The sequence below is a fragment of a genome, unplaced genomic scaffold, assembly GCF_019419815.1.
Source record: "Pyrus x bretschneideri cultivar Hongxiangsu unplaced genomic scaffold, Pyrus_bretschneideri_v1 Contig4, whole genome shotgun sequence".
Lineage (NCBI taxonomy): Eukaryota > Viridiplantae > Streptophyta > Magnoliopsida > Rosales > Rosaceae > Pyrus > Pyrus x bretschneideri.
The window spans coordinates 1,641,828-1,776,265 of NW_025999723.1; the positions used below are offsets into that span (position 1 = coordinate 1,641,828).

At 36.6% G+C, this 134,438-nt stretch overlaps 17 protein-coding genes and 2 pseudogenes across 22 annotated transcripts; 9 read left to right on the forward strand and 10 right to left on the reverse strand.

Moving 5' to 3' along the window:
* Positions 1-9,380: 9,380 nt before the first annotated feature.
* Positions 9,381-11,991, forward strand: LOC103948054 (abscisic acid receptor PYL8). 2 transcript variants are annotated; one of them, XM_048565307.1, is made up of 4 exons: positions 9,382-9,587; positions 9,676-9,852; positions 10,508-10,723; positions 11,365-11,991. In XM_048565307.1, the coding sequence occupies exons 2-4, from the start codon at positions 9,682-9,684 to the stop codon at positions 11,581-11,583; spliced, it is 606 nt and encodes a 201-aa protein (XP_048421264.1). In that variant the 5' UTR covers positions 9,382-9,587; positions 9,676-9,681; the 3' UTR covers positions 11,584-11,991. The 2 variants fall into 2 exon arrangements, with proteins under 2 accessions (XP_048421263.1, XP_048421264.1); XM_048565306.1 differs by having other exon boundaries at positions 9,381-9,852.
* A 185-nt stretch (positions 11,992-12,176) lies between these two features.
* Positions 12,177-19,846, reverse strand: LOC103948055 (annotated as a pseudogene).
* Positions 19,847-21,505: 1,659 nt separating this feature from the next.
* LOC103958162 (MYB-like transcription factor TCL1) lies at positions 21,506-24,025 on the forward strand. The gene is made up of 3 exons (XM_009370404.3): positions 21,506-21,850; positions 21,962-22,049; positions 23,852-24,025. The coding sequence occupies exons 1-3, from the start codon at positions 21,796-21,798 to the stop codon at positions 24,006-24,008; spliced, it is 300 nt and encodes a 99-aa protein (XP_009368679.2). The 5' UTR covers positions 21,506-21,795; the 3' UTR covers positions 24,009-24,025.
* Positions 24,026-24,158: 133 nt separating this feature from the next.
* Positions 24,159-27,802, reverse strand: LOC103948057 (RNA polymerase sigma factor sigE, chloroplastic/mitochondrial). 2 transcript variants are annotated; one of them, XM_048565815.1, is made up of 6 exons: positions 27,647-27,802; positions 26,096-26,870; positions 25,820-25,966; positions 25,481-25,717; positions 24,914-25,177; positions 24,159-24,706 (listed from the first exon to the last, which is right to left on the reverse strand). In XM_048565815.1, exons 2-6 carry the CDS (start codon positions 26,807-26,809, stop codon positions 24,509-24,511), a joined length of 1,560 nt encoding a protein of 519 aa, XP_048421772.1. In that variant the 5' UTR covers positions 26,810-26,870; positions 27,647-27,802; the 3' UTR covers positions 24,159-24,508. The 2 variants fall into 2 exon arrangements, with proteins under 2 accessions (XP_048421772.1, XP_048421773.1); XM_048565816.1 differs by having other exon boundaries at positions 24,667-24,809.
* Positions 27,803-36,180: 8,378 nt separating this feature from the next.
* Positions 36,181-38,415, forward strand: LOC103958164 (probable WRKY transcription factor 53). Its single transcript, XM_009370406.3, has 3 exons — positions 36,181-36,939; positions 37,030-37,158; positions 37,604-38,415. The coding sequence occupies exons 1-3, from the start codon at positions 36,599-36,601 to the stop codon at positions 38,175-38,177; spliced, it is 1,044 nt and encodes a 347-aa protein (XP_009368681.2). The 5' UTR covers positions 36,181-36,598; the 3' UTR covers positions 38,178-38,415.
* A 765-nt stretch (positions 38,416-39,180) lies between these two features.
* On the reverse strand, positions 39,181-42,182 carry LOC103958165 (transcription factor SPEECHLESS-like). The gene is made up of 3 exons (XM_009370407.3): positions 41,396-42,182; positions 40,348-40,995; positions 39,181-39,659 (listed from the first exon to the last, which is right to left on the reverse strand). The coding sequence occupies exons 1-3, from the start codon at positions 41,888-41,890 to the stop codon at positions 39,594-39,596; spliced, it is 1,209 nt and encodes a 402-aa protein (XP_009368682.2). The 5' UTR covers positions 41,891-42,182; the 3' UTR covers positions 39,181-39,593.
* A 10,136-nt stretch (positions 42,183-52,318) lies between these two features.
* On the reverse strand, positions 52,319-56,195 carry LOC103958166 (dihydrofolate synthetase). The gene is made up of 10 exons (XM_009370408.3): positions 55,839-56,195; positions 55,460-55,557; positions 55,200-55,350; positions 54,775-54,837; positions 54,408-54,569; positions 53,886-54,077; positions 53,706-53,805; positions 53,383-53,514; positions 52,932-53,063; positions 52,319-52,752 (listed from the first exon to the last, which is right to left on the reverse strand). Exons 1-10 carry the CDS (start codon positions 56,124-56,126, stop codon positions 52,403-52,405), a joined length of 1,668 nt encoding a protein of 555 aa, XP_009368683.2. The 5' UTR covers positions 56,127-56,195; the 3' UTR covers positions 52,319-52,402.
* A 1,460-nt stretch (positions 56,196-57,655) lies between these two features.
* LOC103948061 lies at positions 57,656-60,595 on the forward strand. 3 transcript variants are annotated; one of them, XM_009359055.3, is made up of 4 exons: positions 57,656-57,817; positions 57,922-58,668; positions 59,101-60,133; positions 60,249-60,595. In XM_009359055.3, the coding sequence occupies exons 2-4, from the start codon at positions 57,993-57,995 to the stop codon at positions 60,433-60,435; spliced, it is 1,896 nt and encodes a 631-aa protein (XP_009357330.2). In that variant the 5' UTR covers positions 57,656-57,817; positions 57,922-57,992; the 3' UTR covers positions 60,436-60,595. The 3 variants fall into 3 exon arrangements, with proteins under 3 accessions (XP_009357330.2, XP_018503185.2, XP_048421502.1); XM_018647669.2 differs by having other exon boundaries at positions 57,690-57,817; positions 57,978-58,668; XM_048565545.1 differs by lacking the exon at positions 57,656-57,817 and having other exon boundaries at positions 57,824-58,668.
* A 1,931-nt stretch (positions 60,596-62,526) lies between these two features.
* Positions 62,527-63,753, forward strand: LOC103958168 (arabinogalactan protein 41-like). The gene is made up of 2 exons (XM_009370411.2): positions 62,527-62,804; positions 63,363-63,753. The coding sequence occupies exons 1-2, from the start codon at positions 62,678-62,680 to the stop codon at positions 63,434-63,436; spliced, it is 201 nt and encodes a 66-aa protein (XP_009368686.1). The 5' UTR covers positions 62,527-62,677; the 3' UTR covers positions 63,437-63,753.
* A 535-nt stretch (positions 63,754-64,288) lies between these two features.
* On the reverse strand, positions 64,289-68,059 carry LOC103948063 (mitochondrial carrier protein MTM1-like). Its single transcript, XM_048565540.1, has 11 exons — positions 67,936-68,059; positions 67,540-67,808; positions 67,093-67,182; positions 66,501-66,629; positions 66,206-66,265; positions 65,943-66,113; positions 65,673-65,775; positions 65,239-65,330; positions 65,011-65,160; positions 64,767-64,825; positions 64,289-64,680 (listed from the first exon to the last, which is right to left on the reverse strand). The coding sequence occupies exons 2-11, from the start codon at positions 67,783-67,785 to the stop codon at positions 64,548-64,550; spliced, it is 1,233 nt and encodes a 410-aa protein (XP_048421497.1). The 5' UTR covers positions 67,786-67,808; positions 67,936-68,059; the 3' UTR covers positions 64,289-64,547.
* Positions 68,060-73,334: 5,275 nt separating this feature from the next.
* LOC103958245 (low affinity inorganic phosphate transporter 4-like) lies at positions 73,335-75,150 on the forward strand. The gene is made up of 2 exons (XM_048565865.1): positions 73,335-74,235; positions 74,456-75,150. The coding sequence occupies exons 1-2, from the start codon at positions 73,338-73,340 to the stop codon at positions 75,148-75,150; spliced, it is 1,593 nt and encodes a 530-aa protein (XP_048421822.1). The 5' UTR covers positions 73,335-73,337.
* Positions 75,151-78,616: 3,466 nt separating this feature from the next.
* LOC103958170 (plastid division protein PDV1) lies at positions 78,617-80,756 on the forward strand. The gene is made up of 2 exons (XM_009370413.3): positions 78,617-79,024; positions 79,867-80,756. The coding sequence occupies exons 1-2, from the start codon at positions 78,704-78,706 to the stop codon at positions 80,365-80,367; spliced, it is 822 nt and encodes a 273-aa protein (XP_009368688.2). The 5' UTR covers positions 78,617-78,703; the 3' UTR covers positions 80,368-80,756.
* A 13,456-nt stretch (positions 80,757-94,212) lies between these two features.
* On the reverse strand, positions 94,213-96,027 carry LOC103958171 (ethylene-responsive transcription factor CRF4-like). The gene has a single exon (XM_048564983.1). It carries the CDS (start codon positions 95,536-95,538, stop codon positions 94,480-94,482), a length of 1,059 nt encoding a protein of 352 aa, XP_048420940.1. The 5' UTR covers positions 95,539-96,027; the 3' UTR covers positions 94,213-94,479.
* A 12,720-nt stretch (positions 96,028-108,747) lies between these two features.
* Positions 108,748-108,857, reverse strand: LOC125469015 (annotated as a pseudogene).
* A 642-nt stretch (positions 108,858-109,499) lies between these two features.
* Positions 109,500-112,426, reverse strand: LOC103958173 (ubiquitin-conjugating enzyme E2-17 kDa). 2 transcript variants are annotated; one of them, XM_009370415.2, is made up of 5 exons: positions 112,266-112,426; positions 112,066-112,145; positions 110,735-110,862; positions 110,039-110,143; positions 109,500-109,919 (listed from the first exon to the last, which is right to left on the reverse strand). In XM_009370415.2, the coding sequence occupies exons 2-5, from the start codon at positions 112,133-112,135 to the stop codon at positions 109,776-109,778; spliced, it is 447 nt and encodes a 148-aa protein (XP_009368690.1). In that variant the 5' UTR covers positions 112,136-112,145; positions 112,266-112,426; the 3' UTR covers positions 109,500-109,775. The 2 variants fall into 2 exon arrangements, with proteins under 2 accessions (XP_009368690.1, XP_009368691.1); XM_009370416.2 differs by having other exon boundaries at positions 112,066-112,135; positions 112,266-112,419.
* A 736-nt stretch (positions 112,427-113,162) lies between these two features.
* On the forward strand, positions 113,163-115,325 carry LOC103948067 (myosin IB heavy chain). The gene is made up of 4 exons (XM_009359063.2): positions 113,163-113,639; positions 113,839-114,157; positions 114,798-114,856; positions 114,982-115,325. The coding sequence occupies exons 1-4, from the start codon at positions 113,339-113,341 to the stop codon at positions 115,011-115,013; spliced, it is 711 nt and encodes a 236-aa protein (XP_009357338.2). The 5' UTR covers positions 113,163-113,338; the 3' UTR covers positions 115,014-115,325.
* A 167-nt stretch (positions 115,326-115,492) lies between these two features.
* LOC103958176 (probable inactive receptor kinase At4g23740) lies at positions 115,493-118,533 on the reverse strand. Its single transcript, XM_009370419.3, has 3 exons — positions 118,050-118,533; positions 116,434-117,724; positions 115,493-116,311 (listed from the first exon to the last, which is right to left on the reverse strand). Exons 2-3 carry the CDS (start codon positions 117,659-117,661, stop codon positions 115,647-115,649), a joined length of 1,893 nt encoding a protein of 630 aa, XP_009368694.2. The 5' UTR covers positions 117,662-117,724; positions 118,050-118,533; the 3' UTR covers positions 115,493-115,646.
* A 6,717-nt stretch (positions 118,534-125,250) lies between these two features.
* LOC103958177 lies at positions 125,251-126,967 on the forward strand. The gene is made up of 5 exons (XM_009370421.3): positions 125,251-125,551; positions 125,655-125,707; positions 125,973-126,140; positions 126,416-126,517; positions 126,644-126,967. The coding sequence occupies exons 1-5, from the start codon at positions 125,329-125,331 to the stop codon at positions 126,776-126,778; spliced, it is 681 nt and encodes a 226-aa protein (XP_009368696.2). The 5' UTR covers positions 125,251-125,328; the 3' UTR covers positions 126,779-126,967.
* Positions 126,968-127,270: 303 nt separating this feature from the next.
* Positions 127,271-130,611, reverse strand: LOC103958178 (hydroxyproline O-galactosyltransferase HPGT1-like). Its single transcript, XM_009370422.3, has 12 exons — positions 130,159-130,611; positions 129,974-130,037; positions 129,512-129,561; positions 129,231-129,424; positions 128,973-129,036; positions 128,799-128,871; positions 128,580-128,703; positions 128,368-128,455; positions 128,211-128,261; positions 128,012-128,083; positions 127,808-127,920; positions 127,271-127,665 (listed from the first exon to the last, which is right to left on the reverse strand). The coding sequence occupies exons 1-12, from the start codon at positions 130,281-130,283 to the stop codon at positions 127,643-127,645; spliced, it is 1,041 nt and encodes a 346-aa protein (XP_009368697.2). The 5' UTR covers positions 130,284-130,611; the 3' UTR covers positions 127,271-127,642.
* Positions 130,612-134,438: the final 3,827 nt, after the last annotated feature.

The window sequence follows — 134,438 nt, forward strand, 5'->3', positions numbered from 1 at the left end:
CTATACTCTGGTCTAACTTTCTCAACATTGTCAACCGCATTTACCACCTTTTATCTCTTTTCAAGAAGATACAAAAAAAGGGTGGGCGGTGGGGGGAATTCGAACTCCCAATGAAGATTGGACCCCTTTTGAAGACTAAATGTTCCCATCATTTTCATTCCTAAAATGGCTTAAATTAATTATGTAGAACAGTTAGATTCTATCTCTATATATACAACATAAATACATGCCTAATTAGGCAATTCAATTATCTTTGGTTTTTCTTTTAATTTTATTTCCATGCAATTCAATTAATTTTGTTTTGGCTTGCAGATGAGGATATTATTGAGTTTGTTTTATTTTATTTTAGTTTGTTTCGCCTTTTTCCGTTTTGTGTTAGTCACCATTTTAAATAAAGCCAGGATGAAAAAGCCTTTCTTCGAGTTGAAGACGATGACGTGATGATGATGCATGTAGCAGATGCAGCACAATCCCACCACAACTCGCTAGGGCACAGTGATCTTCTATAAACTTCAAGTTGATCTAACTAATTAATTAACCTCATTAAATATCAATTATTGTTTTATTTTAATAAAGCATATATTTTTAAAGAGATTAGATTGTTTAGACTAAATTTACAAATCATATAATGTGTCACTAATAAAAAATAAGCACGTTAATAAATACTTGATTGATAATTCAATTATCAACAATCATGTCATATTTTATTAAATATAATGTAAATAGATGATCTCCTTAACATTAGCATTATGCTTTTGCGAAATGCAACAAAAACCGTCATAAGCTCATTTTCGTGGAACTTGTGTCATACCATAAGCTTCTTAAAATTCAATAGGAAATACTTATATGAGTCATCAATGAACTAGAAATACCACTTTCAAATGTCTTATAACACATGGGCAAACAGTCTTTGATATCACGAAGGTAGTTGAAATTTCACCATACTTTGAACCATCTAACAATAGTAAGATTAAAAAAAAATTAAAAAGAATCAAACCTTTTGATAAATTCTTACAAAATTTTATTAAACCTTATACATGTGTAACAACACTCTAGTTCTCACAAAAATTTATAATTCTTTAATGATGGATATTCTCATCCCATTAATATTTGCATCCAAGGTCCTTTTAGAATTATTCATGTTCTGATTTGATGCCTTTGCAATTTGTATATTGGTGGATCGTGGATCCCATTCAGCCATTCTTCCAAAACCTTTTCAATTAAGAAATAAACAAAAAATAACATAAATAAATAGAACTTGAAATTCTAATATTTTATTAATCAAAAATACTTGATGTGCAGAATGAAATTATACAATAAATACAGAAACTAATATAAGAATATCAATGATACTAACTTGATCACAGAAGGTAGAGGCTAGCGTAAAAGCTATGTCCTTCGAACAGTATTTTCTTCCCACTCTTATGCTTGTGGTTCTACAACGTCTGCTCGACTAGGATTCAACTACCTAATTTTACAACCCGCACTGGATTCTAGAATTCTAGCAAATTTGCTTTGTGTGCTTACTCTCTGGAAATTTCGTACGGAAGAAAAAGAGGAAGAAAAGATGATCTCACTTGGATACTGTGATTGCAAATATATAGGTTGTTTCACACCCTTTCAAATACCTGTTCAGTGTATTTGAAAGTACACAACTCTTTCTAATAGCTGTGTCTTTTAATCAAAACGTTTTTTAATTAATAAATTAATTAAAAAACTTAATCCAAAAATTAAAATTAATGAATCTGATTAATTTTAATTTCCAAGGCCCCAAGGCCTTTGTCTTGATTAATTAATATTAATTGTATTTAGGCTATATTATATTCAAGCCTAATCCACACAACCATAAGGCCAAAACTTTCAATCCATTTTCAAATGGTCCAAGTTCTAATTACTAAGAAGAATGAATAAACCTATATAAAGGTTAGTAAAAACATATTGTTGCCTAATGCGGGACAAGAGGGTCTCAAACTCCTACAGGTTCTTCTGTTTTGGAGGCGGAAGCTAATGCGGCGATCCTTGATATGCAAATGGGTTTATCCAGGAATTTGGATAAAGTTCTCTTTGAATCTGATTCGGCTTCTCTAGTTTGTTTCATCAATGGTAATAAGAATAATGTCTCTTGGTCTATTTTCCCTTTACTTCGTCAGATTTGGAACCTCCATCATCGTTTCAGCTTTTCTAAGTGGAGGTGGGTTCCCCGTCAAGCGAATTCGGCAGCTGACTGGGTCGCCTCGCATTGCAATAGAGGAATGCGTACGGAAGTCTGGGTTTCCAAACCCTCATCCGCTCTAGTTCATATCCTGTCCATTGATAGCCTCCCCTGCCCACACTGATTTTTTTTGTGGATGCTTGGTTATTAAGGTCAGCGACACAGCTATGCTGGTGGTCTTCTTTATCTGGCCCTCAGCTCCTTGCCTCACTGTACTTTAGTTTCCTCCTTATATGGTCCTACAGTTGGCAGTTGACCTAATCTTGTATTCCTTTTGGCTGTTAAATGAAGAAGTATCTTTGATAAAATAAAAATAAAAATAAAAAATATAATAAACCTTGCCGACAAGGATCTAGATATCTTGGCCACCTTCTTAATTATTGGGGTGAGCCGGTATGTCTAGGAATAGTGTAATCTTTACTTTCTTACAAAATATCTCATACACTATGTTATTAAACGATTCATATTTACTTACACAAAGTAAAGATTATAATTAAATACTTAAAAATTAGGATCAGATCAATTAGGAAAAAGGGGGCGAAGTTAGTTGATTTAATTCTATTTCCTTACTTTTTTTATTTTTAAGTTTTTCGATTTCCGTTAAAGAAATTATATTGCCAAATATATTATAGCAGTACTCCAAAGTGAATATATAGAAATGATTCCTTGAGTTGCTCAAAAAATAATGCATGGATATAATTCTCAATGAATGAGAATCATTTATGGATTCTCTTTGTGAGGATTATAGGAATTTTGAAATCGTGTCTGTTTATCGTATATTATGTAATCAGTTCTCATTAGGTACTATTCATATTTAATTTTAAATAAAAATATTTAAAATGATTTATGACCGCATAATGTACGATGAACGGACACAATTTGAGAATTCTTAGAATCCTCACAAAGAGGATCCGGAGAGGATCCTCATTCAATTTGCTGATGTTTGACAGGTGTCCTCTAGAGATGATGTAGTACTCTAGCTAGCTACCTTGCACAAAGAAAAATGAAAGAGATACCAAATTTTTTAAAAATAATTTTGTTCACCGCACCCTCAAGTGACAACGATACTTACCATCATGTTTATCATCGTTAAATGAGTTTAAATTTCAAGATCTATATAATTGATAGACATAAATATTAAAATTTGAACTCATCCAATGGTAAGATGTTGAGCATTACCATCACCTAAGAGTAGTGAGAAAAAATGTACCCAAATTTTTAGACCATATTTTAAAGACTACATGATATGACGATTGATAATTGGGCTCCTATTTAATAATTACAAGAAGAAATTAAACCACCAACCGTCACGTCATGTGATTTACAAATAATAATCTAAAATTTTGATCTCTTTAGCACAACTTTAGCACAAATGGTTCCTGGCAACACTGCTAGTCTTATGACCTTGGAATTTAGAATCTGACAAGTGTGTGCTGCATGCATGGATATGGATTTTGCTCTAAACAGCTCTAACTTTCTCCAACAAACACAACCAGTATGCTGGCCTAAATTCAGTAAACAAGAAATCAAATCAATAATATTTATCCTTCGGAAGAAAGATATGATTTACAAAAAAGCTACGACGTGGTGACAACGAAGCTAGCAACACTTAGAAACTTTAGAAATATTAATCACGAATTTTTATAAAAGTCGAATTTGAGATTTTTTTCTAGTGAAGTGAGACAAGTACAACGTAATCAGAAAATAATTGGTATATACTTTATATATTAAATTGTTTTGTGTCTGGATAAGAACACTTTTTACTTAACTTTCAGGCTTCCCATTTAGGCATTAGGATATGGTTTGCTTAGACTGTATTGATAATAAGAATGCAACAAGATAACACCATGAATACGACCATTGTTTCTCCAAATTAAGCTGCTAACACAATCAAGGATCCAAAACACGGGACCCGTCGGTATTCATAAACTCGATTAGGGAACTAATTATAATTCATAGGTACACTTTATATTAATAAAAAATGTACATTTTACATATAACAATTTGGTATATGAATGTGTACATATGAGATTAAAACTTTGAAATATTTTATAAAAAAAAATAATGGGTATAAACTTATTCTAATTTTATTTTTTTTATATTTTGTGTTTTGAATTGAAAATTAATTAGGAATTTAGTAAGGATGTGAGATCTAAAAACTGATAAGGTCTCAATCAATGAACATTAAAAACTGGGAACCGGATATTAATTTTTCCATAAAAGCTGATAAGGTCTCAATCATCTTTTTAGACCATATTTGGCTGTTAAAGGTTGAATTTCTTCTTTAGGCCATTAAAAATTGAGTTGCAATGTAGTTGCACCATCGCAATAATGGTGTCACATCGCATCATAGTTGTACTATATATGGTTCGAAAAAATGATCTCTTTTAACATTTTAACATTTACAATATAGACACATGAATAGTTTGGAGCACTATCATACAGTTGACGTTCTTAATAATAATAGTCTGGTCCAAAATTCTAGTGGACAGGATGTTAGGTTTTTACCCATTTATCTCGAGTTCGAAACTTTCCCTTTCTCTAACTTATTTTAATAGTTTTGAATCCTTCCCTATTCCTTTAATAATAATAAATCTAAAAAAATAAATTCACGTTCTTATTTCATGCAAGTTTTTCCTCATTACAATGAAGGTAGCGAAATAGCTGTCAGGCATCAAAATCACCACAAGACACAATTCGGTGTCTTGTCTCTATGAGCTGAATTTGACATCTACACCTAAATCAAATGCTACTTAATGCTCTTGCATGTATACGTTTTGGTTGATTGGTTTACCATTTTATGTCATGTCATTTTCTTAAGAAAAATTAATTAAGATCAAATAAGAGTGAACTTAATTTCAAAAAGGTCAGATGAGGTCGTTTTAGTTTCTACCGACAATGGTTGGTGGAATACAAAGATATAAGCCACAATGGTATAAACCCAAGAATCAAGTGAATTTTATCTAGTGCACACCAAAATTGCATATTTAATATTACACAAATACAAAAAACAAGAAGGTTCCGGGTTTGAAGTTTCAAGTTAGTAAGTCTACTTGAATGAGATCAGGGGAAGATTGAAATGTCTCTGTGAGTCTTCCAAGCCCCTGTTAGGGTTGGATAACTGTGACTTGCCATCAGTTGTCCGGCTTTAAAAAAAAAAAAAAATTACACAAATGAACAAAAATCGTTAAACAATTTAACCAAACAGGATTTAACGATTCTAATTTAGATGTGTAACTTAAATGTGCACAAAAAGCCTAAAAAATCCAGACAGTCAAATTTATTACAATTAAATTTAATGAAAAACTAATGAAAATGATTTGAAAATTTTGAGTTTTAACGATAAGGACAAAATAAAAGGTAAAGTGAATAGTACTAGAATTGACTTTTTAGTGTAAAAATATGATTTTTTTTGTTAAAGTAAACAATATCGAAAATTTTTCATTAAAGTTTTTCTAAATTTAATGGTTCTTCACTTCATGCACAACCCATGACTCATATTTAATTTTTCTGGTCTGATCCATGACCCATCTTAATTTCTTCAATTAAATTACAACCCATGACCCGGCATTTTTTTATCCTCACGTGCACGTGCAGGGGATGCAGCAGCTGACCTTCTCCCCTCTACACAACCCCACGCTATTTTTCTAGCGCGTGTTCTGCACTCTCGAATCTTGTTTGAGACATGCTCTTCCTTCGCGCTTTGCCGTTTCCAGCCAGAGACCTAAGGCTGCGCGTGCTTTGAATCCCCACGTGCATTTATGCCAATCGAAATTTTTTTTAAGGAATTTTAACAAAAAATTCCTGGTACTATTTATTTTAATGAAAAATCATATTTTTACACTAAAAAGTCAATCTTAGTGCTATTCATTTACCCTTTATTTTATCCTTATGGTTAAAATTCAAAGTTTTCAAGCCTTTTTCATTAGTTTTTTTTTATTTTTTTTTAGTCAATAAAAATAAATTTCATTAAGAGAGAAATCTAGTACAAGGTAAGGACATCTCAAAAAGAGAGTCCAGAGAAGCCAAGCAAAAGCTCAACTCCATACAAGAAAACCCAGAAAAGCCTAGACATGAAAATGTAAAGCAGCCACCTCCACCAAAACAGCACCACCGCCACCGTAGATCCATCACCATCACCTAGAAGAGAGGCCGAAGAACCTAATGGATGAACCGAAAATAGGGGTAGGCAAGCTACCCGCGTTGAGAGCGCTCCCATAATCCTACTAAATAGTGCAAAATGCACTTTAAATGCTACGAGTCACCAAAGTGCACCTCCAAAGGATAGCCTAGGAAGAGACACCTAATGAAACGAGCAGTAAGGGTAGATGGTTGTAAATTCACATTGAGGAGAGATATTTGGAGAGGAGCAAGGTATAGAAGTCAGATCTAAGATAAACCCAGGGACAACTGAGACCAAGCTCAGAGTGACATGAGATACAAAATACTCTGAGAGAAAAAAGCTGAAAGCTAAATGCATAAAAAGTAAATCCAAATCACCAACCATGGTGGTTTGGAGAAGAGAAAAACTGGATGAAGTAGAGCAAGGATGGGGGAATGGGGAGGTAAGGGGAAAACGGAGGGAAAGAAGGGAAGATATGAAGGTGATAGAAGGTTGAAGAAAATGGAAGACAGAGGAGGGTGAAAAAAAAGGGAGAAAAGGAGGAATCAGAGGGTAGAAGAAAGGGGAAAAGGGAGGAGGGCAAGGAGGGATGGGCATTGGGTTGCCGCCGACCCCAAGCCGGAGCAAGGAGTCAACGACGGAGAAGGTTTCAAAAGTTAAGGAGGGGCACGAAGTCATTGGCTGAGCATATGCTAATCAGAATTGGACGACTGCCTTCGAGCCTGCAAGACCCATCTCATTTATCAACAAATAACGATAATAGACAAGATTCGAGACATAAAGATAAATGTAACAAGAAAAATGTTAAGGGGATTCTCATGGAAGTCAAACTCTTTATGAATTCTCTGCAGCCTTTTGTTTTTTACATTATAATGTTAGTAAGGAAATTTACGTTAAATTATAAAGTGTTAGAGAGTCCGTAGAGAGTTCCATTTTTGAAAGAGACCGCTTAGCATTTCTCAAATAATAAAGAAATAACCAATTAAACAAAACTTGAGAAATTGTAAGAGACTTTTTCAAAATGGGACTCTTCATGGATTCTCTGTCACCTCATGTTTTTGTCACAATATTTTATAATGTTGGCACATAATTGACGTAAAATTGTGAGGCGACAAAAAGTGCTTAAAAAGTTCAACTTTTAAGAGAATATCCTTAGCATTTCTCAAAAAACTTATGCAAGTAATAAAGAGTTAATACTACTTGGAAAAAAAATTAAGAGTTAATACTACTCTTAAGGGTGCCTTGACTTTCAAGTCTTTAGTTGAGTTTCAATTACTCAAGAAAACAAAACGAAAATAATATTATTTCGAAGTCAATGTTAACTCATTTTGTAGGTGCAGTAACGTTTATATCCGATAAATTAACGAATTTGTAGTTCAAGTAATTGAAAACGTTTATGCATTCAAAATTTTCTAATGTATTATTCGGTTCTTTTGTAAGTGCAATGAACATTGCGTTGTTTATTAAATTTCAGATTAATGGTCTTGGTTGGATTACAATATAAAATATATGGTTTAGTACATAGGACCATTAGCTGTTATCCATCATTCATTGAAGGCCATGTGACCCTGACTATTTAGGACATAGAGCACCAGAACGTAAACTAAACAATATACATTATTTATTGTAAGAAATAAACAAGTAAATGACCTTTAATTAATTATCAAATTAAATAGTTCATGTAGCTTAAGATAAATTGAATTGGGAGTTTTTGTAAAATACTATTGTGCCCTTGGCATGGTCTACAAATTACGGTGGCCTGTGAAGCACGTCTCAAATTGAGTTTGGGAGTTTTCGGACAATACCTCTTATAATCAGACGGGTGAGAGAAAATGGATCTAGAGCCTCTCTCAGTACTGGTAAGAGAAGTATATAACTAGATTAATAACTAATTGGTATTAGGACAATAACTAACGACATAAGCTCAATAGCGGAATTCTCTTAAAGATTGCTTCATCAATTAGCGACAAAAACCGCAACAATTAGAGAATGACTTAACCTACATTTAAGATGTTATCATTAAGTCAATTAAGTATTGTCACACGAGGAAATTAAACACATAATAATACGTGATCAGCTATATGTATTTAGAACCAATATAACATCGTGAGGAGATAAACCTTAGTAAGAGGAACTTGACCCAGTTGAAGGCCGCACTCACCAGAGATGGGGAGTCAAACCATTTACAGGATGAGTTGTGTCCATCCGGGGCTGGATAGTATCCAAATCCGAAAAAGCTCATAAGTTAAACCATCTAGTTGGTCAAGTTGCCATACCCAAACCCTTACGCAAGAGTCTAAGTAGATCGTAAGCGTAAATGAAGCAACCTTGAAGGACAATTAAGTCAAAGAAAAACAAAATCCTCAAAACCAGACAAGAAGTGATGGCATGTTCACAGTTACCATCAAAAAGAAGTGATGACATCTTATATTAATTTTTTTTATAGAAATAATAAGATAAAAAATAATATGTAAAAAGAAGGGATAGCGGGATGAGAATAAAAAGGGAAATAATCATACCCCCGAAAAGAGAGGGCATTTGCAAGACGAGAAATTTTTGGGTGTTCCGGGTACACCAAAAAATTTTGGTGTACCCTCACTCATAATGGTGGACCCTACCCTCACTTTTTTTTCAATAAAATAATAAAATCAAATTTTAATGAGTGTGGGTACACCAAAATTTTTTGGTGTACCCGGAACACCTAAAAATTTTCCTTGCAAGACAAGAAAAGTATAATCTAATGCAAATTGCATTAACAGACAAAAGTAATTGCAAATTTATTTTAATTAATTAAAATTGGAAATTATTTTTTTTGGTTGGGGGTTTTAAAGTAAGAAAAATTAATGAAAAAGACTTGAAAACTTTAAGTTTTAACGATAAGAACAAAATAAAAGGTAAAGTGAATAATACTAGAATTAGCTTTTGAATGTAAAAATATAAATTTTCGTTAAAATAAATAGTACCATATACTTTTCATTAAAACTCCGGTATTGATTTATTAAAAAGGGGTGGGATTGGTTATGAGGATGATAGGGAGGCCTGAGGCGCTTCTTGTTTATCTATGGCGGTGACTCTCTTACCCTTCTCTTTCACCAGCTACCTAACTTCTTCCCTTCACACTCCCAGTCTTTGACCGAGTCCCACCGAGTCCCACCGAGTCGAACCGGGTTGACTCTCTCTCTCTCTCTCTTTCTCTCAATCGGTATTGGTTTTGTAGACGGAAAGGTGGAAGATAAGGCTGCGTTTGCGTAGGTGAGTTTGTGAATGTTTGGTTGGTTGGTTTATTGAGAAAGGTGATTTATTTTTGTTGGTTTTAATCGAAAGTGTTTGATTGGTTTAGAGGAAGATGATGAATGGGAATAAGAATGGAGGCGGAGGGGGCGGAGGAGGCGGCGGAGGAGGAGGGGGGTTTGGCGGGATAGTGAGCGACTACATTCGGAGGCACCACAGGCACGACCTTAACGACCGTCAGTGTACATCTACTCTCGTCCGGCACATCAAAGCCCCTGTCCATCTTGTACATCTCTCTCTCTCTCTCTCTCTGTATGTGTGTGTGTGTGTGTGTGTGTGTGTGTGTATTTGATTAGTTTTGATCTGGGATTTGTCTATTGGAGATGTAAATATCATGCATGTCACAAATAGGTAGGTGGGTGTTCATGTTACTATTGGATTTGGAGTTTAATGTAGGAGTTGTGGCATCAGTTTGTGAAAATGGGGTTACCGGGATTCGACATTTCGGATTGTTTTTGCTCTATAAAGTTTTGTTCGTTTTCCTTAGGACATGTGTGATCGCATTTCTGGAGAGCATCTGAGCTTTAATCTGTGGAGTTTGTATTGGATTCCTTAATGTTTTTGCCTACATTGATGTGGTGTGTTGATCGATTAGATCATTGTAGCTCTTTACTCACGGTGTCTCTGCGTGTGTAGTTGTTAAGAAAATTGGGGAGAAATAGAAAAAAGAAAGGAAATTTTGATTGCTTTTCTGGGATTGTTTTTTGTTCAATTGTTCGATAGCTCAGAAATGTAATTACGGCTTTTTTTTTAAATGTTCGATTGTTTCTTATTCCTTGTTTCCAACAAAATGGAAGATTAAGGTGTGTTTGAGAGAGATTCTCAATGAGTATGAACAGTTATCCCTTTTTAGTAATGTGAATTGTTTTGTTTCTCTTCAGGTTTGGTCGTTGGTTAGACGATTTGATCAACCGCAAAAGTATAAGCCATTCGTCAGCAGGTGTGTGGTGCAGGGGAACCTTGAGATTGGAAGTCTCAGAGAAGTTGATGTTAAGTCTGGGCTTCCTGCCACTACAAGTACTGAAAGATTGGAACTTCTTGACGATGACGAGCATATTCTTAGCATTAAAATAATTGGTGGGGATCACAGACTTAGGGTATGAAGACCCTTTCCTTTTATAATTCAGCACATACTTCTCTTTTCCTTTTATTTCGTTGCACATTTCTCAGCATACAAGCTAAAAGGTTAACTAGTTCACAAGATTTTGATATGAAGTTCTGTGTTCACCGGAGTCTTTGCATATTAGTCTGAAGTTTTTGGGCCCATTGAACTTGATCACATCAAAATTTAATGGAAACAGTAAAAGATTTCCTGAAACAGGTTTCAGCTTTGGCTGCTTAAAATTTAAATTTACGGTGTTGATGGCATCGGTCTCTAAGTTTAATATTGGTACTTCATGGCATATATATGGTTGAATTTGGATGATCTTATTGACTTGAATCTGACTGATAATGTGAAATATATACGAACAATTACACATATATCAATCCTTAGGGTTAACCATAAAACTCTCATGCTATCTGCACTAAGCAGCAACGGGGCGCTGCCCTGTTGACTACAGTAGGCCTGTATACAAGCCTCTGAACCGAAAACTGATCCTCATATAATTTCTGGATCAGTGAGTGGATCTTGTGAACGAAAAATGTGGAGCCCTTGTTTTTTTGGTGGATCCGTTTGTTCTGCTATTATGCAACCAGCCTGTGTATACTTAACTTGTTCTTATTATTTTTTCCTCAGAACTACTCTTCAATCATCTCCCTCCATCCAGAGATCATTGACGGAAGACCGGGGACTCTGGTGATCGAGTCATTTGTAGTTGACATTCCTGAAGGGAACACCAAGGATGAAACCTGCTACTTTGTCGAAGCCTTGATCCAGTGCAATCTCAAATCACTTTCAGACGTCTCAGAGCGACTTGCGGTACAGGACCGAACTGAGCCAATTGATCGGCTCTGAAAATTGGAACCGATAACACATGGTGGAGGCGGGAGAGACTGCCATGGATGAAGCTTCCGAGGCTTTCGTAACTCGGAGGTTTGGGAGACGGACAGGCAGTTGTACACTTCCATTTCACACACACAAAACGCGCTCATATTTTTGCTTGCCTTGTTTTCCGTTGGTAGAAAATTAAATTGTTAAAACTTCCTGTTTGTAGGATCGTAAGAACCGCAGCTGTGGTAAAGGTTTCTGTAACCCTTTCGCGAATGAAAAGTACAGGAAGAAAGAAAGGGACTAGGTTGTGTGTGAATTTACGGGTTCTGTTTCGGTGATGCGATTTTGATCGTGTATACATGTGCCGAGAGACGGCGTCTGTCTGTACACTGCTTTTGGATGCTTTCAGCTTCTGCTTCTTGCTTTTCTTAACCTCTCTTGCTTCTCTTCTCTAACAATGGTACGAAGGTGGAAACCATTGCGGCGGTGGCAGCAGCAGCTTGTCGGAATCAGAACAATTCCTCCCGAATATGCTTACGTTTATGTTTGAAAAACCACCACCCAGAAAATTGTGTTATGATCGTATGAAACATGAAAAAACCAAGACAAACTCGAAAAACCGAAAACGAATAATCAAGATAAATTGAAATCTGGTTATGGATCTTTTTCCAATTGAGAACAACTTCAACTGGGAAATGTAATTTCTACTAGACTTAACAGCGAATTTCCTTAAGAGTCACGTCATTGCACATGACCACGGTGGTAGGGCGGAGGCGGCGGACCGCTCTGCATCATCACAGGGCCCATTTGAGTAGAAGATACAGGCATAGTTCCCGGTGGCATGTACGGTTGATTATGCATCTGAATGGGCATGGACGGAGGAACTGCCGGAACGGTTGGTCCCCACCCTGCAGAAGGCTGAGGCATGACAGCCTGATCAGTTGGAGCATATTGAGCCCCGTTGTATGGAGGCACCGCGGGACTCATCTGATGAACTGGCTGTTGTCCTAGAATTGACGGTTGTGCGGTCACAATTGGAATGGTAGGGATCGTATAGTCTCTGCTCCGGTCATTGTTCACCTGTAATCAGCATGGTAGGCGCAGAACATTAGGCGCAGCTTGTCCGCCGATCTCATGGCGAGGTTTAAAAACAAATATGAACACCAAAGAGAAGGGCAAATGACTAGTCCAGGAGAGAACTTGAGGGAGTATGTATATTTAGGTTACCTTTATGCTAAGATCGGTATGGCGTGAATATGAGATGTGGAGCTTGCAAAACCCTCCATCGTAAATGCAATGCCCTTCTAAGGCTTCCTTGGCAACAACAGCTGTCTGAACATCTGAAAGCCATAACACAATTAGCACCGTGTAAAATTAGCAGTTACTTCAACAGGAATTGTAAAAAGCAGCACCCGTGTACAACGGTAATAACAAAATAACATTCAACCAGCAAGGCTAAGGTGGTTCAATCAAAGTCAGTAAGCCCTAGGTTCAAGAATCAAACTCCGTAAGGCTTAGGTTCAACCATAGACATGTCAGCTGGCTGGTTCCCAATTAATCAGGTCAGACCAAACCCTTACTTTCCAGTTTTGAAAACCATGAAAGAGAGTAAGTAGAAAGGTACCTGGATACTGAATCAAAGCCTGAACCCCTCCGTTCTTATCAAACATGGCGATCTTTTGAATAGGCCCGAAAGCACAAAAGACCTAGTGGCAGGAAAAGGAAAATATCAGTTTCTGACTGAATCCACATGGTTAAAAAATAAAATCATATTTATAAATTAATCTGATATACCATGTGTAAAACGTCCAAGGTGACAGCATACTGCATGTTTTCGATGGATGCAAGAAGCACATTACTCTCCGATTCTAGCTTTTTCCCATCTAATCCCACAATTGGCTGTATTGATTAAACAGTGAACTCTATTAATAGCGGTACGATATAACATGCCCCAAGATACAAGTTTACACCACAATTTTGAACTAGTCTCAAGTATTTCCTAGAAAGAAGCACCAGCAGTCGAATTTAATTCTTCCTTTCCTCAATTTATAAATATGTACCAAAAACGCCTCGTAAATATATAAAACTTTTTTATGTGACATGCATGCCAAGGTTGCGAAATGGATACTCTATGAATAAGGGCCTTCGTACAGAAATGTATGCCTGCCTCATGATATAATCTAATAAGAAATTTTCCCCCTATCAATGCATTACCTGACCACTTCCATCTATGGCTGATGGAGCAACCGGAAGGGTAGGATTAGTGTAGTCCCTGAATCAGAAAAACGGTTAAAGTGAGAAAAGTGGCCACCAACATGAGATAAAGACAGTCCAAATAATAGAAAACATTTATTATTTTATAAATAATTACAAGAAAAGGAAACAATGTAGGAGGGTGCAACATAAAATTAGGTATTATTTCCAAGTAACAGGAAAAACAAAAGACAAACGTGAATACCTGCTTCGGTGACTTTGAAATTTCACACTCAAATCAGTGTGCCCAGAATATGTTATCCTGAGAGTACATGGTCCCACATACTCGGGGAGCAGATACCTGTACCAAATGAAACATGGCCAACACAAATTAGAAAGAATACAGGCAGAAATGAGCCATTATCGCCGAATATCATCTAAAAGCAACATTTATGACAACCAACTAATAGAGATTATAGCACTAGAACACGCCCAAAAGTTCAAAAATCTGTTTTCCGACATAACAGTTGTGCCCTACAGGGTGTCTAATAGCCAACAGGTAACTAGATCATATACGTGTGAACCATTTTAGAATCTCATACTTGATACCACGTAAAACAACTAACACAACTGTCACCTAGGGATGATTCTTGAATCCAGTGCAGTTTTGGCAGAAGTGGCAGTTTCTGCATCTGAAAATTGCACCAGCGCCTGAAAAGAAGAATACAAAATGAGATAGATAGAGAGGGAAATGGGAAGCCGGTTAGAAATTTAAAAGAAAATTAACTCGTATAGACCTGGAATCCCGCAGTCTTCTCAAATGTAGTTATCTTGTGCACAAACCCAAAAGCTGAAAATACCTGCATCACTAGAATAATATTCAGAAAAATATATATAGGGAAATACACTTTAAAACAAACTTTCAGGGATAAGCCCTTGAAAAATTATCGTCAATTAATAAATAACACACATTTCATTTTCAAGGTACTGTAAAACATCTAAGAAACAGATTATACTATCTTCAAAAACAGCTTAACATATGAACCATAAAAAATGAAAGCAACAAAATAACAGAAAAGATACAGGAAACTAAAGGATAATATATTAACTAAATCTTTTAATATGAATTCAACTAACACCAGGGCGCCCCACAATTGTATCGTGTTTAATGTGATGTATTCCCGCTCAATAAAATTATAGAAATCAAAATAAATTGATGAAAAATATTCCTAAAATATTCAATGAACACTTCCAATTGGGGGTGAAAAAATAAGATGATTAGAAACTTATTCATAATGTGGTAAGCAAATTTTTTTTCTCCCAACTTTAAAAAGCTTACAATTATTATTCTTTTCTTTATAGGCAAAACTTCTTTGATAGCCTACTAAAAAACAAAAGCGACATTAATTTTATTTTTAGGGAGTATTCTTAATCTTTCAACTAACATATTTGAAAATCATTATCCTATCTACAAAATATAACAGAACTTTGTAACTTAGGAATGGTCTACAGAACTATGGGGCCACGAAATTCCAGTTTGGTTAAGGAGAAGAAGAGCGATGTCATTAACCTTTTAATTGACGTCGTTAAGGCATATAGCCAGTTTTTGTATAACATGCTCCTAAATTTACACTTGGGGTGCAATTAAACATTTGAGACATACTATAACATAAAAGTGTGAGACAATCATGCTGACGAAACAAAGCAAAAGAAACAAATTCTACAAAAGGAGCATGTATAAATAAAAAAAAGGGGGATATGCACAGTGCACAAGAGAAGAAATGAAAGCATTCCACGCTATTAGAGTGGTAGGATTAGGATCATGAGGAGGAAGAGTAGGGAAGAAAGAGGCAGTGTTAAGAGAAGGAGAAAGGAGACAAACACTCATGTGCTCTTTCTCCCGATGCACTAAGCTGCCATTGAAGATTTTCTCTTGAAATGGGCCTGCTGATCCATTCACATTCATGTCAAACAAAAGCACCCCAGAACAAGAGGATTTACAACCCAAACACAATACCTTAATGCCAACATATTTGTACTGAAATGTTTACCTGTTTAACCATAACATGGAAGCAGGCAAAATTGCTTACCAGGTGTAAAATATCTATGCTGACAAGGCGTGCATCCGCACCTTCAATTGTTACCAACAGTACATTTCCTGCAACATCTGCGGCTGTTTTGTTGTTCACTATTTCTTGCCTATTGGAGTACTGTAGGTAAACAGTTTTCCCCCTTACTTGAGCGGGTTCTGAAGATGATGCATAATATGATATCATCGCAATGGCTTGATTTAAATCTGCCTAAAAAGTTCATGAAATATTAAAGGAAAATGTTAATCAGTCAAACTTATATTAAAAGCACAATGATCTACAACCAAAAACTGAAATTACACTCACAAATTCAATAAATGCCTGATTACGGTTTGCTCCAACATTGCACTTTGTGTTGACAACTTTACCAAATGGCTTTCCCAGTTCTATCAGTTCCTCCTCTGTACACTCCCAAGGCAAGTTCCTCAAATGAAGCACCTTAGATGGTGGCTGAGTGTACCGGAACTGTGGCTGACTGGACACAGAAGCCATTCTGTATACCAACCCGTCACCTACAAAACAACACCAGATAAATAATCAGTCCTTCTGACCACCACACGCAGGCGCATTTCACAATTAGATTCTCCGTCACAAGAAAATGAACTCATTACTCTTCATCTTAACTACACACAACGAAAAACAACACTTCATGCCACCTAACATTTTGCAAATTGGACATCTATTAGCTCACCAACGTTAAGTGATTACATCACAAGCTTAAGTGATGACATGGACAAACACCGAAACATGATTTCACTCTCACGTCATGGAGCTCTAGATTCCCCAAATCGACTCCTTTAGTCAAGTTAAACCCTTAATTTGATCGGGTAAAGGGGCCGATTTGGATATTCAGAGCTCCATAAATGACATGGGAGTGAAAACCCATTTCAATATTTGTCCACGTCATCACTTATCGCTGGTGACCTAACAGATGTCCAATTTTTAAAACATCAGGCAATTATTTGGAATGTTTTAAAAGGCTAGGTAGCTATCCGTACATGTACATATATGCATATGGGCAGTAACTATGCATGTAATAATGCGTATATTTGATTGTGAACGTTTGTAAATGCATATGCAAATCAAATTAACGAAATTTTCAGGACGAGAAAAACATCAATGTCCTCAAAATTCTACCTAGTTTATAACAATTCACAATATATCCAAACCATTAAACATGCAAAAAAAAAAATGCAAATGATAATTCTAATATCCTAATTAAGCTAGCAATAGCAAATACATGCGAGTAGCGAGGGAAAAATAAAAAAACGCAACAGCAAAATTTGAGACGAATGAAGCAAAACTAACAGATGGAAATTGCGAACAATCGAAAGGATTAAAGGAGGGAAATTGGGTACCTGAAGAATGCAACAGGAACTAGAACCTCGATGGATTGTCAGCAAAATTAGGGTTCTTCCACCTGCTTAAATTAGTACAGCAAAGTTTATGTTTTCAGGGGAAGAAAGATATATGCAGAAATTGAAATGTCGATATATAACCTCGAAGATTGAGAGTCGAAAAAATGAAAATGGGCTTCGAGCCCATTTCAATAAACGAAAATAATATTTTCGAACCCATTTGGTAATGTTTTTTCATTTCTAGAAAGTGTCTATACTATTTAAACCCCGTCGAAATTTTAAATAAAATCATATTTATTTCTTAAAAAACACAAGTGCTTCTTTCAAAAAGTATTCCTTAAAAACACTAATGCTACTTTCGAAAGTATTTTCAAGTACGAAACACTTTTGATGATATGAAAGGGCTTTATCTCCAAGTATTATTAAACAAGCGGAGTCCTAGGACACGTGCAAATATATGATATTTTCTTAATTGCTTGCTATAATGTAATGCAGACATATTACGTGCGTGTGAATAAATGAAATTAAAAAGACGTTGTAGAGTATTCTAGAAAATTATGAATCATATTATTAGTTTATGACCTAAATCGAACCGTTTTGATTGTGATGCAAGGTTGTTCACCCATACCTAATCCTTCGTATCCCGTTTCTTTTTATGGCAAGTAATTAAACATGAATAAATTTGAGTCATTCATATCGAAAATTCTATAGTGTTTTTAGAATATCTTATACTCTGAGAATTTTAATTATTAGATCTTGATCATTGCATCTTTGACTTAAAATCTAACGGCTAAAAATCACATAATACAAAACAACGTATATTATGACATTTGAGTTTTACTCGCAGCTGTGGCTTCCGGACACCGTTTCCTTGTATGCAGGCAACTTATGCTTCTCAAAATCCCTTTTGTTCTTCCTTAAACGCGAAATATAATACAATATCACTCACTCCGAGTGTACAAATGGCTGCCCCTTAATAAGTTGTTAGTGACTTTCTAATAGTGTCTTGATTCAGCTGTTGCAGCACACCATATTATATAGCTTTGATTTAATTAACCACAAGACCAATCAAGTTAATTTATTCAACTTGTCGGGCCAACAAGAACGTCTTTGTAAGGAGTAGGAGCTGGTTCTGCAGCTACGTTTGGATTTGGTTCTACATGATGTAAATGATGTTCATCATCGTGACGAACTGATGATCTCCTCCGTTGATCTTCGAGTATAAGCGGAACCTGGCCTTCCCTTTCGTGAACAAGCCTCTCCTGCGCGCCTCCCCGAAGTTTCTCGAGCCTCAGTCCATCAACCATTTGTTGCATCTTGAACACCTTCACCACATTTGCAAGTCCTCCAATCAGGAAGAAAAGGCTTCCTCCCATCCCCAGCCACACCCAATTCCTACCCTGCACATATTAGCCAATAAAATTAATTTTGTAAACAATTTATGATAATCACAATTATACGAACTTAATAAAGTTAAGGAGTAAGGACTAATGACCAGTAGCTGTAGGCCATGAAGGAACAATCCATGTTGCTCACGGCTGTTGAGAATTGCACCAACTGTGAACAAGACACTCCCAATCAGAAAAGGGATGTGGACACTTTGTTGCAGTATTTGGACATGCCCGTCTGCCCTCTCGTAGATTTGGCATGAATTGTGGATCGATCCGAGCAGCCACAAAACAGGACCAGCAATGAGCATGTTCTTCGCATGCCTCTCAAGCTTAGAGTATCCATATCCTTTCTCCGCCTAAATTTGGGACAATACGTAGCACTCACAAAGTCGCAAACAAATGAATACGTAGCACTCACAAAGTCACAAACAAATGAATACATTGCAATGTGCACAAGATATATCCAACATAATTAAGGGTCTGTCCATTGTAGATGAACAGGTACTCAATACGAACACTTGAAAATACGGCACTCATTAGATCATCATGCCCCCATTGAGTGGTAGATTTTGGCCCATTGAATGGTGTAGTCCACTCCAAGGGTCTATTGCACCATTCGAATGGTAATTTTTCACTATCCTAGGCTCATTTGTAGGTGTTCGTATTAAGCACGAATTTGTACAGAGGAAAAGGGCATGGTCAATATTGATTAGTTGGGTTTGTGTAAGGAAGTAAAATTTTCATTCCATCAATTAATAATCAATTAACAATCTTGTATACTATCTCGATTAGTGAAACACATATGGATCCTCTAGAAAATAGGGTTCTCTAACAATGATTTACGTAAGTATCATTTATTCAATTCAAATGTGTGATCAAATACCTGAATTAGGAGGAAAAGAATTCCCAGGAACGAAAGAACCGTTCCCAAAGCCTGAACCACCGGGACAGCAAACTCGACGAGGGCGAGCTGCAAATCGAACTCCATCAATGGCATCCGGTAATCGAACATGGCAAGATGTGCCACCAGATCATGCAAATTCACCACCAAAATTAAAGCCAAGGCTATTAGCATCAGGACTAGGCCTGACTTGGGTTCGTTCGACAGCTGAGCCACGAACCCGCCGAGCAGCACCGCAGTGGCAAACACGTAGAGCCCCGCGTTCATGTACTCGGCCCGGTTCCGGCTCAGCCGCGGGCCGTACATTCGGAATTCCCTTGCCGACGCCAGCTTCACCATTGTGCGACAATATATACTGAGAAAAACGAATGATGTTCTGTGTTTATTGTGAACTAATAAAGTTATGAAAAGGACTTTCCAGTTTTGTTCTTCCTTCTGGTTTTCTGGGTTGAGAGTGGGAGAATGAGTCAAGAGAACAACTGTTAACTCATCAGAATTGGAGTGGTACGTGGCTTCCTGCATGGAGGGCGCGTGTATTTGGGAGAGATTTTTCAATACGACCAGAACACAAGATGGTACATCACGTTTGGATTGTTACTCGTTGGCTAATGTTTGGATTTTGAATTTCAATGGAGAATTTTGGATTGTTACTCAAGTGTCATAACGTAAGTTTGTAAACATTCGGTACAATATTCCTTTGTGTTATAATTCCCTTCTCCAGTAGGACAGTGAATTATTGAAGATGGTACAATACATGCATGTGACCCAAACATAATGAAGAAGAACTATTCAAATGACGACCACCATTCGTACCAAGACTTCGAAGTGCCTATTTATGCAAAATGCAACAATATGATGATATGTAGGGCTAGTTTATTAATGAGTCAACGCTCAAGGGCCATGTTCGAATCTTTCTCCCATAGTTTAACATAGATTTCTTATTGTTTGTCAAACAAAAAAAAAAAAAAGAGGCTTTATCATGGATTACTATGATCCATTACAGGATATAACTTTCATGTCATGATTGCAATGCAAGTAAAGTTGAGCATTTAAATCAGAAACCAGTGAATCAGACCAAATAGAGCTCAACTAACCGAATCAAACCAAATGTTCTTGAATTAGTGCGGTTTGGTTCGGTGGATATGATCAATCTTATGCAAAATTGAATCGAACTAAACCGATTGTATAATTACTCTTTTATTTCAAGAAAAATAGGATTGAATCAAACCGTGTCTAACCCTACTTACAAGTCAGATCATGGGTGATGCAAGTAGAATGCACCCGTAACATTGAAATTCCTATTTGAAACAAGGGAGCAAGAATTGTGACCCATGTTATATTAGTAAATGCTCCCTATCATTTCTCCCTCTCCTTTTTATTCTAAAACAAGTCAAATTATGCAGATCACCCGTGCATAGGGGATCAAAGTCATTCACCAAACATACAATTTTCGTTCGAAAGTAATTTAAAATTTTCACGTGAAGCTTAGACACGAGCAAATTTACTCATGAAATATTTTTAGATCAGATAAGATGACAATTTTTATTACGCATATAAGCCTCCCGTGCAATTTTTGGACGAAATTTTTAAGTTTGACTGAGATTGGTAAGAGATACCATGTGATGAAAAAGGCGTTGAGATAAAGTACTATACTGTTGGATTCCATGCTGATAAAGGCTAAAAGACGACGAGCCTTTTGGGGATAAAGCTGTTATAGCTAGGCAACTTACTGACATATAAATATAATATGAAAATGGATCATTTCCGGATCCCTTCCTCCTAATCCACTAAGTCTAGAGATCTGAACCATTGAAATTTTATCAAACGGCTAAAGTTATTATAACTTTTAAAGTGAAACCTTATTTATAGCCGTTGGATCAAATTTTAGTAGTCAGGATCATCGAACTTGGTAGATTAGGAAAAAGAAATTTGAAGAGGACCCTTTCCATATAATATATATCGATATAGCTTTCGCCGATGGCCATATCTTCTTTCCTTACTTTCTTCCTCCCTTCTGCGCTCTCTGTGTTGTCAACTATAAGTCTACAACCGCAAGGCCTACGAGTCAACAAACAAGCAAACTCTCACATAAACGCATTTTCTTGTTGTTTGTTGGGCACCTTAACCTAGCATTATATATAACATATATATTCTATCATTCCTGATCTCATTCTCTAGCTCATTCCAACTTTCCAAGTGCAAACCCTATTTATCTACTACATTTCTCCCATACCTTCATTCACTCCTTCCTTCTCCTTCAAAACATTTGCTTGCTTCTTATCGTATAAGAATTAACGCAGACGATGGACCGATGTTGTCGGAAGCGACCCCGAATCACCATTAGTGATCAATCTGAAGGTCTATGTGTGTTTCAGTTTCACTATTTTTATGTTCCTTGCCAACAGACTTTTACTTAGTAGTCAAGTCTGAGTTTTTAGTCAACTTAATTTTCTATATTTATTTGGGCAGAGGTTATTAGCAATGAATGGGAATTCATAAACATGACTGAACAAGAAGAAGATATCCTCTATAGAATGTATAGGCTCGTTGGACCCAGGTATGTTGTTTTTTTTTTCCAAATCAAAACCCAAATGTTTTTTTTTCTTTCTAATTTTTTTTTTTTTTGAGACTTTGGATGCGGTCTTTAGTTATGAACATTCTTTGATTGAAACCTTGTTGGTTTTTAATTTTTGATCAAGGTCCCTGAAATTAATGTGATAATTTATTTCTATGTACGTTACTATATTTTTTAAATTAAAAATTAGAAATTTTAGTTGTTTATATAAATGAGATTTTAAATAAAAAAACCATAATTTGTGGGATTAAAAATATTAAAATATAAAAATATTATTGTGTGTGTATAAATATACTAATTGTAACATATAAATATAAAATATTAAAATATTAAAATATTAAAATATAAAAAATTTAGTCATAAATATAAATATACTAGTTGTAACATTTGTAACATTAAATGAATATATTTAGAAATAAAAAAATATTTTATTATTGAAATAATTAGTGATGTTATTAATACCCAAGGACCTTGATCAAAAATTGAAAATGAATAGTATTTTAATCAATGGAGTAGCAAAAGAAAAGATGAAAACCTAATTTCTCCTTTTTTATTTTATTTTATTTTGCACGTTAGGAGACACTCCAAAATCCAACTGGTATCATTAGATAGCTAGGCTCATAGGAATACCAATGTAAATGTTTTAAATGTTTAGAAACTATGTTAAGATAAGATTTGGGTCTATTAACACCCACACAATCTTATGAATACATCCCATAATTTTATTTTTGCAGTTAAATTTCCGTTTTTACCCTGACGAATCAAGTTTGGAAGTCCAAAATACACCCCCTTATGCCAGCTGCCAACCACCAGTGTCTAGGCAAAAAATCCTAGCCACTCGCCATGCTCTCTCTCTCCATATATATATTCAATCACCAGCCACTCGCCGGTAGGTAATAGGGAATTGAGAGATGGGATGTGTGAATCAAGAGCGTTGGGCAATTCTCGGTCTGTTAGAGAGTCGGTCTTGGCTGTCAACTTCCACGACGTGGGGGGTTTTTGGCTGTGCTAATATCGATGACGGATACCTCTTATATGGGTGGCCCGTGGCCGTCGAGCTAGCTTTTTGCCGTCATTTGTTTATGGGGATGGGGTGGCTTCAGAATAATGGAGGACAAAATTGGAATTTTAGAGACACATTTTAGATATGAGGTGTATTCATAAAGATGTGAGGTGTTAATAAATACATGGTAATAGAATAATTAAAATACGAATGACTTTGTGTTTTTGAATATTTAATAAGCATATGGTAATAGTAAGTTTTCCCACCTCAATCTTTTCATTTCTATTTTAACCCCGAGAAGGTCTTGGGTGCAACCCTCGTTGGTGGTGGGCCCTTCCGTGTTATGTGAGAGAGAGGGGGGGACACAATGAGGCCGGATGAACATGAAAAAATCAGAATGAGAAGAGTTAGGATGATTTTGTGCGTGAAAGCCGTATGGCCATCTGGTCTGATCTCTGGACTAAAGAATTTCTCCTAACCCTCTCACGATAAAGCATGCACGCACATGGTACTTTGTAAAAAGTGAAAGTAAGAAACCAAATGCACTTTGCATGCACCATTAAAAACACACAGCAATTTGCTCCAGTTCCAAATAAACGCACACACCATCTGAGAAAGTAGCGCCTTCTAACGAGTGAATAAATAAAGAATAGACGTCTGGTACTCGCACTCTGAAGTTGTAAGCTGTCTTTTCTGCTCTCTGGTTTATAAAAGTTACTGCTCCTAAGGATTATTGTACTCTAAAAATCACAACTGCCTTCACGGCTGTACTTGGTTTCAGGTGGGATTTAATAGCCGGTCGGATTCCAGGTCGAAAAGCAGAAGAACTAGAGAGGTTTTGGATCATGAGGCATTGTGATACGTTTGCTGACAAACGAAATCAGCATAAGAAAGAGGACGCTAAAATTGTTCGTCGCATGTTTAATGGATTTAAGTAGTTTCCTCTGATTGTTTTTTTTTTTCTTTTCCTTTTTGGCTCTCTGTTCTTGTGCAGTAATTCAGTTCTTGCAGTTCATCTCTCTCTAGATAACCTCTAATAAAATAAAAAAGTAAATACTCGGCAAGGTAAATTTCAAGATTTCACACAGTAGCGAAGCAAAGCAAACACGACAACACCACATGTCGTACTTATGTGTAAATCGGGATAATAATTGTATGTTTCAGTGTACTAAACACATTTGGTACCTATATGGAACATTCTCGTACCAACGGGGTGAAAAATATTACATTTCATGTATACACGGGGTATATGTATGGAATCTCGAAGTCTATATATATCATCCGTAGAACTGGACAGTATATGATCTCTATTTTACTGACCTTTATAAAATTTCTTCTATGGTACAAATGTGACTAGTATACAACATTGAAATGGCAATCAGTAGTAATCCAAAGGCGGAAGATCTTTCTAAGACGACATGCATATGTGTCGATCACTTTAGACTATGTATCGGCGAAGATAATCTACTCGAGCTGGATGTTTGAGCTTCATGAGGGCCTTGACTTCATGCTTTCGAACCATTTCTCGTGAAATATTTAAGTTTCCAGCAATCTCTCCTAATGTTCTATCCCCCTTACCATCAAGCCCGTATCTCTGTCTGATCACCAAGCTTTCTTTCGGCTTCAGGGAATCAAGCTGGGAGAGAATATTTAGAGAAAGGATTAGCCACTCGAAACTTTGAGAGCTCTCGAATTGAGAGGTACGAGACCAAATCAACTCCGCGAGTCAGTTAGCTTAACTGAAAAAAATGAAGCTTAATAATCCTGTGTCTATCCAGCAATCAATTTTCAAGTGGAGAAAGCAATGACATATTAATCTGAGGTCAACGGAGAGAATAAGTACCACATCATCAATAGCAAGCCTGAGAAGAGCAGGTTTCCGCCGGTTATCACCTTCAACACCATCGACGTCAGTAATACCGTTGATATACTCCTCTTGTGTGGTTGCATGCCTTGAATGAAGAGAGGAAACGGGTTTTGAGGCCCTCATTACTTCATGGTACCTCTCTGGCGAAATTCCAACTTTTTCGATTATCTCTTCGTCAGTTGGCATCCTTTTGAGCGAAAACATCATCTCAAGCTTGGCCTTTTGAATTTCCGCCCTAACCTGCATAAATAGAACAGCGAAAACCATAAGTTTTCATTACTTGCAACTTGCATTCTGTAACGCTGCCATTCACTTAAGCGAGTAAAGTTCCTAGAAACATAACGCTGCCATTCATTTCCTCTTCTACCATAAAAACTGAAAGAGTCCAACATTATAGACGAAGTCTAAAACCCTTGTCTATGTAAACTAAGACCGCCAATTTCCATGCTTTTGTACTTATTGTTGTCAAGAGTGTCGTGTCAACGATTCTACTATTCTGAAAACATACATCCCTGACCTAGTTTAGGTTCAAAAAATGCTTACCGACTCAAGGCCAAATGAAACACGAGTAAAGCTTGAGACTGTCATGGAACGTATGATGGCATGCCTGATCCAGAACAGACCATATGTGGAAAGCCGAAAACTTCTTTTTGGTTCAAAGCGATCAATTGCCGTAATAAGCCCCCTTACTCCTGCCTGGCACAGGTCTTGAAATTTTGGACCATTTGCAAAGTCTTGAAAATATTTATTAATGACGAATAACACAAGTCGGAGATTGTGCTGCAAGAACCATCAGCATTACCAGTTAATTTCTCTGTTTCACATTCAAAACCACAACTGTTTAATTAATTTGATGCAAGACTTAAGGCAGAAAATGCTTGCCTTGATGAGCTTGTTTCGTGCAGCTCGACCAACTTCAAAATGTTTTTTCACTTGAACCACACTCATGTTTGTCGCCTCAGCCAATTCGCCGTTGGTTGGTTCTGTCCCCAAATCTTTTTGTAATTGCTCTCTCACTTCATGGAGACCCTGGAACATGACAAACATAATTATTTCACAGCAAAATACATCCCACACAACACAACACGGGAACAATTCCGAAAACACAAGACAATTTTCAAGACTACAGCCAGAAAACGGAAATTTGAGAAGGCTCACCTTCATAGGTTGCATTAGCTTGAACAACCAAGCATGCTCTGAAGAAGTGAGAACCGGAGGAATCTTCATCTTTTTCCAGTCCAAACTGACCAGATCAGTTGAAGCCGAATACTCCCTAACCAGCTCCTCAATCTTCTCTGTTTCGTTCTTTTGATCTTTCCTCTTTTGAACTGAAGAAACCACTTTCTCGTCCTTGTTCCATTTCAATGCAACCCTTTTATCAAGATTCAATCTTTTCGCCTTCTTTGTCTTGCTTCTAACCACAATATCACTTGTTCTCTTCTCTTCTTTCTCATGATCGCTTTCGCTAGTCTTCTTCCTCCTTTTGCGACCCCTCCTCAGCAAGCCATCTGCATCTTCCACATCCACATCAGCTTCAATCTCAGGGCTACGCTTGTACAAGTTTTCCAGCTTGGCAGCGGCTTCATTGTAATCCACTTCCAAAGTAGTACACGGAGCAGCTACATCAGTAGCAGTATATTTCACACTTTTCGCGAGTTTTCTAGCTTTCCCTATTCTCTTTTGGAGCTTCTTTCGTGTTTCTATAGGCAAAGGTATGTTCCCCTGGGGTGCAACCAATGCCGTCTTATTGGATTCATCTGTTTTAAACGCAATTATCCACGGCTTTCTGAATGGAGATCTCTGACTCGTCGATTTTGTGCTCAATCCTAACGGAGTCCTTGCCGCTGAGGTTGAAACTGTCACAACTCCCATGCCAAGTTCCCTCAGAAGTAGTCCAAGCGATGAGTGAAAGAGCTTTATTTGTGCACAAATTCTGCAACCACACATAAAGAAATGCAGCCATATTTTTAAGCTCTTCCCCTGTCTAGCACAAACGCACATATATAATTATTTCAAAATGTACAAATATGCAAAATTATCTCAAATTCTCCATATCATTTATAGAAGCGATATTCTACTTCAAGTTAACCTATAGTGCGGGGAGGGAAATTCGAACACATGTGCATAAAAAGGGGTTCATTTGCACTCTATCCAATGTGACTACACACACGTCTACCATTTTTGATCTCTCTAAATTCCGAAGCTTATAAGTTATGATCAAAATAAAACTACACATGAACCAAAGCAATCTGATTTGCCTTCACCAATCCAAAATCTCAAACCCCATTGATTCTGTATGATTCAAATTTAACGCCCCCAAAATTTATAAAAAGGCGATCCTGAGCCAACAAGGCTTCATCCTGCTTTGCAAGGATTAAGAGTACATTTATTATACACATTTTTATCTTTACTTTGCAAAGAGGTTGTTTCCATGTGACTTTCCGGTCACAAAAATTTAATATTTTTGTTGCGTCAAGGCTCACTTCTAAAATTTATAGAAGATTAGAAATTAGGAACTAAGAAGCATGTAAATTATCAGCAGAGCAATAAAATAATTCTGCCTCAATGGAAAAAAAAAAAAAAAGCGAAATTTGACATCTAAAAATTCAGAACATTACTGATCGTGTAGCACAATTCTTTACAGATAACTTTCTCGGGAAACAAATACAACCCAACTGCTATGGAGAGATGAGTTGCAGAGAATCGTACCTCTTTTGCAGAAACAATGCTCGACTGATCCGATGACAAGAACTTCGGAGAATCTCGGGAGTAAGAGTTTAAGAAAGTTCGAGAATTTTTTCCGGACGTAAAAGTTCGAAGCTTTAATAGGGACAACGTATGTGCGGGGAAAACGGTGTCCACAAATTATTATTCCACAGAATCGACGGTCGGGACTTGGCTGGTTTTCGAACATCGACGGCTGACAAGTACACACGTAGGTCGTAGAATCCCGTGTTGCATATAACTACGGTGACGTGGTTGTTTAGGAGCGGGGGATGGTGTTTGTGAAGCTCCGGCGTGGCTGGTTATGATTGGCCGACAGGATATCTGTGGATGACGTTGGTGACACACGGGCTTTGTAGTTTGTGGGACCTACTTAACTGCGGGTGGTTTTTGTTATGGCTACGTTGCTTAATTACAGCCAGTTTTTGCTCACAATTTCTTTCTTTTTTTAATTACATTTTCTGATTTTCATAGGGAAAAGAATGAAATCAATTTGCTGCTTGTTTCCATAAAGAATGTGAACGTGCTAATTTTTCTGGAACTTCAGGTCGTTTATCAGATTATTTCGGTATATATTGATATTTGTTGATAGGTACATAATATGATTTGATTAACAATAACAAGTCTACCAATGGTTCCATGAAATGCTTTAGTTAATAAACTGAAGTTTTTTAGTGCGTTTCGTTCTGTTTTTATCTAAAAAAATTTGTACTTTAACACAGAAACTTTCCAAAGTTTGAATCTTTTATGCGCATCGCGTTCTATTTCTATCTAAATAACTTGTATTTTAACACTGAAAATCTCAAAGTTTGAATCTTATATCCGTCTCTTACGGCTTAGCTGCAAATTTGAGTGGTGCGACTTACTTTTCCTGAAGTTAATTTAGTTCTTGATGAAGTGGACATTGATTGAATATCCCAAGATGAATAAACCCTAGCCTTACCCTCGACTACTTTCTAAACTCTACTTACAAAACGCTGAAGAAAGTATGAGCTTACACTGGCAGCATAAACCCTGAAGTTCAAAATAAGTATAAAAAAACTACACTTTCCTCCATTGGCAGCAGCAGTAATCCAAATCAAAGAAGGAAATGGTGCTTTCATATATGTGGGGGACATGGAAGGAGTTTAGTTATAGAAGTGAGTGAAGATTAAGTTGCCCAAAAGGAAGAGGGGAGTGAACAGGGCTAATCATCTACACAAACCCACATATATATGGAACTGAAACTCTTCGTTACCTTAGCGTTAAAATACACTTACATTTTGTTAATCTCTTATATTTAGTAATTTATTGTAATTCTCTGATTGTAAGCTGTAGGAAGATATGTGTCATTTGATTGTGACTATGAGTGAGCTGAAATGCATTTAGATTCTCCGAGTTTTATTGTGGATTAGTCCTACCCTTCAGGGTGTAAGATATATTAGGCTTCGGAAACAAAAATATTAAGTAATTTATAGCAACCATAATAAATTAGAGCTTTGACAAATTAATCCATATGCACAACGAGATGGAATGCCTGGGTTATTTGATAGGTACTCTAGTGTAAATCATTCAGGAAAGTAAAACAATGATGGACCAAAAAAGAGGTGCAGATTTTCATATTTAAGTTTAACCAAATCACCAATCTTCAAGGGGCAAACTTTTAACACTTGGAAGGGGAGAGCAGAAGTGCTTTATCAAATGGCAGGCCAAGAAAAATCCACCTCTCTTTCCGATATTTTTAGGGTTTGCATCACTTCACTTTGGATTCTTTCCTATGAATTGAGCTATGTGCGCGGTTCAGTTTCATCTTATTTACTTGTGTTTCTTTTACTGCATCATTGTAAATATATAACAGTCATATTATTGTACTCATTTATATGGTCCTGCAGGCTTGTTACTTGTTATAAAATCGATCACGTTGTATCTTGTGCAATCGTCGTACGTAGTACTTACACCATATATATACTGTATACATATATGTATAATATTTTTGCAAGATCCTGTGATGGCTCATTAGTATTGGTCGATATTATATGGCTAGTCTGCTATTTTTACATCTTTGCGATGATCACTGACGAACTTCTTATTATGTAATATTGCCATGATCACTGACAAACTTCTTATTATGTAATATTGCCATGATCACTGACGAACTTCTTATTATGTAAAATGTATAAAAAAAAAAAAAAAAATTATGTAACATTGCCATGATCACTGACGAACTTCTTATTATACTAAGCATAAATCCCCCTTGGACACAAATTTTGTAGAAAGGTATTGGAAAAGTCACATTGGGGTTCTACTATTTCCACACGGCTAAACCCTTTGGATTTTGGTCAACAACTTGGCCAAATGAAGGGAACATAATCACCATCACCATTCATGTACATATTGCGGCTACACGTACCAACCAGAAACACCAATATATTTGACCCAAAAAAAATAATAAATAAATAAAACACCAATATATAATATATATACCCTGCAATTTCTCTCCATTTTTGCGGCATCACATTCAATTTGCTTCACTTTTCGAGTCATTTTTATGCCAATCATTGAACCTGTGGATTTGGTCCAATTTTTGTTTTGAATGAATAGTGTGCCTGGTGAAGAATGACCCGGCGACTCATAGGCAATGATTTGGTTAAAGGAATCTTTAGAGGGCAATTGTGACTACTTATGGACCCGAACCTAGGTGATCTATCCATGACCAGTATGAAGCTTGAGTGAAACTAAGTGGAGGTCCCAACCGGCTAATGTTGAAGAATCATCGGATGAGTTGTGGTTAGGGGTGAACTGCCACTCGACCTAGAGTTAGCTGGTTCTCCTCGAAATGCGTTGAGGCGCAGTAGTTGATTGGAAATCTAGGGGTAAAGCACTATTTCGGTGCGGGCCGTGAGAGCGATACCAATTCCAAGCAAACTCTGAATACTAGATATGACCTCAAAATAACAGGGGTCATTTATAAGCAAATATACATAGAAATGGAGTTTTAATTCGAGAGATTTTTCAGTGTGTCGGAAATATAGTTCAGTACATTAAGTATCATAATACAAGTGGTTGAATATTGAAAAAAAAAAATGTCAATCACTTATGTTATAACATCTAGTGTACCAGACAGTACTTCAGATACACAAAAAAATTTCTCTTTCAGTTCAAAGGTACTAATTATAACTATGAGGATATAATAATGTTTGACCTGGTCAAGTATTAATTAATGAACAATATTGCTAATCTAATCAGCATAATGGTCATGTATATTAGGTATATAAAGGTAATGGGTTTATTCTTCTCGTCCTTATCAGTTGAAGAAAAATCATGACACACCATGAGTGGAATATATATTGGATATTAAAAAAGAAGTTTAAGGTCTTATGTTTAATGATTTTTTACTATTATTGTCATACTCATTGTACCATCATATCAAAATAGCTTGAAATTGGATTTTAACTACCAAATGAGAAGTCTTTCCGGCATTGGTAAATCGCACGATGTTGATCAGGAGGAGGCTGAAATGCTTCTATGAGTCTTCTTAGCTCATGAAAGAGTGAACTGCCGTGACGAAGCCATCGGTTAGTCCATTTTCAAAGGAAAAAAAAAAACAAAACAAAAGAAGTCGTTAGGTACAAGTTTTATACCAACATGAATGTTCTTAAATATTATTACTGATTTTAACTATCATGCGGTATTTTTGTTCAAAAAAAAAAAAACTATCATACGATATTTGATATTATATAGTTTAATTTCTTGCAGTTTAGCAACCATAAGTTATTGTTTTACTCTCTTAAGAAGCATAAACGTTTTATTCTCTAAATTTGGCGCAAATGTGTAGTATACGCGTCTCAATTACTTGGAAAAGGAGAAAATAGAGGTGGAAAAAGCTGTCAAATAATACTATAGCTATATCAATGATCTCAAACAACCTTACTATGTTGTAGCAATGTTATAGAAAATTCATCAATTTGGTCTTTGAAAATGGTTCTCACAATTCCATTTTGTCTTGAAAATGGTTCTCACAATTCCATTTTGTCCTTCGTTAGCTTTCTATCAAATTTTCTATTATTGTACTGATATGACGCATGAATAAGTAGCCTATCCAATCACAAGGTGCATGTGAATTAGCCTTAAAAACTAATTTTGTTAAAACTTACTAATTCTTTTTGCAAACTATTCACCGTTCTTTCTCTCTATGGAAGAAAGCTCGAGAGCTTCAAAATTGCTGCAAATCCAATAACAGATTTCCATCCTTTAACCAATCTTCAAGTGGAAAAAATCTGAAAAATGTTTCAATTTCAACCTTATTTTTTCAAAGTTTCAATTTCAACCTAAAAAACCTTATTTTGACTTTTTCTCTTCGAAAAGGGAATATGGAGTTTGATGGTGATGTAAGAATATTTGATAAAAAACACAGGGCAATTCTTCCTCAAAATTAAGAGTTTGAATTGGTTGCCTAGTCCACAGATTTCGACTGAGCGTAGAAGACACTGCGCAGTTTCTAACTTTATTTTTTTCGTCCAAAAAAAAAATAAAAGAAAATTAATAAAAATGGTTCAAAAACTTTGAGTTTTAAAATAAAGGATAAAGTGAATAGTTAATTATTGAATTTATCATGTAAAAATATGGTTTTTCGTTAAAATGAACAGTACCGGGAGTTTTTCGTTAAAGTTCCCAAAAAATAAAGTAGGATTCTCTCCTCTCATTTTCCTCTTTTCTTCCCTCATTTTCTATTTGAACTATTAAAATTAAGTCACGTTAACATCTTATATGAATTTTGTAGAGAAAAAAAGGACAAAGTGAAAAGTATGAGAAGAGAAAAGAAAAGAAGAATGAAGAGAATTCTACTCCCAAAAACTAGGTTGAGCTACAATCAATCTCATGATTGCCTCTGTGCCTCAGTGGAGCCGATGCGAATGGACGGGAAATGGATCATCTCCTGATCTTTTAATCCTAATCCACCAAATTAAGGAATTCGTGCAGTTAAAATTTGATCCAACGGTTGAAGTTATTATAATTTTTAAAGGGAACATTCGTTTGTAACCGTTGAATCAAATTTCAACGGCACATATATCCTAATTTGATGAATTAAGAGGAAGAGATCTGGAGATGATCCATTTCCGAACGGATGTACCTCTTCAAGGAGACGCTGCTCATTAAAGACAAGGAGCATGATGCTTTATGTTTTTAATTTTTTTTACTTATTAATTTTTAGTTTTGTCAGTTTTAATTTCTAAATCTTTAAAACTATGAATAATTATTCCATGTGGCACCATACAATTAAATAAATGGAATCTATTCGTGTGCCATATCAATATACCACTATTCTAAAAATTTCCGCCTAGGAGCTAGGCGGCTAATCACCGACCCGATTAATATCTAGGTGTTTGAAAATTAAGAAATGGTGCCTAGACCTATTGAGGTGCCCGCCTAGACCACTTAAGCATTCGTCTAGCCCGCCAAGACCCACCTAGGTTGCGACACAGTTAGACAGAAAATAGATAACTTTCATTTTGCATTTTATTTTTTTCAATAAATTGTAAGAGACTTGTTGAATACTTAAATGAACACACATTATATGCTTATTTCTCATGTTTTCATTATATTCCAATAACTCATAATATATATATCATTCTATTTTTTAGTTTATGATGAAATTATATATATTTTAAGTATAAATAGACATTTATTTACACGAAATATAATAAATTTAATTAAATCCGCCTAGACCCCGTCTAGCCGCCTAGGTGCTATGTCTCAGCCCGCCGCCCAACTAGCGTCTAACGTCTTTTAAAACCTTACAACATACTAACATAAAGTTAACGGATAATTAGTGGAATGACTAAGTTATTATGCAAGACCCATTTTCAAGAATTGATCAATTTTCTATTTCAATGACCATTTTAATTGGAAGATGCAATTTCAAGAACCTATCATGATACAACCTTATTCTTAAATATTACTATTGTTTTTCAAATCAACTATTGATATGATGAGATGCTTTGTATATAATATATGTATACTACTATTTTGACTAATAACCATGGATATGATGAAACGATTTGTTGGTAATAATCTAGGGGAATTAACTTCCCTGCTGAACATTTCAGCAAGAATTTCTGCTTACACATAATTCCGGATGAACACGTGTTCATCCAAAATTGAGTGTAAACAAGACCTCCTGCTAAAATTTAAACAACGAAGTCTTGTTCTAATCTAGGGGGGATACTATGTTTCCAACTTTCAATATCCATAATACAAGGAAACAAAACAAAAGTTTAAAAGTTGTTCTTTGTTTTTTAATCTTTTGGGTTGGTACCTTTTTTTTTTAATTTTTTTCCAAAGCTTTTGGGTTGGTACCTCACCTTACAAAACGTGTTGGCTGAACTTGAAGGTTCCAATTTCCAAACCTTAAAATAATGTCACACTAGCTTAAACATAACAATAAAAGAAGTTTTGTGCATGTATCTGACCTAGAACCGATCGATCAGATCCCACATAAAATATTCCATAAAAACAGATTCTACTTGAACTTAATTAATGATTATATCCCATGTGTAATCTTGATTATCTTAAACGTTCCCTTTTTATTTTTTTTAAAGGGATTAGTTCATTACTTCGTCAAGCTAATCTACTATTTTGGAGATTGAAAATGCTTACAATAACATTTCAGCCTCTTTTTGATCACTATCGTGTGATTCACCAACGCTAAGAATTACAAACCTGAAATTCATTCTCAACCCTAGTGATTAAAAGTTTCCTATTTATCAAATACTAAACAAAATTAGTGCTCTTGTTTGTTACAAAACATGTTCAAATTAACCATGCATGCATCCATGTTTCAACTGTCAACACGCTCGCTTGCTCAACGTGTGAGGACGGGAGACTACATTATTTGCTTTTTCTTAGTTGGGAAAATTGCCTAGTTTCTAACTTTCCGTAAATCTTATGAATACCAACACAATTAAAGGAAAGAAAGATTATTATACTAAGCTTAAGTATGTTACGCGACCGACCGTTCTTCACTAATAATAAGGCACGGAAAATACGCTAGCTAGTAGCTGGTTCTTGACAATTTGACTGTTTTTAACACATAATTAATCAAATTATCAACTATTAAATTATTGAGAAATTGAACGAAAAACTTTCGGTACTATTTATTTTAACAAAAAATCATATTTTTACACTAAAAAATCAATCATGATACTATTCACTTTACCTTTTATTTTACCTTTATCGTTAAAACTCAAAATTTTCAAACTCATTCAATTAGTTTTACTTAAATTATTAGATTATCAAGTTTTGTGTTGGGTTTTGGGTCGATGCCCCTTGTCTCTTCGAATATTGGAGATCTTAAACAATTTGCATAGTTAACGTAAGCGAAGTTTTGAAGCTGATGTCATGTATATTTCACTCTTTTTTTTTTCTTATTTGCCCCTTAAACTCTTGATTTTTCGGCTTTGGTCCTTTTATTTTGTCTCAAATTGGCTCGTAAACTTTTGAAAAGTGTGATTGTTAAGGATAGAAAGTGTATCTTTACAAACGTTAATAGAGTAGCACGTGACGACTAGAATGCTCTTTATCTCTTGGCACGCGTTCACTTATGTTTGAGAGTAGGCACATATGCTAAAAAATGGGCAAAGCAAACAAATCTAATCTAAATTATTGTTATAGTTTTGAACCCTTCCCTCAATTATAATAAATTTTGAAAAATTATTTTAAAAAAATGGGGACTATTTAAACTGACTAAACCATAAAAAAGTTTCACTACAAGAAAATCGACAATAAGCAACGTGATATAATTAAATATTCTTTTTAACACGTGTTTTTTTAGTAGTTTTTGGGTGAGAAAACAATTCATTCTACTAAAAATGAATAATCAAAGGACACCTAACTATAGCCATACCTCTCCTGATTAACAGAGCGTGAGGAAAGGGCAAAATAACTCAACTAGAGCAAGGGGCTGTGCAGTTCATGCTTGGACAACGACTCAAGAAAGCTTTATCTTGTCACGAAGTTTGCTCGTACAAAATTTCATACATATCATTCATAAAAGATTTTACCAATGAGTTTAGTGGTGGTGGGAAAAGCTTTGTTGCTAATATGATCGATAACGTGGTGCGATAGAGCCAATAAAACCAACCGAATTGACTCTCCTCCACCATTAAACTTAACCGACATACTTATTGTCATTCAACACATATTTTTTTTTTTTAACAAACATTCAACACATTTATAAAACTTTAGAGACAAACTGGAGACGGAAAATTTGTTTGAGGACCAAAGTGGAACAACCACTAAAATTCAAAGGGAATTTTGTAATTAACTTAGTAGAATAGTTGTAGTAGTAGTAACAACGCGGAACTAGGTTTGAAGATTCTTTGGTCTCCCTCCTACCGCTTTTTCTTAGTCGTTGACTTTCTTTCATTTCCCTCCTATGCAAAATCATCAAATCACAAAGCGAGATGTTGAGATATATAATTTTGGTGTTTAGCGCTCATGGGAAGGGAAAAGCACATGAAGGTTGAAACGGTCAGCAACTCGTCTTCCTCCTCTTGCTCTTAACTTTGAACCTCCCAATTCCTATGACCAAAGACCATTTCCACTCGGATCTTCTCAGTCAAAACTCTCGATTTCTTTCCCTCACTTTCTTTTGATTCAAAAACAACCTTCCCTTAAATCCCCATAACCATCTCTCCCTCTCCTTCCTCATCAAGTTTCCACCTTCAGATTCTTCCCATCTCACTAATCGGTCATTACACACACGAATCCAAAACACGAAAACTCAGCTTAGTCACGCAGTTACGCTTCTCACAAATCTGTCTCCCCCTTGTTGTTTTGGTTGTTCCCGTCTCTGATTGGAAACCCAGTTCTTGTTTTTATTATATTTCCCGTTGGCCCGACCCCGAAATCTTGACAGATAATTTTGTTCCTGTATCTCTCATGTGCTACTGTTAACAAATGGAGAACTGCAATATACATTGGGAACAAAGGAGTCTTGTAAATGAGCTAGCACAAGGGAGGGAGCTGGCTAGGCAGCTACAGATCCATCTCAACGCTCCATCTTCCTCTCATGGAACCCGGGAACTGCTTGTTCAAAAGATCATACTATCGTACGAAAAGGCGCTCTCCATTCTGAATTCTATCGGCTCACCCTCAGGATGTGAGCAACAACAGCCCGCAGGTCATGTTGCAACTCGAATGGTTGAGTCTCCGCCCCATTCACTAAATGGAAGCCCCTGGAGTGAGGACTCCGACCGCGAATTCAAGGACCACGACAACAAAGATTCCTCTGGGAAGAGGTTAATATAGAAAGAGATTTTCGTGATTATGTTTTCGTACTTAAGGTGATGTTCATTGGTGGTAATTTTGAATTTTCGTGAATGTTGCAGGAAAACTCTGCCAAGGTGGACACAACAAATAAGAGTTACATCTGGTATGGGGCTTGAGGGGCCTCTTGATGATGGATTTAGTTGGAGAAAGTATGGCCAGAAGGACATACTTGGAGCCAGATATCCAAGGTATAGGACTTTACATTTTCTTCATACATATATGAAACTTATCTTTAGTTCTTCAAATTAACTACAATTATATACTTCAATTGCTATGACATTAATAAGTCTCTTTCTGGCAAGGAAAACTTAGTTATCTCTATTGTATATTCCAGATCTCTACGTCGTTTTCACCATATCTTTCTCATCAGACTGTCATGTGATGAGACAGATAGATAGAAAAATGATATTCAACAATTTCACACGAGTATTCTTCTTTCTTATACAATCATGTAAGACAAAAACGACTAAAATTGTCCACACAAGTTAAATTACAAGAAGCTCTATATAGTAAATATAAGATAGCATGACTTGATCAATTGAACACTTTGTTACCCTTTATGATTGGTCAACTGAACCGTCGACCAAAAAACTTCATGCAAGTGCATAACATTAGATTTGTTCACCTTGGCAGAGGCTACTACCGGTGCACTCACCGAAACATCCAGGACTGTTTTGCCACAAAGCAAGTCCAACGTTCGAACGAAGACCCAACGATCTTTGAAATTACATACAGAGGAAGGCACACATGTACACAAGCCTCTCCCGGCACAAGTACTCCTCCTTCACCATCACCGTTGCGGCCCGAAGGGACAGAACCGCAGAATAACCCAGTGGAATCTCAACAAAATCAGCAGCATTCGCAACAAAACATGCTCTTAAACCTCCCGGAAGGCCTCAGAGTCATTAGTGAAGGGTTAGACATTAGCGAGGAACTGTTCCCCTCCTTCAACAATCCCTCACCACTGAACAACAATTATCTGGGAAGTTTTTCTCCTCCCTTTGCGGGACCTACAACTTCAGGAACAAACTATTTCTCAATGTCTCAGCAGGGTTTTGGAGCTGAACAAAATATTCAGAGTGGAGATATAATCTCGCCTGCAACTTCAGCTGCCAACTCTCCAAGTGTTGGTTTGGATTTCCCATTTGGTCAGGATGATCAGTTGTTCCCCAACTTCTCATTTGACGGTCCAGGGTTCTTTTCCTAATTTCATAGGCTCCCACAACACAGAAAGTGAGGGAAATTAATTAGCATATAAAATTTTAAATAAGCATTTTGAATTTTAGGTATATTTTCTTTGTAGCATCGGTGAGAAACAGTAGAAGGTTGTGTAGTGTAACATCTGTTAAGCTGTTTGATATATGTTCCGTTAGGGGAAAAAGAAACTGATATGCAACTTTTCCAATTTTATTCAGATAAACAAACTGAATAAAATTTTTTCTCTATTTTTTTGGTTAAGGGCTGAACCAGGAGTGATATCTAAATCGACTCATGTAGAGGCCCATTGTAGAGTAGCTAGGTTAGGCCCAGTATCTCTTTTCCTTTTCCTTTTCCTTTTATTTGAAGGATATTTTAGTCTAAACCAAACTACAGGGAGATTCGAACTTGCATATAGAAGGACGAATAATGTATGCATACAAATATACACTTCCCAGCCCCAGTGGAACTTGTAGCAAATTTGCCCCCCTTTATTGATGTGTGTTACAATGTTCTTGTATAAATGTCTATTCTTTTAGGGTTTGGTCCAATTGAGTTTGGTAATCATGAGCTACCTATCTTCGTCTTCGTTGCATTTGATTTTGACCTACTCTCAACAAATGGTTATAGTACTAGAAGTCTAGTACCCATCATTTAATTTCGAAAAAATGAAGTTGAAAGAAAGGGGTAAACACGATGTAAATTAGTTCGCGTATTACAATAATATGTGTGACAGTGAGTTTATACTTTATGGAACATTAAAACTAATTCATGTGTTATAATACAAGTGAATTAGTTATACCAGATGATAGTGTTTAAGACTTAGCTATTTAGGAGAATGTCAAGTCTCATTATATAACATTAGTAATTAAATACTTTCCATAAGTAGAAGCAAGAAGAAGTTATATAACTTCCTTCTTTCTTGTTTGGAAATTAATTATCAGATCCAAAGAGTAGGATCCATGCATGGACAATATATTCACATCCACATGTAGCTTTTTCGTTCATTAATAAAAAAGAAATGTGAAATTAAAATTCATGCATGTATGTATACATGAAATAAGACCTTGAGATTGCTTAATTGAAAATTACAAAGGGTCACCCTAGCTAGGCTAGCTAAAAGTAAAACAAAGTTATTACTGATCTACAATTACATTGGTTAATAAGAATATGGCAAAATGCATGGCTTTCCACATTCTATTCATTAGCACCATTTCGGAGATGAGAGACAAATAGAGAGATAGAGGCTGGAGTTAGGGCAATTTTGATCGACTGATGAAATATGATATCTACCGGAGGATATTTTAGTGCACTCCGGGATATTCTATATTTTGGAACTTTTAATTGTTAGATCGTTGATTAAAAATATAATAATTAAAGATCTAACGATTAAAGCACTATAAAATTTTCAAGCTAGGAGACTCAATTAGCAGAATGTTTGCTGGATTTGGTGGGCGAGTTCCTCCGCACTAAGTTGGCATTCAATTCCAATCTAGCAAGAAAGCAAGAAAGCACGTACCAATCATTAGCAGCTAGCTTCAATAAAATCACAATTTAGTCACCCCATTATTCAAACAATCCCTTTTTTAATATATGCATTTGTACTTGGTAGCTAGAAAATCAATGTCTGAAAGTGAAAGATGCCCTAGTTTTCAACACTTTTTAAAATCATACACGTACGGTCCAACGGTACACATATAAAGCTGATTTTTCTGTAAAACATGAAATGAAATTACTGCAAGTATAGTACAATGTGAGATGATGTCCATGGCAGCTAGCTAGCAAGCAAACATATATTTACCTATCATATGATCTGGTAAAAGTGATAAGACCCTCTATGCATTTAACATTTTACTATTTCAAGGTTTAGATATGTCGATTGCTTTAGCTTTTATATTGTATTTCCATGTAGTTAACACACACTACGATGTTGTTGGTGTCTGTTAGCCGTTAGTATCATGTTGTGGGTGATAGTCAACTACTAATAGAAGTAGATATCACAATGCATCAATGATTGACATCACCCGCGCAACCAATGTAGCATATCTCTTTAACACAAAAGTCTGACAGGGTTAGTATGCTAAGCAAATATTTTTAAACAAAATCTAAAACTAGTAACTTATTAACGAAAGTAAAAAAGTTAATCAATCATGTATTTAAGTAAAATGAAAATAAAATACCTTGATGGTGAAGGAATTAAGCATGGTTTCGTCAACGGTGGTGAGATTGACATGAAGAATTTCAAGCGAAAGGTCTTCAAGAGCGGAAATGATTTTGAGAGCCTGTCCGGGTATCCGAGGAGACACTGTTTTCAAAAGAACATTTGGACCCGAAAATTTCACCTCCACGTCCGCAATGGCGGACTTGGAGTTGGCGAAAAGTTCGTTGAGATTGTCGACACTATTATTAATAGAGGAAGTAGCACTTGAAGAAGTAGGGGATGGCTCAAGTGATGAGCTAGCAGCCATTGTTGGATTAGAAATCAGATAATTACTAATAATATTAGCAGCTGCAGGTAATATTTGTGGTTGTTGCAATATTGTCCAGGCTGCCGTGGACTTATAAGGGCTGGTGGGTTGTGGAGTTCTTGGGCTGATGGGTGGTAAGCTGCTGCCGCCGAGCCTAGGGCTGAGAGGTGGCTTTCTAGGGCTGAGAACTGGTGGTGAGGGACCAGGTGGCCTTGGACTTGAAACCTGCTGCAACCTAGGGCTGCTTAACAGTTCACAGCTGTATGCTTTTCGTTGCTTTTTGGCTTCGAGTGATTGAAGAACTTGCTGCAGCTCATTGATGTAATCAACCACCCCCCCAATGATTGATGCTTGATCTCCCTGAGGAATCAATTGAGCCAAAAAATTAGGTACAATACACACACACACATACATACATGCATACAATTGCACTAAACAATTCATATGTATATCATACACATTTGAAAAAAGGATGGAAAAAAGGAGAATAATTTGTTTGTTCTTTTTTTTTTTAAAGAATACCTTGAAGGTGCAAGGAAAATTTTATTAAATAAGATGAATCACTTCATGATTAGTTAGTAACTTAATACTCAATAGTGCTGTATTTCTACTTTTTTCTTTTAAGTTTGAGGTTGATGGTGAAGGTACGAAACATATGCCGGAAAAAAAGAAGAAAAAGAAAATGGGAGCTGTTATTGTTTATTGGCAGTTTGTCACTCCAAAAATATCAACCAAATAAAATAAAAGGCAGGATACTGACTCGTTTAACATAGAAACAAGGCATAAGAGAGCGCAAGACAGTCAAGTGGTCGTTCATTTGCTTTCTGCGGTTGCGCTCCACCGTTATATGAGACATCCGCCCTCCATCCTGATCTGAAGAATTTGTGGTTGTTGTGGTGGCAGTGGCGGTGGGGGTGGCAGCTGATGAGAGCTTGAGTCTCTTGGTTTTGGGTGGACAGTTAGTTTCATCAAACTCGGTTTGATCAGCTGAGGAGGAGAGGTCTTTTGGTGATGAGCTAAAAACAGAAAGTAGTTGGTCATCATCGAATGGCGCTGTAGCTAACGGGGAAGGAAAGTCTACGACTCCGCCGCCACCTCCTCCTCCTCCTCCTCCAAACCCATGATCATCTAAGCTCTGTAATATGCTAAAAAGATCATCCCCCGGAGTTCCCAAGTTACAATTGGTATCGCTGTAGTAGTACTGCTCATGTTCTTCGAGAAAATCAGATGAACGGTCGTGATCTTCCATGGCCATCTATGGTGGCCGGATATATAGCTTTGGTTGGCCCAAAAAAAAACAAAAGAAAAGGAACAAGAAGCCAACAAAAGGAAAAAAGACGAAAAGTGAGGGGTGGGGGGGAGGGATTGTCCAGATCAAGAGAAAGTATGTATGGAATATGTAGCGGTAGCTAAGTATACGAAAAGAAGTAAATAAGAGAGGCTCAGGTGAAAGGGACTAAACCATCGCCATCATCTCTCTGTTTTTCATTTTTATCATGCATGGGCTTTGGCTTTTGGCTCTGGCTTGCTTGGTTTGCAGTACTGTGCATGTGTGTGTGTGAGAGAGAGAGAGAGAGAGAGAGAGAGAGAGGTTAATTCCTATTCAATTTTCTTGGTTCTGATTCAACCGTTAGATTTATGTCTGCGTGGATCTTGTACAGAATTCACGGAGGCACCAATGGGACACAGAATCCCAAGAAATTATACGTATATATAATATAAAAATAAATAAAAAAACAGATTAAATAATTGTCGACTTGGGTAAAATTGGGATTTTTCCTGTTAGTAATGTGGATTCTTCAGTTTAACTTGCTATGAATGGAAGATGACAAAAATCGTGGTGTATACATGTCATTCATTAGGGTTACTACAAAACCATTGATGTTATAGAATTACCACTACTCCTGTCGTCACAGTAACTTGTCAGGTAGCCAGGGTTTCTCAATTTATAATCAAATGTATCAATTAATTAATCAATGTTCCGAACGTTGGATACCTAGGCCTTGGGGGTATGTGAAGTGACAAGCTAGGGTTTCGGTGCAAGCTGCATTAGGGTTTAGGTTTTTTTTTTTCTTTTCAGATTGTTTCAATTTTTGTAGAAATATGTTTCGGAGTCGAATGAATATGGTCTAAAGTAATTTATGGCACTGGTAGGGTTGCATAAAAAGGCACGTACGTATTTGAAAATAATGACCTGATAATATTGTGAATTTACCAGAGGTGGCAGCAGAAAATTCTAAAAAGTGAGGAATCAATTTAAGGACTTTGATTCTTTAATTATCGGGAGGGGAGAAAGAAAAGAAGTGTGAATATTGTTCTAGTTAGTTATCTATGCTGAATGTTCCTCTGAGAACTGTTGACCTCTCCGCCCAATAGGAATAGTATTACATATCCCAGTGTTGGTCAGAGAGGCAGCTGCTGATGTATTGATCATCATCATTAATCAGATTGTTCATCGATCATGAATATTTCTAACATTGACTTCAAACTAAATAAATACTGATGGGATTAGTTCTTGAAATAAATATAGACAACAGTGATATAAATTAGTCATGATCTGAACTTCACAAAACGTACCAACATTAACCAATTTAAAAAGAGAATTAGATATAAACTGAAACAAATTAGGATTTAGGCTTTAAGAATTACGGTTTAAGACATACAGTAATATAAGCAGCTTAATTGGTATTCTTGGGTTCTTTTTCGATGCATGATGGGGTCTGCATTAAACTACTGTTTTATATAGCTAGGCAAAAGTTCATACCCAACATTTTGTACGAATATATCGATCTATAATATTACAGAAAATATAGAAATCTGTAAAATGGGACAAATTGAACAAAGACATGTGTTTGAGAAAGAAAAGAGTGGAAATAAATGAATAAGGGACAGACCTGCAGGCTCACAACAACAGGCCACAGCAGCCAGCAGGCAGCCATAGAGAGACCAGTCCAGTGATGGTGATGGTGATGAGGACATATATTTGAGAGAATCGATCTGCAACTTGTTTTCCTAATTATATTAATATTATATGGCGAATTGAAATGTAGGCTTTCAATGTACCTACAGACACGGCATCTCCGTGCCTACGATGAAATCCAAATCAATTTCAACCATTCTTAGATATTGACATATTGTACACCTTCTTCTTCTTCCCTCTATGTTTTTTTATTTCAGAGACAAAACGATAAAATAAAGGATTACAACCAAGGAGGAGAAATCTTAAGTCATGTCATAAGGAATTAAATAAGTTAGATTAAACATTAGGATTTAAACTTCGAGTACTGCTAATGCAATTAACCTGCCCATCCTGCTCCAAGCAATTGGAAAGTTCGAACATGCTGCAGTATGTTAAAACTATTTAGTTCTATAAAGTTCATCTTAAATCAGTGCATAATGTCTAAGTTGTCGGAAAAAGTCTACAAAAGTAAAATACAATACGTCACTCGTCAGTGTGAAACTGCGCAAGTTTGTGCAAATTGCAATGCATGGTGGCCGGGAAGGGTGAGTGACGTAGGGAAAGGGAAGTAATTGCAAGTTATAGCATGGGAGTGTGCGCGTTTCATTTATGTGGTACTGTGTGTACCCTATAATTTGATTTATCACATTTACTTCCCTCCTCCATATGAGTCCAATTGTAGGTTATCACCCATCAATTTTCACATTTACCACCCTCAACAACCTCCCTCTCTCTCTCTCTCTCTGTAATTAGGGGAATGAGTTCACCATGATCACGACTTTTCAAACCTCTAATATAAAACTACGTGGAGAGAGTCTAACACATGACCTTGTACTAGTAGTTTCGGATATATCACGATGGCGATAAACCTTATATATATATATATGAAAGTCTCTCTCATATCCCTAGTTATTAATGTTCATTGACTGAAATCTTATTAGTTTTTAGATTTTGATCTAAGTCCCTAGCATTAATGTAATAATGAATTTGCATGTCAGTTACATTTTTTTTAAAAATAAAAATTAATAATTGATTTAGGATTTTAATACTCACACCTTTGTTAAACTCTTAACTAATTTTTAATCCAAAACATTTCCAAAATAAATAAAAAATTAGAATAAGTTTGTACCCATTAGTCTTTTTAAAAAATGTTTTCAATTTTTTAATCTTATATGTACCCATTCATGTAATTTTTTCAAGTTTTTAATCTTAAAATGTACCCATTCTTAAATATACCAATTTGTTATATGTAAAATGTAACCTTTTTTTTTTAATATAAAATCCATTCAAATTTTTTAAATCCATTTTTAAACTTATATGGATACATTTTTTTTCTTTGATTTGAAAATGTATCCATGTCAAGTTTTATCGAAGAAATTTACTTATGTTATTAAGCCTAATATCTTTTTTTTTTTTTTTTTTTTTTTTTGGGGGGTTTTGAAGAATTTACCCATGTTTTGGTACAATAATTTTTTTGTTAATTTTGATGAATTACCCATGTTTATACACACACACACACACAAAATAATATAATTTATATTTTAATATTTTTAATCCCACATATTATGAGTTTTTATTTAAAATCTCATTAACATAAACAACTATAAATTTCAAATTTTAATTTAAAAAATATACTAACTTAAATAGAAATAAATTATCAAATTAATTTCAGAGACTTAAATCAAAAATTGAAAACCAACAAGATTTTAGTCAAATAATATTGATTGATAGGAACCGCATCAAAGTCTTCCTATATATTATTAAGCCATGGAATCTTTATCTTCTTAATACCTCTATGTTCTTCATTCTTCTTCTAGTTGTTATATATATATATATATTACTGTGTTTAAGTCAGAACAAGTTAAGCCATGGAATCTTTCTTCTTGTTACATACTCTCTCTATATATATGTGTGTGTGTGTATGTGTGTATTCCACCCTTCCTCTTTTCATTTCCTTTACTTACAATTCACCCATGGAATCTTTTATATTGATGTAAAACAGTAAAATATGTGTACGTAGTAATGGTGTCTGTAGAACACTGCATACCTATCTGACCGTAGAATTTGGAACCGCACTACTTTAAATAGCATGTTCTGCATACCTGTTTGGACAAATCTATATGAAGCTGGTTCTTAGGTTGGCCTTAGAAGAAAACGAAATCTTTACTCATTCTTGTAGATGTGCTTGTTTATATGGATTGGTCTTATTTCATGCGTTCTAGTAATTAACCTTTATATGTCTTATTTTCCTAACTTGATAACGAAGGAAATGTATAGTCAATTACCTAGGCATTTGATATCAAGAGTGGAGAACAAATGAATGTTTTTAATTTCAGTCTTCGGTATAAGCGTGAGTGGCCATAAATCTATGGTCACCTGACCAAAAAAACGAAAATATACAAATTAAACTTGTTTTCTAATTTCAACAAAATTATAATTCAACTTCTTGTTTGGTGAGCATTTATATATCGATAGCAACATAACAATGCATAATGCTAGGACCCTCAGCAGTTCCCGATGTATTCAAAGTTCAATCAAATTACTATTCAGAATCTTTGTTTTTTTGTTGGGCATTTATAAAAATAACAGTAGAACATAACAATTACACAATGCTAGTACACTTGTACATTTCTAATTTCATAGCAAGGGAGGTTAGCTAGGTCAGACAGCCTGCTTTGTATGAGTTCAAATTTTATGTACCGAAAATTCGATGTAGCCTCACTTATCTCATTTGTTGAGATTTTGATTTTTAATTTGAATCCCACATAAAAGTTAAAAATAAATTAAGTAAAAAAAACATGTATCATTCAAGTAGGTAAATCACAAAGAAACCACATATTTTGAATGCAAAAGATTTAAACTCATTGCATATGACATAGATTTTAAATTGATGTAAAATAATTGGAACATACCACTGTTCATCATTTATATCTTCCTACAGAGAAAAATGAATGAGAATGTGGGACAAAATTTTAAAACAAAATTTGCAAGAGTCAATACATTGGGACCCTCCTCCCTCCCTCTCCCTCAAACTTCATTCACTTCCAAATCTGCAAACTCATTCAATACGTACCCTCCAAATACAATTTATAACACCCACGCAATGTATGAGAGAAACATTACTACCCGCACTGCCCACAGTCCACCCTTATTACATATAATTAGGGGTGTATTTATTTGAAATTTTGAAGAATTTTAAAAAAGTTTAAAATCTACAGAGTTTGTGAAATTTTAGGATGAGAATGCAAATATCTCACTTCTTGTGAATAACATATTCATAATCCGAATGGTTTAATTTCTTAATCTTTATTTAAAGATTGTCTATATAAAAAGATCACTCAAATCAGTGATCATTTAATCATCTGAATGTATCAAATAAATGGACGATTAATCATGAATATGTTAGTTGGTACTCATTGATTCGTTCTATATTGCATGCCAAAAAAAAGAAAAAAAAAAAGAAAAAATGATCTCCATTTGGAATGATTTTTTGCTGCTAGATCTTCAAATGGAGATTAAGAAATTGAAAAGTTTCAATTATAAAAATTGAAAGATGATGCTACGTTATTTGCAAAGAGTGAGATATATACATTTTTCGATGAGGGATACAAGTATTGTCCTTCCTCAAAATCTCGGTGAGAGAGACATAATTTGTTTTTTTTTTTTTTTTTAGTACAATGATATATTTTACACTAAGGAGATGAGAGAGTTCGGCTAAGCCACACAATGGGCAACCTAATTTGGTATCGAATTCGTCATCCATGAGATTTAAACCTAAAACCTCTCACTCACAAATGAAGAAAAATATCACCAGACTGTATTACTGAGTGGCTAAAAATTAGTTCGCACCAAAAGTCTTAAAATATAGTAAATCTCTCCAAATCCACTAAAATCTATCCCTTTCAAAAAACTTTAAAAACTTTTATAAACTCTTTTAAAACAATGAGTAAAAACACCCGAATGAATACCCGAATTTCTATAAACTTTTATAAACTCGTTGAAACTACTAAGTGAATAAACTCCGAATTTCCATAGACTTTTATAAACTCCTTTAAAATATAGGAAAACTAATGAAAAGAGTTTTAAATTTTTACATTTTAATTAAAAATCATCCACTAACTTTATTTAATGATAAGGGACAAAATAATAAATAAATAACATAAAAAAACACCACATGCACTGGCGCACATACACCTCACCCAACCCCACATTTCCACTCTGTTTTCTCCCCATTGTCAACTATCATTAAGACATTATTATTATTATTATTATTATTATTATTGCTTAGAATAAAAGAAAGACTTCAAATTGAATTACATTTTTTCAGTTTTATTTTTGTGGTGTTGTTTTCCAATAGTAGTCAAGATGACAATAGGTTTTTCAATGTGCCCAGAACACGGAGTGATACACCACATCTCTATAGAAGTGGTGAGATTCTTGTGTTAAAAAATAAAATTTCCCACCACTTACATAATAACATGTGGTGTAGAAAGTTAAGATTGTAGATGGAGAAGAAGCGGAAGCTGCAGATGGGCGGACAATAGAAGAAATTTAAGTAATTGGTGTAGAAAGTTAAGAAATTGAAGAGATACAAAGAAAATTTGATGAGTATCGAAAAAAATTAGAAGAAGAAAATGTGTTTGGAAGGTGAGAATGTGCCAAGAAAATTCAAGAAGAGGAGAGAGAAGAATGTAATACCGTTAAGTTTTATAAACAGTATAGTACTGTTAAGTTTCATAAATAGTGTAGTACCGTTAAGTTTTATAAACAGTGTAGCACCATTAAATTTCATAAACAATGTGGTACCGTTAAGTTTCATAAACAGAGTAGTAAGTTTCATAAACAGAGTAGTACCGTTAAGTTTCATAAACAGTGTAGTACCGTTAAGTTTCATAAACAATGTAGTACCGTTAAGTTTCATAAACAGTGTAGAAAATTTCATAAACAGTTAAATATTAAAATTATGTCCTTTTCATTAGAATTTAAGTTCTTTTGTCATTTTTATTAAAATTTAAAGATTTTTCATTAAAATTTAAATCTTTTTAATTAAATAAAGTTATAGCATGATTTTTTATTAAAATAAATTTAATCCAAGCCATTTTCATGAAAATTTTCTTAAAATATTAGTGTACCTCCTGACCTTTTGTATACTCATTAATAATCCTACTTAAATACCCTTGAATTTTTAAAAGTCATTAAAAAAGACTTTTAAAATCTCAATTTAATACAATCAGCTAAACTGATTTTCTTTCTTTTTCTCAGTGAACTCATCTCATCATGAAATTGTTGTAGTATTCAGGGATTCTCTCAAGTATATATCCCCCATTTTCTCCGTCGTCTTCCAGGCAGGTAAGGGGTCTAGATCTCCGGGAGTTGCTGGGAATTGTGGACCACGTTGATATGGATATGTCGGACAATTCAATTAGGGGCGACAAACATCTTAAAATCTTGGTTTTTGATTTGCATGTACTTAATATATTTATGTTAGATTTTGTGTGTCCCATATTTTATATTTTGGAGCGTCATGTCTCCGTCCCCTCTGCTCCGATTACCGTTGGGAGTTCAATTTCGGTGCACCACTCCCTTCGTCCACTCTCATTTGAGCTAATATCATATTTTTTTAGTTCTGCAATATTGTGTTCATCCGCGCCTGTTTCTCTTTGATGGATAAATTAACCAAACTTCATCTCTCTCTCTCTCTCTCTCTCTCTCTCTCTCTCTCTCTCTCTCCCTCCCTCCCCTTCCTTTGCAGCCAACTGACATTACTTAATTACACGTGTCATGCATTTTGCAATTATGGTTTCAAATTTGGAAGAAATTTTTAGTTGTGACGGGAACATAGATAGTAGGGACACGTGGTGTATCACCTCGTGTGACGGTCACATTGAAAAATCTCTCCAAATTTGGATGAAACATGACTGTTTATGTTTTGGATGAATAAGTATAAATGATTTTTCGACAATGGACAGAGATCAACACAGCAACAAAGTTCGGAGTAGGCCCCCTTAGATTCCAAGCTGATGAGAACGAATATACAAATAAAGTAAATTAAAAAGAAATCATTGCCCTCTTCATATGAAGAAGTACTTGATGTGCATAAGGATCGTTAAATGACTACTACTTTACATAATGGAGTTTCTGCCGGTATACAGCAAAATAATTACACCAACCTTTTTCTCTCCTTAAATAATTAAACTTAGAAACAAAATGACAAACTAGGAAAGGTGTTGCTGAAGTAGAGGATCACAATAAAACAGTCTTGCACAATGGGTGACATCTTCACTTTATGCAGTGGATCTGACTTAGCTTCACATAGTTGAACAACAAAAAGGAAATGACATACTCGCACAATACGACTTTTGAAAAGAAAAGTCAAAGAATTACTATGTCTAGCCCTAGTTAACCCAGAAACCCTTAAGATTGTTGAAACAGATACTTCTGATGATGATGATGGGTATGGTGAAGTTCTTTTTTTTTTTTTTTTTTTTTTTTTTTTGTCAATGGTATGGTGAAGTTCTAAAACAAGGAACTCAATATGTTAGTATATATAATTGGACAAACTAATATGCATGCACTTGTGGAGATTCCTTGTTTGTTGTAGAAAATATTGCGCCCTAAAGTGAGCTTTGAATGCCATTGTTAGCTCTGCGCCTATGTTTTCTGTCCAAAAAAAAAAAAACAAAAATTGAATGAGCATTTTAAGTATTTGCCGGTGGCTGATGCCTGATGGCGATCAGTGGGATGTACGGGTTGTTGTTCATTTTATTAAGCGCTTAGGTCCAAACCCCAAACTGTTCGAAGAGATTGTCTCAAGCACAAAAAAGCATGAGTGTCCTTGTTGATTAATCAGTTATATAACATTTTATTCCAAAAGCAAAAACGTTTATACACGTAATTAGTTGTAACGAGCTTACAAATCAGTTGTTTAAAATGCATTCACATTTGCATATGAGATTAGGTGTTCGATTTTTCTCTCCTAATATCACTTGTGTGAAAGAAAAAAAAAAAAAAATAGTTTTCCCAACTTTTATCTGTTCTATGTATCAGGAATATTTGAGATTGAATTTGGTGTGGACCGTATGTATGGTCATTATCCTCAAAATTTACTATGCATGGTTAAATTTCTTTGATATTTGTGTTGAAATCTGAAAGCTCGTAATCTTTGCATTGTATCCATGTCTTGAACAGGCATGGAGGACTAGAGCCTACAGGAAGAACATTAGGTTGCTGGAAAAAGTTTTTGGACAGACAGAAAGAGAGGTACCACATTGTATTAAAGGGGACCAAAATAAATTAGATAAGCCAAATGGGATCAATGTTCTCTCATGCTTTCCCTGCAGTGCAGATCTAGAGTAAAAAATGTTGGAGCATGCATACAAAAGGGATTCAAGATATAACTATATTATATATACACAAAAAGATCAGCAACATGGCCTGATCACTGGTCCTTGTGAATGTGCATGCCATTGCCACATTAACATATATAAGACAACGCAATGGATACTGGATGACTCTTTATACCGTAGAAATAAGTTGACGGTTAATCATAAAGATATAATTTCTTAACAATTGATTTGTTTGACATATAAGAATGGATAGTTGAATGGTTTTTAAATTAAACGAGTTTTTCTAGATAAATGATAAAGAGAACGGTGACTTTAGATTATGATGTCTACCATCATCTAGTCGCAATTTTCATGTTACGCTGCCATGCATACATACATGTATACCATCCCTATCTAAAACCTATCAACAGATCTGGCAAAGTAGAATAGCTGAGCAAGGAAGGGGAAGGCAAATCATAACTAGTAGCTTAGCTGTATAGCTAAACTTGAATATAAGCACGCGAGAACATAGAGCATGTTGCAGATCCTTGCAGTTGCACCACACACGTATGAATCCTCACCTATGTGCCTATTTTCCTATGTATAGATGTGTCCCAAAATTGGATAAGCTTTGCACCCTTCTTTTCATCCTTTTTTCGGAGAAAAACAAAAAGAAAGAAACGTTGCGACCAACCATAAAGCTTCTTAAAAGTAAAGAGCAGTTGAAGCGGTAATTCCATTCAGTAGTAAATCACCATGTGATTAGGTAGAGATGATATAGGATGAAATTCACGTCAAATTACACATATTGTTACAAATTTACTCATATTATAAATTTGATGAGCTATTTATTAATGTTATGCCCTAAGTCGATGAAATATCAACCATGTCGATCATCTATGTTATAACAATTAGGAGTGACGCATGACTCTCATAACAAACTTCCAATACTAATGTTTATATGATTATATCTACTCGAAAGACTATATATTAGAAGATAAGCAAAATAAGGTGTATAAACAGAACCTCCATTTGAGCTTTTTTTTTAATTTATTTATTTCATGCTTTCCCCAGAAGTTTGGAGAAAGCTGCAATTAGTAGAATTTTCCTTATCCTCCCTTCTCGAAAAGAAGAACGTGAAATTCTTTTTCGTTTCTGTAGGAACCAGGGGATTAGATATAGCCGTAAGAAGATTGAAGAGTCCTGCCCATTTCTTTTCTTTTTCTTTTCTTTTTTTTTATTTTTTTTTATTTTTTTTTTATGCACCATGATCTGCATTTGCCAAAATACACACACACACACACACACACACACACACATATATATATATATAATTGTTACATGCTCAATGACATACCTCACAAGCACGTCCTAACGTTCAAGTTTGTTAACACAGAGGTGACAAGGAACTGGATTCTTAAACGAGAAATCCTAATTCCAGTCTGGGAAGATGGAAAGGCAGGGTTAAAAATAAAATTACAGATTATCCATGAAGGGTAGCTAACACCAGTGAAACAATATGTAAGGAACCAGTAATTACAACAATTCGCAACCGGTCCCCCGTTCTTCCTTTGATAATCTGATTTGCTATCTTCAGGGATGCCTGAAACGAACCCTCGGTGGACAAAATGGGTCTATTTCCTGACCTGCTTATGCAAAGTAATTGATCCATAGTTGAGTTTTGGTGTTCCGGCATTTCGTCGTGAAGAATATCTGTTTCCAATTCTTGTGAAGCTTGGATCCAGCAATCTCTTAACAATGAGGCTGCAGTTGTGCGAGATTTTGCTCCAGCGATGTTAGCTTCGGTCAAAATGACACCCTCTACATGCCCACCTAGAAAATCAAACAATGCGGTCAGATCTCTATGGAGTCCATCTGTCATGAAGGTACATGCTCCCATCTTTCCCACGCCCGACGCCCCAACAATGAAACATTACAACCAGGGAATATTATAGAATAAGTAATAATACAATCATAGAAATCGAGTACCGAGTACCGAGTCCTGACTGTACCTGAAAGGCACTCTGTTGCAAAACCTAGATGATCTTTGTCACTAGCCATTGCAACCACAAGAGTCAGTCCTGCCTCTGGAAATGTCATCTTTATAGTGTCCATCAACGCTCTTGCAGAATCTTTGGTGTGGGCTGAAAAATCACTCCCAGCAAGCATTTAGTATTGAGTTACACAATGGTAGTAATAAATAACAGAAACTTTAACTTTTAGAGTTATTGGCCTCGAGTTCAGTTCGATAGTCTTGACAATCTCCAATCGAGTTCAACCATAAACAAAACCGTACAATTAGAGTTCATGTTAGAAATCAGCACTACTAAGTTACAATTTACAAATTACAATAAATACTGATTTTCCTCTAGTAATCGACCTACCAATAAGTGTATATATAGTATTGAATATTAGAGCCTCATCTAGATATTTAGGAGGGAGGGGAAATAAGGAAAATCACACCTCCGTCAAGCAATATTGTTGCTCCAGATAATCCTAATGCCTGGGCTTCTTTTGATGTTAGAAACTGACTTCTTCCAAGCAAGCTTGTTTGCTCTAGACCAGTTCTAATGGATCCATCTGAAATTCTCCATCCTGAAGTGCACATAGAAGCATTAGGGGGGAAATCTAAAGGACACGAGCCTGCTCAACAAAGCATGGTATTCAATCACTTATGTTCAATAACCGTGAAGTGACTCTGACCTTATGTAACATGGAAAAACCTATTGGTTTCCAATATGACAACATTATTGTCCAACAGAAAATTATATAAAACTAACCCTCACCTAAGTTGCGGAGACATAGTGCTGCACAAGTAGCAGTTGCTGCATTCTGAAGTTGGTGAGTTCCAAGCATGTATAGTTTCACATCCAATAACTCAATGAACTGCAAGGAAACCCACAATTACAAGTCCTTCACAGAACCTTGGAAATAAAACCCAATAGATCCCATGCCCGAATGCATACCAGCTGCAAGTCCCTTTCAACTCGTATGACTATATCACAAGATTGGAATGGTCTGCCATTGAGCATGCTAACACCATTTATCTTACTTTTATTTCCAGTATCAGATGCTAATACCATAGGGGAACTCATCAACAATGCTTTATCACGAAGAATTTGGTCAATATGTGGAAGGAATAGACCACCCAGAACCACCTAAAAATTTATATAACCAATTAGAATCAGATTAATTAATAAATTTCAATACACCATCACGATGAAAAAAGAAGTAGCAATGGCAGTTCTGATGTCTGATAACCAGCAATTTGAACATGAGAAAGAGATAACAGGCAGCATGTAACTACTATCATTCTACAAAATCTAAGTAGGGAATCCCCATGGTTGACCATCGAATAACCTAACAATTTTTTCATTTGTAACATGTCTAGAAGGAAATGGGGTAAAGAGTTAGTTAAATGGAGAACAGTGCAAGAAAACTTTTAGCTTATTTGTGCAGATGAAATCTCCAAGGCAGAATCACCTAACTGGGCGCCCATGTTTAATGATTCCAGACTTCGCCATTGCAATGCTTTCCAAAGAACCCCCAAGTGCAGCCAAATGTTCCTCACCTATTGTAGTAATGATCGATGTGGCAAGTTCGGAGCTACAAATGACATTAGTTGCATCACGTGCGCCCCCCAACCCAGCCTGTTCATTTGAATTAAGCAAAGTCAGGACAATCATAACATTTTGGTTTTATAGTAAAAAACTCAAAACAACCCTCAGTTTAAATTGATTCCCTTCAATTTTTTCTTTGTTTCTAATTAAAAGACAATAGAAGGTGAACGTTGAGCAATGTGCATGAATAAGATGAAATTCTGTGGAAAAGACATTAGAAGGAGAAGTGAATAACCTCAATAACCGCAATGTCAACATTCTCCTGAGCAAACAATGTGAATGCCAAAGCAGTGAGAACCTAACAAATTCCAATCAGTTAGCCCCTTACATGAAAAGTACACAAAGCATCAGTATGTATTCAAACAGCACTGTATATGAAAAGAATACATGTTAATAAAATGCAAAGTGATAACAATTAGCATTAACAATGCCCAGATGCTACGACAGAAAATGCTGAACTGAGAAAAAATAATCTTGCGAATTCATCTACATGCTCCTTCCCAAGACTTCAAAACGTAAATTCTCATTAATTAAAGCAGAAAATGATGAGTTTTTGAGAGCTATACAGCTTCTCAACCGTATTGAAATCTTTTTCTGTAGTCATTATATGATGATCATCTAATCAAAATGCAACCAACAAATTTATACACAAGTGGATACCTCAAAATGACTTGTACGCCCATTTTCAACTTCTATTGCACGATCCAGAATCTTCTTAACCCCATCAAAAAGAGAACTCAACGCCTTCGCTGACACTGGTTCAGCAAACCTTCCCACTGATATACGTTCCCTTATAGTTTGAATGTGGGGGCTGTAGACATAAACAAAGTCTCTTCTCAACAAAAGGATAATAAAAATTCAGAGGAAGTTCGAAACATAAAGTAAAATGACAGATATTGAAACAAACCAATAAGCCACACCTAGTATAACAACCAACAGAATAACCTTCTGCCCTCAACATGTTGGAGAGAAATGCAGCCGTTGATCCTTTCCCCTTCGTCCCGGCAATGTGAACCGCCTATAATTGCTGTCATGCCAGTTAATTACGCTTGTTCTCAAGCTCAGACAAACCACATAAAAAACAAGATCATGAAAATTGGGAAAAGAACAAAAATGTCTGCTAACTCATGTCATGCATAAATTTCACTTCATGGATCTTAAACAAAGTAGAAAAGCACTTTCATGCTACGCACTTTCCACAAATAAACACAAAAAGTCTCTCACTTTCAATGTCAAATTTCGCAACTTTCTCACTAAACAAACAGAACACAAGCATTAAAATAGAGTTAGAATTCGAACCTTGAACTTGGAGTGAGGATTACCCAGTAGCTCCAGCAACCGTCGCATCCGACCCAGATCGAACCCGTCTTCCGAATCCGTACCCGCGTCTTTGGGTACGCCCAATTTCTCGTAGTTCTTCAGAGAATCCATGTATTCCAGCAATCCCTTCAGCTCCGAGTCCTCTGAGCGCGTGCAAAAGCATCGTTCGGGCCCCACATTCCGCAGAAGCCCAACTCCAATTGAAGAAATTAGGGTTTTCCTGCGAGTAGGGATGGAGTATTGTCTGAGATGTTGGAAAAGTTTCATTCTTTCTAGTTTTCCGTTTGTTTCTCGGGAAAAAAAAGTGATGAAAACCCGCTCGGTTGAGGGAAATTCATCGCCTCGCACAGTCGCATGAGAAAATTTCCCAAAACGCACAGTTTGCTTAATTGTACATTGGTCCCGAACTACAACGGAAATTTAATTTTGGACCATGAATTATGAGTATTTAAAAAATTTGAATTTGAAATTGACAAACTATGAAATACTGACCTTTCAAGAATTTTTGTCAAACTACACAATACACTTGCTTGAAAATGACATTTTTATTTCAAGTAGTAGATTGTTTTATAACTTGTTTGGATGTGCTTTTAAAATGACTAAAGATGCTTTTGGTGAAAATATTTTTGGAAACAATCCTTAGAGAAAATGCTAATAAATCCTGGAAAAACACTTAAAGTGTCTTAAAAGCACATACAAACGAGTTATGTACTTCTTGTAGAAAACATTTTAAGTGCTTTTGGAACTCAAAAATATTTTCTCTAAAAGCACTTTTAATCATTTTAAAGACACATCTAAACGAGCCCTTAGTGTTTAGGTTTTCCTTTTTAACTGGCTGGATCCGCAATTCAAATGTGTCTCCCTTTCCTTAATATAAATCAATACAGAATATCATTTATATTTTAAAGAAATGATATTTTCGCACTATTTCTCGATTTACTTGCAGGTATGTGTTATGTTGTCACATTTGGTCATGATAGTTTCTTTTGTCGGAGGTTTAGGACATTTATAGGTAAGTTTGAAAGTGCTTTTAAATAATGGACTTGGATCCTCTCATGAGCTAGCCCCAACATAGCTTAGGGATCAATTGATCACAGCCCTTCAATTTGATCCTGCGGCCAAGAAATCTTCTCCACACATGTCCCTCTCGACCCCTTCTTCTCTTGCACCTCTCTCTCACTCCCCTTCCCCCTCATTCTCTCTCTCAACGCATCCATGGAAGAAGCTGTCAAATTATTTCACACAACCCATATGGGACTGAAGACGATGATGAGGGGGGTGAAAAAGATTACGCCGATGACGGTGGCAGTGATGGTGAGGCTGGTGAGGAGAAGGAGAATGACACCTGAGACGAGGAGGGTGAGGAAGTTGACGAGCTGGGTAGAGTTAGGTGCACCGGAGACGAGGAGGGTGAGGAAGCCGATAGTCGGCCATGGATGCGTTGAGAGAGAGAAGGAGGGGGAGGGGGAGTAAGAGAGAGAGGTGCAGCAGAATAGGGGGTGGAGAAGGACAGGTGTAAGGAAGATTGATTGGCCATAAGATCAAATTAAAGGGATGAGATCAATTGATCCCTAGGCTCTGTTGGGGCTAGCTCAGGAGAGGATCCAAGTCCTTAAATAATTTAGTGAAATCATTTCTTGAGATGACAACACCCTACATTATGTAAAATTCAGATCTTGACAAAAAATGATACTTTTTCAATTTAAAGACCAAACCTACAATTAAGTCATACTCCAAGGACCCATGCTGTAATTATTTCTGTCTATAAGGAAAAACAAACCGTTGACAGTTATACACGTGGCGACCATTCCGCGCCTCCATCTCATTGCGTTCCAGTTATTGTGTATTTGGGATGCTTCCCCTCACACACACACCGTTTGCAGCAGCAGTAAAACCCTAATCGAGCATCTGCTCCAAATCGCCAGATTCTGACGCTGCCGTTCTAATTGCTTCTGCAAGTGAGTTCATATTTCTTGAAAGAATGGAGCTTTTGGTTTAATTTTTGCCCCTAAATCTTCAATTTCTGAACGCTGCAATTTTTTTATGTTTTTTTGTAATTCAGGTATTTGTTAATGGGAGAACTGGTGAGGTGATTTCTGAAATTCTTGGTTTTGATAGCTGGTTTGAGAAATTATGGAGGTAATGGAACGTGAAGATGTCGCCGGTGTCCGTTGTCGAAAGGGATTGGATGGGTGTGGGGATAGTGAACTGGAGAATAGGAGCAAGAGAGCTGAGGAGAGGTGTGTGGAGTTAGAGTTGGAGATTGTAAAGAGAGATTGTGAGTATGCAGCTCTGGAGGCCGAGTTTCGGGCATTGGAGCGCGAAAAGATTGCGATTGAAGAAGAGATCAAGGCTTTGAGGAGGGAGAGTGGTGGAGATGAAAAGAAGAAAAATCGTGGGGGAGAAAAAGGGGAGGGAATTGGTGATCTGACGGAGGAGAACGGGGAGGAAGACAAGGTCTGTCAGCTAATGGTTGAGATTAAAGCATTGGAGTGTGAGAAGAAAAAGGCTGAAAGCGAGTTTGAGGCTTGGAAGCAAAAGTTCAAGGAACTGGAATCGTTGGTCTTGAAAGGCGGGGAATTGCCGTTGGATAGATGGATGAAGGTGGCAGGGGTAGGATCGCTAAATGTGGATTCTCTTGAAGACAGCGGGACTGTGCAGTTGAATAAAGGGATTAAACTTGACGATGAATTGCAAGTTGAAGGTGGCTTGGAGTATTCCAGAGACAAGGATATGGCTGTGGATCGGGTGGATGTTGGCTCTACACGTCCCCCCCTCGGTAAAGAGATCGGAAATTTGCAGTCAGCAGGTATGAAGTAAAGTACATTACTCACCTATATACTATGGTAGTTTAGCATCTACTTTAGTATGTGGTTCTGCTACCTTCCTTGAATAAATAGTTTGACGAAATTAATGTATCGGTAGTCAAGCTGTGTATGAATATGAGTCAATTTTTATCCAAATTTCTGAATTAATACGGTCATTAGCGGCACAGAAGTGCTCATATTGGTTTAGTTTGACTCATATAACTGCTTTGAAGTAGTGTGAATGCAACTTTTGTTTGTCTTTCCTATAAAGAAAATTAATTTTTTTACATGTCTTACCAAAGCGATGCATTTATTTTCCTTGAAGAAAATTCACATTACACTACTTAGTCTATATATGATTTCATGTTTCTTAAACGAATGTATTTAATCTTTACACGACAATATGTAACAGTAGGTTTCAAAATCTATGGCAGGCACTCTGTGCAATGACACACCGTGTAAGCATTGGGATGGTATTAAGGGAGAGAATAAACGTGTCTGTGTGCAGTCTGATATGAAATATTCTACCAGCAGACAAGCTAGGAAACGGTTGGAATTCGACAAAGAGGGGAATCCTTGCAAGAAGATGGCTCCATGTACGCCTGGTGGTGGCATACCTTCTTCTCTCACTATCGTCAATATTAGTGATAGTGATGATGAACTTTTGCCTGCAAATAATCAGGAAAGCAGAAAGGTCTGCATTTCGTCGGGTTCAGTATTAGGAGAAACTGGGGGTTGTGAAAAAGATATGACTACCAAAATATGTGCTGAGGAAGATGTTGATAACATCAATGAGGGCCTGCTTGCCTCAAAACCCAAAAGAAAGCGTGCTCTTAATATTGTTACCAGTGACTCGGAAAGTAGTGATGATGATATTCCTATCGGACAACTCAAGAAAATGCATCTTAAGGAAATTATACATGACAAAGTAGGATCTGATCTCAATGACAGCTCAGTGACTGCTACTGTGTCTGAGGTTGACAATGCCATGGGTACTGTTAGTCCTCCCAGGCGGCGTCTCGTTAGGTTGAGAAAATGTGGGGCACAAAAAGACTATTCAGCTCAGACAAGTGAAACTAAATATGATCGAGAAAATCTTGCAAATGAGGATGTTGAAGATGATGATGTGGAAGAGTCTGGGTCGGAAAGTGAAGGTGAAAGCTTGGGTGGATTTATTGTTGAAGATGATTCTGCTGTTTCTGATGGTCATGATGCTTCTACAAAGTCAGAAGGTTCCTCAGATGATGATGTGGACTTTGATGAGATTCTGTCCAAATTTCAGAGGAACAAAGATCAGAAATCGAAGTGGGAATTTGAGGCAGACATGCTGTCTGCATTTGGTAAGGATCCAGAGCTGTGCATGAAAGCTGTATGTGCTCTTTATCGACAGCAGACTTCTGAAGAACAGTATACCAAGGGATCATTGTGCACCAATAGTCGTGGTTTTAGCAAGTTCGATGCTCTCAAGTAAGAATTTGTTTTTGTGATTTATGCGATATTAGGATTTAACTTAATTGTTTCTACAATCTACGTGTTTCTTCAAATATATTGCTGCTGATGTTCTGTTCTCCCCATGTTACAGGGGATCTTTATTGGCTGAGTTTCTCACTAACGGAGACCCGAACGGAGATCTCAAGAGAACTGTGAAGGAGTTGCAGGCATATGACCCAAGGGGCATTGAAACGTGTAGGACATTGGCGAGTCGTTACTCTAAGCAACTGTTCGAGATCTACAAGAACAAAGAGGATCCTCTCTTTCTACCATTTTGATGGGAGATATTACCAGTCCAGATCCTCTGCCAGAAGTACTTCCAGGGTTTCCAAATGCTTGTAAACATCTAGGTCCTTTTGGTTTCAATTTATCACGGTTGTATTTGTATATAACATCTAATTAGGAACATCTGAAGCATTAGGTCACTTATGTTCTTAACGTCGGATGTTTTGTGTCCACGTCTGCATTTACCTAAATCAATTAAGAAATGTAATTCTCGTTTGAGAGATTCATCCGTTGGGCAGCTCTCTCATTTACCTAAATCAATTAAGAAATGTAATTGTCTTGTAAACATCTAGGTCCACGTCTGCATTTACCTATAAAATTTGGGTCCGCCACATCAGTAGCCTGACAGAAGATTTCTCCCATTTTCCGGGTGAGAATCCTCTCTGGATCCTCTAATTACGTATGTTCATCGTACATCGTGCGGTCAGAAATCATTGTAATTTTTTTTTATTTAAAATTGAATATAAACCATACCTGATAAAAATTGACCGCATAATGTACGATAAACAGATGTAATTGAAGGATCTCCGGAATCCTCACAAAGAGGATTTAGAGAGGATTCTCATTACGATTGTGCTATTGTTTGTGTGCACCTGCGTGACTACATGCTTACAAAATTTCCTCCTCGTGGGAGATGGGCAGCTGCCACGTAGCAGACAAGCCCTTGGAAATATGGAAAACGAGATTGTAGTTGGTGACCAGATGCAACTACTCCAACAACTCATTAGATCTTGCTCCTTGCCCTTATTTAAAAAAAAAAAAAAAATCAATGACTTTATTACGACAATTTATCTTTTTAAGGTTGGAAGGATTAATGTCTATTTAGCCTCTCTATGTCGATCATCATGTAATTCGCTAGTTTCATGAATCGAACTCAAGACGTGTCATGTAATACGGACTTCAAAATTACCCCCAACCAGTCTATCATTTCGTGATGATTTTGCTCCTTGCCTTGGTCACTAATAAATTTTCCAAGAAAATGAACCGTTCTGAATATTAAATTAGGATTCCACCATTGGCCCTTCTCCTTATAAAAGGCCACCTATTATGTATGTCATAAATCCCGTACGATATGGAGTCATCAGTTACTAGTTTTCAAGTGGTCAGAAGAGGAAGAGCAGAGCAAAAGGGGGAGAAATCTGGTGTGTTCTTTAAAATGCCATTGCACTATCCAACGTATTCCAAATCCGACTACGAAACCATGCCGGAAGGGAAGCTCGACCGCCTTCTGTCGGAATACGGTCTTCCGGTTGTCGGAAGTGTGGAGAAGAAGAGGAGGTTTGCCATGGGAGCCTTCCTTTGGCCTCGTTTAATTAGTAGCTAGCTAGTTCTTGCTAGCTTCCACAGCATTAATAAAATTAAGGGTCTAGCAAGCTAGCTAAACTTGTCTCTGTTGTTTTCTCTGTCTTGTGAGACTTGAAACATGTATCTAGCTAAGCTAGCTGATGATCTCTGATAATGTAGTGTGTTTTATATATGCTTCTGCTGGTTACTGGCTATCTCTCGACCTATTCGGCTACTCTGCAATCCTTAATTTGATTGCTCTCGTCTCTAACGTGGTGTTCATGATTTTTCGATGCTCGTCTTCCAAGATACAACGAATTTCCGCTCTTGTGACAGTAGCACTCCAAACCACAAGAACCTACATCGTTTCTAATACATCAATTTTATAGGGTAGCAAATAAAGGGCCGGAGAAGTGTGAGGTTATGGACTAATTGGTGAGACCAAAATAACAAAAATACGAATATCGTTTACTACTGATCATGTAATACAGATGTCCGAATCCAAGAATTTCTCCTTCGAATGATAAATACTCTAGCAAAACATTATTAGAAATCTAGATAACAGGGCAAACGCAATACAGTCTGTCTCAAAATTATCCAACACCAAACCTAAACACACAAACAAACCGATTTAAATTTAGCAAAATTATTAAGGAAAAATGGAAATGAAAGGTAGCATGGGTAGGTGGATCCCTACAGATGCGGGTTGGCCCCACACTTCGCCATGCATGCACAATATTTGGCCATAAAAGCAGAACGTTGTTGATCCAGAATCTCCCTACCCTTGGGCCTCCCTTTAAGCCATTTGATTAGTCTCTTAATTTATTTGTTAATCGTGATTAGCTTTTCTCTCCCTCTCTCTGTAGGTTAACGTTGGTGTTGATCTCTTCTTGTTTGCAGGAGGAGATCTTCAAACGTTAAACAAAGAGAAGAGGTGGAAAGGGAGAAAAAATGGCGGCGATGAACTCGTCATCTTTTGGTGTGGTTGCAATTATTGCCACCTTTTACGCTATCGTTTTGCCTGTGGCTCGTGCGACCAGCTTGGCTCCGGCACCGGCATCGGCATTAACAAGCGATGGTAACCTCTCTTACATTTCTATCTTCGCATTGGTGACAATGACATGTTTGTGTTATGTTTAATTTGTTTTTAGTTTTTTTCATTGATCCCATTTTTAACAAAAACCTTTTTGGATTGCTTTTTGGTATCTAAAAGCCTTTTTGGGGTTTTCAAATAACCAAAAACGCTTTGACAACGTTCAACATAAAATACTAAGGACATGCCTTGGGCGTGATTTTAAAAAGTTAATAGCACCTTTAGTTATCGAAAGTGCTTTTAACAATTTTCGACGTAAAAAGTTAATATTGTTTTTAAATCAATAAGCTCTCATATGGTTTTGGGGTTAACATATGGAAAGCAATTGCTATGTACTTTGTTCAGGATTACCTTTTTATTAAAATTTTGGATCTGCTTTTAATAAAAGCTTAAATACTTATAAGCATAAATACTTTTTAAATAAACATTTTCAAACGTTACATCTTTAATTCTATGAGTATTTTCTGGTGTTTTTTAGATAAGCACTTATAACTAATGAATTTTATTGTTAATTACTTTATTTTTGTATTGTGCAATTTGCAGGGACAACAATAGACCAAGGGATAGCATACGCTCTAATGCTGCTGGCATTAGTGCTCACATATCTCATCCACTAAATTGTACCATCCGATGATCGATGATGATAGAGATGGAGGGAAACGGACGGTGCAAGATCAAGCAAGGATAATGTAAAATCAATTTGCAAATTGGATAAGAGTACATTTATTTGAGGATTTATTGCGAATTTGGTCAGGTTCTTGTTTAATATTCTTCCATGTATATTGGTTCTCCAACGTTAAATTTACTTCATTAATTAGTATATTAATTTGTAAATTTCTTGTTTTTGTTCGGTTTAATATGACCAAAAGAAAATACTGGATGTAGTCATATTGGTTAAAACAAATGTGCTCTCCACATACACCTAAATGACAAATCTTTCTTCCAGCACTTGTAGTTTAAAGTAAAAAATCACTTGTAGAAAAGTAACGAAAAAGAAAAAGCGTTACCTCACTATTAAAAGCACTTGTTCTTGCACTAGGTTTGTTACATCAACTTAGAAGCATTGAATTTAAAATTACTTTTAAGTCGTTGATGCGCCGCCTTGACTTTTTAATAAAAATTTCAACGTACTTCTAACAAAAGCACTTGTGAGGAACGAGCTTTCTACATGCTCATTTGGAAGTGATTTTAAAATGATTGAAAGCTCATTTGGTTAAAGTGTGAGTTCCAAAAGCACTTTTAAGTGCTTCCTTCAAAAAGCACCATTTATGTGCTTTTTGCATAAAGCACTTCAAATAGTTTTCCAGAATTCACTTACATTTTCACTAAAAATTAATTCTAAAAGCACTCATCAAATGCGCTTTCAATCATTTTAAAATCACTTCTCAACGAGCCCTACAACAATCCCGAACCAGTTCAATATCTTCATTGCAAACTAGGGATCAAGAGAAAATTTTAGAGAAACGGCATAACTTGATTAACTGAGATGAACTCTCAGAAAAAATTTGGACAAATAAGCAGAACCTAAACGTTAAAATGTCTGCTCAAAACTGAGTACAAAGTAAACATCCAAAACTAGAGGAAAAATCTATTGTATCTGCAAAACTTGTAGCTGATCTTCCGTATCAAAATCGTTTCCTCATCTTTTGCAACGTTTCAGGACGCCGCATCAAAGGAGACACAATCGAAGGATCATAAAAAAGGAGGAAAAATGGATCTGCCCCACTATCATGAAGCTTCATACCGCTGATGGAGAACATACTTCACAACTTCGTAGAAGGAAACCACAATCCCAACAGAAGGGCCTGCGCGGCCAACACGAGGGCCAACTCCTGTGAACAATCCCTTCAAACCTCCACCCCTGTACCAGAATACAGCATTATGTAAGTGTAATTCCTAGGAAAGATCGAAATGAATAATCGGAAAATTTATAGATTAGAGGGATACCTCCAAATCTCCATTAGTGTTTGCCGTGTTGTCATTTTCATTGCCCTGACTGGATCATTCTGATTTTTTATTCCAAAACAGATGTAGATTAAGAGCAGGGTAAATATATACAAAAAGAAAGTATAATAATTTTCCCCAGAAATGCAGTTTCAGTAGAATTGTTTATAAGCATCACATGTTCATCATAAGAAGTTCCTGCTTATCAAGTGATCCGTTCGGAACAGAACACAGAGAAGCAAATTACCTCTATCTGCCTTCGGGTTTTTGCAACATCCAACGGACATGTAGCTGCAGCAGCAAGGCTTCCTGCAACAAAAGCAGCGGAAAAATTTGCCCAAAGGATATTGAGTGCGCTGGCTTCATCACCCACCAGACCAAGAAGTTTTCTCCTGAGCTGTTCAGACAGAAATAAGAATTTGTTAAAGCACGTAAAGATACAAAAGAATAAGCAATCGGAAGAATGAATCCTTACTGGCTCAAGGGTTGCCCAACAGATTCCTGAGAAGGGAACATCACGAGCAAGCTGTGCTCCCAAACCGGTCCACAGGACGCGATAACCTTGCACTGATAAAAGAGAGACTATATCAAAATCATCAACTTCAAAAAAATAATAAGTGAAGCCAAAGCAGCAAACGTCATAAAAAAAAAAAAGTATAATAAGTGATGACTCAAATCGTCACTTATTTCACTTCAGGTCTTAATTTGTGTTCATGGACAAGTTAATGCAGGAGTGATTCTATTTAAACTAAAAAATTTGCTCCGTAATTCCCCCAAGTTATTTCATAAAATTTTAACCTCTACAAATTGAAGGGGAAAAAAAAAAATACTTCTCTGCCAAATTTCTGAAAGTTCAAAAAGAGAGGATGAAAAAATGGATCTGAGAAACGCAGGAAAAAATGGACTTACAGTTGCTCTGCACATGACTTGTCGTCTTGACATGAGAGATGACACCAAATAAAGTCTTCAAAACACCAGGAGGCTTCCCGCCATTCTGTATCACTTTGAATGCCTATTAAAAAAATTTGATAAATTAAAATAAATAAAAGTAGGAGAAGCCTCCACAACTAGGCTCTGAAAGCCAGACCAAACTTTGCCAAAACAAATCTGAGAAAACATCTATAACATGAAAGTAGAACAAGATTAAGCTTATTATGAAGTTCTAAACTTCTAAGTTACCTGCATGCGAGTTCTAGCAAGTTCAATAGGATAGCAAGTTACACAAGCTAATGAGCGTGCCAAAGAGCCGGCAACTAGCGGGACATAAGCTGTCATGCTTGGTGCATTATGGGCAGTGAATTCCTCTAACTGATTGCGAAACACATCATAGCACGGTAGATAAATTCCCACCTGATTAAACAAAAGGCGAGTCACATAAACGAAAGATTAATGGCATGCCCAAGAGGAAACCCAACTAAGACCTGATAACATTAAAAACTTACTGTTGGAACAGCGAGGGCTAACCCTGCATTTGTGCCTCTCCATAGCCTTGCAAATCCTTCCTGCAATTTCAATCTCCAAAGTCAAAATCACAGGCAAGAACAGTGGAGATGAAGGTGACTACTTAGACAGGCATGGATAAGCACTATGCAAACATGTCATGTTTTACGAACAGGAATTAACAAAGCAATATAATCACGAACAAATAAGCAGGTGCACACTTTTAACTACAGTTCACTTTTCATGAACATTTGACATCACTAATACATCTAAAACAACGCAGCAAAACCCGCCCACCTGTCTAATTATTTTGTAGAAGACATCCAATGTGCCCTTGTACTGAAAACAATCCGGAGGACATATTGAAACAGTGCCTTGAATTCCAGCCCGAGTGCATGATGGTGAACACCTTAGATCCGCAAACATCTGAGCACACAAAAAATAAACTAACAATAGTGAAAAAAGGAGAACAACATTATTTCCGCTAAATCAACTGAAAATAAATGGGGGGAAAAAAGAGAAGAAAAATCCAAGCGGCTGAACTGAAACTGTCAAACAGAAATATTACATATCTTAGCCTCTCGGGTAATTTGAATAACCTTGGGAAAATGCCTACATGTAATTACTCATACTCACAATACCACACATAACATTAAATCTGTCAGCTAATTGAAGAAACCAAGAGATTATAAGGTTTCATGCTGAGACACCAATGCAAGTAATAAACACAACTTATTGCATGATCAAGTAGTAAACTCTATCAAACCACCATATGCGAGATATGCAGACGATTTCATTTCGGATTACAGTAACACCGCCATAACAACAGAAGCAAACAGAATAAGGGTTACGAATCTAAATTTAGGACATAGAATTAAGGCGTTCATACCATGCTTGGTCCGAAATATGCCATCCGACTAATGACATTACTTAGTGGATGCGAGTAAGGAGCCCCAGCTGCCTGCGCTTGCAACCTCGTCTGCAACAGCATATAAACACAACAATTGCTCAGTCCATGTTTCCAAATCACTAAAACAACCAAAAATTTGATCATAGTCTTTCGCAAAATTTTTAAACTTGGAGCTAACGGAAGACTTGGCGAGCCAACCCCACTTAGTGGGGTAAAGTTTTGATTGTTGTTGTTGTGTTTTTAAAACCCCATATACCAAAAATACCCAAAATTCAACATTTCAGTTCTTCCCCTGCTACTAAATTGTAATGAATCCTAAAATAAATAAATTGAAAATCAAATGCAATGAATGTTGGTTTCGTTTTACACTTTCTTCTCACTTTCTCGGAAACCAAACAGACTACAAAAACAAATCAAAGGGCATACCTTTACAACATCCAGCGGATTAACAATAATCGCCGATAAAAATGCTGCCCCCGCCGCCGAGAAAGCTCGCTCGGCAACTCCCAATTGCCAGTCCGACGTTATGGGAAGCTGCGCGGCAGAGAACTCAGCCCCATCTCTAACCGTAGCGGTTGATTCCGGGCCCGACAAATCTACACCGGCAATCCCAACCGAGTGCGTTTGCTCCGTGCTCATCCATGGATTCTGGGCTCGCTCCAACTCCACCATCTTATTCGCCGCTCTCTCTCTCTCTGATCAGTATTGACCCAACAAAATTGAATTATTTTTGTTTTTAAATGAGAAATAGGAAATAAGAGAGAGAGAGAGAGAGAGAGAGAGAGAGAGAGAGAGAGAGAGTGCAGTAAACAAATGGCTTACCAGAAAGTAAGGCGCGCAAGAGGAGGGAGGGAGGCAGGGAGAGAGAGAGAGAGAGGGAGAAGAAGCGTATCAGCGGCGTGGAGTTTGTAAAGGCCACGTTTGGCAGCGTTTGTGAGAGCGACTAATTTTTGGCAGTAAAACCTACATGTGAAAATATTTACCTATACATTTTGAAATAAAGAAAAAAAAGTGTTCGCAACCTTCTCATTTTGGGAGAATTTTTAGTTGTGACGGAAATATAAGTGATACATCACGTGTTTTAATAGAAGTGGTGATAAATTTTATTTTTTAAGTTATTAACTTTTTAGCACACATATCTCACCATTTGTATAGTAACACGTGGTATACCATCCCGTGTACCAGTCACATTGAAAAATCTCTCCTCATTTTGACATTTTCACTGTTATTCATGGCATAAGGAGAAGCCCTTCGAAATAGGGATGTGATTAGAAGGGATATGAGATGGATTGTGGATTATGGTCAAGACGTTTGGTTTGGGATCCGTCTTTGGGTTTTTCCTTATCCCTTATTTCATCTTGTTCCTGAGGATCAGAGAAGTAATATGGATTGGAGCTTGAAGGTAAGTGATATTATTGAAGATTACTGTTGGGACCAAACTAAACCAAGTTTTGAGTTGTTGACATAGTTAAAAGGATTTGCAATGTGACCATTCCTGGTCACACAACGACGGATAGATTAATGCGGGGAGCCTCTTCTAATGGAGAGTTTTCAATTAAAACTGCAATTTGGTTGCAAAAAAGAGAGTAGACATCATATTAAGTGACACCCCATGACCATAATTTTGTTAAATTAAATTTTGGTGGCTCTGTTGTGCAGGAGAAATCGGCTGTAGGCTTTGTTATTAGGAATGAACATGGTGATAAACCATCCAGCCCGCCAAGAGGAAATTCAAATATTTCCTCTGGCCAACAGAAGCCGCAACAACCGCAACAGCAGCCGCAACAAATGCAAGAACATTTAAAAGATGCTGATAAGTCCTAGCTGTGACTTATCTGATTTTTGTATTTTGGATTAATCCATTTATTACTTGTAATTATCACTTGTATTATCTGTTTATTATACAAGAGTTTGTTCTACATCAAACTCTCTTTTGTAATCTCTATATAAGGATGAATATACAGAAGGGATAGTTATCCGAGCATAAATATACTCAACCTTTATTTTCTATCTCATGGCAATATGATCGGTGCTGGAGCGTTTAATCTCGATGGGGCTACCATTAATGAAGCGGAGGCGAAGGCTTCAAGGAGGGCCTTAAGCATGCAAAACGAAAGGGTTTTAAAAAATCATGGTGGAAGGTAACTCTAAACTTGTTATTTAGGCGGCCCAAGGCTTGTGCGAGATCTCCTGGAACCTCATTTCTATGGTTGAAGATATCAGGTGGTTAGTTTCTAACTTCGTTGACATCCAGTTGACGCACATTTTTAGAGAGGCAAATTTTGTGGTGGATGATTTTTCTTATCAGGGTCTCCATGTCCAAAATGATCATTGTTTTGGGAGTTCTGTATCCCTTTATTTGCTAGGGCGACTTTTGATTTGGATAATTTTGGAATTGGCTGTACTCATGGTTTCTCTCTTTAATGAAGCCTTTTATTCCTATAAAAAAAATAAGGAGAAGTGAGAAGTTGATATAAGAAGGCAAGTGATAATATTGTTAGCAGTTCTCAAAGAAAAATAGACATTTATTAGGTGACGAGCATTTAAGTGATGATGTCGTTAACATTAGGTGACACGTTAGCTCTGAATTCTCTAATGTATCCTTTCTAGCTAGGTTATGCTCTAAATTTCCCCGGCTAAAAGGGATCGATTTAGAGATTTAGAGCTTCATAAGTGAGAGAAAAAATTGCTTAATCCAAGTTTACATAATCACTTAACGCCAATGACCTAACTTATCTCCAAATTTCAATATGTGAAGTAATTGTTTGAAATATTTTAAGAGGTTGGAACCGGAAATCACCCTTAAAAATTGGGAGGGATCTGTAGTTTTAGTATTAGTAAACAGAATTACTAAGTGGCTGGTTATCAATAGTTTTTTTTCCCCCGAAGCTGGTTATCAATAGTTAAGACTTTAAAAATTATATACGCAAACAAAATAATAAATTCGATACTGTGTTGGTCATTCTTTGTATAGAATAAATAATTCGATAAAACTCTAATATAAAGACAATATTTTTGACCAAAAATAATTTTATATTACTAAGAACGCGAGTCTACACATGTTAAAAAATTAAAGAATTAGACGAATCGGACTAATTAGCGTTTAGTTGTTGAATCATTATGATAACTTTACTCTCTTAACTATATAAGACTGTCAGAATAAACTAAAAACTCAAAAATAGTGTAAGATAAACAGTTTTAATTATGATACTTTTATGATCAAAATATGTTAGGTACAGCGGAATAAACGAAAAAATGTGTAATTATTTATTTTATTTTGTTTTTAGAAGGAAGGTAGATATTTTATTTCCTACGCTTTGTCCTGATTTTGGTGGAGGCAAACAAGGTCTTGATGTTTGTTCGAGAGATTGGGACGTTGAATAAATTTCTTCGAGAGATTTTCAGTGTGCCTGAAATATAGCTTGAAACACAGGTCAAAATAAATGGCACCAAGTAAAGCTACACTTTTTTCTTTCCACATTTAGTATTTGATTCTTGAGAACAAAAAAAGAAAACTTTTAATTTTGTTCTTCTTGATCCAGTAGTATTTACTATTTAAAATTTGGGAACGGCAAGTGGTGAATTGACTTGGTAGATTTTTTTTTTTTTTTTTTTTACAAATGACTTGATAGTTAGGGTTTTTATTTTTTACTCACTGAATTTTGTCTTCTCAATTTTTTTTTTTGTTTAGTATATTAGTGTAGAATATTGTTTGTACTTAAAAAAAACTTGAAAATAGAAATGGCATATATGTAAAATGAAAAATTAACAAATATGATAATTGGAGCGTGGAATCTGGATTGGGAATACCAATTTCGCAATGAAAAATCTCATTCCAAATCTTATGTTTTCAGTGCAGTGACATATTGGTCATAAAATTTGAGCTCACGTGTTACGGTTTTACAAAACGAAAGCTAAGTGTCATGAATCATGATTTTGTATGAACATATATGTGTGTGTGTGTGTAGTTTTATAGAACTTCATAATATTCCAATAAGAAAAACATCTGTGTTGCTAACAATTAATCAATTAGCCATAAGTACATGTATAGCCACCTTAAGTTCACAGCCAGGGTCTGATGTCCTTTAAAAAGGTCTCTTCCATGTCGCTTTTTTAATTTTTTTGACATGTGTCATGACTCATACCACTTAATCTCAACTTAATTCTGTTAATTTTTAATAAGCTAGAGTTAAGTAGTATAACACGTGTCAAAAAAATGAAGGAGTCGACACAAATGCGACACCATTTGGGAACAGCAGACCTGCTGTAGTCAAGGGGCGGATACGATCCACCTTGGAGCAAGGTGGGCTGACATCAAGCTTAGAAATTATACATGAAAGAGCTAAGTGTTAAATTTTAAAAATCCGATATGCCTTTGGGAGTTGTCCTCAACGAATTGCCTTTATGAAGACTGGACAGAGAAGCTGTTATTGAGAATGAGTCTGATATTGATGGAAGGAAGGACTTTGTATAGGCTTTTAAAAGGTTGGGTTACTCTTCATATTGTCAATTGGTTTTATGATGGAACCCCAACTTTCTTCATGGTATCAGAGCAGGTTGTCCCACGTGTGAAGCCAAATGACCACACACACTCCACGTCAACTTGTTGTGTTGTCCACGTGTTAGGCTTGAAAATTCACCACACATAAGGGGGCATGTTGAGAATGAGTCCTACATTGACGGGTGGAAAGACTTTGCATGGGCTTATCAGAAGTTGGGCTTATTCCTCATATTGCCAATTAATTTTATGGTGGAACCCTAAATTTATTCAGCTGCCAGCCTCATACCTTTATATGTATTGTTATAGGTATCTTTATCTTTCAATAGGCTCATCATGACATCTATCGACATACTCACTCAAAAGTTAATGATATCAGTTGACATACACTCTTGAAAGCTGTTGACATATGTCGATAGACATGCAATATAATTTAGCAAATGGTCTTAGGCCTACCAATGTTAATGTTCCATAAAATGTCAATTTACATGCTTTTATAAAAAAATTTGTCCGCTGCGCATACTATTTTTATTGACAACCCCCACCCCCAATAATACTTCTTAGGATTACAACCTCGTTTTTTACTCAAAGATGTAAAGCATATTCGACCAAATTCACAAAGGACAATGATCATACAATACAAAATTGTCAAACAATATAATGTTCATGAAGAATGATAGTAACTCCGCTGAAAGACAGAGACAGCCACAGATTTAGCATAATTTCAAGATAGTTACCATCCACATTCCAGAGGACAATTACAAAATTAATAGCTAGCTACCTAGCAGCTTGCTTACAAAGCCCAGAAAATTGATGGGTTAATTTGTCTAGGAAGTTGAAGATAATTTGATCTCCTTGGATGCCACAATATTCAAAAGAAATGTTCTAAAAGACGCTAGGCGCTAGTCTTATGATGGGTTGGGGTTTACTGCTTAGACGGCTAGACGGACTAGTTGGTTTAGATCAATTATAAGTGTTTAATGCTTAAAGGATATATAATTACATTGAGATACATAAATTGTAAAATAGAATGACACATAAATTACAAAGTATTAGAACATAATGTAAAATAAAAATTATTTATTTTCTGTCTAAGTGAGAGTTGCGACTTAACGGCTCGGGGCAAGTTAGGCGGTCTAAGAGGGCCGCTCTTTCCTAAATTTCAAACATCCAGAGATTACTCGAGGGTGGTGACCAGCAATCTAGTAGCTAGGCGAGAATTTTTAGAACAGTGAGTATAACACATCAATCATGTTTTATACTCCTGTTAATACGTAGAAGGATTCTGGTACAGCCATACCATGTGTTTAATTAGTCAAATTGTGGCTATGATTTTTTTCTTCAAACGATAGATTTTGTTAGATTAGGTGTTAGATTAGCCACAAGAGTTCGAACCTACGCCGTCATGCAAGAGCTCAACTCCTTTCCACCACTGTGGCCATGATTGTTGGAAGATATCAAGTTTTGTCATTGATTAACCCATAATCTTAATTATAATAAACCATTTTATTACAAAGTCACAAAGCATAAAGCACATATGTGGAATATCCTTGATACGTACCCTCTGATTTCTTGTAGTTCTCCTCAAAACCTAGGTATAAACGTCTCCCTGTAATACTTCGTACAAATGAACGCCTATATATAAAATCATTACCACCCACGTCTACACCAGCAGCAAACACGCAACAAACAGTCGAGTATAAGGCCCCAGTTTTGAATTACTAAAATGGCCTTAGCCGTGCTGCATGCACTGGACTCAGCCAGAACACAATGGTACCACGTAACGGCTATTGTCATAGCCGGAATGGGTTTCTTCACGGACGCTTACGACCTCTTTTGCATCTCCACCATCTCCAAACTCCTTGGCCGCCTTTACTACTACAAGCCTGGCACCGGAAACCCGGGGAAGCTCCCACAGGACGTCAACAACTTCGTGATAGGTGTTGCCCTAGTCGGAACCCTATCGGGTCAGCTCGTATTCGGGTGGCTCGGTGACAAACTAGGCCGAAAGAAGGTCTACGGGATAACCCTAATCATAATGGTTATTTGTGCCATTTGCTCCGGCCTATCATTTGGCTCCTCAGCGGGCTCTGTTATGACAACCTTGTGCTTCTTCAGGTTTTGGTTAGGGTTTGGTATCGGCGGCGATTACCCTCTCTCTGCCACGATTATGTCTGAATACGCCAACAAAATGACTCGTGGGAGGTTTATAGCAGCGGTGTTTGCGATGCAGGGTGTCGGAATCATTTTTGCCGGGTTGGTGTCTATGATATTGTCGAAAATCTTCCTCGACCTGTATCCTGCACCGGCATTCAACGCCATCCCTGTGGATTATTCGCATGTAATGTCCACGCAGCCACAGGCGGACTATCTGTGGCGGATTGTGCTTATGCTTGGAGCTTTTCCCGCACTTGTCACTTTCTACTGGAGGATGAAAATGCCTGAAACAGGTCGGTACACCGCCTTGATTGAAGGCAACGCCAAACAAGCAGCTTCTGACATGGGTAGGGTCTTGGATATCGAAATCCAAGATGAACAAGATAAGTTGGCCCAGTTCAAGGCTGCCAATGATTACTCATTATTCTCCGGAGAGTTCGTTAGGCGTCACGGAAAACACCTAATTGGTACGTACCCTTCATATATACTCGCTTTTTTACCTCGTAACTAAAAACATCAACTGTATACCAAATACTGTAAATAATTAGTAAAATGATACTGTTTATATCCAACTAGATATGTTAATTAGATAAAACATTGGATTCGTATATTTTTAGGTTAAGAATTTACATAGAATATTTCTCTAGCTAGTTATCTTATCGGTCTGACGTTTGCTATATGCCTCAGGTACAACAACTACTTGGTTCTTGTTGGATATCGCCTTTTACAGCCAAAACTTAACACAAAAGGACATTTTCCCAGTGATGGGTCTCACTCAAAAGAACGTCGAGGTTAACGCGCTTCGAGAAATGTTCGAGACCTCTCGAGCAATGCTTGTAGTTGCGTTTTTGGGCACCTTCCCTGGTTACTGGTTCACCGTCTTCTTCATCGAGAAACTTGGCAGGTTCAAGATCCAACTTTTGGGATTCTTCATGATGTCTTTGTTCATGGGCATCATAGGCTACAAATATGACGACGTCAAGAACAACAAGTACATGTTTGCAACCTTATACGGCCTCACTTTTTTCTTTGCCAACTTTGGCCCCAACAGCACCACGTTTGTGCTTCCGGCTGAGCTGTTTCCGACTAGGGTTAGATCCACGTGTCACGCATTGAGTGCGGCGGCAGGGAAGGCCGGGGCCATGGTGGGGGCATTTGGGGTGCAAAACTATACTTTAAAGGGTGAAGTGAAGGAAATTAGGAAGGCTATGATATTCTTGGCTGTCACAAACATGCTTGGGTTTTTCTTCACATTCTTGGTCACTGAGACCAAAGGCCGGTCCTTGGAGGAGATCTCCGGAGAGGATGGTAGCAGTGATCGCAAAGCCGGAACACAGATGACTGGTGCCAATACATCAGCGACAACAAGGACGACGTACTAGGTAGTTAATTAAAGAGTTTGATTAGCTAGCAAAGCGTTACTATTCAGTTAGAAAATAATATATATCAAATAAATGAGCTCGAGCAAAGTTGTGGTCATTTGCTCGGATATCCATGCCTTAGCAATACCAATAAGAGCTGCTATAAGTGTTCCGATCGAACTTTGAAGTCGAAGAAAACAAAATTTGATCGATGTTATAGCAAGAAGAAAGAAAAATAAAAAAGTTTTGAGTTTGGGTGAGGTTTGTATTTGTTTATTTTCTTTCTTTTATTTGAACTTCTCATGTAACATACAAGAAATGAAAATGAAGATGTGCGTATATGTTTACTGCTGTATATTTTGATAAAAGACTGTAGTTTTTTTTAGATATATATATGTACCTAAGAAAATAATGTTAATGGCCGCAATCAAGCAAATTTACAACTTACAAAGTATTGAACTCAAAATCTTCCGTTATTTTCTTTAGAGAGCTGTTGCCCGCACTTTACTGCTAGCCACCTGTCGTGGTATAAAATCATGTTCAATGATTGAAAAATTAAAATTATAAATAGAAGTTCTGATTTTATTGATTAGATAAGTGTGCAAGAGATTGGGATAAAGAAAATAATTGGATCGCACCATAAATTATTTGTCACGTAAATTTTATTTGACAACCATATGAACAATTATATAAACGTAGTATCAAATGCGTGGACAATATACGGATTGTAATTTTGTCGATATATTTGTTGGCATCCCTATTATATCAAACTAGTTACTCTGTTTTTGTCCAAAGGTAGATATCAAACTAGTAGGTCTAGCTCAAAATTTTCACTAATAAGAGTGAAGAAATTACTAGGGAGTTTTGGGTGCATTTGTTTCACCTCCTTAGGAGGGAATGGTTTGGACTAGCTTAAATAGAACTATAATATTGTGTTTGGTATGTCCTCAGAGTAAAATAAGTGGGACTCGCCTCAACTACGAGGCCCTCCGGGGTTCGCTAAAGTAGGCTATCGAATCCCAAGCTTTCGCTTGGTATTAAGGGGGTCTAGAAAATAAGCGGATGTTTGGCTTCCTGCTGCCCTGAGAAATTTGCAGGTTGGGTTGGATATTAAAATTGGGGAAAACAAAAAAGGGTTAAGTTTTTGGGACATATTTGACAGTTTGAAAATGAGGAAAGATTGAAAATCAATGGAAAGATGAGTTTGAAAGTTCGAAAAATCAGTGATTTTTATCTGGCTTCTTCTAATTCATATGAATGGTAATTCAATAGAAAGTTGAGTTCCCAATTGAAAAATTCCAAGGGTTTTCAGCTGGGCTTTTGGGTTCCATTGATTTATTGGAAAGGTTTGTTTTTGGGGTGAGAGAGCGTAAAATTTGAGGGTTCAAATCACGTTTTTGAGAGAATGTAAATTTTGGTTGCTAGCTGTGGTTGGATTTTGCAGAAAATTTTGATGTTGGGTTCAATTTCATTGCATTAGAAAATTGGGAGTTTTAACGAAACACTTCTGGTATTGTTCACTTTTAATGAAAAACCACATTTTTACATTTCCCTGGTACTATTCACTACACCTTTATTTGTCATTTTTTCATTAAAACTAAAGTTTTTTTTTGGACTTTTCATTAGTTTTCTTTAGAAAATTATGGAGAAAGTTTTGTTAACAAAACCTTTTTTTTCCTTTTTGTCCTTATTTTACTTCTTAATCCGACTCTGCACCAAACGCTTCACTAAGTCAATTCAGCTTAGTCTAGTCTAAGCCAGTCCACCTTAATCTATCAAGCTAGTTCAGTCCGAGATAGTCTAGTGCAACAAACGTACCCTTTATGTTTGTATTTCACACAACATAGTTTTGGGTTCGATTTCTAGCGCTAGCGGATTACACCATAGTGATCAAGGAGGGTGAAATATTTCTATCAATTTTTTCAATCCCCGAAAAGGTCAACTGTTGTGGTTAAGCCATTAGCTGATTATTTAAAATAAAAAAAAATAGAACTTATACATGTAGCTGTAAGAGAATTTTTATGTGTCGGGAACATGACATGTACACCAAATATCATATTACAAATGATAAGATACTTGAAATTCCAACTACTTGTATTACCAGGCTGTGTTCCCAAGAGATTTTTCAAAGTGACCAAAACACGGGATAGCAAACCACGTGTCACTATACAAAATGTGGAATATGTGTAATAAAAATTTAATAACTTAAAAATTAAACTTCCCAACATTTATATAATAATACGTGGTGTATCTCTTGTGTTTCCACGTGCCGTGCCAGATAACAAACCTGAATCGCTTAAGGCGGACCACACCCTGAAAAATTGAATTGAACTGAAAACCCCAGAAATACAGTTTGGTTTCTTCTCCCCAAATTTCCCTCCATGAAATGGGTCATGGAAGTCAAAAGGCTCGTGTATTCTTTAGTTCTATATATGTACCTAAGAAAATAATTTTATATTTGCGGCCATAGTCAACTAGATTCACAGTTTACAAAATATCGAATCTAGGATCTTCATTATGTTCTTTAGCAAGCTTTTGTCTGCACTTTTCCATTGGGCACTTGTTGTGGTACCAAATAATGTTCAATGATTGAAAAACTACCATCATAGGTACTCAAGATATTGTGTTTGGAGAGGTGGATAGATGGGACTACTAGTTGCTCGATCAGGACCCTAGTTTTATTGCGAGCCAAAAACTATAGGCGCAATTCCCCTTTGACTCGATCTTAAATTGACTTATGAAATTTTCTACCAGAGCTGCAGAACTAACGACTCTATTAGAAAGTAGAATTACCAATTCTTACACGAATTTTCAAGGAGATGAGATCGGTCGAGTGGTTTGCGTTAGAGATGAGATTGCGACGTTTATGGATTTTTAAAAGAAAATTAATTGGACCACACCATAAATTACTTGTCACGTAAATTTCAATTGACAACCATATGAACAATTATATAAACGAAGTATCATATATGTGTGAGCAATATGCGGAAAGTAATTTTATCGATGTATTTGTTGGCATCATATTATGTCAAACTAGTTAGTCTTTTTTTTTTTTTTTGTCGAAAGGTACCATATCAAACTAGATACTTGGTCTAGCTCAAAATTTTCACTAATATAAGAGTGACAGAAATTATTAGGGAATTTTATGTTTGTATTTCATACAGCATTGTCTTGGATTCTCTTTCTAGCACTGATGAATTATACGATGGTGGTTAGGAAGACTGAAATACCTCTGATAATTTTTTAGCCCCTGAAAACATATTGTAGAACTTTATACATGTAGTTGGGAGACAATTTTTATGTGCTGGGAACAAAACCTAATACACCAAATGTTATAATACAAACAATAAGATACTTGAACAAAATTCTAACTACTTATATTATCAGGCCGTGTTTTGGTATACTGATTTTTTTTTTATTAGTGCTGGCACCACGTTAAAAGCCACGTGGCGCGCTTTACTAACGGCAGATAACAAACCCGAATCGCTTAAGGCGGACGGCACCCTGAAAAATTGAATTGAACTGAAAACCCTAGAAATACAGTTTGGTTTCTTCCTCCCCCAAATTTCCCTCCATGAAATGGGACATGGAAGTCGAAGAGATCGAGGCAGTCCTCGAGAAGATATGGGACCTCCACGATAAGCTCAGCGACGCCATCCACTCCATTTCCCGAGCTCACTTCCTCAACTCCGTCAAGTCCCTCAGAAGTTCCGGTAAGAAGAAGCCACAGCAGCAACCCAATGACGACGCCGCCGACGAGAACCGGGCCGGCTACGTGTACTTGAAGGACTTCCGGGTCGAACACGACGATGACTCGGCGATTCGGGAGGCCAAGAGCCTCAATGCGATTCGCACCGCGCTCGAGAACCTCGAGGACCAGCTCGAGTTTTTCCATGTAAGTTCGTGGCTTTTTCTAGGGCTTGTTTGGTTATGTTGTGTTTGGTTGCTGAGAAATTTGGTGGAAATTTGAAGATGAGTGATGAAATGCTTGATTGGGTCGGTTTGAGATGTATTCATTCGAAATTAACCTTGTAGATGTATAAATGCTTGGATAATGTAAATAATAGCTCTTTCGGACTACAAATTTTCAAGATATTTATCGGTCCTGTGTAATTGTAGTTGCTGAGAAAATGGAGAAACAAAGTGGAAAAATTCTAAAGGAAAAATCAACGTATGATATATGGTTCGTGCTGTTGTAATTTCATAAATTCTGCAGCAAATAGGCAAATGCATACAGCTTATGAAATTATGAAACTTGATCTGCTTGTGTTCCTTCGTTTTAAGAGTGATTTCAGAAAGGCAATTGAAGTTCCGAACATGATTAGCTGATGTTAGAAAGACATAGGATCGGGATTAGTTCCGTAGAGCAAAAGACGTTGTGATGAGTAAGGGATAATAAACACAAAAGGTTGTGAAATTGCTGGCAATTGTGTAGGATGCGCTTTACGCACTAGCACACAAGTCATAAGGTCGAGTGGTTGCAGGGTAAATTCTTGAATTTGATTGTGCTGAATGCATTTCATGTCCAGTTTTGAACTCCATGCTTTATAGTTATATTGGGGCTTTGTTGTGTGTTATGACGGTAGCATTGCATTCAAAGGGTGAAGTTCTCTGTGTTTCTGTTCATGCTGTGTCGCTTGCTTTGTGAAACTCACTGTTTGGGTTTCAAATTTGCGAATTGCTATTGGGTATATTCTCAACTCAGCTAATTTATGTCAGTTTTTTTTTCTTTTAAAGACTGTGCAGGTGCAGCAGCGGGCTGAGAGAGATGCTGCGATTGCACGCTTGGAGCAGAGCCGTATTGTTCTAGCAATGAGATTGTCTGAACACCATGGTAAGAAGTACCAAGTTATTGAGGAAGCTCTTGCCTTTGTTGGAGATGTCTGTGATGCAAGCCGTTTAGTTTCTCCTGAAAGTCTTTACGGTCCTCCGATCAGTCCTTCTGGTGAGAAGTTGGTGGCCTCTGAAGGGAAGAAGTCTAACATTTTGATCAAATTTCTCATTTCAAGTATCAATTTTGCTAAAAGAACGCTTAAATTGGATAACACGGGTGGAATACTTGGAAATGCTGCATTGGTGGCATTTAGCATGATTGCATTGGTGCATCTGAATCAAGTAGGTATTAAGGAGCATCCACAGAAGCTGGAAGATAAAATCCACATCAACAGAAATGCTAGAAAAACTTCACCGTCTATTGGTCGCTACAGCAACTTGGATGTTCTATTAGCCAGGGGTTAGCTCTGAACTTAAAAAAATTCTGCGGTAGGGAATCCAGTGGTAGGTTGCCGGACTCTTGTTATTGTCGGATTTCTTCCCACGGAAAGTTTTGGAGAATTTGACAAGAAGTGTGGTAACTTGTAAGCCCACCGGCGGTCCTCGCTCAAACTGTAGTGGTGACGACCCTAGCTGTATACAGGTTGTCTGGCTTCTCTCCTGTTATTATTTCAAATTCGTTGTGTATATCTCCAGATTACTGAAGTCCGTCTTTCCTTTTCTTGTCTATTGGAAATTCAGAGTATATCCCAGTTATGGTGATACGTGATTGTGGATGTATGTCATTCAATGGTCTGTTGCAAATCCAATTCACTGTCGTTTGGAGGGAATTGAAAAGCGATATATTTTCTTAATCGGCAACCATCTTTTACCTTCAAGTTAGACGCTTTTTTTTTCATTTTTTTCTTTTAACATACCTTGAATTTATTAAATCTTACAGAGAAAACGAGTCCTCTTTGTTGTTAAAATCAGCATCATCTCTGTCACTTAGTACAACGGTCTTCATTTGTAAGTGAGGGGGTTTTAGGTTTGTTTTTTGCCAAGGATGAACTTGAACAACATTATTGCTAGTGTATTGTGAGGTTGAGTCCACCCTCTTAACCTAAGTGTAGATAATATTTTTTGTTAAAAAAAATAAAATTTCAACATCATCTGTATCCTTGATCACTTTGAGAAACTCTCGGAATTAACCTAATTAATTACTGTTACCGACTAGTATTACGATATATCAATATTTCTTTTCACTCGTGAGGTTTCACGTTATGCTCACATGAATAACGAGAGCTTATAATATCTGTGTGAATTTGGTATCTAATTTGTTCATTGTGTGGTTTAACCCAACCCTCCGTTACTATTTATGTCTCGTCAAAACTTGGGCCTCGATTAGGTTTGGTGGTATAACGGGCCTACAGATTTCTAATGCGGTTGAATGCATTCTCGATACTTTGGAGTCCGAGAGGCTGTTTGCATGGGCCCGCCCCCGTAAGACTTTGAAACGTCGTCGTCGGCGGGACAATATAGCCCTTCTGGTCTTCACTCTCAATTTTTAGGTCAAAACCCTAATTTGAACGCGGACTACTTTAGTTGGTATTTTTCTAGCCAATCCCGACCATGCCACAGTATCATCACATGCAACTAGGAAAACCAAGAACCCATTCGTTGACGAACCCTAGCGGATATTTAATCTGCATTCCGACTAATGTCGGTTTTATTTACAACAACAAAATACAAAAGCAACTAAAGAAATCTGGGTCTAGCAAACTCCCATAAATCTTCCTGAACTAAAGTACCAACACCATCGGAGGAGCCTCAGAAATATGATAGCCATACTCCAAAGAAAACGAGTTCTTGCTAATTTATCTGCGAATATTTCTCATTCCCTATAAGTGTGCTGAATCCTGCATATGTATCATGCATTAAGAACTTACAAGAAGCCACCAAGTTAGAGAGTATGCGAGGATCACAACTCACCAAGCATATCCACTATGATTTTCGAATCAAACTCGATGATAAGAGGAAACGAATTGTGCAGAATATTGAATGTTTAAATTAAAAAAAAAAAAATTGTTGAAAGATAATGCCAAATTACAAAAAGGAATAATGTCGGAATATCAATTATTTAGGCGCTTTTTTTTTTGGGTGTGCTTTTAATTTCTTTAGGAGGCAAAAAACGAAAAGTTAAAAAGGGTTTGAAGACGTAAGTAGCCTCATAATTTGCAAGTGGTATGTGTAAACACTTTCTTGGACTTCCTATTGGATGACAATGACATGACTCAAAAGTTACAGTTTGAAAAGAAAAAAAAAATAGAGAACGTCGACAAGGTGAAAACATCCTTCTTTTGTCCAACTTTTCTTGTTCGGCTGATCCTTTTGTGATCTTAAATTTGACAATAAAGATTTTGTGTCCCTTTTGCTAGAGAATGTCCACCAAACAAGGTACTAGGTCAACTCGAAAATGAAAAAGGAAATTTGATATTTCATAAAAAAAAGATGGTAATGTTTAATGGAAACTATCTTCCCTTTTCTTTTGGGTTAGTAAACGGGGCACGAAATCCAAGCCACCGTCATATAAAGGGAGTAGGATTCTCTTCATTTCTATTTCCACCCCCTTCCATTCTCTCACACTTTGTTTTTTGTCTTATTATCTCTATAAAAAATTAATATAAGATATTAACGTTGCTTAATAGCATAACCGTTCAAGAAGGAGAAGAAGAAATGGGAGAAAGATTAGGAGGGGAGAGACATAAAAAGATAAGAGTCTGTTTGGTATCCTATTTGAAATTTTTTATCATTTCTCAAAACATTTCTTGAAAACAATTTTCTTTAAGACTAAAAAACTTGATTGGTTTGCGATTTAAATTTTTTAAATCTTACGACTTAAACTAGATAAAGAGATTTAAAAAGAGGGGGTCATAGGAGAGGGAGAAAGAGGAGAGAGGAGGAAAGAAAGTAAGAGATGATTGAAGGAAAGAGAAAGAAGAGAGAGGATCAGACGAGATAGAGAGGAAGCGGAGTGAGAGAAAGAACCAAGAGAATAAAGAAAGCGGATTAGAGGAGAGATGAAAAAGGTAAAAAAAAAAAAAAAAAAAAAGATGAGAGAGAAAGAAGAAAAAAAAGGAGATAGATTTGGAGTGAGAGAGAAGGGGGGAGAGAAAAAAAAATGAGAGAGTTTAAGTTTAAAAACTCTAAAAACTCATTTTTTTATGTTTTTAGATAATAGACTATATTTTTTATTTAATCTTGAATTCAGTTTTTGAAAATAATCTTACCAAACAAGTTTTTAAGGCCTAAAACTTAAAAATTGTTTTTTAGTTTAAAAAGTTAGATTCAAATAAAGTATCAAATAGACCTTAAACTTTTTAACCCGTAGATCTGGAACAAATAGTCTTGACCAAGACACACCGCAAAATCATTCGAAACAGTAAGAACAACACAACTTTAAAGCAACACAACTTTAAAGCAAGAGTTAAAATGGTCTTCCGATGGTTTGAAATGCAAGTAAATTATAAAATATAAAAGAAAAAAGATGTTTATCTTTTTGGAATGATTCAAAACACAATCTATTTTGCACAATCTAATGGTTTAAATTTTATTTATAAAGTTTATCAGCTGTCGAGTGTCAACACAAACAAAGTAAGCTAGAGAGAGCAAATGTTTATCTTCTTTGTTTTTCTTCTTGATCTCAAATGCAGAAGTGTCCTCTTCACAAGGATACTGAGATACACACGTAAATTCAGGCTCGCACATGTTTATTACACAAATAATTAAAATTATATTATGCAAACATATATACATACAAATTATGAAGTCATGGGAACTTCTAATTTTCAGTTGTCCACACAAAAACATCACAGTTTTCCACTTGCATGGTATATATAATATCGTAGCAAATTTTTTAACTTTTAGTTTGGAAAGATTTGATATACTATTAGATCTAAAAATGACTATAATGTTCAAGCAATACAACGTGAAAAATAGGCAATACTTCATTTCAAATTGAAGGAGACAGAAGATATAAAAGCAAAATATACACTGAATACTCTTGAATATCTTCTCATGTGATATGACCAATCTCAACATTATTTCCGTAACGAATCAGAACACAACATTGCAAATGATTTTGAGAATAGATGGGTTGGACAAGTACTAAACAATATAAAGTCCACCTGATTGCTGTGTGACATGCATATAAGATTTTGAATTTGGAATGTTGCGTTAATAATAAAAGAAGTATAACAGAAGCTTTCCAAAAAAAAAAAAGAGAAGTATAACAGAAAAAGACGTTGCTTTGGTTCCAAGTTCAATGAGCAGCTTCTGTCCAAATCAAATCTTCTTCCATGGACCGACCACATGGTCCATGCCACCAAACCATTGCCAAAAAGGAAGAATGAAAAGAGTCATGTTTTCCCAAATTTTTTATTTAATTAAACAAAGAATTATCTTTATAGTCCTACATTTATACGCAGAATAAATTTCGCACATTTCCTCCGTCCTGTGAGGCCATAACTCGATTAACCATCGTTGTCGGTAGGTGAAATTTGAGTGCTTTGCCCTAGTGGGGCCAAGGTGCTTGACGGTGACAGGTGTCACGTGATAAGCTGTGATGACTCTTCTTGAAGCCTGCCACGCATACACACAAATTAGAGGCAGTGGCAAGTTGGGTGGCAGTCAGAGGCCCAGCTCCATATATATTCACGTGTTAACCACCCATTTGTCTTCTTGGTTCAGGGCCCTCCTAATGAATTTTGTTGAAAAAAATTGAAAATAAAATATGAATTATTGAAGAAAAAAGGGGTGTTCTTGGACGGTTGCCCTACATGAGAACGTGAGGGATCAGGGGTCGACCATGATTCGTCAACCTTCAACTAAAAAAGTCATGATTTCCATTAATTTAGCATGATTTGGTGGAGCGTATGTTAATCACTTTCAAACGATCGAGTTTGAAGGTCCTAGTCCAACTCAACCGTGCTAGTAATACAAGACCGGCTTTCTTCATGGGGTAGTTGTTTCCATTCGAAAGTCTCACAAATACGACAACGATATATTTTTGTGATACGGTAATGATATAATTTTGTGGTAAGTTTGATCTCTAAATGTAAGTGGATTTATATTGTCTATCATGAAAATATAATTTTATTTTAAGTGCATTATCACTTAGTAACCGCATTTTTGCAGATATTTTACCGTTTATTAAACATGAACCTAGCAAATCAAGTCGAAATTCGGATAGGTCGGAGCTACAACAGTATGGATTGAAACTTTGATAACAAACAAATGAATTAAAATTACGACTAAAGATGTAAAACAAATCCCAATGCATGTATAGCATATGTAGCACATAAATGTAGCCCGAAAATGTTCAAATATTGATATATAGGATGGGCGAACCATGCTAAGGGTGGCTGCTTCCTGCAGCCCTGGAGACTCATTAGAGCAACTCCAGCGTGTGAAACTTTCCCCCAGGCAATACACTATGTTATCCACTTGGTGAACAATAAATGCTTTAATGAACAGTAATCGCCTTTTGCATCTCCACCGTTGCACTTCAATAGCCCTAGTAATAGGCAATAAAATATTAGTATTTTATTTATTTATAAAATAATACAAAATAATTTTAATTGTAATTTCGGATAAGATTTTTAATCGTTCTCGTTGCGCCACGTGTCATTATCCGAAGTATTATTAAATAATACAAAATAATTTTATTCGTAATTTCGGATAAGATTTTTAATCGTGGTGTAAGGTAGATGATAATGAGAAGGTATTTATAGAAAAGTAAAAACTTTTTTTTTTTCGGATTTTTTACAATTTTTTTTAAATTTTTATTCAACTAATTAATCTCTGCCATTGGATATAAAAAAATTTGAATTCCAACACTTCAGATTGTGCCACGTGTCACAATGGTAACTTTTCTTAATTTTAAAATTATTTTTTATTTTATTTATTTATTTATAAAGCCTATTTAATATCGACCGTTGATCTCATATCGAACGGTTGATATTAAATAAGCTTTTTTTTTATTTTTATTACCGTTGAGATCGAACGGTCCAAGTTAAAGAGCTGTTCAAATCGAACGCACCGTGGGAAGCCAACGGTAACTGAGGCTGACTGCTCCGCGGGCCCCTGTGGTCTGAAACTTGTCTGCTGACACGCCCCCACGCGCGGGTGAGGCGCACGCGCCTGACAAAAAAAAATTGAAAAAGGGACTGACGCCAGCCTGACGTCAGCCCTGCGTCAGGTCCACCTCGGGCTCACTGGCTGGCGATTCCTCACGGGCCTGTTGCTCGGGCCTACCCAGTCCCTCGGGCTCCCAACGCTGGAGGCTTGCAGCCGGGCTATCCAGCCCTGTTTGGTCCATTGTCCCCCGAGCAGTCGACAACGGTGGACTTGCTCTTAGCTAAGTGAGTGGGGGGACCGTGCTAGCTATCCAGTTGAAACGAAAGCAAATAAAGCAAGTGTAGGTTTTGAATACAAATACAATGGGCTCCTCAGTTGTGTGTTGTCATTGTTCATTAACTTGGAAGACACTAAAACTTGAAGAAAAAAGGAACACGGTGTGAGTAAGAACCCACTTGCAAAACAAAGCAGACCAGGCATCACCATGCATATATGCAACTTGCAACTGGTGTCTCTCCGCCATAAAGCCTGCTACTCTTTCCCTCTCCCTCCTTTGCCTCACCACATTCCCCCTCCTCCTTTTCCAGTACTTAATTTGTAGAAATTAACTTCTTTTTTGGTAAAGTTTTATGAGGATTTCATTTTGTATATTAACTGAATCAATTTTCTAACACCTTTTTCCTATAATGCATGTATATACAACTGTTGACGACTGAGAATTGTTGGTTGTTTTGAAATTAGATTGATATAAGTTTTGTTATGATCGGTATATACTTGCGTGCGTGGGTGACTGATTCTAATATTTTTCGGTTAATTATTAGCGGTGAAATATTACCCCGCTCCTCAGATACCTTGATGGTGAAGTAGTATTATCCTATTGGAGACATTGGGATGGGGCTTTAGGTCCTTTGAGAATGTAAGGAAGTGTGTGCCCCCTATTGCTGTACATAAATACTTCCACAGAGAACAGTGCGACGAGTGCGTCCAGACTACAACAAACAGGAAATTGAGAATTGTGATCAGATATACTATATATCACTATCTATATCGTTATATATACATGTAAAACGTAGACAAGATATTTCCATTTTTATCCTAATTATTTACTGATTATTCGTGCATCTGCCAAAGCGTGCAAGAAATACTAATGCAATTTCATGACAAATAATATTTTATATACATATACATACATACATACATACATATATATATATATATATTTGTGTGTCAAAGCATGATAAACAATCTTAATCTGGACAGTTGGCTTCTGAATCAATTTCGAGTGTTTGACTCGATAAGATTTTGTCCTCATCTATTTCACTTTTGTTTCATTCCTTGGATTTGTTATTTGTTTTCTTGCTTGATTGCACAGCAACTCAGATATTAGCAAGTAAAATTGAATTATCTGACTCTATAAACAAAAGTAAAGACTGTCGGGTTCTGTAACAGGACATCGCCCAGTTGTTTCATTTCTAAAATGAACTATCCTTGAGTGGCTTTTCGATTTACTTGCTATTGATGTAAACTTTCTATACGTATTTAATAAACATTTGTCGTTTGACAAAAAAAAGAGTCTAATTTCCGTCTAAAAAAGTAAATATATATAAAAAAAACCATATAAAAATACTCCAAATTGTTGAATATAGGTCTCATATCAGGAAATTGAGAGTATAAAATACAAATATAAGTGTATGGTTTTACTTATAATAGTACCAATCGACTCCCGAGACCTTTCATTATGAACACCTAATAATAGATGGTGAAGTTGGGACTCTAAATGGCCTAATGACCCGTCTCTATGAATATTTGACACAAATAACCTTAAACCAGGTCACTGGTGAGGAGCTGATAGACTAAATATCCAAAGAATAATACTTGACTACTAAAAAATGAGTAGGAACTCCTACTCAAAATTTTTCAAAATTGTTCGTTGTCAATTTATAGAACTTCATGTTTATAATCAGAACCGTTGATATTATAAATCACTCTATAAAGATCGTTTCTGCAAAAAATTAATTAAAACTAAGGTCGTTTAGTCATCAAACTGTTTAAAAACAAATTAACGATATTGGTAAAAGCATTACGAGCCGTCTATTTGATTTGCTACAATAGATTAACTAAACGATCTTAGTTTTAATTTATTTTTTACAGAGATGATCTTTATAGTGTGATTCATAGTATGAACAGTTCTGATCATAAGCACAAAGCTTTATGATTAAAACATTAAAAAATTTTAATAGGAATTTCTACTCATCTTTGAGTAACCAAGTATTGTTCATATCCAAGACAATTGTGCTAGCTAGTAGTGACATGCATAATACTCTGCATGGACTGCCCTCATTAAATGTAACTATTTAATCACATATACATATATACAGAAAGATCTCATTTCTACTTTACTGTTTTGGCAACTACCCGTAATTATAAAAAATGTTATGGCCGTTGCGAGCACAATTCGGAATTAAGTAGTGAAAAAAGTTGTTGAACCTTTTGAATTACAAACCTAAAAGTGTCAGTTTTTGTTACATGTTTTGGTTAAAGTTGTCAGCAGCAAGCGGGGATTATTACCATCGCACCATCTTCACCATCTTGCATGATGCCACTTTGCCAGTGTGACCTGCACATATATGCAGCAGCTTCTCACGTGAAAAATAAACATCATGAAACTGACACAGAAACTAAGCAAATTTCACACACTTATGCAGAAGGATAATATTTTCAAATTTTCAAACACAATTGTTTGCAATCATCCTGTGATGATTGAGAATTTGAGGTAGTAGTGCGTGGTTTGATTTATTGTGTACCCATGCCCCCCTCCCACATTATATAAATAATATGCCATTTTTAAAATATATCGAGATCTTCTTGTGTTACACACCATGACTTGCATCACCAGTCCACCTCTGTGCACACTATATAGTTTATGATCTATATTTGGAATACCATTGGTGATACTTATACTTTATTAATCTAACCATTTAGCTTTAAGCTTGGTAGTTTTTGCACTTGGTTGGATGTGTTTGATACCTAATAATGTGGTTAGAAGTTAGTTCCATTACAGTGACATAGCTTTAGTGTGTGTATGCATCTCATCCCGTTACAGAAATATATTTTTAAGATAATCTATTTGATTCACATACTATCTTTAAAAATATAATGTCATGAGAATTTAACAGACTCGCTAATAATTTGAGCAATGAAAAATTAGCTTAAAGTTATGACGCGTTAAATGTTAATACTACGTTACCGTGTTTTTGATACATACAAAAAATTTCTCTAAATTATGGTTGCAAAAAAATGTATGATTACTCAAATTGTAGGAACTAAACACCATGTTTTACACGGTGTAAAGTAGAATCTCTTAAACCAAAATATACACGATTACCTTTAAACTGTTCATCACTTTCGTGTCTTAATACACAGTATCATCATCTTCAATTGATATTATGCGCTCTAGATTTTTTTTTTTTCTCATTCAATTGATATTAGGTGAAAATGCAGCGGCAAATAATGGCTGTTTCTTTACTTTCAATTTTGTGTGCTTTGACAGTCTATTATTGAGTATTTCACTAAATTATGCAGCAAAAATCTGAATCCCCTTTGGCCAAGGGCATAAATAGCTTTAATTTGTTTAGCTATGTATTGTCCAGAAATTGGTCCTTCAAAGATCCGGGCACGTTTATTGAGAGATCTTAAAAGCATTTCTAGTCATGTTAAATTGACATGGTTAGATTTCAAATCTATCCCAAAACACACATCCACCCATTTTTTGATCACCAGCCGCCAGCCATGTCGATTCTGAGTCCGTATCTAAATCCATGGCATTAACGTCAGCGTGGCCTTTTATTTTTTATTTTTTTTGCACCAAGCACACCAATGTGTTATTAGTACACACACCCAGCTGGAAGAGTGGGGCAACCAAGATTTTGTCGCCTAGGGCCCACCACAAAGGCTATTTCAAATGTACTCGACACATGGCCAAATCTAAGACCTCGATTTCAAATTCTCATTTTAATCCAATGATTCTTATTATTTTTTGCAATAATAACTTTTAAAAAATTCAAAAAATTTTTAGAAAAAATATTTAAAAAAAAAATCAAATAAAAAAAATTCAACGTTTACATGTAATTATTATGTATATCTTATTAAGTTTTTAAGATGTAGCACAATTCATTTATTAAAATCTAAACAAAGTTTTTATAGACATGAACACATAACATAATGATAGTCACCTATTTTAAATTAATCTCATATGTTCAATAATTACTATAATTGAACTATACACTATAAATAAACAAATCTTTCTGAATAGTAAAACCATGTCCGTTACTATTCACAATGGGTGGAGAATGTAGTAACAGCCATGGCAATTTACTATTAAGTGAATTACTGCCATAAGTCCATTCCTAAACTCAAATTCACTAAAATGGATGAAAATGCTCTAAAGATTCCAGGTGACATGCATGCATGACATAATATATTAGAAAAGTGAAAAAAAAAATCACATTTAACATGTGACAATCTTGCTCTCTTTTCTGTAAAAATATCCAGAGAGGAAGCTCAAAGTTAACAATTTTTATTTTTAATTGTATATGTATCGCGAATTCACTATGGTTTATCATATAATTATTACATACTTTTCATGCAATGGTGAAATTTGGAAAACCCCCTTTTGTTTTGAGCATTTTTGTTAGAGGTAATTACAGTAGGTGAGTTAATTACCTGGTACAATATCACCCTTAACATTTTTATCAATTTATTAATATGTTGAATGTGAATTCCGCCAATAAGGAAATTCATGATCTGAAGAGATTTTTTTCTATGCCCTGTTAATATTCAGTGGAAGTCATCACTGTACAAATAATTTATTTTAAAATTGAAAGCAACTTGCCCTTTAAAATTGTATCTTAAAAGAAATATATGTTTGTAATATTCCAGAACAGTTTCAATACATACTGCAATATGATGAAGCGGTCGTTCGGTTTCATAAGTACAATACATATACATATAAAGGGCGCTTAAATTGAGAAATTATTGAAATATTCTTGTCGAGTCACACTCCAATGCGTTACAATGATCCGAAACCTACAGTTTTTAGGTAAATCCATAGTGATAAGGTCTGGGAGAGACCACAATTGTGTGTGAAATAAGAGACGGAAACATAAAGCGCCATATTTTTGCATGACCTAACGCAGCATGACGCAGATTATAGGCTTTTCGCAGCAATTTCATGTGGAACTGGATCTCCTTCGGATCCTAATAATCTAAGTCTAAGGATTAAAGATTCCATTTCATTTGTCGCAAACAGAAACTGCTTGCAATATTTATATATTTTTACAAAGGTTTTTTAACCAAAATGGTTTTTGAGATTTGTATAACTCATCACTTTGGTCTTTGAGATTTGAAATCAATAGAAGTGGTTCTTAAGTTTGTCCATTATCAATCATTTTGATCATTCCTTGAAAAATTAAGGACCAAATGATAAAAATAACCTCAATTTAATAAACATTGAATCAAAATTATTTGACAAATATTGAGGGTGTTTTTGTCATTTTATCTTTATTTAATGGAAATTTTTCAAGGAATGACCAAAATGATTGATGATGAACAAACTCAGCAACCACATCTATTGATTTCAAATCTCAGGAATCAAAATGATGAATTATGCAAATCTCAAGAATTATTTTGGCTAAAAAGACTTTTACAAATTAAATAGAACACAATTCATTCGTTTTTGTTACCAACCGGCAACCAGCTTAAAAGGACCCCTCGATCTTCATTGCCTTTTCGACCTTTACACTGATGCTATCTTGTATATCATGGAGCTGGAGCCCTTGGAATAATGGTGAACTGGGGCAATGGTCAACTCAAATCGAATTATATATATGTATGTTTACCTTTTTGTTTGGGAAAAAAGAAGAAGAAAAGTAATTAAACGATGCCAATTATGCAGTTTCGCATTGTATGATGCGAAATTTTGTTAAGTTGGCCTCGTTTTTGTTTTTCGTTTAAGGAGCCTCCAAAATTTAATTTAGAATGTCATATTTCGAAGATTATAAGTTTACTTAAAATATTTAATAATCTGATAGATTGCTATCGTTTCGCTTATAAAATAAAAATCATACATTACCAAATTAATTATCATGGGTACAAACAAATTATAATTATCGCGGGACAGTAACTGTCACATCCCGGCCCGGGACGGATCACTTCCCGGGCCCGCTCCACCACCATAGCACGATATTGTCCGCTTTGGGCTTACCATTCCCTCACGGTTTTGTTTTTGGAAACTCACGAGCAACTCAGTCGAGACCAGGACGTGCTGGCCGTCACGACTGGGGTGTGTTAGTAACTCTTTGACTCTGACTTTATTTGATTATTATATTTGTTTTCCTTTTTAATTATCATATTTGTTGTAAATTATTATGTGAAAATTATAAGTGGTGGAGTGCTTAACTAGGGTTTTTTCTGTTCAACTTATTATGTTTCGGAGTAAACTCTCTCGCACCATTTAGTATAGGTTACTGTTGAATGTCGGTTGTAGTAAAAAAAAAATCATGTAACAACTAAAAAGTACAGATTCATTAATCAAGTTTAAGATATGACTATGACAAGTTTTTCTGCTTCAGTTGGATCTTTCCCAGTGTATGATTAATCAAGATGGAAACATCAACTGATGATTTGAGACATAATCATGGGGGCAAGTTCCCCTTGTTTTTTCCTTAATTCAATTTGCTAACTCCAATTTATTGAGTAATACTCAAGCAAAACAAGTACCAGTTTCTGCAGGGTATTTATGTTCTCTAAAGACCTTCCAATGACTAAATTTAATATTCTTTTTAAGAGCCCTTTAAGCATATTCTTTGAAAGATAATGCTAGAGGTTATATTTTTAAATCAAATATTATGTCACCAATAAGAAATAAACATGTTAATCACGTTAATCAATACTTAAATAATAATTCAATTCTGAGTTGAATCTCATTAAATGTCATTGCAACAACAACAATCAAGTTTAATCCTACTAAGCGAGGTCGGTTGTATGAATTCTTGAAGCCATTGCCTTTAATTTTGCGTCATGTCTTCCGTTAGCTCCAAGTACTCCATATTTTTTTAACATCTCTTTCCAACCTTTACAAGTCTTTATTTACCCCCTTTTGTCATGATTATCCATCTCATAATCATATTTTCTAAACCTATCATTGCATTCACCATAAAACGCCAAATATTCTTTTTGAAAAATGTTACGAAGACTATTTTTTGTCATGTCTCATAACAACTCACCTCTCATTGGAATCCCTTTATTCGTCGTTACTTTTACTGTTTTAAAAAATGTTACGAAGACTATTTTCCGTCACCTCCCAAATAACGGTGCAATTTACAAGTAACTTTGGTAGCTCTATCAAAAAAGTGATGAACAAAATGGTGCAAAGTCGACAACCCTTGAACGCGTGTGTATCAAAAAAGTGATGAACAAAATGGTGCAAAGTCGACAACCCTTGAACGCGTGTGTATTTTGAGCCCGGCAATATGACATAGCAAAAGTGGCTAGGAAGGAAACAAATTTTAGTTTATGTGAACGTGTGACATATAAATCTTGACCAAGAAAACAAAAGCAACAAAATCGGAGGCCGCACATTTCACACAACTATTTGCTATTTGGACCCAATCCAACCGGCCACAACCGCAAATCGCGGTACTACAGTCACACTCCGAGTCAACTCGTTTGAGCAAAAAGAATGCCACGGTGGGTAAGATCCGTAATTAATTAACTACTCATTTTGTTCTTAAAGTTAACATAATTTTTCACTTTGCACGCGAAGACCAATTATATTATTTTCAAATATGAAATAGCATCAACTTACTGGACAAATGACCAATTCTATTGATTTCAAATATGAAAGAGTATCAACTTGTTTGAGCAAAAGGAATGCCACGATGGAGAGCTCAGTAATTAATTAATTGCTCACTATCTTTAAAATTAACATAACTTCTCATTTTTCAATTGTATTGATTTCAAATATTAAAGAGCAAAATAATTGATTATGACAAAGTTAATGACCAATTCTATTGATTTCAAATCTTAGAAAACAAAACGAGAGGTTATGACAATAGATCATTTTAGCTTAAAAGACAACATATAATTAAAAACAATTATGCTTATACAATTAACAATTTGACGCACGATCGATCGTTATCTTTTCAAAAATATATATAACTTTATTATATATAAATTCTCATTGATCCGCCAAAATTAATACATAATAATTATACACTCTGAACAAAACTCCCCACTTATCAACTAAACTCTCCGTCAACTTTTTAACGGAATAATGAACTACTAAACACTAACACAGCAAAATAAATAAATAAATAAAAAGCGTCCGAAACAAAAATCGTGGCCGATATCTCGGCCAGCCAACGGCGGCAAAACTGTGATTCTGGCTCTGTCAGCGGTGGCTCAGAGGACCACAAGAGGGTCGGAACCAAACAAAATGTCTTGAAAGTAGTCATCCCCTTGGAACATAGGCGACGTCGTATGGGACAACGACGTGTCGTACGTGTCTCGGAACAACTCGCTGAAATCGTCCTTCATAAAACAATCCGGAAGAGAGGCTGCCGCGGCGGGGCCGTCGTCGAAAAACAGAGGCGAATCGAACAGCGGCGACTCCGGAGCTGGGAAACTGAATGCGTCGTCGAAGTACGGCAAGTCCAGAGGCAAATAGTTACCGAAATATGACAAATCGTCGGATAAAATGTTCGTACCGGTTTTGGTTTCGTCTTCGTCCTCATCGACTCGGTTGGACACCTGAAATTTTTGGGGCTTGTCAGCTTCTTCAATGATGGGTTGGCTTCTGAAGTGGAGGACGGAGGTTGGAGACGCCAGATTGTGAGACTCCGACCCGGAATCGTAACCAGAAGCCGACGTCGTTTCGTTAGTCTCCACCTCGATAGGCTCAATGACCGGTGGCTCTGGTTTTTCCTCTTCCTTCTGCGGTGGAGCAACGAAATTAGTCAAAGCATCAGGACCGCGGAGCTTAATGGCGGCATTATCGTACACCATGGCGGCTTCCTCTGCCGTGTCGAAGGTCCCCAACCACAGCCGTTGACGTCTAGCAGGATCTCTAATTTCGGCCGCCCACTTCCCCCAAGGGCGTTGCCTTACGCCGCGGTACTTCTTTCCGACGTTGGTCGGCGAAACCGCGTTCTTCATCGGCCGCCGATTCACTGGAATCTCAGCCGCCGGCCGTTTGCGGGCGTTGTTGATGACAAGGCTGTTCCTGAAGTCGGTCTCGATGTTGATTTCGTTGATGTAGTGCTTCACTCTCTGCCGCCCGAAAAACTCCTCCTCTTCGTCGCTGGAGGAGTCCGTGGCGTCCGGATCGGTCACAGATATCCGTACGATTCTCCGCGTGACCGTGGAAGCGGACTCGGATGCCGCCTTCCGAGGTTTCATCAGTTTCTTTGTCGTGCTTCTGTGCTCTGAGTATTTGATTGGACACAGAATACTCGACTCCATTTTTGTATCCAAAATCCGTAATTCTCTTTTGGGTTCTTCGACTTCTCTAAATTCGCATCGAATGCAAAAAAATCAAAGACCCAATGGAGAACAGGGCGAGATGAGCAGATCAAAAACACAAACACAGAAGACCTTCAAATACAGAAAAAAACCAGCAAAAATGGTAAGAAGGAGATTGACCGTTCAGTCTTTTCCTTCCAGTATTTGCAATTTTTGGTGAAATTTTGAGAAAAATATGATCAAAATCCAGGACCGAGAAATCTAGCAAGTACTTTAGAGAGAGAAACGGAAGGAGATTTGTAGAGAGAGAGGTGGAAGAGTGTACGGAAAGCTCGAGACTTGAGAGGGGAGTGTGGCGTTGTGGCGAGAGGACTGAGAAAATTTGAGTGAAGAAGAAGCAAAAGACCCAACACTGAAATCGCAGTTATATAGGATTCAACAACCAAATTTAGAAAATCCTCCCTCAAAATTTATTTATTTTTCATTTAAATTTTCCTCCTAATTTTTAGTACTTCGTAAAAATTCCATTTTTTTAATTATTTATTTTAAATATGGGGAAAATATCGGGTAATTTTGTTTTTGTATTCTGTAGGCAAACCGTGGAGGATGGAGAGAGAGAGATACCAAATACGCAACGCCGCATCCCGAGAACGCATTGAGACTCTTCCACGTGGACAGTGTGGGCCCGGGGAGAGTTCGCGCGCAATGACCGAACATCACACGCTGCTGACACAGCAAAATATCGTTTCGTTTCGTTTGTTTTTGTCTTGAATTTCGTGAGGCCTGTCACGTGAGGCCCAAGATACCCGGCCCTGCTCCATTCGCCGGTCAAACAATTTGACCGCTCACGCTGGCCAATTGGTTAATTTACTCACTCGCTCTCTTCTGCAAGTGGGTAAATAAGGTGATAAACGAGGGCGTAATCGTCATTTACCAAATGCCGGTGGCGATTTGAGTTTTTATTTCTTCTAATTGTAACCTGTATTTTTTATGGAATTTACTTTTTAACAGCTGGGAGTAACGTGGCGGGTGTTTGTATGTCTGTGGGTATTTTCTGCCCTATTTTTTAGAATGTGGTATCCACACATCATATTTTACTTCTTATACACCCTTAGTTAATTTTTATCTGTTGATCATTTTCAATCCATCCGATCGGATGACCGAAAATTAGAAGGGTGTATGAGAAGTAAAAAATGATGTATGGATATCACATTCCTATTTTTTTGGTTTTACCCAGATATTCTCACCTTCCCGATCTCCACACACCTTATTTTACTTCTCACATATTTTTTTAATATTTAACATTCGGATCAAATAAATTGAAGAAGATCAACGAATATAAATCATTGATGGGTGTTTGAGAAGTAAAATAAAGTATGTGGATAGCATATTCCTAAATTTTATCTATGGTAATTTCTTGGCATCCATTTCTTGTGGAAAGTAAATATTAAAAAATCTTAAAAAAATATATTTACACCACCCCCAAAAAAGGAACAATTTCTTGGCAGCCAAGCCATTAGGGATTTTCCCCGTACACGTCACTCATGACGAAGTCCACTTGTGATTTACCTGGCAATTATAATTCTGATTTGAAAAATGCAAAGGAATTTTCTCAAAATGTCGTTCTATATGAATTTTTTATTATCTCATATTGTTAATATAATATTTTAAATATTTATACAAAAATCAACGTTAAAATGTGAGATGGCTGGGAGTTCGGGGGAGAGTTTTATTTTGAAGTGTCTCCTTAACAGCAACCAAGCCTTATTCCACTAAGTGAGATTAGCTATATAAATCTTAGAACGTCATTACGCACTGTTTGGCATCAAGTCTTCCGTTAACTTCAAGTGGGGTCGTCATAGTAATGGTGGTTTGATTTTTTTTGTGGAAAAAATTATTGGCATTAAATAATTTCCATAATAAAAAATTATTTGCTTTCAAGAAACAATTTAATTAAATAAACGGTAATTTTTTTAATTACATCAATAATCCCAATACTAATATCCAGTGTCAATTTTATGAGTCAGTTTTGCAATTACATAATTAATTAGTAGCCTGGAATTATCACATAAAGCCAAAAAGAAAAGAAAAATAAAATTAAAAAAAATGCACTCAAATGGAAATCATGTCACAAATCTCGGTTACAATTTGGGCCTTTAATTTGTTTTATGAGTCAATTTGTCCAATTAATTACTTGACACAAACGATGCTTAAGAAATGAAAATTTTCCAATTATAATATATCATCCTACAGAAATGAAAAATTAGTCAAAATTTGTTCAATCATATCTAATTATAGTAAGATATTGGCTAATAATTAGTCAAACGTCCTCTCAAGTTACCAAAGTTTTGGAAGACAAGATAGGAATTTGAAAACGAGGGATTTGCTCATTTACTGAAGATTATTTGGTGATTTAGCATCAATGTGACGCGAGTTGAATCTTATTGCACCTTAAATATAACACAAAGTCAACAAGTTACTAGACGACCGGCAAAGATTGTTTGCTCGTATCAAAATTTGTTTGATTTTGAAACTTTTAAGTATAGAAAATAGTTGACTGGCGTTGCAATAGGGCGGCTGATTCAATGGCTTGGTTTGTAAGTAGAATTGGGGGCAAACTCAAATGGGGTTAATTTTCCTAAATTTATGTTTAATATTCTATCAATAAATGTAAACATTTCTATTTGACTTTAACTTTAATGAAATTCTATCAAAAAGAAAATAGTTGACTCGGCCTCTCAAAATTAGGGTTTAGGGTTAATTGTGAATTGTCAAACGGTTTGTTCATTCACCCGGCCTGATTTTTCTGAAGTGCATATCGTAATTGCAGATTGTCCATAGTTTATATCGTCATATGTAATCATAGTACGACATTTAGCAAGTAGGTTGGCTAAATTGTCCTCTACATATATGTTTAAGGAATGTGGGTAATATAAGTACACGTAGTTGTCGTTGTAATAACATCGTTATCATTACCGTCAATACCCATGCAAATAAAAAAAACTCCAAGGACTAAGGAACTCGATTTTAATTGACTACTAGCTCAAAAACACGTTATTTTGATGATACTCTTGCCTGCAATAACAAAGACATGAACATCGTTATCATTACCGTCAATACCCATGCAAGTAACAAAAACTTCAAGGATTAAGGAACTCGATTTTAATTGACTACTAGCTCAAAAACACATTATTTCGACGATACTCTTGCCTGCAATAATGAAGACATGAACGACGGTCTTACTTGAGGAATTTGACCTTGTTTAATTGGTCTACGACCGCAGTTTAAGAATGTTGATGACAATGATCGAACTTCAGTCTTTAGCGTGAAGTCAGTATTCTACCATTACAACTACAAACTTCACTTGTAATGCTGCACATGTTACATATGTGCCGCGTACCTCGTAACAAGGTAATGCAAATGCGGAGTTTGAGAGAGATGATAAGTATGCGATTGGAAATATATGGCATAAATAGTTTTAGGGTTTTGAATGAACAAAATCAGGTATGGAAAGGATAATTAAGGGGTGTATTATGGATTGCATGGCTTGAACGTTAGTTATTGAACATCGGACATTGACTCCAAAACGGTGAATCAAACAAAAAGGCCGACTTCGTTTGTTTCCGTTTACAACTTCATACAAAAATTAATATAAAAATATGTTACTGGTGACCTGTCTAGACTCATAGCTCCAGCGATGCAAATGTTTTTATATGGCAGAAACTGATTGGTTTGTTAGGCCCTCACAGTCACAGAGAGTTTCAGGTTTGCTTATAGCTTACATGAACATATATATATATATGAAGAAGAAAATAAATAAATAGTTGAAATTTGCCGATTTTGATGATGGAGTAGTTTGTTTTACATAGCATCAGCTTGCGTTTGAAAATACGTGGTTTTGAAGCATTGTTACAAGTGAAAAATGGAACGATTTTTTTCGTTAACCATGATACCGTCATGTGGTGTTTATTATTATAAACAATAATATTATTTAAGTTAAATATGGTGGTTCTAATTTATTTTAATTATTATCGTATTTATTTTTTATTAATAATTTTTTTAAAAGAAACGTATCAACCTTATCGTCTATTCATATTACAACACACATAGGTTGAAATAATTGCTGCTGATACATGCGTAAGTTAAAATTTCTCAAAAATTAGGAGGTGGTGGCGGTCCAATAGAGCACCATTTGTAGGCAAGCAAAAGCATGAGGATCGACTTGTCACGCGTAGCACGCCTGCACGTAAAATCTGATGACATATGTTAACGATCATCGCCTTATAGTTGTAGTACCACAAAGTCACATGCATGCATGAGATGATGAATTGATATGAAATATGGAACACATTTCTAGGACTTCTCTGAAGTGTGGAAGTGTGGAAGTGTGGAACTTCTCTGAACCTCTCACTCTGTGTTTATTGTAACTACATGAAAAGTCATTTTCCACCTTCGCCTTTACTAGGATGACTCACCAACAGTCTATATTCACAACTGCAACCGTCGAGTTGGATTCAGTTCTGATATCAGGTCAAGATTTTAAAAAGTAGGTTCATCGGAGTTTACTACAAATTATTTCAATCGTTTGAAATTGGAAGCGAAACTACTTAATTATAATTGATAGTTTTAAAGATTTTTTACATTATTCAACAACACAAAGTAAACTATATGTCCAATATTTTAGAAACCTATAAGAATGAATACATTTTGTTTTAACATGATTGGATATATTTGAGACGATGGCGGTCAGGAGGAGTCTAAAACGCTTATGTTGTCTTTTCGGCATTCTAATTAAAGAGTAGACTTTTGTGATGAATTCCCTAGCAGATCATTTTTAATAGAATTATATGAATAACCGACTATTTCATCCAATATATAATAATGCATTATTATTTCATTTGGTAATAAGTGATCTCGTAAGTGATATTTTCATATATGCTTATTAGAATTAACTGCATTAATGCTTTAAATACATATGAATGATCCAGCTCCGAATTTGTTTTTGAAGGAAAAGACTAAAGAAGAAGAGTGACTTAATTAGTAGTTCGACCATGGTCCTCCAACTAGAGTCTGAAGCTTTCCATAGTTTAACTTCTTCTTTTGGGAAAGACATAATACCGATACTGCTATTTTTTGAAATGATTGATTAGGTTGGGGATTAAATACAAAGCAAATTCTAACTCTTCTATTGGGATTTATAGAATTAATTAACTCATAGACTGTTTGTTTATCTTAATCATAGGAAAAATACAAGTTGAAGAAATTATGTCAAAGCAATTAACTAGTCAGATATCACGAGCTTATGTTTAATGGCCTAATTTATCCATGTTTACTTAAGTTGTAATTTTAAGTGTGATATGCATTATTGGTCTATATATTATTTTGACAATTTAGGCCTTGTTTGAAACTGTTTTTAGAACTTATAAATATTTTTTTTAGAGTGCTTTTAGTCATTTTAAAAATATTTTCAAACGAATCCTTAAGGTTTCGAATTCGATTAATGTAATCATATTCCTCATTTATGCGTTGGTTTGTTGTCTCTCTCCCTTCTAAATTAGCTGGCAACATAAGAAATGACTCAACTCCTTACAAGCTTTCGCAAGATTTCTTCGCTCTCCGACATGGAAACGTTATTAACTTCAAATCTTCACAGGAGAGATTTGGAGAAACAAGAGGATTAATTTGAAGATCCCATCATCATCATCATGATTAATCGGGAGAGATGAAAAAAAACATTAACATGGGGATTATATACGGATTGGGAAAGTAGACAAAACGAGAGTTGTGCTGGTTCTTGGAGTTTGGCCCCATCCCATTGAGCCAAGTGAACCATTATCCTAAGTACAGCTAAAGAAGAACACCAAATTCGACAGAACACGGGGTGGCTTGCTTCCTACTTGTACATACTTTATTTGTATTGTTTTTTGTTTATATATATTTGGAGCTATATATATTACTAGTTTCCTAAAAGCCTAAAACTGAATATATACTTGGTTGGGATAATAAGTCAATGTCGAGTCGACTCGACCCAACGTATATGAGATAGAGAGAAAGAGCTAGAGCTTATTAGCATGCATCAAGTCCAAGATGCTTGTTTGATTCTTTCATTAGTCTCCCTAATCATGAATATTATGTTAATCCGGGGGATGCCCTAGACGCCCTTGATGTAAGTGCTACCGGCTGATCATCCTCCCGGTGTCTTCAACTTTTTTTATTTTTAAAACTTTAGTTTTTGCCATTTTCTTGTAAACAAGAGATATTTTCACTTCAAATTAGAAAATGAAAAACAAGAAGGTTTGAACTCATAATACAATGACATAATACGAATAATTTATTCACTGATAAACTTTACAGACGCAAGCATGGTTAATCACCAATATCATGATATTATCCATTATTATTTTTGTGATATGACTAATGTGGAATCTCCAAAATACTTCCTCACAAGTGGCCCAACACAGGGTCACAAGGAAAACCAATTCCCTCATCGAAAACTAGTCAAGTCATTATACCGGAACTATCATCAATCTTTTCGAGCGCTTGGTGAGTCGTATTCAGTCTCTGGAGTCAACACTAATCTTTTTGAAGTCTCATTCATTCAATTGCCTTAAGTTGGAGTTAACACATCTTTTTGAAAGCCTAAATTCAGGAAGCGTGTTTGAGTTCAGTAACTTGGGTCGAGGACGTGTTGAGAGATAGCATGCTTTTATATTATGATAAAATTTGTAGGCACAAACATAGTCCACCACCAATATCACCACTATTATTCCAATTTAATCACTTATTACTAGATGTTGAGTTTTATCATAAAATATCTTGATGATATTATAAATAGATACTCTCGTATATTAACTATATATTATTTTATGATATGACCAACGTAAAATCTATCTCAACATTCACCAAGAATAGTCTACCCATTTTTCCCAAAATCAAAGGAAAAGAACATGATGCATGGTATTGCAGTACGTGAGTAATAAAAGTCAACAAGATTTTTAACGTGCTCAGAAGAGCTGGGCATGGATGGTAGATTTACCACTCCTTTGAAGAACTCGAGTTGTTATTTCATGATTTGTGTGACTTAATCTCAGCGCGACGTTTGTTTTATTTTGTTTTGTTTTTTTGTTGTACATTACGGTTGAGTCCTGGGCCCTTGGAGTCAGGACCCGTTTTGTACCAAAAAATAAAATAAAAAGACAGAAAAGCCCACTCATGGAAATTATCTTAGCATTGGAAAACAACGCTATTACTATTTTTAATTATATTTGCTCTTGATGTAAAATACAAGAGCATATTTAATAGAAATGTCAAAAAATGAATGTCAAATATTAATTTATTTGCCGTTGACATGATATTGTCAGATTTCTCTATCTTCAATCCATATATGTTCTTATTAGAAATAGTTACTGCATTCATAGAAAAAATTGCAATTCATGAGGGCAAGAGATGAAAAGGTACTATGACAAACATCATACTGAGAGGGTTTTAACATTGGACAACTTGAAGTTCTGAAATATATCACGTTGTGTTATTAACATACTTTGTTTTAGTATCATCCGGTAATTTTTTTTAGATCACAACGAAACCCGATCTTCGTCTGGAATGCCATAAACGAGAAATATTTTTGAAAGACCATAAACAAGAATTTCATTATGCCAAGAACGAATTGAAGTTCCAAATTTATTGCAGGGATGAACATAAAAGCTGAGAAAATTAAAAGGGGAAGTAAAGGCATGTATCCAAATAATTGTTCTGGTATTTAATCCCAAAAGATCTATCGTGAAAAGAAGAGCCAGTCCACAGAGTTCACAGTCCGCAGCACTACACACGACTTCGAAGCAGCTAGGGTTGCTTTGCTATGCTTTATTATTACGTCGGTCTTTCTGTACGTGTGTGTTTCTTTCTTCTGCTGCGTCAAATAACTTTGCTCAGACTTTCATGGCCGTGTGGCCTAAATTTAAAGGTTGCATCCATTGAACTAGTATTAAACTAATTCAAATTTGAATTAGTATAATAATTAATCTCGTTTAGAAAACCACCACAAGCTTCTCTTTAAAGCAAGAGATGTTGGTCTCTCTCTCTCTCTCTCTCTCTCTCTCTCTAAACACATGTGAATTTTCAAGCCAGACAATCCAAAGCATTATTGACAGAAAAAACAACCCCGTCATAATTAGTTTTTAGCTTTGCAATGACTGGTTGCAACGACAGGTGCAGGATTCAAACTTTTGGCGAGTTTCAATGGTAAAGTATAAGTTTTTTTAGATAGAAATAGAGCGTGAAGTGTGTAAATTTTTTTGTAGTTTATTTACTGAGACATTTCATCGAATCTCTTAGTGGGTTTGTTTTCGTCAACCAATTCATCTTGCATATATGTTAACCGATATCTATATATACAGAAACAATCTGATGAGTGATATCGAGAGAATTTTACTGAATATTATCGATGCAACTTGTCAAGATATGTCTAGCATTCATCACATCAAACATTTAGTAAGCTATTAGTATGACATTTATTATGACGTTTCAGATTGCTATTATATTCTATGTGCAAGGTTTTTCTCTGTGATTTTGTATTTGTGACAGAAAACACCACAATAGCGGTAATCCCTGCTTCAAGCAAATCCTTGTCGTATCTGAGAGGGTATATGAAGAACCACGTTGTAAATTCATACGTAGAGATATAGTTGAATATAATCAAAAGCTATCTTAATCCTAGCTATCTTTTTCACAAAGTTGTCACATGCGTTTATGGGTTTTAGAGTTACTCAACAAAGGGGAATCACTTGAAAATGATCGTATAAATTTATGATCAATCCAGAGACGTGGAGGCATCGTGTGGAAAGATGTTCAGAGAAAACCACCTATTTCTCTCTTCTCTGAGAATTACACCTGGACTCCATATACTTGTCCAAACTAAATACCTATTAGTATCTTACTTTCTTTGGTATAGAAACTATATTTTCTAAAAGTTTCAAAATAGAAACTTAAAATTTCTATATAAACATGAAGAATAAAATCCATTATTTGTAAGTGTTAGATTGATCCCCAAGCCAACAAGGATTTTGGCTTTGTAAGGGGCAACGAAGAATGTCTATCCTACGTATTTTTATTTTTGTTTTATAAAGAGACTATTTCCATAATTATATACTTTTCTTCTTCCTCAACTATGCGTCGGAAGTAAATTTTCTCTCTTCACTGTACTGCAACTAAGAAAGTAGTATCGCCTATAATATAAAATGTCCTAGGTGAACCATGAGAGGGCACTACAGAAAAATGAAAACAATAACATCAACCCTAAAATGTGTTTTATGATTTTACGTACGTTGCATTTTGCATTCAGTCCAAGTCCAGCCATTCCCATTGTCCCTGATAATCTCAAATTTCTATATTATTATTAATAACTACTGTTTAGTGGAATATTAAATACAATATCTTCTACATGGTGGAAAAGTTTTTGAGAAACTCCATCCAGAGATACCTTGGCCATGGCCCCATGGAATGCAGATTTGTCTCGAGACTGGATGACAGTGGGTGACCGGCTCAGCCAGCCAGTGGGGACCCTACCGACACTGATCACTGTTCAATCACCGGTGACCGGCGGCGTTTGCGCCTTGACGATGACCACGAAACTGCCACGTTTGCTTCCCCATGTGGGGTGATGTGGCCTCGCTTCGGATTAGTAACTTAAAAATTAATTTGCATACAATTACCTAATTAATTAAGATATAGAAGAGCAGGATATTTTGCACGATGAAGTTCATTTGTACACTTGCACTTTTGCTTATTGGGTGGAATCCATAATGTTCTGACATTGAGGGAAATGAGGGTTTTGTAAAATGAATAATGCAATTGTTTTGTGCCTCAAAGCAAGGGATTTGGTAGAACATGTTTTCATCTTTTAGTCTACAATTTGTTGAGAATGAATCTGACATTAATGGAACGAGAGATTTTGTATGGGTTTGTAAGTAAAATGAGCTACTTTTCATATTATATTAACTGGTTTTATTCTAGAACTTCAATTTTATTCATGATTTCAAAACATGTTGCCCCACATGTGAAGCCTAACACCACACATTTTCCACGTCACCTCATTTGTGTTGTCCACATGTTTTGTTTGAATATTCATCACATGTGAGCGGCATGTTGACAATGAATCTCACATTGACAAAAAGAAAAACCTTATAAGAACTTCTAAATAAGTTGAATTAAACACCATTTAAATTAGTAAATGGGTTTGGTTAGAAATTAGAATAATGGGTTTTCATTTCGAAAAGCCAAAAGATTAGGAATATAAGTGTATAAAAGGATTTGGTAGAGCACAAGTTTTATTGTCCCTATAACATAAGACCAAGATTATATAGATACAACTTCTAATTGCACAAACATAAAGAAGAATGATGAATTTTACCTACACTAGAACAATGTCATTGTAGTGAACTCAACGTTAAACAATAACTTGCTGCGACTCATAAAGGTATCAGTGTAAATATCATATCCTTTCTAAGACAAAATAAGCAAAGTTGCAAGTTATAGTTTTCTACGTAAATCAACCAGAAGAAGACAGAAATTGAACTTGTATATGTTTTTGTCCAAGTCAGTTACTCGCATTTTCTTTCCATAATTGGTAGTTTTTAGCTAACAATATTCTTTGTGAAAACTCGGTGGAGTGCATTAGACGAGAGCCTTTCCTCTCGTACTATGAATTGCTATTTTTATCAAATTATGGTGCTCTTTTTCAGTGAATATTATTAGTGCGAAATTAGACAATGATTAGTGCTTAATAATCATCTGAACCATCATTAGTGATTTAAGAAGCGGTTGGAATTTGAATTATTGATCGACATGTTCTGCTCGATAACTGTTTTGATTTGCTGCGGCAAGCAGCAGCTTCGCAGATGACACGCACCTAACTTCCACCAAAAAGTCTCTAGTGGAACAGGATGTCATAGTTTCTCTCAGCCTTTCCTTCAAGTCTTCAACATGACACACACTGATACACAAGTTGGGTTCTGCACAAGACGTTTTGTCTTTCTTAAAAACAAAGTACGTCAAGAAAACTCTATTTCTTCTATGTTTTTGGTCTTTTTCTGTAAGATGTAGAATCTTCTCGTGATACTTCAAATCTGAGATCTGAGATCAAAGTTCGTTTATATGTAATTTCGGCTAGTTTGCTCGAATGGCATCTTGCAGATGTACCCAAGTTTAGATCTTCGTATATTTCAAAGTTAGAATATCGTCTTATCAATAAAATGTAGAAGTGGCATCTCGCCTGCGTTGGAAACAGGAGACCCCAAGTACATAAAACTAAGGTACTAATCAAGATTAAATCCAACTAAAAATAATGAACCAGATTTTTAGGGACCATGCTCACCCCTTGCCGGATTTTATTTTTTTCTTTGAGTTAGGCTTTGGACTCAGATTCATGCATAGATGACGATTTGACACTCGTAATTTCCTTTCCAAATCATAATAAACAATATACAAATTAGTTGCAACATGGAGAGACATTTTAGTGTGCCCAGAACAGAAACACGTACGTCATATTCTATTACATAAATGGAAAAACACTTAAAAATAAAATTTCTCTCTACTTGTATAATAACATATGACGTACCAGTGTTTTTGACATTAAAAAATCTTTCTTCAACATGGATCACCATGTCGACTTGATTTTTTAAGTTTATGAATTTTATGGCACCTAAAGTTCAAAGGGTATTAATTTTATGGCACCTAAATTTCAAAGGGGCATATATAATATATAATATATTTATGGGAAGTTGAACGTATTAAATTGGTTTTTGCATTCCTAGGCATTGTTCTTCTTTTGCGACCTTCTGGGGCTTCATCTATATCTTTATTTGAAAAGATAATTTTTTAAAAGTTGAACATTTTATGGATTATCTGTTACTTTATGTTTTAACATAATATTTTGTATTGTTGGCACGTAAATTGACGTTAAGGGGCGAGGTGATAAAAAATCTATAAAGAATTTCACTTTTAAAATAATCTTCTTAGCATTTCTCTTTCAGGAATTATTGTCCAATTTGAATACGATATTTAAAATGAAAATAATATGTTGATAACAAATCCTTCTAGAAATATTAAGATCCCACGACAGAGTAAACGGTCGAGGAAATATGACTAAAACCAAGATTACTACATTAATCCAGGTTCAGTTACCACTATATTAATTAATCTTATAATTTGTGGCCACCTTGATCGAGATTGATCTGAGTTTTCCTGCGAGGTTATGAGTGATTATGACCCTTTGAGGAGTTGAGTGGACAATTTGCTGTGTGATTAATGCCAATGCCGATAAGTTTGACTCTTAGCATGAAACGTGCAATCCGAAGGAGACATTCAAAATGGAGATTTTTCGTAGATTCTCTGTCATCTAATGTTATTGGTACAATATTTTATAATATTGACATAAAAATTGATGTTGAACAGTGAAATGATAGATAGTCTATGAACAGTCTCATCACCTTAGCATTTCTTTTTTTTTTTTTTTTTTTCCTAACTAAAATTACTCAAATTTACAGGAGATGAATTCAAGCTAATTAGCTCAACAGATATTTTAGCAAGGCAATGTACCTATCTCGATGTAATTAAGGTGACGGCCCTATTACATTTGAAACAGTGATTTGAACAATCGGCTTGTTTACCACATTAAGAGATGACAAAACTATTGTTCCAATAAATCAAAAACCGTTTTACATAAATAGTGGGATAACTCTATCCCAATCTATCTAAACGATAGGTCTCAATTTGAGAGGACGAATTAGGTACAAACTATAAAGTAATTGACGTACTCTCTTAACCAACTGACCTAATCTAATTAGCGTGGCTACAATTTACTTCAAGAAGGTTTTATTATCTGTGCAAACTCAAATATACACAATGGAATGGAAGTTATCAATCCACTGCTTTTATGGATACAGCCCAACAAACCTAAATAGGTTTCCAAGCATGTAAAACTGGTTGGTCTATGATGACCCAAATTTAAAGATTTTGGATTTTGGGTTGGGCTCTTGTCGAGTCTAACAGGTTATTTGTTATTACCGTATTCGAGAGTTGATGTTTTGAACTTTTCAACCTGTTCGGATTAATGCTACTTAGGTTGTGTCAAAAGTACATTCAATTCTCTCTTTTCGATTGATGTAAACACATTGAAGACCATGACAAGGATCAAGAGAAAAAAGGGTACCAAAAAATTTAGACAAATTCTCAATTTATGTGTGTTATTCTTGTTTAGGGGTCATAGTAATCTTCATTGCATCGTTCAAATTTTAAATGATGTCCTTTTGATAGTGGTGGACGCGGATCAGTTTGATTTGGGTTGACATAAAAAAACAAAAAACTAAAAAACAAATCAACTGGTATTCACCAGTTCAGTTTGGTTCGATTTTGACAAATGCCAACATCGAAACCAAATTGAACCAAGCCATTGTTAATTGGTTTAATTCAGTTTTGTTTGGTCGCTCTGAGCTTGTTCGACACATAAATAAAGAGTTTTAATCTTCTATAACATTCACACATCTCATGCATTCTAATTCAATTGAAAGCTTGAATTTTTTGGAACATAAAAAGTTAATTAAGTCGAATAGAACTCAATTTCAATTAAGTAAAATTTCATGCTAGCAAACAATTTATTAATTACAATCTCATATAAGCATAAGATACATATAATCTCCTACTTGTTGATAGTCATTACACCCTGTATGCAAGGCGAGGACCTCGCAAGAGATCACATATCCTAGTATTGTCTCCCCCAATCTCGCTTAACTGCGGAGTTAAGAGCCCGAACTTGCTTAAGAGCTGAGTTCAAACGGGATCCAATGCATTCGAGTTAGTATGAATTGTAAATTCCATTTTAATTTATATATTTGTTTGATGGGCTTCGGGTGCCCCCTTTGTTTTAATTTGTGAATTTAATTTTGTTACAGCCCAAGCCCATTACAAATTATTAAGCCCAGGCCCAATTTATCTAAAATATAAACAACGAATTCGGAGATACAAATCATTGTTCTAAAAGATCCACATTATCCATACAAACAATTAAAGAAAGCAACGTGTGTTGGCTTTTCTTTCTTTTCTTTGTTTTTTTTTTAAATCAAGAGGACATGTTATGGAACTCATTTCATTTTAGTCCATTTTTCTTGGGATTCAAGGCATTACACAAACTCAAACACGAGAAAGATAGAAGACGCCTCCTACGGCACGTACCACAAGCTCTTTTAGCCCATGGCGTATTTCTGGGTCCAGCTCCTCGCTGTCGTCTCGTATTTATTCCTGTCCGTCTTGTACATGTGAGCAATCTCCGGCACCAACGGATCATCGGGGTTTGGGTCCGTCAACAAAGAACAGATGGAAAGCAACACCTGATGACAGAAAGTAGCAACGGTAAGTTATAATGTAAACAAGACCGCAAGGATGATTTTTCATATTTTCTATGTTGGAGCTTTTCACTTTTCAGGGCTACGCGCCTACGAGACAATACCTTGGAAATAGTTAGCGCAGGACTCCACTGCTCCTTCAAGATGTCAAGGCAAATGCTTCCGTTGCTGTTTATGTTAGGGTGGAATACTTTCGTTCTAAATGCCACCTACAGAACCACCAAGGTATAAGCGACAGAGACCAAAAAAGAGAACCGGAACTCCATGATCAGAAAGACTACACAAATTATTGAACGATGAAAACGAAGAATGCAATGGTAATTCTGCTATACGATGGAAAAACATCCACAGCAGACGTCTTTTTGTTTTCTACAGAAGTATATATACATCCCTTCATATTCTCCTCTTCTGGAAAAGTTCGAGACATGCAGTAGTTTTTCTCAGTGCAATTACTGAAAACGTGAGGGCTAATGGATGCACCAAGTAGAAGTGCTGGTGGTGGTTGAAAAGGTAGTGGTAGACGAAGAAAACTTACTTTGTGTAACTACAAAAACCAGTTCAACATATGGGTATTCAAGGTAGACGTTGTGCCAAGGGTGGTAGAAAGGAGAAGACTGACAAAATCGGTAAGTTACATTAACAGGATTAACTATAGTTCAAACCCCCGCTAAAATCCATCACATTATTGGTCAAAATTTTCAATTTTTCTGGGAATAATGGAGAGAAAACGAATCACGTCGACCGCTGAAGTTCAATGATAAAAACACACTTCATTGTTAGAATTGGATAGCTAGTAGTACCTTTGGTGGCTTAAAGGGATAATCTGGAGGAAAATGAATACTAACTAGGAAAACACCCCCAGCATATGGACTGTCTGGGGGACCCATTATTGTTGCCTGCCAGTGGAACATGTCTTCGGCAACAGGACCTGCAATATCCCCAAAGAAAACAAGGTAAGAAATCAATGAAATAATAAAATACAGAAGGAAATGGAGCAGGATTTGTACAGATTGCTTAAACAACGTCTTAGTTTGAATAACACAAGAAGATCTTATAGGGACATTATCTGTCCTGAAAAAAACTGTTTGCCTATGTAAAAATACATGTGTATCTTCTGATGCAATCATGCATAATCATAAAGCGAAAAAAGAAGCATACGACAAGTGAGATTATATATTTTAGTCACTTCCATATGCAGTGCAGGAAGAGTAATAACCATTTTGACTGTTTTTGCATGTAGAGCAAACTTCAAATATAAACGAGCTAGTCGTATGTAAAGCCTCTGACCAGACTGGATAATCCAGCTGCAGACGACGTCATAATCTGAACATCTGCCCAGGTAGCCAAGCTGGATCAATCGAATCCATAACAATCTGGAAAGGGTGAAAATTTCCAGAAATGATGCGTATAAAATCACTTGAACCCAGTATCACATCTAGCTAGCTAAGCAAGTTCTTCGCTAGATCACCCAAGAATGGTACGCCAAACCACGGTGCTTGAATGGTACAAGAGCAATCATGAGAAGCGAGACCATTAGTCAAATGCAAAAGTTACAAAGCTCAAGAACACATCAATATGTGTTTTACATACGCAGAACAAAGCATTAAGCATGGATATTCGTTACACAGTCAATTACAATTCCAGTACCACCAAGTATTCAGATGAGGACGGTGTTTGTGCCAATTTTTATGCCACGACACAAACACACGCCTATAATTAAACCCGTTAACCCCACACGAGAACAAATCACTACAGGAGGGCAGTTAAATGATGAAAAGCACCCAGTGCTATGACAAACTTTATTCTTTACTTGTGTAAAAATATACCCACAATTTTAATCTAAGCACGGGCGGCGCATCACCAACACGAATTATGACGTGCGTGCTTACACTAATTCTGATCCAGAAAACTAATTCACATAAGTTTCGCTTTCCCATACAAATTTACAGCGCGTATAAATTACAGAATTCAATTTCGCGGATTATTCATTGCAAAGTGACAACCAAACATCTACAAAGCACCAAATGATCATAATCGACGGTATAATTTGACGAAAGTGATTAACTAAAAGATGAAATTTCAAGCTAGCATCTACACAGATTCAAAATTCACAACGGGAAGATAGGATTACCGGCGCTGCAGGACGTAGGAGGATCCTTCTGCAGATCTTTGAGTTCCTTCAAGATCCGCTTGGACGCCATCTGCGAAAACCTAGATAAATCAACACCAACAGATCAAAATCCATAACCAAAAGCCACGCAACACAACCTAAAAATGCAGCTCAATTCTCTCTCTCACAGAAGAAGAAGAAGAAGAGATCGTAATTCGTACCTGATTGGAAGAGTTAAAGGGAGAGAAAACGAAGACGGAGACGAGGGAGAATCGAATTCGATTGAAGCGGAAACGGAAACGGAAGAGGTAGGGAAATGCGATTGATTTTTTGACGATGGGGGAAACGACTTTTTATAAAAGTGCTTCTGCGGTCCGCCCTCCTTATGGAATCGACCTGTTGTTGACTTGCCGTTGATGGGCTTAAATTCTATTCCGTCTGTCTGGGTCCCACCTGGCGTCCTCTTTACGATTATCGCTCGCTCCTTCCTTTTCCTTTTCTTTTGGATTTTTGTTTTTATATTTTTGGCGCCGAAAGTCACCAACGAATAAAGGATTTTCGATAAGACGACGTCGTTTCCTGCTCCAGGTAAAAAGTCAATAGGCGCGTTAGTTGAACGGCTGGAAACGACTGGGTCTAATTATTGGCCCATTGGTTGATACGGACGGAGATCGATGATTGGATCAGTGGGTCAAATATTTGACATTATATTCGAAGTAAATTATATAGGCAATTGCAAATTCGTTGATAAATTAATATACAGTTAATCACAATAAAAATAAACGTTAATCAATAATGTGCTTGTCTCGTTACACTCACAACAACGTAGGTTTTTTCCTATCTTGATTGAAGTTCTATCTTTTTCTGTAAGAAAAATTAAAAAAAAAAAAAAATTGGTGGATTTCATCTACTTGATGACAGTTGGTCCTACACGTTACTGCGATCCACCAGCGCGCGAGAATGGACGGCGATTGCGAGGGAAACCACTTTGCCATCTTGCTCTTATCAGATAGACGGTGGATTTACGCGTGGGTCCCCCACCGCCTCAGCTGGTCGCACCGTCGCAGAAGATCTCACTCTTACCAAGGGACCCAATGATCGACGTGGCCAACGTGCGCCGTTGGCGTAGATTGGGTGATTACTTAGAGATTGGAGAATCCAACTCACCACCCGCGCCCCACCTGCCGCCCATGGTGCGCAGCGCACATCCGGAGCAAGTTAGCCTCCACCACTACACGCGCACGCCACCTCGCTCCGCTTCTCTCACCGTCTGATTCTCTATCGACGCCGGAAAATGGAGCGGTTTAAGGTTCCGAGGCGGGTCCAAGTGGCCGAATCCAAACCCGAGTTTCCCAAGTACGACGTGGCGGATGAAGAAGAAGAGGACCCCTCGGACGCCCTGGACGGCCAAAACGACGACGGAGAAGGTAGTGGCGGAATGCGGATAAGGCCGTCCAGTGGCAACGTGACCGAAGATCAGGAGCCTTTCATGGGAGTCAAGGTCCGCAGAAAAGCTTCGTTTCGCAGAGAATACAGAGGCGACTACATCGACGTCCGCTCCAACCCGTACCTGATGAAAGTCTTGCAGAAACAAGGTCTTCAATTTTTTCATCAAATTTTCGATTTTTGTATTCGATTTTGGTAAATCAAACTTCAATTGTTTTGAATTCGTTCTCGTTTGTTTTTTTGGTGTTGAATGGGATGAAGAATTGGGATATCCAATTCCTGTGTTTGGTTTAGGGTTTAGAAATTGCAATCATTTGTTTGAATTCCATTTGGCATTGGATTTTGCAGGTGACAAGGAGGTTCTGTTCGCCGATAAGGTCTTGAAGTTTACTGCTTCCGGGAAGATGAAACGCCGCATTTTGATGATCACTGACTTCGCCATCTACATTGTTGACCCGGATGCCGATGCGCTTAAACGGAGGATAGCTCTTGCAGCTGTGGAGAAGATGTGCTTGAGCGAATTGAGCGATAATTTTTTCGCGATTATCATTCCTACGGAGTATGATGTGCTGATGGCCAGTACTCGCAAGACGGAAATTGTTACTGTCTTAGTTGAAGCTACTAAGAGTGCTTCTGACTACGAACTTGATGTTTGTTTCGCTAACAGGTAAATGCAAATTTATGCTTGTTATTATGATTTTTTATAGCCTTTCGTGTTAGACAGATGGTTAGGAAGCTCGAGATTGATTGCATTGTGGATTGGTTTATCTTTCAGCCATGTTCATTTGTAGCTTATGCATTTGGGTATCTTAGACAAGTTTCCACAGCTACAATGTTTTCGTTTTTATATTTGTATCGGACTATTCTTCGTGTCTGTCACACCTACAGCCAATCGTAGAGAGTCAATAGATTCATTTCTGAGTGCAGCGTGTAACCCCGTTAGATGCTATGGGATGGGAATATCAGCTTACCACTCGTTAGATGCTATGGGACGGGAATATCAGCTTTACTTTATTAGAGGGCGACATGTAGGATATTGCAAATGCGGCATCTATGTTAGCTTGCTTTATTCTGGAAAAGAAAAAAGAAAGAGAAAAGGAAAGATGTTGCTTGTTGGATGGCTGCCTGTTCTTAGAATCTTCATGATATAAGAGTTTAAGGATTGAAAGCATCGTTTTTAGGTTCAGTTTTACTTTTTCGGTGGAGGACCTAATACTCGGCATTACTTTAGTTTTGTTATATGCCAACTACATTAGCATTGTAGTGTATATGTTGTAAAGGAATGTGTGTTATATACAATTTTGCAGTTTTGAGTATAATGCAACTGCGGAATTTGTGAAGGAGGTTCAGTTTGAGGAAGTTGAAGGTCTGGTACCTTTCTTGTTTACGATTTTGCCGCTTCCAATTTTCCCATCTATTCCCTATTAGCTCCGGTAAATGATTACACCGGATTATGTGACCCTAAATCGTATCTGTTTATATGAATTTCAGGGGGTGTTAGAACAAAAATTTTGAACAAGTGATTGCAGATTAGATTTGCCGTGTTTCTTAGACTCTGCAAGATGTCCGCCCTGTCCATCGGAACATGAATGATTGTTTAGCTATTGCATGGCTAGGTTCTGCTCAGCCTCAGCATAGCCCGACCCCGTAAGGACAGCATTGTCTTTTGATCTCATCTCATTTCAGTGTGATTCTTATACCAAAGAAAGATACGTGTAATTTGTTTCAGACTTAAAACCAGTTTTATATGGATGTATGAAATCATCGAATTGACATTGTATGTAGATTCCGAAAATCCATCTAAAACTGTTTGCAATTGCAGACATTTGCCTTTAGTGCAGGTCTCCTGTTCCGTTCTCGTTAATCAGCAATTCAGGTTGAACCAGATTTTGCTCCGGCTATGGGGATCGGTGAATTTGAAGACCGAGATGTGTTGAGTCGGAAAATTGACTGACAAAACAGGTTATATAATTGAATTCGTCGACACCAAAACTCTAACCGGTATGAAACCACAACCTATAGTTCTTCACACGGAGGCAGAGTGATTATTAATGATCAATGAAGCATATGATTCACATAGAACTACAACCCAAATCCGAATGAATTTCAATTGAAAGATATAAAATTATATCTTAACTACGAACTGCGAAAGTATTTCACTGGGTTACAGAGGAAGGTCCTGTTATCTCCGATGGAGGAGGCGGCGCATTTAAGATTGGAGTCGATATTCCCGATGATGGTCGAGTTCCGGTGTTTACTTGACGAATTTCCTCCACCCTTTTCACCACATCCTGCATCTTTGGTCGTTGCTCCGGCATTCTTGCGACGCAAGACATTCCTATTTGTAACATCTCTACCATTTCCTCCTCTATGTTGGGATACTTTAGAAGCTCTACATCGAACACTTCTGCTGTCCACTCCTCTCTGACCACAGAGTTCACCCACCTCACCAAGTGAACAACTTCTTCCCCGCCTGTTGTGTGTATGGGGCTTTTACCGGTGAGAAGCTCGAGTATTAGGACCCCGAAGCTGTAGACATCGGATGCAGGGGTAGACTTGCGGGTGTCTGTCACTTCTGGGGCTCGGTATCCTCCTGTACGCACTGCTGGTGGGGGCATTGGACTCATCAGTGGTGGCAAACCAACATCGCACACACAACCGTATCCTTGAGAGTTGAGGAAGATGTTTGAGGCCTTTATGTTTCCATGGACAAGTTTCCCAGCATTCTGTGTGTGGATATGAGCTATGCCTCTTGCCGCGCCAATTGTTATTTTGAGTCGAGTCTCCCAGTCAAGCGGAATCCTGCCCTCTCCTCTTTTAGCTGCAAGATTTAAAGATGCATAAACATTAAGAAATTAGTTGTGTTCTAATTGTTTCCGGTGAATATAACTAAAAACTATCTGATGAAATGAATCGAAAAAGTACAGAGAAGTGCTTATATACCATGTAACATCGAAGAGGCGCTTCCCTGCTCATAGTAATCATACACAACAAGCTTCTCATCTTTCGAATAGTAATACGCCCTTAGTGCGGCTACATTCTCATGCTTGATACTCCCCACAATCTCCATTTGCTGCTCAAATTCCTTCTTTCCCACACTCACTTCCTTCAACCTCTTCACCACAACAGTGGTTGCATTGGTTGCATCTTCCAAAGCAGCCTTATATGTTGTCCCGAACGTTCCCTTGCCAAGAACCTCAGCAGACGCCCTCAACAAATCGTCCAGATCAAATGCAAGATTAGAACCCTCAAAGAAGGAAAGCTTGTTATCCTTATTTTGCTTCTCAGAAACCCCTTTCTTTGAAAAGAGTTCTTTCTTCTCTGGTTTTTCGACTTTCCCATTTTCGCCTTCTTTATTGTGGCAGCAAACGAGCATAAAAAAAGCAATTAGAACGAAACCCAGAACACATCCGCCGATCACAATACCTAGTATTGCAGGCTGACTGATTCTCGTTTTCTTTCTTGGTTGAGAATTAGGTGGTTCAACAGGAAGAGCTGGAGGAAGGGCTGACGCCAAACTGTTGCCTGAAAAGGCCCAACTTGGAAATCTTTGAAGAGATTGAGGAACAATCCCGGAGAGGCTATTGTTAGCCAAATCAAGCTGTTCCAAACTAGGAACATTGAGGTCAGGAATTTCACCCGAAAGCGAATTGTTAGCAAGATTCAGAACTGTGAGGTGAGTTAAATTTGAAATCGAGGAAGGGATATTCCCACTAAATGCATTGTTTGACAGATTCATGACGGTAAGATTCTTCCAAACCGAAAAATCTAGAGGCAAAGGGCCAGAGAAGTTATTGGATTGAAGATAAAGGGAAGACAAGTTTTCGAGTTTGGAAAAATCCGAAGGGAATGGACCTGTCAAGGTATTCAACCTTAGACTTAGAACCAGAAGCGCCGAAAGGCGGCTGAGAGTGTTCGGTGGGAATGGACCAAGCAAGGCAGCTCCAGGCAAATGAAGCTCTATAACTCTGGACTGATCTTTGCTACAGATCACGCCGTTCCAGGTTTCGCAAACAGAAGAATTCTCATTCCATTTGATAGAGCGCGAGTGAGAAATATTGTTAATGAAATCCAACAAAGCTTGCTTATCTTCAACTGGGTCCGCAGTGACATGCAAGAAAATTGCCCCAATGAACAAAACGACCAAAAGCTCTAATCTTTTCCCCATCATCTCAAGCAATCCAAACACAAACTGCTTCTGCAGTCTTGGTCACAACTACACCTTGAATTTGGACTAAAAAAATAAAATCACAATAACAGAATCAGAAACTCAATAGAAACATTAGTAAATGTATTTTGCTATGATCATAAAACGTAGAGCGAAAATTGTAAAGTGCATCAATGTATGACAATTTAAATCCCAAATCCTTAAATTTGGAGCTCCAGTCAAAAAAAGCAGTTCTAGACTTCTAGTAAGTCTGAAACTTTGAATTAGGAGGAGGTGAAAAGCACATATATTCCTAATTTCCACCTACTTTGTTAGGCCGCCAAGAAAATCCCACTAATTACTTTATTAATTCCCATCACTTTCACATAAAATCAGCACAAAAAAAACTTACTTTTTGCTTCAGATCACACCATAAACATGGCAAAAACAAACCCAACTCTTGAAATCTCCCCTTCTTGCTCCCTGCAGCAAAACCCAACTTTCAGAACTGGGTCGTTTGGGAGCACAAGACGAATTGCTGGGGTTTCAGAGACAGTTCCATTGGGATAAATCCGCAAACAAGTGGGGTGCGATGATGGTGGTGGTGGCGAAGTTATGATGGTGATGGAGATAGATGATGCGCTGGATTTTGCTTGGGAGAGCAGCATGGCCACATGCAGAGGAAAGTTAGGAAGCCATGAGTAAAATAATCATGATTGTTTATTGGTGGAGAAGAAAAGGAAGAGCCAATGGGGAAAGATTACTGCTTTATTTTATAGCGGGCGAAGAGGAGGATTCATGTGGAAATATGGATTTTGGAGGAGACCGAGAGACGAAGACGATAAGGGAAGCCGAAGACGAAGCTAAATGTTATTAGTTAATTATTAGTTAATTAGTGTTTGGTTAATTTTGCCTTACGCTGGTGGTGCAGTTGGTGTGCTCGAGAATTTGTTATTTATTTTTAGGCATATTTTATGGAGAAAATATTTGCACGTCAACTTCATATTGCGTCGTATTGTTTTGTTTATTCATTTGTGGTTGACGTATTTTAATTGTACATGTATTAGAATAAGAATTTTGTTCGTCATTGACCGTCATTTAAATATTATGTGGGTAAAAGTTAGTATATCATTAACAATTTTTTAATAAATTGCGACCATAAAAAAATGTTTATTTTTGTGACACAAATAACGATTCTATCTAATTTAAACATGCAAACGAACGGTCATCGGTGATTCAGTGATTGAAGATGAATTTTAAGCTCGTATTTCTCACGGCACGTCTTAAATTTGATTCTTGGGCTATAAATCACATGATGGTAAGCAGTTAGCCTTCCTCTATAAAGATTGGAAGCATGGATGAATAGATATCAAATAAAGGATTTGGTTTTTCTTTTTAGCAGGAATATGATAAGAGAATCCCTTTAACTTAAACCTACGAGTCCTATTCTGCCACTTCAGCACCTTGTGATTTTGAGAAGGGGCTGAAATACTTTTGTAAGTCTTTTCGACCTTTGAAAGTGTAAACTTACGTTGTGAAAACATCAGCTGATTTTCTTTTTACAGTGTGCCTATATTATAAAACGTTATACTAAAAATATAAAGTGATAAAAAGTCCGAAAAGAATCCTGACTTTTTGAGAGAATTCCATCAATATTTCTCTACTATTTTTTTTTTCTTCTAGCCATGATGAAACGAACAACTAAGTTCTTGTAGTTTTCTATCTTATCGTTTTGTTCAAACTTCTAATTGCGTACCCAAAAGAAATTTGTATCTTTCCTATTTTTTAAATTTCAAAGTTTGGGGAATATTTGTTGTCACTTTTCGTGCGAGGTAATGATGTGTAGATGGACAACAACTCAAGTAATCGAATTTGCTAAATAGATAGTCAAAATGCTGCTAAATCCTAATTCCAATTATCAATCTGTGCGTGCACATCACCATTTTCAAGCCACAAAAAAACAATTTGTTCCATTGGTTTCTTTATTTTTATTTTTATATGTGATGGATATTAAACACTGGAATGTGAGAATGTTAGGATAAAGTTTCATGTTGGTGAGGAACTAAATTATACAAAGACTTATAAGTGGTTGCCCGACTCCTTATATTGCCAACTGGATTTATAGTGGAACCTCAACTTATTCGTAATATCAGAACATATTGTTTCACGTATGAAGCCCAACATCAACACACACTCCACGTCACCCTGTTTGTGTTGTTTATTTTTTTAGCTTGAAAATTTCTCATACATGACTGGGCATTTGAGAATGAATCTCACGTTGATGGGATGAGAGACCTTATATAGGATTATAAGAGGTTAAGCCACTCTTCATAATGACGATTGGTTCTTTATCTAACTATTTATTTTTAAGGTTGCATTTTGTAAATTATACTTGTAAAATATTAGTCAATCGAAAATAGTTGAAGCATCTAATTGAGTTAAAAAAAATGACGAACACTACTTTGCCCTGATTGTGAGGACACTGGCAGGAGTTTTGTGGCAACTGATAAAATTTTTACCACCTACAAAAGTAGGGATAAAAGCACTTAAAAATATTTGCAAGAGAACAAAATAGTTGTAGTATAAACGGCTAAAGCAATGTCGTTTTTAGCAGGGATTGAATGAATAATTTATGTAAATACCAAATCTTAATTAGTTATTTGAAAACAAAGATTGAAAAAAGTTGATTTTGAATTAAAAATAATAAAAACGAATTTAATTAAAATGATTAAAGAAATTAGCAAAGTAAAGAAAACAAAAGAAAAGAGTTTTGAAAACCAAATTGTAAAAACCTAGGGTTCTGTCGTCCCTTTAACAATCCTATGTAGATTTACCAATTACTTATGAATTACCCATGCAACTTTGAAGGTTAGGTTTTCCTTATGCATATTCTACTTGTGGCATTCAAGTTATAACGTAAATCAAACATGCAATCCGTATGTGGCATTCAGATCAAATATAAACATGCATGACTCATTACGCTTTGTCAAAACACTTTGAAAAACCATGCAACTCCTAAGACGTGACATTCGTCCTAGGTGAAATTACAACTATCAATCCCAAGAAGCAATACTCAATTCCTCGGTGGCATTCCGACCGAATTGCATCCGATTACCTATCTAAACATCCTCATGGTAGCTAAACATTAAGATACTGAGATAGTTTAAAGTACGGTGATTAATAATTCAAAGTATGCATGTATAATCACAAGCAATTAAATAAAAACTACATATTCATGCTAAGGCTCAAGGCATCGCCCTAGCAAACAAAAATTAGTTACGAACAATCATAAAACAAAATACTATTAAAAACACGGATAGAAAACACCTTGAAAATATAAAGCGTCAAAGCTTAGATAAATTCTCTACGTACGTTCCCCCTTCTTCTAATGGCTAAAAAGTCGTATTTATACTACTAGAAAATAAAACCCTACCTTGAAAAGGTTTTAGAATAAAAATAAGAAACATAATTAAATGATAAAACAAAAAACAAAAGGTTTCCTATTTGAACTAGAATTCAGAGTTCTCAGAAAATCACACTTTTGACCAATCAAATCAACTCTGATTAGGTCCCAAAAGGTCTCTTTTGAAAGCTGAAGACGTCACCTACAAATCCTCAGAGAAATCTTTCTCAAAATATGCCATATTGACCTCCAAAATACTCAAAACGTCCATAAACGTTAATTTGGGAAAGCTGCGTGCTGGGCCTTAATTTCATTGCCACGGTGAAACGGCTTGGTAGAAAAATCTGGAATTTTGCTACAATCATTTTGAAAGACTCACGAACATCCTCCAATTAGAATCACTCCAAAATTCATCTGTTTGGATATTTTTGCTCCAAAGGAAGTCGAATGTCCTACATTGGAAAGATATAACAAAGTATCAAAATTCTACCAAAATAACCAATAAATTAATACTAAGATTAGGGTAAAATATATGATATAATATGGACTCATCAGCAACAAAAGCTAGTAATTTCATAGACATCTTCTCCCCCGTCAGACGAAGGCAATGACGAATCGTTCGGCTTTGGTTTGGGCGAGATCAATGAGATTTCAAAATATTATCTTTGAATCTGATTCACTTCAGATTATAGAAGCACTGAAGGACACCTCGACTAAACTTTCCCCAGTTGGTCAGATTATTAAGGACATCAAGGCATTGTTTTCTACGATCAATGAGGCTTCTTTTTCCCATTCTTGCGCACCAAACCATTGAGGTTGCTCACCAACTAGCTAGATACGGTCTTACAGTTGTTCATGAATGTAGTTGGATGGATTCGCCACCGAATTTGATCCTTGACATCCTCATTGAGGATACTCCCCATCCATGATTGGCTTCGATAATGATCTATGTTTATGAATGAGAATCATCTATCGTTTTCATTAAAAAATAACGCTGAAATTTCTTCATGAGAATCAAATGAGTAAATGAGTTCGGATTGAATTGATAGTTCCAACTTCCAAGCAAGATCTAGGAATGAAGACCATTTGGATCGTAAAAGTTCGATGTATAACTAGTCCTTACTTTTACAAAAATTTGAGAATCCTTTTAAATAAAGAGTACGTGAACCACTCAATTTGGCTGATTAAGTAGTGTGTCTCCATTTTAAAAGTTTTATAGTATCTGATGAGTGAGTTATTAGTGTTCGTACTTAATACGTATTAATGTGCACCAGAAAATGGCATTACTTGTAGGTTATTTCTCTAACAAGAGATTTGCAAATGACAATGAAAGGGCAATGGTCCAAATGGATTAGGTACTTCCTTATGCGTGTGTGTGATTATTCATAAATTCGTAGGATTTTGAAGTTGGTATTGTTAGTTACATTTTCAATTGTTATTCATAGATGGAGCAATCAGCTTTTTATTGTTAAATTCAATGCCTAGGTCATCAATAATTTAAAGTCTTATTTTTAGCTATGACATCGGTACTCTTCATCAAATTTCATTTTAGTCTCTACATTTTATATTGATTCACTTTACCACATGTACTCTTACTTCATGTCACATTTTATCCCTTACATTTTATATTGTCTCACTTTAACACCTGTACTCTTTCTCATTGTCCCATTTTATCCTATTCCATCAAATAAGTTAAAACAGTCATTAATTGTGCTAACGTGGCATAGACTATTTAGTATTTTCAACTATGTTAGTAAGACCCATGAGGGTAGGATTTGGGTAAACTCAAATTAGGGTTTGATTTCTCCATATTAAGGAAAATAAAGAAGAGAAGAGCGATAGAGGTAGAGATTCTTAGGAAGAATATTTGAAAGAGGATTTGGAAACATTCATATTGATTCGCCAATCTTGAAATTCAACTTTCTTTTTTTTTATATTTTTCTTTTCATCGGGAGAAATTAAACTAGTTTGAATTTAACCCAAGTACATGAATTTCACTAACATGCCACACAACTAACGTAGTTAAAATGACTAAATTGTTCTTGCCACTTCAACACAATTACCGACTCTCTTAACTACATGTGTTAATGATTAATTATCAACTATCTTTTTGCATTGGTCACCAAACCTCCGTAAGCCATTGGAAATTTCACGCACCCACCGAAAGTGGCGCGCAAATTGCTGTTGGGTTAGAGCCGTTAGGCCGACGGAGGCATCAATCAAAAGGTGACGGCTGGCTTTGTAGGGGTTGTGACAGTGCTCTACGAGATGTTGCCACGTGCGGAAGGACAACGAACGTGGGCCTTCAGATGGAGAGCTCACGAGTGTACTGGAACCAATCAGAGCCGTTCATCCAAAGGTTACTATCAAATTGGCCACCAACCGTTGTGGCAATGTCCCCCCAAAACTTTCATTTTAAAATGTGTCTATTTATCGTGACTGCTATTTATCTTTTATTTTAAAAAGATTTTTCTTATTCTTATAAGATGGTATTCTAATTTATTTTAATTTAAGGAAAACAATTTGAATTTTGATACAAATAGACAAACACGTTATCTCAACTAACTGATCTAATTTACATTTTTTACTTTAAAATTTTATTGATATTACTTGTTTTTGTTACCATGTCAAACGAGATTATTATTCATCATGTGAATAAGTAATGCATAAGATTCATCCATTTTATATTCCACAAAAAATGGGGAATCCTATATGTTTCGGTGGGGAAAGAAAAAACCTATTTCATCTTCGTACCAAATCTTAAATCTAAAAACTTCATAGTCGGTGACAACCCTTTCCCCATTTTTCTAGCATTCCTCCTTTATCTTCCATGGATTGTTGCATATTTATTTTTCGTCTTAGTATTTTTATTAGTAAGTATCTTCTTAGTGAGGTTATTTATGAGATTTTATTTCATGAGTGTTTTAATTTTGTGTCAGTGTGTTATCGGCTCCTCCTGGATCTACTTTGTTAGACTCGATATTTTTGCTGATGGTGTTGCGCACAAAATTCATGTTGGTATGGACGCTAATTGGTTTGTTGTTAGTTCCTCTTCGGTTTTGACGCTCCTCGTGGTCAATAAGTGTCCTCATGTTCGTTATGTTCAAAATTTTTTGCATAGAAGTTCTCAGATGCTAATTTGCAAAGTACTTGTCATTTTCATCAAGAATGAAATTTCTTAGTCTTTGGAGTGTCATCTCAATTCTCTGAATATGAATGTGGATGATCAAAAGATGAATTCGTTCCTTTGCTTAATCTCGGACATGTCTTGTCCTCAAATCCATCACATCTTAGAATGACACAGCTTGACCGGCGATATATCGTCAAATAAACCCAAAAGGTAACAAATAAAAATTAAAAACAAAAAGTCGAGAAATAAGAGGATAAAGAAGAAAACCCTAAATCGACAGACGAGAACGAAAGCTTTGGAAGCCCATGCTATTCAATTCGACGACATTGACATGACGTCGGAGTGGGTGGAGGAGAGTGATAGTCCGAGCACTACTCGATGGCTTGATCGGTTTGATTCTGCTCTGGATGGGAGTGACTTGAATACAAGACAGTTTAGTGCTGCCATCTGTGGTTCAAACGACCACATGTTTGGTTTATGATTGTTAAGAAAAAACCATCTATTTGTAGCAATCAATGTCGTTTTTTTATGTTGTCATTGCCGTTTGTATATATTCCTTGAAAGGTACTTCCTCCTGTATGTGTTTGTAACTTATGTAGATAGATTATTGAAGTTTGTCCATGTGAATGTTGTTATTTGTATACAATTTAGTGTTTAGAGTTCAGGGTTTCAGGGTTTAGGGTTAACTGATGACCTCTCTTACAAAGGGAGGCCTACCTTTATAATTAGGATTTATCTGTATTAGAAAAGTAATCAGTAATGTGGTCTAAATAGCAGTATTGTTTATCTTGTAAGACGCAGTAGATGAAAGTTTGTAGCACTCAAAGTCCAAGCGCTAATGTCAGAAGTCAGTAGCTAGAAAATAACTTTCCAATGAGGAAGGAGTTAAAAAATACGAGCCTACTCATCCACCTTTTAGTGTACATGGATGATTTGTGCAATTTAGCCTAAAAGATCATAGAAAAGGGAGCAAAACGACCTCCTACTTGGTGCCGTCGGCTCATGGTCCTAGTCACAACGGTTTCACAAGTGAAACGACGCGTCGTTTAATAAACCCCGCGTGGCAAAGCGCGCTCTCACGTCACGCATTCGTCTCGAAGAACTTCACATTTCAGTTTTCTTCCTTAAATCTGCGAAAGAAAAAGTCCGGTGAGATAAATGGACTACGATTACAGAACCCGGTCCGGTCAAATGCCGAACCACCGTCCCGCCACGTCATCAGTGCCGTCTAGCCATCCGATGTACGGACCCCCGTCATCGTCGTCCATGTACCCGCGAGTGGGTCAACAGAGCCACGCGGCTGTTCCGCCCCCGTACGGCGGTAACGCAGGCCGTCCTCTTCCCCACCACCAAACGGCAAACCCCCCTTCGTCTTCCTCCTGTAAGTTTAATCCAACCGATCATCTAATTTTTCCCCAAATCAATTAAAAATATTTTGTTAGGGTTTTTGAACTGATCGATTGTTGTTTTTGGGGAACTTGCAGCGGGATTGGGCATTCGAGTTACTATAAAACCGGAGTATCGGATCACTCCTCCGGTAAGCTTTGAGTTCTAATTACAAGTAATCTGTAAAAGTTTCCGTTTTTGTTTGCTTTGTGTTCATGATTATTGGGTAAATGTCTGAGCTGTGTTTCGAAAGTGAAAGATTGAAGAATTGGGTAAATTTCAATTGGAGAAATGTATATTGAAAATCAAGGTTTGTGTTTTAATTATTTACTTAATTAGACTAAGTTGTGTAAGATATTGTTTGGTTCATACTGTTGGGTTTGCCGGTGTGGCCTTGATTTTGCTCCTTTTTTTAGCCTCCATTGTTATTGCAAGTTGGAGATATACCGCGGAGCAAGTTCCAGTTTGATTTTGATCTGGAGAGGAAAGTCTTGGCTGAATTAGAAAAGGAAACTCCGAATTGGGCGAAGCTTGGGCTGGAAAACCTTCCACCACCGAGGGCTGTAGAACCACCATCTCCTTCGGTATGTGATTGTTGCTTTTGCATTTGTGTGTTCTCTTTTTTTAGCTATTCTAGCTGGTCATTAGTTTCCATTGTGCAAGCCTTGTAAATGAATGCAAATCCAATGCTGAGTTACTTGGAGAAGTAGTTTTTCTGTGTATTGGACCTATCATTAGTATGCAGAATCCGTTGCTACGAAAATGGGTTCAGTTTCTGTATTTGTTTCATTTGAGCATGATGTCTCTTGGCTGGATTTGTTTCTTGAAATTAGGTTGGTGGGTATTTTTGGTGTTGCAGGGTTCTAGCGCAGATCCGGTTGTCAGCAAATATATCGCTTCAGGGCTCAGCCGGGAAGCAGTCCCACTTGCAGTAGCAAATCATGGAGACAATCCTACTAAGGTGCTTTCTTGAGCTCTTTGCTTGCACGTTAAGCTTGAACTTTTATGCCAATGATAAATGTTGCTGGTAGTTACAATCACAATTAGCTGCTTAACTTGTATGAATGTTTCTGTTCTTGTTCTCCAGGTTCGAGAATTTGTCAATGCATTCACCCTTCTCCGAGAGATGGGATTTTCACCAAACGCTGTTGCTGAAGCCCTAATGATGTATGACAACAACACGGACAAGGCACTGGCACATTTTCTCAACAATCCATCATGAGAACGGTCGTTGAACGCTATTCCTGTACTTACTCCAATCTACACTGATTGTACAGAACTGTCATTAGGTTTCACATACGGTGGTCATTGTAATTTGTCTGAATTGTTTGTTACTGACCTTTTCATACTGTTACTTTTATTGGAGACCTTCGGACAAAATTTTTCTGGCAATAAAACAAGTATAAGCACATGTGAGTTGATCTCGAGCCTTTACATTAAGCGCTTGTACATTTACTGGCATTTCGTTATATCTCGACCATTCTAACAATCCAAAGGTACGTCATCTAGCATTGAATACTAGCATTGAATTTAGGGGACTTTAACGAAAAATTCTCGTTACTGCTCATTTTAACGAAAAATCATATTTTTATATTAAAAAGTCAATCCTGATACTATTCACTTTACTCTTCATTTTGTCCTTATCGTTAAAACTCAAAATTTTTAAGTCATTTTCATTAGTTTTTCTTTGAATTTAATGCCAAGATTTGTGAGATATTTGGAAGTTAATTGTGTCACCGTGACATTCCAGTCTAATAAAAAATAATAGCCCGACTGTTAACTGATGACAAAATCTCTACTACAAGGCTACCAAAGAAATGTGTAATTCTGCTGCAAAAATAACACCCCGAAAACCTATACTATTCTCTCCGAATTCGTATAATTGAACCTATACAAGTATCATGACTGTTCGAAATCCCGTTTTCCCGATCTCCAGTGTACAACATGCTGCGAGCCAAATCCATTTCATCTGATGGGCAAGAGGTCCAGAATCAACCGTGACATCGCGAAGGATGCGAAAAATGTCTTTCATACCGTTTCCCTGCATCTGGTTGACATTTTCTCCATGACCACAACGCGAATCAAATCAAACACCAGCACAAATAGCTCCTGTGAGAGCAGAGATATATGTTAGCAAACCACCTCTGGGGAGGTACTCACATGAAATGGAACTGGCCTCGTAATTCTCATGTGATAGTCTGCGTGCGTGAGTGCGTGTGTGAGAATAAGTCAGAGAGGGAGAGAAAGAGACCTCCTGCCCGCGAGGAGCAACAAAACTTGGTATCATGGACATGTTTAACATCAAGACCAATAAACCAAGATCCGACACTGATATCATCGTGGGCATAGGTACGGAGTATATCTCTGCAGAATCAATCCACCATAACTCAGTCATTGCTCTGCATAGTGATTGAGGACTAATGACGGAACCAGTTCAACGGAGAAGAAAACTCACCTATTGATTGAAACAAATTTCGCCAAAGCTTGAGATATGACGAACATCTCAGCCGAAGCATGGCGGAAATATCTGTTGGATGTAGAAACACAGTTTTCAGTATTAAGAGGAAAGTATTTGGTTCATACCGTTTTCCCACTTCACCTGAAGCATGACGTACTATTGATTGCATGATGAAATGAGTTGCGGTGCAACTTACGATTTTTTATCGCCAAACTTCCACCATTCTGGTTCATACCATTTTTGGCTCCTGACAAAGACCAGCAAGCACAAACATGAGAAATTTACAGATCATTGCATTTACGTACCTCTTATCTTGTTAACAGGTGGTATTTCAATGTTTAGACTACACTCACGGCTCAGAGAAAACTTCGCCTGATTTCATGCACCCCATATAAACCCGAGGTTTGTCCAAATGAGTTGCAAGTGTAGCTCCCAAAGCATCTGGGCAGAGATGACCAAAAGCAAAAAGGATAAGTCATGAAGAGCAATCTACGGCGTTAAGAAATGCTAATGACAAAAAATGCGAAATGGAAAATGAGTGCGTCTCATGAACAATGTTACTCACCAATATTTACATAAACATCGTCATTGACTTTGGAGTAAAACTCAGCATTCCATTTTTCAGCAGCATGAGCGAAGAACAATTTACTCTTCTTTGGGAATTCTTCAGGTGACTCTATATGGGTATCCTGACAATAATCGGAGTGAAAATGATCACGTTACAAAAGCTGACATTGCCAGATGCATATGAGTACCAAATTAAAGGATGATCGATAGGATGTACAAGAATAATGAAGTCCTTAGTTTGCCGGTTTTCATTGTCAATGGCTCGGTCCAAACTATCCCCACGATCTGCACTGCAGGACAACATATCATCAGATGATGGGCTCTAACATACTATTGTAGTATGTCTCGCATGGAGCATAACAGAATTAAGGGAATACAGCAAAAAGTCAACCTTCTTCCAATAACAAATCGAGCGATTATTCCCTTCTCATTCTCCATTTTTTTCAAGATACCACCTGCCAAAATTAAAACTTTCAATGTGCTTACTAGAACTAAAACGCTTAGACAGCGTTTCACAACATTCCACACTATCTGTCATTGTTCAACCATTTATATGCAAGACCAAATCATATATGTTACACATTACAGTAAACCAAACTTAGCTGTAAGGAAGAGAAAATAGGCAATGATAGAAAGATCGGTAATGTACCTGTTCCCATCCACGCCTGACGAATTGCATCCCTATTATTTTTGCGGCCAAAGGTTGTAAAAATACCAATCACCACTAGTGGTCTTATCTTGTAATCAGTTCCGTTAGTCTCTGCTGATTGCCCCGAAGTAAAACCTTCTTGTCTAGCTGCAGTCAACTCCATCTCAAGAGCTGATAACTTCTTATGTTGTTCCCTAACAACACAATCAATCACCCACATCAGAACCATCGATTCATCACAAATCTTCAACTACACGAGAGAACAAATGACTAAATCTTACCTGCAGGCTATGATTTTCAACGTATCATCCACTGATACGACAGATCGCCCCTAAAAGATAACGAGTTCTGAGTGATTAATTCCTGAGTAATTCAACTATCTGTACACGCATTTAAGAATACATCTGATTTGAACGAGTGTTAAAATGCACCAAATAAGAAAAATCTGTTCGTTTTGACTTAAACAAAGCAAATTAATGGCCTGTTTAGAACTGCTTATGCTAAAAGCACTCTCTGGATTCTGGAATCCAATGGCGGAAAACTTCTAAACTGTTTACGGGCAATTCCAAGTGCTTTTTCATAAAGCTTGGATTTTTAGTAAAAGCTTCAATGTGTTTTTAATAAAAGCACGTCTAGTAAATACCTTTATGAACAGAATTGCTTCTTACAAAAGCACCCACATGACTCACTGTATGAAAAGAACCGAAACTTCAATCATAAATACAAAACCAAGAGAAACCCACCTGCCCAGTAATCCTATCAAGTTCCTTGATCAAATAAACCCTGCTCTCCGAATCCTGCCACAGCCTGCACACAATCCCCAGATCAAACAAAAAGGGTGGGAAAGAAACAAATTTTATCACATGGGTCCAATCCATTTTTCTGCAAAATCAAACGAGGTGCGAGAGAGAAGAGAAAGAGAACGAACCGGCCGGCGACGTAGATGGAGGCGAAGGTGGCGAACATGGAGACCATGAGCGTCGGGATCCGAGACCGGAAAACGGCGCCGGAGAGACGAGCACTGGATCCCCTGCTCTGCATCTTCTCTCCCATTGCTGGTTCTGAAATCCCAACCAATCCGTTTCGTAATCCGATAGAACCGTGGCGTGTGCAGATTGCCGAGCGAGCTCGGAGAAGACGATGGATTGTGGGGGGTGGACTATTACCAATACATTGTCCGGAAAGAAACAGATCTCGAATTTGACTGGAGTCGAGATTTTTAATGTCAGAATAATCAAGCAGACAGACAGATAGACTCGTGCTCTGTTTTTTGCTTTTCTTTTTTCGGCAATCGGCAGATTATTTCAGATAGAGACAGAGAATGGTGGGTGTGTTGCTTTCGCAGTGAGTTCAAAGGTTGGTGGTGGACCAGCGGTGGTGAAAGGACAACTTAAAAAGGTTATGACTTAATGTTTACGTTTCAATGTCTCTGCCTAAGGTCGGTGGTCCCACCTTTTCTAATTTCTTTGCCGTCTTCGTGTCCCACGTTTTCGTTGTTACTTAAGTTACCGTTTGGTACGTGGGACGGAACGAAACATATTGGGATAAGATGTTTCGTAACACGTTTAGTGCGCTTAAAACGGGTGGAACGAGCTGTTCCACGGGACGAGTTTTGGGTGAATTTTCATTCCATCTCACCCCCTGGAACGACTCGTTCCACATCCGTGGAACACAAAATTATAACATCTCCGTCTTCTTCTTCTTCCTCCTTGTTTCCATCCGAGGGCATCTTTGCTCCCGCTCCGTTCCGTTCTGTCCCGTCCCGTCCCGTCCTGTCCCATTCCGTTCCGTCCCGTCCTGTCTGCATACCAAACGATACCTAATATTGCTCTAACAATAATAAAGTATTATTGATATTTTAAAATTTTCATTTACTTTCTTTTCGAGTATTTTTTTTTTTTTTTTTAAATATAGAAAGTTAGGAGTGTAGAATGAGAATTTTGAAGTGTTAATAACAATTCGCTATATATATATATTTGATGTTTGTATTTGTAGGTAGGGTTTTTGGTTTTATTATCTGAGATAATGAGTTTGATATTAATTTAAGGGAATTGTTATTGGCACTCCAAAAATCTCATTCTATATTCCAAACTTTCTATATTTGGAAAGAAAAATACACTTATGAGGAGTTTACAATGAGATTTTTGGAATGTTAATAACATTACCCTAATTTAATATAACATATTAAGATGAGCACAAAGCCCAATATCCTATTTTCCTTTTTGTTTTTCTAAAAAAAAAATAAAAAGATTAGTTGGTAATTTCGTCACAACAGTCTACTTTTTAAGAGTCAAGAAAACTTACAAAGGCAGTCAACTTTCCGTGATCATAATCGTATGATTCATCAGCGTTAGAAATGAAACCCAAATCATCCCGTATAGAATACTATTATTTGACAAGATAAAATGGTAAAAGAACTGACCAAGGGGCAATGATCACTGATGTGGCCAGAGCCCAATATGCTAAAGCCTTACTTTGCTTGATGACTGATGTTGGGATGATTGATCTCCTGGGCTTCTAAAATGGACAAATATTGTCTGTTTTTCATTTTGGGTATCTTTTCGTGTCTTCTTGTTTTGTGTGGTTATAGTTAAACCATGTTAATATTTTATATTATTTTTTATAGAGATAATAAGACAAAAATAAATAGTAATATAAAATGTTAACGTGTCTTAACCGTGACCACATAAACAAAAAGGCACGGATGGACACCGAAAATGGAAAGGCAGACAATCTTTGTCCCTTCTAAATTCACAAAAGAAGCACTCATTTTTTGAGGTATGAGAACTAACCAAAGTTAGCAAAAACACGAATAATTTTTTCGTTCAAAATTTTAAAAGAATGTGTATTATTTGACTGTGATTAAGAATGAGCAAAATACTTTTAGCTTTTATGGGCCCCACTGATAATCCTACTCTTCGTACGTGAGATACCTCAAACTACGACAAAAGAAAAATAAAAGAATAATGAAATTGTTTTCTTTTCTTTGCCAACTATTCAATTGTTGAAGAACGTGACATCGAAAATGTGATAAACTAAAATACAACTTATATTGAGTAATTACATTATTAATTACTTAATTTTTTTAAATTAAATTTACACTCGTTGAATTATGCATGTAATTAAGTTGATCAATGTATTATGTTGCTTAGTAGTGGGTCTATATCAAATGTATGAATCATACCATATGATAAGTTTGATAACTAAGGCTAACCACTACTACTCATTGTCACTAATCATCCGTTCGTTAGATAATTGTCACGTAATGCTAGAGTCTAGAGATTTTTATATGTAACTTTTCTTTTCCTATTTTTTCGTTAACCAACTGATAAATTAGAGAAGGAGTTTCGAACTTAAGTGTAGAGATTGTAGCACATTGTTTAGGCAACTTGGATAACTCTAAGATAAGAGAAGGCTCGCTATTTGGGCAGCTTGTCAACCAATACTGGTCTCATCTCCAGTCTGCAGAATCGCATTGAATGTAGCAGTTTCATTGTTTCATATATCGCCATTTTAACACGGCTGGGTAGCAAACAGATGAAACATAGTGAAAAGGAGGATTGGTGTAAATTATAGCAACGATTGCTGGCCCGAAGAAGCGCGTTGGCGAGGATTGGGAGGTCAGGTTCAAGGTTGTGTGTATAATCTCTACCTTATTTTCTCGAAGGCAAAGTCAGCATCTTAGTGGAGATCAATAGTAGCACATCAGAGTTGCATAAGGTTGTAGGTATTCGTTACCAGCCACGCGATAAATGTAGTCTAAACACGGATCATGATTGATGAACTGCAATGTATGTATCAGGATTCAGAAACTGGAAATATTTATTTCTTGCACGAGAAGTTATTGTCGAACGTAAGAGAAGGACAAAACATTTCAAGATCAATAAAAGAGAAGTATATAGATTTGATTCGAAAATTGTTACATCATTCTGCAGGGGTACTGCACCTCCTCCCTATTACCGGCTCTAATTGAAAAATAATTATTCTGCATGCGAAAAATCGCGGCAACTTGCAACGAAAGGACCATGATTACTAATACTTTCGTCATCTGTTGAGCATGTCACAAAAACTAATTTGGATTAATTAAAACCTAATGCAATCTTCTTGTCTTCTAATTGACGGAAATCACACATTGCGTTTCTTTCATTTTGTATAACTTCAAAAAAGAATTTTCGGCTTCTGCATCACTCAATCGAATGCTGATTACAGAAACACCGATCAGGCTAGTTACGTACTGATAATATCTGTTAGTGTTTGATCAACTTTTGAGCTAGATTTCTCTATGTATTTGTAATCAATTCAAAAAGAAATTGAAATGAATTCAAAGCTTGAATGTCACATCCTGGCCCGGGTGGGACCACTTCCCGGGCCCGCTCCACCACCGTAGCACGATATTGTCCGCTTTGGGCTTACCATTCCCTCACGGTTTTGTTTTTGGGAACTCACGAGCAACTTCCCAGTGGGTCACCCATCATGGGATTGCTCTAACCCCCTTCTCGCTTAACTTCGGAGTTCCTACGGAACCCGAAGCCAGTGAGCTCCTAAAAGGCCTCATGCTAGGTAAGGATGGGAATATACATTTAAGGATCACTCCCCTGGGCGATGTGGGATGTCACAATCCACCCCCCTTAGGGGCCCGACGTCCTCGTCGGCACATTTCCGGCCAGGGATTGGCTCTGATACCAAATTGTCACATCCCGGCCCGGGTGGGACCACTTCCCGGGCCCGCTCCACCACCATAGCACGACATTGTCCGCTTTGGGCTTACCATTCCCTCACGGTTTTGTTTTTGGGAACTCACGAGCAACTTTCCAGTGGGTCACCTATCATGGGATTGCTCTAACCCCCTTCTCGCTTAACTTCGGAGTTCCTACGGAACCCGAAGCCAGTGAGCTCCCAAAAGGCCTCGTGCTAGGTAAGGATGAGAATATACATTTAAGGATCACTCCCCTGGGCGATGTGGGATGTCACATTGAATATCAGAGAATAACTTTCAAGAAGAGGAGTACATTGCTCCCTTCCAATCTACGTTGGATTTGATCCACCAAAGTCAGCTTACATGGAGGGTTTTATAGCCGTTGCATACCCTCACTCGCACACACTTGCAACGTGACTATGATCACGTGCACAACACATGTTTTTATTTAACTTCTAATAAACTAGACACGTGGCAGAATACACACCCTAAAGATGATATAATCCTGTCCG

What these genes read in the sequence shown, in the direction of transcription:
- LOC103948057 (XM_048565815.1), bottom strand. Translation starts at nt 26,809, where the DNA reads ATGGGAGTTGTGACAGTTTCAACCTCAGCGGCAAGGACTCCGTTAGGA. An exon ending in AGCTAATGCAACCTATGAAG is followed by an intron (nt 25,967 to 26,095) that starts GTGAGCCTTCTC and finishes GTCATGTTCCAG; the next exon opens with GGTCTCCATGAAGTGAGAGA. An exon ending in TTTCATTTGGCCTTGAGTCG is followed by an intron (nt 25,178 to 25,480) that starts GTAAGCATTTTT and finishes CTATTTATGCAG; the next exon opens with GTTAGGGCGGAAATTCAAAA.
- LOC103958165 (XM_009370407.3), bottom strand. Translation starts at nt 41,890, where the DNA reads ATGGCCATGGAAGATCACGACCGTTCATCTGATTTTCTCGAAGAACAT. An exon ending in CTTGTTTCTATGTTAAACGA is followed by an intron (nt 40,996 to 41,395) that starts GTCAGTATCCTG and finishes TTGATTCCTCAG; the next exon opens with GGAGATCAAGCATCAATCAT. An exon ending in TTAATTCCTTCACCATCAAG is followed by an intron (nt 39,660 to 40,347) that starts GTATTTTATTTT and finishes CTTTCTTGCTAG; the next exon opens with ATTGGAATTGAATGCCAACT.
- LOC103958162 (XM_009370404.3), top strand. Translation starts at nt 21,796, where the DNA reads ATGGACCGATGTTGTCGGAAGCGACCCCGAATCACCATTAGTGATCAA. An exon ending in CATTAGTGATCAATCTGAAG is followed by an intron (nt 21,851 to 21,961) that starts GTCTATGTGTGT and finishes TTATTTGGGCAG; the next exon opens with AGGTTATTAGCAATGAATGG. An exon ending in TATAGGCTCGTTGGACCCAG is followed by an intron (nt 22,050 to 23,851) that starts GTATGTTGTTTT and finishes ACTTGGTTTCAG; the next exon opens with GTGGGATTTAATAGCCGGTC.
- LOC103958173 (XM_009370415.2), bottom strand. Translation starts at nt 112,135, where the DNA reads ATGGCGTCCAAGCGGATCTTGAAGGAACTCAAAGATCTGCAGAAGGAT. An exon ending in TCCTACGTCCTGCAGCGCCG is followed by an intron (nt 110,863 to 112,065) that starts GTAATCCTATCT and finishes GGGATATTGCAG; the next exon opens with GTCCTGTTGCCGAAGACATG. An exon ending in ATCCCTTTAAGCCACCAAAG is followed by an intron (nt 110,144 to 110,734) that starts GTACTACTAGCT and finishes GTGGTTCTGTAG; the next exon opens with GTGGCATTTAGAACGAAAGT.
- LOC103958178 (XM_009370422.3), bottom strand. Translation starts at nt 130,283, where the DNA reads ATGGGAGAGAAGATGCAGAGCAGGGGATCCAGTGCTCGTCTCTCCGGC. An exon ending in TCAGGCGTGGATGGGAACAG is followed by an intron (nt 129,037 to 129,230) that starts GTACATTACCGA and finishes TAATTTTGGCAG; the next exon opens with GTGGTATCTTGAAAAAAATG. An exon ending in CTAAGGACTTCATTATTCTT is followed by an intron (nt 128,704 to 128,798) that starts GTACATCCTATC and finishes GATTATTGTCAG; the next exon opens with GATACCCATATAGAGTCACC.
- LOC103958166 (XM_009370408.3), bottom strand. Translation starts at nt 56,126, where the DNA reads ATGAAACTTTTCCAACATCTCAGACAATACTCCATCCCTACTCGCAGG. An exon ending in TTGACATTGCGGTTATTGAG is followed by an intron (nt 54,570 to 54,774) that starts GTTATTCACTTC and finishes TCAAATGAACAG; the next exon opens with GCTGGGTTGGGGGGCGCACG. An exon ending in ACTATGTCTCCGCAACTTAG is followed by an intron (nt 53,515 to 53,705) that starts GTGAGGGTTAGT and finishes TGTGCACTTCAG; the next exon opens with GATGGAGAATTTCAGATGGA.
- LOC103958245 (XM_048565865.1), top strand. Translation starts at nt 73,338, where the DNA reads ATGGCCTTAGCCGTGCTGCATGCACTGGACTCAGCCAGAACACAATGG. An exon ending in TCACGGAAAACACCTAATTG is followed by an intron (nt 74,236 to 74,455) that starts GTACGTACCCTT and finishes TATATGCCTCAG; the next exon opens with GTACAACAACTACTTGGTTC.
- LOC103958164 (XM_009370406.3), top strand. Translation starts at nt 36,599, where the DNA reads ATGGAGAACTGCAATATACATTGGGAACAAAGGAGTCTTGTAAATGAG. An exon ending in AAAGATTCCTCTGGGAAGAG is followed by an intron (nt 36,940 to 37,029) that starts GTTAATATAGAA and finishes TGAATGTTGCAG; the next exon opens with GAAAACTCTGCCAAGGTGGA. An exon ending in CTTGGAGCCAGATATCCAAG is followed by an intron (nt 37,159 to 37,603) that starts GTATAGGACTTT and finishes TCACCTTGGCAG; the next exon opens with AGGCTACTACCGGTGCACTC.
- LOC103958168 (XM_009370411.2), top strand. Translation starts at nt 62,678, where the DNA reads ATGGCGGCGATGAACTCGTCATCTTTTGGTGTGGTTGCAATTATTGCC. An exon ending in ATCGGCATTAACAAGCGATG is followed by an intron (nt 62,805 to 63,362) that starts GTAACCTCTCTT and finishes TGCAATTTGCAG; the next exon opens with GGACAACAATAGACCAAGGG.
- LOC103958176 (XM_009370419.3), bottom strand. Translation starts at nt 117,661, where the DNA reads ATGATGGGGAAAAGATTAGAGCTTTTGGTCGTTTTGTTCATTGGGGCA. An exon ending in CGCCTCTTCGATGTTACATG is followed by an intron (nt 116,312 to 116,433) that starts GTATATAAGCAC and finishes TAAATCTTGCAG; the next exon opens with CTAAAAGAGGAGAGGGCAGG.
- LOC103958177 (XM_009370421.3), top strand. Translation starts at nt 125,329, where the DNA reads ATGGACTACGATTACAGAACCCGGTCCGGTCAAATGCCGAACCACCGT. An exon ending in AGTATCGGATCACTCCTCCG is followed by an intron (nt 125,708 to 125,972) that starts GTAAGCTTTGAG and finishes TCCTTTTTTTAG; the next exon opens with CCTCCATTGTTATTGCAAGT. An exon ending in ATGGAGACAATCCTACTAAG is followed by an intron (nt 126,518 to 126,643) that starts GTGCTTTCTTGA and finishes CTTGTTCTCCAG; the next exon opens with GTTCGAGAATTTGTCAATGC.
- LOC103958170 (XM_009370413.3), top strand. Translation starts at nt 78,704, where the DNA reads ATGAAATGGGACATGGAAGTCGAAGAGATCGAGGCAGTCCTCGAGAAG. An exon ending in ACCAGCTCGAGTTTTTCCAT is followed by an intron (nt 79,025 to 79,866) that starts GTAAGTTCGTGG and finishes TTTCTTTTAAAG; the next exon opens with ACTGTGCAGGTGCAGCAGCG.
- LOC103958171 (XM_048564983.1), bottom strand. Translation starts at nt 95,538, where the DNA reads ATGGAGTCGAGTATTCTGTGTCCAATCAAATACTCAGAGCACAGAAGC.
- LOC103948061 (XM_009359055.3), top strand. Translation starts at nt 57,993, where the DNA reads ATGGAGGTAATGGAACGTGAAGATGTCGCCGGTGTCCGTTGTCGAAAG. An exon ending in CGGAAATTTGCAGTCAGCAG is followed by an intron (nt 58,669 to 59,100) that starts GTATGAAGTAAA and finishes AATCTATGGCAG; the next exon opens with GCACTCTGTGCAATGACACA. An exon ending in AGCAAGTTCGATGCTCTCAA is followed by an intron (nt 60,134 to 60,248) that starts GTAAGAATTTGT and finishes CCCATGTTACAG; the next exon opens with GGGATCTTTATTGGCTGAGT.
- LOC103948063 (XM_048565540.1), bottom strand. Translation starts at nt 67,785, where the DNA reads ATGGTGGAGTTGGAGCGAGCCCAGAATCCATGGATGAGCACGGAGCAA. An exon ending in CATATTTCGGACCAAGCATG is followed by an intron (nt 66,630 to 67,092) that starts GTATGAACGCCT and finishes TTGTGTGCTCAG; the next exon opens with ATGTTTGCGGATCTAAGGTG. An exon ending in AAGTCATGTGCAGAGCAACT is followed by an intron (nt 65,331 to 65,672) that starts GTAAGTCCATTT and finishes CTCTTTTATCAG; the next exon opens with TGCAAGGTTATCGCGTCCTG.
- LOC103948054 (XM_048565306.1), top strand. Translation starts at nt 9,682, where the DNA reads ATGATGAATGGGAATAAGAATGGAGGCGGAGGGGGCGGAGGAGGCGGC. An exon ending in TCAAAGCCCCTGTCCATCTT is followed by an intron (nt 9,853 to 10,507) that starts GTACATCTCTCT and finishes GTTTCTCTTCAG; the next exon opens with GTTTGGTCGTTGGTTAGACG. An exon ending in GTGGGGATCACAGACTTAGG is followed by an intron (nt 10,724 to 11,364) that starts GTATGAAGACCC and finishes TTTTTTCCTCAG; the next exon opens with AACTACTCTTCAATCATCTC.
- LOC103948067 (XM_009359063.2), top strand. Translation starts at nt 113,339, where the DNA reads ATGGAGCGGTTTAAGGTTCCGAGGCGGGTCCAAGTGGCCGAATCCAAA. An exon ending in GATGTTTGTTTCGCTAACAG is followed by an intron (nt 114,158 to 114,797) that starts GTAAATGCAAAT and finishes ACAATTTTGCAG; the next exon opens with TTTTGAGTATAATGCAACTG. An exon ending in TCAGTTTGAGGAAGTTGAAG is followed by an intron (nt 114,857 to 114,981) that starts GTCTGGTACCTT and finishes TATGAATTTCAG; the next exon opens with GGGGTGTTAGAACAAAAATT.